The sequence below is a fragment of the Homo sapiens genome, chromosome 17, assembly GCF_000001405.40.
Source record: "Homo sapiens chromosome 17, GRCh38.p14 Primary Assembly".
NCBI lineage: Eukaryota > Metazoa > Chordata > Mammalia > Primates > Hominidae > Homo > Homo sapiens.
In genome coordinates, this window is record NC_000017.11 from 13,484,404 (window position 1) to 13,619,132 (window position 134,729).

The 134,729-nt window shown below is 40.9% G+C and overlaps 1 protein-coding gene and 1 non-coding gene across 5 annotated transcripts, besides 8 other annotated features; both read right to left on the reverse strand.

Moving 5' to 3' along the window:
• Positions 1-9,628: 9,628 nt before the first annotated feature.
• On the reverse strand, positions 9,629-117,526 carry HS3ST3A1 (heparan sulfate-glucosamine 3-sulfotransferase 3A1). Of its 4 annotated transcripts, XM_011524114.4 has the most exons (3): positions 56,261-63,540; positions 54,664-54,916; positions 9,629-12,415 (listed from the first exon to the last, which is right to left on the reverse strand). In XM_011524114.4, coding segments are annotated over exons 2-3 (624 nt in total). In that variant the 5' UTR covers positions 54,666-54,916; positions 56,261-63,540; the 3' UTR covers positions 9,629-11,793. The 4 variants fall into 4 exon arrangements, with proteins under 4 accessions (XP_011522416.1, NP_006033.1, XP_047293184.1 ...); NM_006042.3 differs by lacking the exons at positions 54,664-54,916; positions 56,261-63,540 and adding an exon at positions 116,128-117,526; XM_047437228.1 differs by having other exon boundaries at positions 54,664-63,540.
• Positions 59,126-59,243, reverse strand: MIR548H3 (microRNA 548h-3). The gene has a single exon (NR_031679.1). It is a non-coding gene; the product is annotated as a microRNA 548h-3 (primary transcript).
• Positions 71,961-72,476: an enhancer, noted in NCBI's record as "H3K27ac-H3K4me1 hESC enhancer chr17:13459681-13460196 (GRCh37/hg19 assembly coordinates)". NCBI's record gives its function as "activates a minimal SCP1, AML or CMV promoter by ChIP-STARR-seq in naive H9 embryonic stem cells {active_cell/tissue: H9 hESC(naive)}" and the evidence as "EXISTENCE:reporter gene assay evidence [ECO:0000049][PMID:30033119]".
• Positions 91,106-91,606: an enhancer, noted in NCBI's record as "OCT4-NANOG-H3K27ac hESC enhancer chr17:13478826-13479326 (GRCh37/hg19 assembly coordinates)". NCBI's record gives its function as "activates a minimal SCP1, AML or CMV promoter by ChIP-STARR-seq in naive H9 embryonic stem cells {active_cell/tissue: H9 hESC(naive)}" and the evidence as "EXISTENCE:reporter gene assay evidence [ECO:0000049][PMID:30033119]".
• Positions 91,269-91,563: a silencer, noted in NCBI's record as "tiled region #8608; HepG2 Repressive non-DNase unmatched - State 22:ReprW". NCBI's record gives its function as "represses a minimal TATA promoter and a strong SV40 promoter by Sharpr-MPRA in HepG2 cells {active_cell/tissue: HepG2}" and the evidence as "EXISTENCE:reporter gene assay evidence [ECO:0000049][PMID:27701403]".
• Positions 91,607-92,107: an enhancer, noted in NCBI's record as "OCT4-NANOG-H3K27ac hESC enhancer chr17:13479327-13479827 (GRCh37/hg19 assembly coordinates)". NCBI's record gives its function as "activates a minimal SCP1, AML or CMV promoter by ChIP-STARR-seq in naive H9 embryonic stem cells {active_cell/tissue: H9 hESC(naive)}" and the evidence as "EXISTENCE:reporter gene assay evidence [ECO:0000049][PMID:30033119]".
• Positions 97,556-97,756: a silencer, noted in NCBI's record as "peak2737 fragment used in MPRA reporter construct". NCBI's record gives its function as "represses an SCP1 promoter by STARR-seq MPRAs in K562 erythroleukemia cells {active_cell/tissue: K562}" and the evidence as "EXISTENCE:reporter gene assay evidence [ECO:0000049][PMID:32103011]".
• Positions 99,676-99,876: a silencer, noted in NCBI's record as "peak2739 fragment used in MPRA reporter construct". NCBI's record gives its function as "represses an SCP1 promoter by STARR-seq MPRAs in K562 erythroleukemia cells {active_cell/tissue: K562}" and the evidence as "EXISTENCE:reporter gene assay evidence [ECO:0000049][PMID:32103011]".
• Positions 116,480-117,100: an enhancer, noted in NCBI's record as "H3K27ac hESC enhancer chr17:13504200-13504820 (GRCh37/hg19 assembly coordinates)". NCBI's record gives its function as "activates a minimal SCP1, AML or CMV promoter by ChIP-STARR-seq in naive H9 embryonic stem cells {active_cell/tissue: H9 hESC(naive)}" and the evidence as "EXISTENCE:reporter gene assay evidence [ECO:0000049][PMID:30033119]".
• Positions 117,949-118,243: a silencer, noted in NCBI's record as "tiled region #12003; HepG2 Repressive non-DNase unmatched - State 4:PromP". NCBI's record gives its function as "represses a minimal TATA promoter and a strong SV40 promoter by Sharpr-MPRA in HepG2 cells {active_cell/tissue: HepG2}" and the evidence as "EXISTENCE:reporter gene assay evidence [ECO:0000049][PMID:27701403]".

Genomic DNA, 134,729 nt, shown 5'->3' on the forward strand with positions numbered 1-134,729 from the left:
ATTAGATTTGGAGGTGAGGCCTTTGTCAGGTGATTAGATCATGAGGGTGGGGATCTTTTGAATAGGATTAGCGCCCTCATAGAAGAGATCCCAGAGAGTGCCCTTGCCTGTTCCACCATGTGAAGATACAATGAGAAGATGGGTGCCTATGAAATAGGAAGCAGGCCCGCATTTGACACAGAACCTACTGGCATTTTGATATTGGACTTCCCAGCCTTCAGAACTGTGAAAAAATAAATTTCTAATACTTGTAAACCAACCAGTTTATTGCATCCTGTTATGGAAGGCCAAATGGTCTAAGACAATGGCTTCAAATTATTCCTTTCTACTTCTAATTTCTACTTAGCTGTTAGAGAGCTTTAGGATTTGGAAACTTCCAGTGCATATTTTAGCAGTTCTCTAATTTCAAGGTAAAATAATAACACGATGTAATGCAATTATCTCAAATTATATAATCTCTGTGCAAAGAGACCCGGAATATAAGAATGCCTAAGTACACAAACATATTCATGCATAGCACTGTCATTTTAGAACCAAGAAAGTGAGTGAATATAAAGCTTCCAAACAACAGCTAATATAAAAGCTGAAACACATCCTAGTTACCATGTGCCAGGCATTGATATAAGCATTTTACATAATAATTTAATCCTCATAACAATCCTTTGTTGTGAATGCTATTATTAACATCCCCTCTTTACAGAAGAGAAAACTGAGGCACAGAGAGATTAAGTCCTGTTACCAAAGTTGCAAAGCTAGAAATAGGCAAATCTAGAATTCAAATTGAAAGGCCATCCTCTTAACTAATAATTTACATTACATTGATTCTTTGTAATAAATATTTATATTAGAATATAGGCTAAGAAGGGCCTAAAAAGGGTGCCAGGTGATTTGTAAGTTATAATTCCTTAGTTATCGTGGGTTTTGGCCTATGCTGACCAGTTTCACCTGGCACTACCAGCTAAAATTAAACGGCGTCTTCACCAGTCCTTTCAAATGGAGCAGATGGAATGATCTCCCAATGCAATGGCTTGTCATTTGTTTCTTACACAGACCCATGAGCCACCCTTTGTCAAATGAATGCCATCAGCCAGATGAGAATGATGAGAATGAGGAAGAGGAACTGGAGAATCTAACTGAGGAACTAGGGGAGTGTGGGATTTGAGATGTACTAATCAGGAAGGAGGTGAGGCCAGGCGTAGTGGCTGATGCCTATAATTCCAGCACTTTGGGAGGCCAAGATGAGCAGATTGCTTGAGCCCAGGAGTTCAAGACCAGCCTGAGCAACATGGTAAAACTCATCTCTACAAAAAGTACAAAAAATTACCCCACTGTGGTGGCACATGCCTGTAGTCCTAGCTACTTGGGGGGCTGAGGTGGAAGGATAACCTGAGCCTGGGAATTCAAGGCTACAGTGAGCCGTGATCATGCCACTGCACTTCAGCCTGGACATTGGAGTAAGACCCTGTATAAAAAAAAAAAAAAAAAAAAAGTGGTAAAAAGGGAAGAAGTTTCATTCTGCATTTATGGCAAATTTTTCTTCAAGAATCAAGCAAGCAGGCCGGGCGCGGTGGCTCACGCCTGTAATCACAGCACTTTGGGAGGCCAAGGTGGGTGGATCACCTGAGGTCAGGAGTTTGAGACCATCCTGGCTGACATGGTTAAACCCCGTCTCTACTAAAAATACAAAAAATTAGCTGGACGTGGTGGCAGGCTCCTGTAATCCCAGCTACTCTGGTGGCTGAGGCAAGAGAATTGTTCAAACCCAGGAGGCGGAGGTTGCTGTGAGCCAAGGTAGCACCACTGCACTCCAGCCTGGGCAATGAGAGCGAAACTCTGTCTCAAAAAAAAAAAAAAAAAAAATCAAGCAAGCAGAAGTGGATATAGGTTTAATGGCACCTGACACCCTGACACTCAAATAATTTTAGGGCTCCCTTCAAGAAAAAAATACAAAAGTAGAAATGTAGGGGCAAAGGACCCTGGAAGGCACTCATTGCCAGTGAAGAGTCTGAAGCTTGAGCTTTACTTATTTTGTAGCGAGTTGTGAATTTACTTGCATATGGCAGAGGCAGGAGAAGGCAGGAGGAACTTTTGCTATCTCTGTGCCCCATGTAGACTGCAGATTTCTTCACGAGAACCCTTCAGGAGAGACAACAGCTACCTGGGGACTATGAATTAAATCGAGAGGAATCAAAGATGCATAAGCTACCTTTCAAATTCCTATGAAAAATGTGGCCAAGTTAAAAGATAACATGCAGAAAATGTATTTAAAAACGTGTAAAGAAAAACTTGGGCCACAGCCATTGGAACAATTTTATTATAACTGGGCTTCCCTTGGCTTTAGAATAGACCAGGGAGGAGATCACTAAGGCAGTAAAATCAATAAAGAGGGCTACAGAGATTTTTTTCCAGTGCTTGAGTGGATTGAAATAGAAGACTACTGTCCAATCTCCTAATCTGCCTGGGTAGATAAAACAGGAGAGGTCTAGCAAGAGATATCAGGCATGTAGTCAAACAGATGGGTTTGGGCGGACCTCCTGATCTGGAGTAACTGAGGGAAGGGCTGGAAAGTCTAAAACCTGGCTATAGAGGTAGCAGACATCACTCAGCTGCTGGGCAGGACTGAACAATTGGGAGCTTGCTTATAGAAAAACAAAATGAGCTGAGTGATCAAAATTTGAGTATGCCTTCAAGGTAGGCGGGACCTCTGGTACCTAGAATAGAGACAGAAAGTAGGATGGTGGTTTCCAGGGACTGAGGGAGGAGGGAATGAAGAGTTACTGTTTAGTGGGTCTAGAGCTTCAGTTTAGGATGATAAAATATTCTGGAAATGAATATTGGTGATGGTTCTAGAACAATATTGTGAATGTGCTTAATGCACTGAATTATATACTTAATGGTTAAGATGATAAATTTTATGTTACATATATTTTAACAAAATAAAAAAAATCCTTTTATAAAAGTGAATTCAAAAGACATCCCAGAACCTAAGTAAAATTCCACAAATCAAAGCCATGGGTTTAATTGTAAGGACGATAGAGGCTGGGAAATAAAGCAACAGATACTGCCTTTTCTGGTCACATAATAACCTTTGTGTAAATTGTAGACTCAGAAGGCATTTGTATGACCTATCAAGAGGTGAGAAGCCCGGTCCCCATTTCCAAATGGTTATAAATGTTGCACTGTCTGTAGAAAGAATTCAAAGGGTAAGGTACCTACCTCCTTTTGCAAAAGCAGGGAATGGTGCAGGAGACAGGAGAAAACAGGGCATAAAAATTCACAGAAAATAGCATATGTCAAAGGAAAACCACTGTGGGCCAGATCAAAGCAATGACAGAAGTAATGATTGAGTTTCTTTATAGCTATATTTTACTGTTCAAGGTAGGAGATTGTCTGTAAATTAAAGAGCCAAAAATGATTGGATTAAGATACCCATACCCTCAATTTAGAAACTGTTATTAAGGACTTTTTTTTTTTTAACAGAACTATTTCAGAAGCCTTAGAGCTCAGGAAGGGTGATAATGTCGGGACTTCAGGGTAAGTAGGAAGAAACACACAATTCAAGGGCAGTGACCACTTCTCCAACATTGAAAAATGTGATCAATTTCTATTGAAAGGAAAGATTCAGTGGCCAGCTAGCACTGATTGTTATTACTAAAAATAAACTTTGGTCACAGATTCAGCAGCCTATGAGAAGTTAGTAAAGTGGTTGACTTAAAGATTACCTTTTAAGAGGCAGAAGAAAAATAATTATTAGTAACACCTTCAAACATAGAATGCTTCCAGACATATCCCAGTTGGAATGAGACTAACAGAACTGTTAATCCTCTTCACTTTTTTAATAAATGAAAAAATTAAGGTTCATTGGGATTGAATGATCCATGCAAATTTTCATTATCTGTGGCCAAATCAAAAATTACTCACAAGATTGTATACAAGCCATGGCGTTTCATCATTAGGGCACGGAAAGAGCTGGTGAGTCTAAAGAACGTCATAAAAAAAGACGGGATCAAGAAAATGACAGATTAGATAAGCCATTGTTTTCTCTTTCATGGTATGAAGCACCACGTAAGGGTAAAAGATATATATAATAAGCTGGGCACCGTGGCTCATGCCCATAATCCCAGCACTTTGGGAGACCAAGGCAGGATCACCTGAGGTCAGGAGTTCAAGACCAGCCCAGCCAACGTAGTGAAAACCCATCTCCACTAAAAAATACAAAAATTAGCCGGGCATGGTTGTGGGCGCCTGTGATCCCAGCTACTCAGGAGGCTGAGGCGGGGAGAATTGCTTGAACCTGGGAGGTGGAGGTTGCAGTGAGCTGAGATTGTGACACTGCACTCCAGGCTGGGTGACAGAGCAAGACTCCGTTTCAAATATATATATATATAATATACATATATATAAATGCATATATGTACACGTATATATAAATGTACATATATACACACATATACATATTATATATATGTATATAATTTGCCTGTATGACTGTATCCCTGTGCTCAAAAGGTAACTGGAATGAAATGAAGGAAGGTTGCTTATGCTGATGACAGAGTGTCAGGGAACAGCCGACTCAGCACAGGTTTAGAGACCTGGAAAACATCAAAGCGGCAACCACATAAATAAGGGACACAATAGTAAAAATGATGAACTGGAATGAGAGTCCATTAAATAATGAAAGCATCACACAAATAAATGGTAATGAACAAACAGAGACCAGACTGGTGAGAAGCCTAGGAGCAGACGTGCAGACATGATGAGGGAAACAGACTATGGGCATTGTTACACGTGGGAGATTTGCAACTTCAGTTAGAAGACAGGATGGGGCTGGTAGAAACAGATCTACTTCCAATTTTTTTCTGTGTGTTCATTATATATAGCTTGGACTAGTAAAATGCATCATCTCGTTGATAAAGAACTTTTTATTAATGGCCTCACCAAATAGCAGGGGCCAAAGAGTCTGAAAAAGAGCTCATTATTTATGGCTAGATAGAAGAAGAGCTAGGTGTGTTCAATACGGAATCACTTTACAGTTGGAAGTCAATACCAGTTGGAATTTTTGCATTTCAGTGGGTCGGAAGGAATAAGAAAGCTACATCCACAAGAAAGTTTCAAATGCCATATTCATGAATGATAGTAGGGAGGGGATTTTTCTCTAAAGAGAACTGTCCCTGACATGGAAAGAACACAATTTGAGAAAGGGCAAAGAACATCAAAGAGGGTAGGATGAAGGCCAAGCACTTTGAAATGAAATGAAAAGAAAGGTATAATTTTGAGGCCAGATTGTTATAAAAGGGGGAAAATAACAATTAGGGGTCTTGTTGAAAAGAAAGGAGGAGGCTGGGCGTGGTGGCTCACATCTGTATTCCCAGCACTTTGGGAAGCCGAGGCGGGCAGATCATGAGGTCAGGAGATCGAGACCATCCTGGCTAACATGGTGAAACCCCATCTCTACTAAAAATACAAAAAATTAGCTGGGTGTGGTGGCAGGCACCTGTGGTCCCAGCTACTCAGGAGGCTGAGGCAGGAGAATGGTGTGAACCCAGGAGACGGAGCTTGCAGTGAGCCGAGGGCCACTGCACTCCAGCCTGGGTGACAGAGCAAGACTCTGTCTCAAAAAAAAAAAAAAAAAAAAAAGAAAGGAGGAATAAAAAAATATGTAAGATAGTTTTTGACATAAGGATTTTGATACAGGAAAAAATTGAAGAGTAAAAGTTTACTCAGATGAGGAAAAAAATAAAATCAAGAAGTGTAGAAGGAAAGATGCTGAAAAGACTTTTGTAAGTAATTCAGCTAAGGAGAAATGTGGGGTTTGTCCAAGGTGGGAATGAACTGCAATAGACCATATCAACTTTTTTTTTTTTTAATCTAGAAAGGAAGGAAAAAGAAAAAATAACTATTCAAGTCTAAAGTCTATACCCTCTTTGATATAAACATGTTTTGAATCATTCTGTATAAAGGTAAGGTATTACTACTATAGGATATTTAGTTGGACTTTGTATAATGAAGAACAACTGATCTAGAATTTAGGGGTAAGATCAAGTAGTCTGAAATAAAAATTAGGTTTGGCTATAAAGGTATCAGTTGATAACACTTAATCAAAAACTCTTGTTGCCTCTGAAAAATTGCAGTGAAATGACTCTAAAGTTTCCTTGCTTCCTACAGTTCCCTGGTTGACCAGCTGTTGCAGGCCTGAAATAAAGAAATCCGAGCTTAGATAAGGCTTTCTGGGAAAACAGGTGGGAGAAAAATGCCACTGCCCAGACCAGAGGCAGATAACCTTTTGGGAGTGGAAGGCCACACGTTGCTGCCCCTGGTTCTTCAGGTCCGTGGTGAGGGGTTGGGGTACTGGAAGCCAGGTATGCATCCTTTCAACAACACCTCCATCTCCTATGTCAAACATGCCTCCATTCTTTCAGATTCAGTTCCATCCATCCTCCTTTGGGGCCTTTTTTTTTTTTTTCCTAATGTAAACCCTCTTGGGGAAAGTTAAGCCTACTTGACTTTCATCTCTCTAGGGGTCTATATCAGATATTCAGACTGTTTTTCCTGGAGCTGAAGCTGACAGCGAATGCCCTAGGTGGGCTGCAGTTTTTTCCCCAGGAATCTGAAGTAGGAAATGGACATCCTCAGATATGGTACATCTGAAGAGAGGGAAGAATCAGATGCCAAAGATCACTAGTCACCGGCAGGATGTGGCAGAAGCCACCGGAAAGTGAAAGAAGCATGGAGGTAGAAGATGGGAGGGGGAAAGACTCATTATTCCTATTTGCAATGAAAGCAAGCTCCCCTTGGGGTGTGGGAGAACACTCTAGGTTTATTACAAAATGACTTTAGGAGAGACCTAATGGTCAACGTACAGATCAGACAGTTACAGAAAAGCCCTCTTAGGAATAATCAAAGTTAGCACCAAGTTCAAAATCTAGCATAGTCATGGATCATCCAGGCAGAGCTAATGGACACCAGATCTCATCCTATCTGATCCTTCAAAGGTAACTAAAATATCATACCCAGACATTTGAGAGCAAAAAGGACTCACAGCAGAATGTGTTCCCCATTCAGCGTTCCCTTTTATTTTTACAGTAAAACTAGAGGAGAGTAAGTTGTTGAGCATATTGTAATTAAAAGAACACAACCAACAGTTGGAAATTAAACTAAAACAATTGGGCTATAGCCTGAAACATACTAACATTTTCTAATATCCCACAATAGAACCATATATTAGAAGCAATTTCTATTTTCAGTTTTACTTCCTCCTAGCGTAACTAAAATTTATTATTTTATGACTTTGTATGTGATGTCACACTGCCTCATAATTTCCCCAAATTCATCCTTTTTCAAGCTTTTAAAGAAAGGCCTGCCATCTCAACATTCCATTATGTAGCAAACAGATTTATAATTTTCCTATCCATGAACATGGAAGAAGAACTTCTCCTGTATATTAGAAACTCAATGCAAATCTGTTTGCATGTTGATGAAGATATTTCAAGGACCACAAATTCTACAATAACACCAATGCTTCACCAACAGGGCTTGAGGTTGGGCTTTTAAAATTCCACTCTCCTTCAATGATTACAGGATACAATAGGAGAATAAGTAGGGGTCCTTTTTTTCTACACCAAGGCTTATATTGGAATGAATCCCAGCAACACTTTTGCTGTGTTTGAGAACCATACGTTTTTCTGTTCTCTGAGTCTATCGAAATTATGCACAAAGTTCTGGGGTTTCTAGGATATGAGGCAATAGGAATTTGCTTTCCTTTGCTATTATTCAGCAACTCGAGGCTATTTGTAACCATAGCACATCCACCTGAATTTAACGTTTAACAGAAATGGAGATATTTACTTCCCTCCCTAGGCACTTTGGTTTTGTCAGGTGACAAGAAATACAGTCACGGCCCTGTTGTGGAGGCAAATAGAAACTGCAAGACTTGAACTTGAAAGAGCCTTTAGAAGTGTTTTATTGGAATGTTATTTTCCACCTGAAGCTGACTGATTCCGTTTCTCACAATTGCAGGTATCCATTTGTTACAAGCTGCTTCTGTATCTTCATTATAAAAACACAGTTTGGTTGCCTTTAGCATTTTTCCCAGCAAAGCACAACAGTAAACATTGCTCTGCTTATTAGAATAAAGAAAGAGAGAGAGAAACAGAGAGAGAGGGAGAGAAAGAGAAAGAAAGAAAGAAAAAGAAAGAAAGAAAAGAAAGAAGGAAAGAAAGAAGAAAGAACGAAGAAAGAAAGAAAAAGAAAGAAAGAAAAAGAAAGAAAGAAAAGAAAGAGAAAGAAAGAAAGAAAGAGAAAGGAGGAAGGGAGGGAAGAAAATAATAGAAAAGAGGTTTTCAAGAGAAAATATAGAATGGTGACTGGAAGAATTACCAGTCTAGCATTAATTAGAATCTGGCTTTTAGACCTGAGGCACACACTAGCTGTGACTGATACACATCTTAACTCAGGAAATGCAGCATGACTGACGTTTTGGTTGAGATCATTTTTAGTAATGGAGACTGTCTTGCGCTTTACAGAATGTTTGGCAGCATCCCTGGCCTCTATCCAGGGTGCTAGCAGCACCCTACACTCCTCAACTCTTGAGGCAACCAGAAATATCTCCAGACGTTGCCCTGGGATGCAAAATCATGTTTTTGTTGAGAACCAGTGCCTTAAGCCCTAACGAAACTTAGTGAAACATCTATGAGGTGAAACTAATGAGAGTAGAGAGCTGCTGTTGTTGGTATACGGTGAAATAATGCATTTGAAAGACTAGTTTGCAATATACATATAAGGCATTATTATTTTATAGACATATTTATTTATTCACGTATTTAAGATCTCTTCATGGGGAGCTGGGGACTCAGCAGGTCTCAGCTGGCAGAATACGATGAAGCTGTTTAGGAGAAATGTATCCTCTTTCTTTTCAACTGTAATATCAAGAGTTACGAATTTACAGACACGTCAATGTTTTAACCCCCTGCATAACAAGTTAACAAAAGGATTCAGGTGCTGAACAGGGCTTTGATCCAAATGACCATTGAAGTTGATTTCAGCTTTGAAGATCCTTTGAAAATAAGAAAATTAGAATGGGATTAATATTTCTAGAATAATCAATATCCATTCTCTAGAAGCATATTAATCTCCATTTATTGAAATAAAATTCATTTCCCTAGAAGTGACTAAGTTCTCTGGAGAATGGATACACTGCAGATGTGATCTTGGAAGCAAACTGCTTGAAACGAAGCTGTAGATATTTTCTAGATATTCTTCTTGAAAGACAACACTCTACCTCTAAGAAACAGGAAGGGGATTGGAAGGCATGGCTTTGGAGCAGACAGCTCAGAGAATGGACGCTAAGATGTTCCAATCAAGGTCAAAGCCTATTATTTGGTGTAGCTAAATGGACAAAATAAATGTGAGGCCAACTTCATGCACAGCAGGGACGAGTACTATATAGAGGCAGAAATGAATGGACATTCCTGTTAGAGAATACTGACTCTAAATCTTTATACATTTTGCTGGGACTTATTACTTCCAACACTCTTAGGAAGTCACAGAAGCTTGAAGATTTTCCCGGTGTTTTCCATAGTCGTTCATTTTTAAAATAATATGAACAAAAATATCTATGTTCAAAAAGGGATCCTTTGCATTCAATTCTGTTCTTTTATTTCTTTCACATTAAAAAAATGAAGGTTGCAGAATGCAATTGTTTCTTTGTGCAAGCCACTTTTGCATAATGCCAAGCAAACACTTACAAAAGAATCAGTTGTACAAACAAAATGAGCTAAGAGAAATGATGACAAGAGTTTAAAATGAGTATCTTGTTGCAGCTAGTGATTCAAGTAGAATAAAAACAGTCTGTGGCACTGGGAAATTGAGAGCATAGACATGAAGGAAATCAACTGAAAAAAGGTGACCTGGATTTGGGGTTTACTTAACTTCTATAAATGGGATATTAACAGATAAATCCAAAGATTTGGAGCAATGACAAAATATCTAACACTTAAAATATTTTTTCCTTCATTTTAATCCTGTGTTAAGCTTCTCAAGAAATATTTACATCACCTAATGCAGCAGCTATGGTAAATGTACAATTGTACTGCATATTTTAAAACAACTTTAGTTTCTTTTGATTGACAACATTAAAGAAGAAAAAGAATATTATTTTAGAGTGTCTGGTCGTTTAAATTTTGGCAGATAAAGAAAACTTCCATGAAATAGAAGACATTTTTCCTCTTGGGTTTAAATTTCTAATAAAATGTTGCTGACAGGCTAATTATAAATGTTTTATATATTTCGTGCATATGTGTTCCTCTCTAAACCAATTTAATTCCCATTAATGCTAATCTTGTTAATACCCACTCAGAGAGGAAAGGAATACTGTTAATAAACTATTGATTTATTTGAGTGATTTAAATGGGGGATGGGCAGAAACAGACGAGAGAAGAGGAAAAGCCACCATTTTACCCACAAATGCATTTCCTAGAATATTTTTCCAAATATTACTGAACATTAGGTTATAAATGGTATAAATAGGAAGTGGGAGGGGGGAATAAAGTGACAAAATGATAGTCCTCCATCCATGAAAAATAAAAACATTTTAAACGAACTGCTAATTAATTCTTTCAGAGTACTAGCTCCAAAGTTAGAAGTGAGATATTACAAAGAAAGGTAGGTTTTCTCTCTTTAAAAAGAGGTAAACTAAAAAACAAATGAGACTCATACCTGTAAGTGCTAATTGAAATCTGTTTCTTTTTTTTTTTTAAAGTCAATTAAATCAACAAATGGGTAAGTTACGTTCCTAACACATCTTGTGCTACCCCTAGTGTGGCTGGCCACCTTGTCCTCCATGCAAGAATCCAATAATTCCTCTCCAATTCAATCAAGCATTCATCAGTCAAGATTTCCATATCTCAGTGTACTTTAAATAGCCAAGAGGCAAGACTGGCTCTTAAGAGAGGTTGTGTCCAGGTCTCAGTGGTTTTCTTGGACACAACTATGTAATGAGACTGGGTGCCATGAGGGGTAGCCTGGGAATTTAGAAAACAAGGGGCTCTCTTTCCCTTTTCATATCATCTGAAAACTACCTAACCATTTCTAAAGGTGCAGATGTCTTCTTTTCCATTCTCCCTGGAAAAAGTGACATGAAATAGGGAACAAGTGGAAGATGGAATTTTGTCCAGGGTCCATCCAACATTTGACCTTTAGATACATTATTTCACCTCCCAAAGACTCAGTTTTCCTTTCTGTAAAATGGGGATAATAATATTTACCTATTGTGATCTTATACAACAGAGCAAGATTTATTTTTTTATTTTAATGATCAAAAAGGTGTATTTGAAAGCACTATGAAAACTGTGACGGGTACAAACATATGATAATACTAACTGGGAAATAATTTAAGAAAAAGTGGCACGGGAAAAAGGGAGAAAAATATAAGGATAGATATCAATTTTATCAGGGCCTTGTATTTTAAAAAAAGAGAGAGAGATGTTTAACCTCAAGATTTTCTGAAAACTTTTAATGACAACTGATGCTTATACTTTATGACTGGGTATATAGAACATAAAATAAAAACTGAAAATTGAAAGTGTTTAGACGAGTGAAATTTTCCTTTTCTGTTGATCCACGTGTTTGGTGTTGGTTATACATTAAGATGGGGCGGGAGTGAGAACAATCTCTTAACATTCATTGAAAAAAATACTGAAACATATTTTCAGCACAAATATTAAACTGTCTCTTCTCTACCGATTGGTAAAAAAATATATTATATTTTGATTTTTTTTTTCTTTTTAAATTATATGGTTATCCATCCCAGCCAAAGTCGTGCCCGGTCATCTGGTAGAACTTGAGGTTGAAAGGCCGGTAGAACTCGCGCAGCCTGCGCACCACCTCGCGGTCGATCTCAGGATGGGTCCTGCCCTTGGTCTTGCCCAGGCAATGGGGCCGGCTGCTGCCCTCCGCCTTCTTCAGGCAGGGGAAGCCCTTGGTCTTGTTGAAGTAGAAGTGCTTGTCCGTGATGATCCTCTTGAGGCCCAGGAAGTCTTGCACGCGGCCCAGCTCCCCGGCCGGGTCGCTGATGAGCCGCTCGCCGCTCACGAAGAGCATCTGGCGGATGGGGAAGTGGCGCAGCCAGTGCTCCAGGTGCTTGGCGTAGATGCCGATCTGGATGGCGCTCCACGACGTGTCGATGAGGCCCGCTGTCCTGTTTTTGAACGTCAAGCTCTCGAAGGTGGGGATGTCGGGCCGCTTGGACAGCGTCTGCGTGTAGTCCGAGATGGCCCTGGTCACCGGGTCCCGCACCACCACGATGAGCTTGGTGTCCTTGGACATGGCCGAGATGCGCGCGGGGGCCTCCCGCGTGACGAAGTAACTGGGCGTCTTCTCCATGGTGATCTGCCCGTCCAGGGTTCTGGGCATCAGGTCCCTGAGAAACGCAAAAAGGCATGTCAGAGATGTGCAGAGAGAGCTCAGTCCCAGGAGAGACTGTCAAGTACACGCTGGAGCCAGGCCGCAATTCCAGCCCCCGCAACCCCCCACTTGCTAGACATCTGATGGTGACGTCGCACAACGAGCCCCGCACCTCAGATTCCTCGTGTATTAAACGGAGAATAATAATATTACCCATTGCATACAGTTTTGTGATGATTAAATGAGTTAATATACCTCGACAGCTTAGAAAACTGCCTGGCACCGAATAAATGCCACGTTAAGTTTCTGTGTTTTATTATTGTTTATCCACAATGCTGTAAGAAAATAACTTTGGTCAAAATCTTCAGGTGAATTAGAATATTGTCATAAACACAATTATACTGCTATGAGATAGTATTAAAATATCCTGAGCCCTTCCTGTAGTTTTCTTATAAACAAAGCAATCATATTCAACATAATGTAGCATATTACACAAAATACTTATGTTTGTAATTACTGAGTTTTCCTGCAACAAACAAGACTTATTAAAGAATCCATCTTTTGCCTAATGATTTGAAATGCCATCATTATCATATTCTAAATATGTTGATTCCTTTCTACATTGGCCCAATTATAAGTTATTATCGTGTGATAGTATACTTTCATGTACACCAAAGTAAATTCTGACTTTCTGTTGTTCAACATGTCCTTGATGATTCTGGTCCGTTTATTCCTCCTGACAAATGAGATATCACTTTATCATATTAAAAACAAAAATCCAGTTGGAGTCTTGATACAGCAGATATTGCTTCTCTGTTCAAGCAGGCTTTCTACTGGCCTCAGTCAGGGCCAGTCAAAACACATGAACAGGAGAGATCAAATCTATTTGTTCTTCCAACTTAAGTATACTGCAATTAAATGCACTATTTGTTGAGACAGTTACAGACAGTTGGATAGATAGAGATCTTTAGTTATTTCATTTTGTAGTTTTGACTTCTCTTTTAATGTAGGCATTATCTAGGATTATATTGTATCTTTAATCCTGATGATAGATTTGTTACTTTTGTTCATGGAATTTGTGATTAGTTTTTATTTCGCATCTGCAAGGAAAAGATACACTTTGCATCATGGGAGCTTGCAGTTATTAATTCCCTGTGATTTTGTCCCACCTACACTATCTGGGCTAACTATATTTTGTGAGACATGTCAAACATAAACAAAAGCAGAGAAAATTGTCAAATCAGTCTCAAACACCTCACATCCAGCTTCAAAACTTCATAAAGGCCTATTTTATTTATAAATCCCCTCATTTCTGCTGCCCCAGCAGGCCAGTTAGATTATTTTAAAGTCATTCACAAACATCCTATTAATGGATTAATAAGTATTCCTGCTCCCATCTGCATTATTTCTAGCACAAATTCCTCAATCTCTTGGGCAATCTGATGGCCCCGATACTTCCTTAGTTTTAATGATGCAGGTACTGGGACTCAGAAAACAGTACTCCAAAGTGAAGGCCTCAAAAGCAGCCTCAGAAGCAGAAGTTTTTCTCTGAACTTCTCTTGCCCCTCTGTCTTTCAATCCTACTCTTACCAAAGACTAACCACAGAAACTAAAATCTCTCTCCCCCAAGGCAGGTCATACAGATCGGAACTCCTTTTCCCCAAAGCCAGCCATAAAACCTAAAAACATTACTCTAACTTTCCTTCTACTTTTCTGTATAAAAACTGTCCATAAAGAAATTATCTGACCTATCCCGTTTGACTGTAGGTCATAAGACCTTCATTCCTGAGAGGGTCCTGCCCCGTACCTAGAAGGAAGGAAGGCATGTGCAGAGGCCAAGAAGAATCTAGACAGAGAGGCCTTGCAGGCTTCCCCAAACTGGGTCTATTTGGGTTAGATCATACCCTTTTTGTCCAGTCATATTTCTATACAACTGTTCAAATTTAGTTAAGCCCAAGCATAAAAATGGACAATTTCCTCTGTATCTTTGGGTCTTCACCCTGAAAGTTCTTGCATACACAGTAATAAACGTGTATGCCTTTTCTCCTGTGAATCGGCCTCTCATCAGTGATTTTCAGCAACCCTTCAGGAGTTGAAGGGGAAGTTTTCCCTTAGCCCATACTCAGATTTCCTCCTATTTTTGTTTTTTTTTTTTGGGTGGGGGGTTTATTTTTGTCATTTCAGTCAGTTTATCTTTACTTTTTATAGACATTTGCTTTCTGTTTCTGAGCTTTTAATTTTTGAAATAAATGTGAACTTCCTTTTTCAAAATAATTCTTAATGGACCTCATTACCCACCTCTTAGGCACACATTAAGGTCTGGGTAAGAGTACGTGAACACCAGAGAGTTTGGTGTTGACACAAAGGAGACACACATTGGCATAACCACCTATGTGATGCAGATTCCGCGGTGTGACATGAATGCATAGAACTCATCCCTCTGTGACTCCTTCTGTGGAACTGAAAAGTTGGCTAGGCCAGCCTAATATAAAAGCTTATGTTACTCTTGTCTAAGGTGAGCCAGGAGATCTATCCAGAGATGGCTGGAATTTCTCAGTGAAGGAAATTTAATCAGATGCGTGAAAAAGTTTTGGGCTTGGAAAGCAATCATCAACTACACTGAAGTGATAAGAAAGAGTATTTATAGATTTTTTTTTGAAAAAGCCATCATTACTTTCTCTTTTTTTCTATATATCTTTGACTTTTAACTACTTTATTTCAAATTTTGACCAGTAAAATAGAGAGAGAATAATACTTCACTTGGGAGCTCCTGGTTGGCCTGTTGGGGAAGGGGCTGGGTATATGGGTGGGATTGGGGTGGGGAAGAGCTGTAGGAGACTTTTGCAGAGATTGAGGCTATAGATTGCGCTGGGCCAGAGGAAACACTGCTAAAACCACTAAAACAAGGAACCATATTTTAAATAATCTCAATAGAGTAGGGAAAAGAGCTATCCAACATAAGAGGAGTTTGAAGAGGAAACAGCTAAAATAGGATTGCAAAAGAAAAACACATTCATTACTGTCATTTGCAGGATGAGGAAAACTGACTGATTTAGCATGGGATGGGTGTGGAGAGTTGGGCTTAACTATAAGCTACCTGCAAGCTTCTTTCTGCAAAAATAAAGAAACGATAGTCTAAATAAATCCTAATCAAGCTTACATTGTAGAAAATGGTTGCTTTGTAACAGGACTCACAACAGAATTCTTTAAATTGCAATCTTAAATTATTTTTTTCAAAAAAGTCAATAAAAGGGATATAAAATTTTTTTTCAAACAAGTCAATGAAGGGGATAAATTTTTTTCATACATTTTTATTGCAAATCTTACTGGATTTTAACGTTCAACAAAGCACCACACTGTCATATAAAACAAAAGGCAGGTGTATGTTGGAATACTGCATTTCAAAATGTCTATAACTTGGAAATTGTTCTTCTTTACCTGAGTAAGGCACAAATTAGGTTGGTGCAAAAGTAATTGTGGCTTTTGCAATTATTGGCAAAACCGCAATTACTTTTGCATCAACCTAACACTTTTAATGGCAAAACCTACAATTACTTTTGCACCAACCTAATACTATGACTGTGCTTTGTGTAAAAACTGGGGCCCGGGATGGGTAGTGAAAGATCTATTACAGTATTATAAAAGGTCTGAAGAAATATGAGGCAGGCTATGGGAGCACGAAGGTGTGGGCACTGATAAATCACGTGAGGTTTGCCTGAAGACACAACAGGTGAAGAAGTATGGGAGAAATTCAACTGGATGATGGGAGGCATAGGTCCTAGGAGAACTTTCTTTCCAAGCTAAGTAGTGTAGACCATTCCAACCTCCCTTCTGAATAGTGAACAGGATTTGGAGACATTTACAGTAGGTATGAAGATGAGGAAATGGGTTGAGACCAACACTATAAGGAAAAAATATAGAAATGTATTTGTTTTGTCCTGAGGGAGGCAAAGATAAGCAGAAATTTCACAAGCGAATTAAGAATTATTACAAGGTAGGTTATACACAGTTGTTCTTCTCCCCATAGAACTCAAAGAGAATTCACAATAGCCAAAGAGTGGAAGCAACACAAGTGTGTATTGACAGATGAACGGATAAACAAAATGTGGTTTATGCATACAATGGAATACTATTCAGAAATTCTGACATACACTCCAACATAGATGAACCCTGGGGACATTATGCCAAGTGAAATAATCCAGTGACAAAAAGACAAATACTGTATGAGTTCACTTATATGATATATCTGGGGTACTCAAATTCATTGAGACAGCAAGTAGAATGGTGGTTTCCAGGGGCTGTGGGGAAGAGGAACAGAGAACTATTGTTCAGTAGGTATGAAGTTTGAGTTTCGTAAGATTAAAAGAGTTGTGGGGATCGATCACGTAACAACGTGTATGTACTTAACACTACTGAACCGAACAACGGTTAAAATGGTAAATTTTATGTTATGTGTTTTCTAAGATTAGAAGAGTTCTGGAGATTAATCACATAACAACGTGTATGTACTTAACACCACTGAACCTAACAGTGGTTAAAATGGTAAATTTTATGTTATGTGTATTTTACTACAATTTTTTTAAAAAAAAGAACTTAAGGGAGGACAAACATTTCAGTGGCATTGATAGAAATTAGTTAGACAAAAGAGTCTTTTTGCTTTACGGCTAATTAAACATTACAAGGTACTGCTGAAGGGGGCTCTGGTTTTGCTAAAAGGGAAATACAATAATTTATGAGATTTTTGTGCAGCTGATCTCAAATATAAAAACGAGGTTTGTGGTCCATGCCCACTGCCTGCTGCATGATCACTAGATAGTAATTTAGCATCTCTATGCTCAGTTTATTCACCTTACCAGGAAAATCAAGCCAAAGGTTCAAAATTCCTGGACTGTAATGAAGTGTCAACATGGCCATTATTACTACAGGGAATACATGGAAGCACTCTTCTTAAGAATGTGACACCCAGTGTTCTGAATTCCCAACTTCAGGAGAACCCCACTTAGTTCAGCTAACAAAGGGTTCAGAGAGTTAGAACTCTTTGCCATGTTCCTGACACACCTGACCATTTGTCATTCAGACAGTGAGGATGCCTGGTTTGAAGGCCATGAGCTGGCTACATTATTTGGAAGGGCAGAGCCTAGCTTATTATCTTATTATGGTGTGAGAGAGATGGGCTCGGTTTTTAAGGGGATTTCATTTCCTTCCATGGCATGGGTGCAGTTGTGCCAGGAAGGAAACTGCTTGGCAATTTTCCTATCTGGCTCAAACATCATGCCACTCTACCGTGCTAGGGAATTCCATTCTGGATCTGATCTGTCACCCTGGGTAAGGGTCTCGGGGCCTAGGGTTGTTAGAGCTGCTGTCTGTGGTGCAGGAAGTGTTATGGTCAAGCAGGAACCACGATACACATGCTAAGTTGTCCTCTGTTTTCTACCCCAGCCTTCAACCAGGTCAGGAATTAATGGTGGGAGTACTAAAATGACCCAGAGGACTTTCCCACTGCCACACTACTGAGGGGACAGACCTGCCTCCATGGCTGTGCCTTAACGATGGTCCAAGAGGCAAGCCAAGCACTCTAGCACTGGCTGCACCACTGCCACCTCTATGATCAGGGAACCACCTGGGAGAGCTCTCCATGACACTCAACAACACATATGCATGGTGCATCCGATATATGCAAGAAAGAATAAAAAGAACTTCCCCCATGTGCCTCACTCTTCTTATCAATTTGGGCCATTTGCCCTGAATTCTCATTGCCCTCATGTTGTCTTTTGCTCCTTCACCCTCCCTCTGGAACTGCTACTGGCCCTCTCTGGAAGTACTTCTTCCAAAAAACAATTACCCTATTACCCTTCCCCATTTTATTTTTAACCAATGATATTTGGTCAATTTTCTATTTATATGGAAAAATAAATCTTGGCATTTGCCTCTGGCTATTTAGGAAAAATTAATTCCAGATCACCTGGAGATACAAATATAAGTGGTGAAACAATCACCTTTTGGAAGGAAACGTAGAACATCTTGATGATTTTGAAGGAGGTAAAGTTTTGTTAATTTCTTAAAGGAGTAACTATAATGAAAAAAAAAAAAAAATAGGGCCAGGGGTGGTGGCTCACGCCTATAATCCCAGCACTTTGGGAGGCCAAGGCAGGCCAATCATGAGGTCAAGAGAGCGAGACCATCCTGGCCAACATGGTGAAACCACATCCCTACTAAAAATACAAAATTAGCTGGGCGTGTTGGCGTGTGCCTGTAGTCCCAGCTACTCGAGAGGCTGAGGCAGAATCGCTTGAACCTGGGAGGTAGAGGTTGCAGTGAGCTGAGATCAGGCCACTGCACTCCAGCCTAGCAAGAGAGCAAGACTCCATCTCAAAAAAAAAAAAAAAAAAGAAAAAAAAAGAGCTCCTATAAATCAATAAGTAAAAATAGCTACACAGCATAGAAGAAAAACAGGCAAAAAGCTGGAATTAGCACTTTTGAAGGAAGTAAAGTTTTGTTAACAAAATACAGTATCCACAAAATTACAGCTAGATAGGAGGAATAAGTTCTAGTGTTCTGTAGCACTGTAGGGTGAATGTGGGTAACAACAATTTCGTGTATATTTTCAACAAGCTAGAAGAGAAGATTTTTGAATGCTCACAACACTAAAAAGTAATAAATGTTTGAGGTGATGGATATGCTAACTACCCTGCTTTAATTATTACATTGTATATATATTGAAATATCACTCTGTGTCCCGTAAGTATGTATAATTATTAGGTGTCAACTAAAAATGAAATGAAAAATAAATAAAGTAAGTAATCAATAAACACACGAGAAGGCACTGAACTTCATCGGTCATCAGGAAAATGTAAATTAAAACACAATACCATACTATGACACACCCACTGGTCATCTAGAATAAAAACCACAGAGAATTCTGAGTTTGGGTGAGAATGTGGAACTGGCACTTTGGTGGTTAAAGAGTAAACTGGCACAGTGATTTTAGAAAACTCTTTGGCACTATCTACCAAACGAGCGCATTCACTGTGACCCAGCCATTTCATGGCCAGGGCTATACTCATGGAAATCATATATATGTTCACCAAAAGACATGTTCACGAATGTTCACAGACAATCCTAATAGTCCCCAATTCAAGCTCTCCAAATGTCCACCCAAAATAGACGCACGTAGACACATACTGAGATCTTAAACAGCACACAGAATGAATGACTTAAAACCTGTGAGTGGGCTGGGTGTGGTGGCTCACACCTGTAATCCCAGCCCTTTGGGAGGCCGCAGTGGGTGGATCATGAGGTCAGGAGTTCAAGACCAGCCTGACCAACTGGTGAAACCCCGTCTCTACCAAAAAATACAAAAATTAGCTGGGTGTGGTGGCGGGCACCTGTTACAAGTCCCAGCTACTCGGGAGGCTGAGTCAGGAGAATAACTTGAACCCAGGAAGTGGAGGTCGCAGTGAGCTGAGATCACACCACTGCACTCCAGTCTGGGCGACAGAGCGAGACTCCATCTCAAACAAACAAACAAAAAACCTGTGGGTGAACATTACAATGCTAACAAACACAGCCAGTCACAAAAAAGGAAACACTGTATGATTTCCTTTATAAAAAATGTTCTTAAACAGGCCAAACTCATCTATCCCATTCAATATCAAAATGGTGGTTACCCTTAGGGGGATCGGTGTCTAGAAGAGGGCATGAGAGGGGCTTCCAGGCTGAAGGAAAAGTCCCAATTCATGACCCGGGTGCTGGCTACAGAAGCGTATCCACTTTGTGAAAATTTCTTGAGCTGTGTCCCATGATTTGTGTCCTTTTTTCTATTTATGTTGTACTTGAATAAAGATTTTACTATGCTTATAAAAAATAAATGGACCAATATCCCATAATGCTCCAAGAAAAGCATGATTTTTTTAAAGGGTATTTGCGAAGCCCACTATGTTTCCAATTTCTGTAAATTCAGATCACAAAGGTAAAGGAGTGGAGCTCATATACCTAGGAGTCAGGCGTCCTCTCCAAGACCACTTCTCCCTCACCTCAGGCAAATCATAAGGACAGCAGCTGCCCCTCACATGGGCCACTATGAGCACAGTGGTGTGCAGTGTAACCTGGAGGATGTGTTTCAAGAGTGTGAACTCAGAAGAGAGAGAACTGAAGAATAAGTTATACTTGCAAAACATTTGGGTGACGACTTTCTCAGCTAATCTTTACTCAGCCAAAAAAGAGATAAGGTAGGTAATTACATTCCCTAATTTTTCTGACAAGGAAGCTGAGGTTCAGAGAGACTGAGCAGTATGCTGACATGTTCACAATCAGGGTATGGAAGGTAATGGGTGGTCCTCCCAATGCCTAGTGCGAGAGTATTTCTATTGCAGCAGATAAGAGAAAGTCAGCAGCCAAAGGGGATTACAAAAATAGTATACAGACGACGGCTCCAATGGAGCAAATTCGACAGAGGGAAAACATGGGAACCTGAGAGAGTTATCCAGAAAGTAGCTGTGAAAATCCTGAAAGAACTAAATCCTGAATTGAATACAGATGAGACGAAGAAATTTGTCTGCTTGAACTGAGGAGCTGTATGAAATTAGACCAAAAAGATGATGACTTGATTAACGTCAGTGATATATTAAATCTGAAACAGTGTGCAGGTTTGGAGCAGGAAAGGACTGCAGGTGGTTTAATACTTTAGGGGGCTCTTCCAACAGAATCCAAGCTCGAGGAGTTAAAGACCAGGATTAGGGTGCTGATAGTGGGAAAGACAAGGTGGGTGAGGACAAAAGGAATATTTAGAGTATAATCGGTGAGGCTAGATAGCTGATTTATGACTGAAACAATGTAGACATCTTCAAAAAAAAAAGGCGGAAAAGAATAAAAATTTTATTAAAGTGAACAATTATTTTGAAGAAGGAAGTGGTGCCCTCTCCCCATTAAAAAAGAAAATTTGGGCTGGGCATGGTGGTTTACGCCTATAATCCCAGCACTTTGGGAGGCAGATGTGGGCAGATCACCAGGTCAGGAGTTCGAGACCAGCCTGACCAACATGGTGAAACCCCGTCTCTACTAAAAATACAAAAATTAGCCGGGTGTGGTGGCGCGTGCCTGTAATCCCAGTACTCAGGAGGTTGAGGCAGGAGAATGAATCACTTGAACCCGGGAGGCGGAGGTTGCAGTGAGCCGAGGTCTCGCCACTGCACTCCAGCCTGGGCAACAGAGCAAGACTTCATCTCAAAAAAAAAAAAAAAAAAAATTGGATTTCTGTTTCAGTAGAGTTGGAGTTACTTTTTTTTTTTTTTTTTTAAAGTTAGGGTTTCTGCATGAGGTTTCTAATGGAGACAAAATAGTATTAGTTTTATTCTAAACTATGACACAGATGGATCATGTATCTCCATGAAGACAACATAGTTTTATAGGAAACTCAAAAGCAGGAATAGGAATAAGGATTTCAGCCTTGATTTTGCTATTAATAAGCTGTGTGATCTTGGGCAAATCACTTTCGTTCTCCTGGCCTCGATTTCTTCATAAACAAAAAAAGTTTATTGTCCTCAATGTCTGTAGGACTTTCCACCTCTAAGATTCCATGTAGGCAGTGGGACTTTAATTCATTTTTAACTTGTCATATTTAGAGCTCTGCGTAGCATCATGCTGCTGTGCTCTGAAGTAAGGCTCCACCAATCACATCAAGAGATTTGTATAAATAATTACACAGAGCAATTCTGCATCAACGGAATTGATTTCAAAATCAATGAGATCTGAAAGAATGCAGTTCAAATAACTGATGCAAGAGAAAGTGCTGAGGTTAATTCAAATGAAGGCTAACTTGACATATCCCTAAGGCTTGGGGGCAGCAGAAAGACCAGGAAATCTATGAGCAGAGAGGTCTCACTATATTCCACAAGGCATGTGATGGAGGAGACCCATGTCTATGCGATGCTTCCTCTGTGCCTGACACGTTGAAATGAGATGTCAAAGTCAGGAGGCCGGGAGCGGTGGCTCACGCCTGTAATCCCAGCACTTTGGGAGGCCGAGGCGGGTGGATCGCCTGAGCTCAGGAGTTCGAGGCCAGCCTGGGCAACATGCTGTAACCCTGTCTCTACTAAAATACAAAAAAAAAAAAAAAAAATTAGCCAGGCCTGGGGGTGGAGCCTTGTAATCCCAGCTCCTCAGGTGGCTGAGGTGGGAGAATCGCTTGAACCCGGGAGGCAGAGGTTGCAGTGAGCCAAGATTGCGCCACCACACTCCAGCCAGGGTGACAAAGCTAGACTCCGTCTCCAAAAAAAAAAAAAAAAACAAAAAAAGATGTCAAAGTCAGAAGATGAAGTTCATAGTCATGGATAGGACTACATTAAAAATAATAGATCCAGGGCAGCCAGAAATTCAAGTTCAGGGTCCTTGGGAAGAGCATCATGAAGACAGAAGAAAATGAATACATACTGAGCATTTACCACAGAACAAGGTCTGATGTATTATTTCTTGAGTCTCACAACTAAAATGAAGAGCTAGAATTATTCCCTTCATTTCACAGATGGGGAAATAGGCTCAGAGAGATAATGTGACTTATCCAAGCACACATAGTTGCTAATAGGTCTAGAATGAAAATCCAGGTCCATCTAGCTCCAAAGTGCATATTCTTTCAACCTTCCCAAACAGCCAGGGAACATCAGAGTGACTCTTTTGGTTGATGTTCCTGGCCATCTTTGACATTCTGCCAAAACATATGAGTGTTAAATGCATTCTTTACCTATCCATCTCTGAATGCAAATCACCCTTCCTGAAATCTTCCGAACAGGTAATATATATCACACGTTTTTCAAAGGCTATCTTCTGCAAGGGAAGAACATCCTGCAAAGGGAAGTCCCTGAGTTGTAATGCAAAGGTAGTGTGCCTTGAGGAATAAATAAATCTGGCCCATGTACATGTACTTTTTTTAAGTCTATACAGCCAAACAGAACTGTGTCTGTTTTTGGAAGCCTCTGGCAGCAGAACATGCTAGAAAAACATGCTCTTTTCATGGCCATGGCAAGAAGGTAGTTCCTGTGGGTCCTCGATGGTGTGTGTCTGGGAGCAGGGGAAACTGCTGGGAACTCTCTGTGCTGTCAGCTCGCCATCCCTTGGGCCGAGCCCACTCACATCAATATTTCTTTTCCTGCTGTTGTTATGTGGGACCCCTCTGAAAACGTGACTTATAAGGATGGAAAGAAAACTCCCTTTACTTGTTGTTTGAATTGGCTTCTGTGGGAGAGGAAGACTTATATTTTTGAAGCAGCTCCCACACCAACCGAATCTGGATATGCAATTCTAAGAACCAAATCATCATCAAGATAAGCTAAACATCAGGGTTAGAGCCCAGGACACTGACCAGCGCCATTGATAGCAGACTCCTTTTAAAACTTTTAACGACCAGGTAAAGAAGAAAGAGAAAAAAAAATTGATTCTTATTCTCACTAGTCTTTATGACACAATATGTACCAAAGCTTACTTCAAGAAAACAGCACAGGGTTCCCTGGACTCCAGAGGAGGAGAGAAAACTCAAGGACTCTTGATCGTTAATTTTGGGGAACCTCATGAAAAGATAACGAATCCATCTGTAGTCAGGTCAGATCAAAGAGTCCTCCTGGAAGACAAGGGGCGAGAGTGTTTTGGGCTCATAAATTCAAGTAAGAATCCTTTATGTTTCTGTTGGATCTTAGAGTTTCCCAAGCAATTCCACACATTTTCTCTTTCATTGACTCTTAGAAACAGTAAAAATAAACCAGTAACTTACAAGGCTCATTGCTTCAACCCCTGATCCCCCTTTCTATGTTAACTTCATTGAGGGAACTCATGTATTCATAAGATGTAAAATACCATTTCTAACACGGTAGGCATTGTCCCAAATTCTGTTTTAAAGTGGTTTCTGTCTCCTAGGAGCCGGTGTGCTTCTATCAATGTCCTATCAAAGTATCAAATAATATCCAAAGAAATAACTTTACAACACTGAAAACTAAAATTCACAAACAACCTAATTATGTCAGAATCTGTAAGATGATCAGAGCCTCAGAAACCACCTGGGAAAGGTAGGAATATGTTGTACTTCCCCACCGTGGGGCCATCTCTGGACTTCCGACATTCTTTGTGTACCAAGCAAAAAGTAATATTTCCTACTTTGAGGGTAAGCATCTCTTTAATTTTTTTTTTTTTTTTAGCCTAAGTGCCAATCTTGCCTCACCCTGGTCCTGGCCCTGGCAGAGATCCACAATTTGAAAATACTAGCAAGTTTTTAGAGTTTGAGAAAAAAGGAAGTACTTCCTGGCATTTAAACAGAAAGAGAAACAAATAACATGACACCTAGGCTACTGACAAATGAAGGAGGAGACGGGGGAGTTGGGCTTTAGCCTTCAGTAATAAGTGCCCAAAGTGGAGAAGAGCTTAAAGGGAAAAAGACCTTTATGCTCAGCTAAGTTTTATTTCATTTGATGACATATGAAAATGACATTTTCAGATATGCAATGGTTTAAAAAACTTAACACCCATGTAACCCTGGGAAACAAACAAACTCGAAGGTTCATTTCAACTGAACAATAAATAGAGAAAAATTAAAAGCACAAGAATGAAAAAGTGAGTGTATTTCAGTAAAATGAGGGGCCATGTAAAATCAGTCAAAATAGAAATGTCTTAAAGAATTATTCTTAATGTGTCCATAAAAATGATGACAAATACACAGCAGAAATAAAATGTAATTAAGTTAGTTAGGATCTAAAGCCTGATCGATATTTACAAGCCCTTAGAAGTGTGTGTGTATTTGTGTGCGAGAGAGAGACAGAGAGAGATTGATAGGTTACAAGGAGACAGAGAAGAGAGCAAGAAGATAGAAGAAAAAAAGAGAAGAATCTAGAATCTACCAGAGATAGGAAAGTGCAAGGACTGTATTCTTCCAAGCAGCACCACTAAAAATTAGAACTGGAAAGAACCTTAGAAATCCCCTAATCCAGCTGCTTCATTTCACAGATGTTGAAAGGTTTGAGAAGGGGCTTGTCCTAAGTCATTCAGCCGAAAGAACACAAAAAGCCAGGCTTAGATTCTGAGTCTTCTGATGCTTGGCTCACTGTTCTTTCTATGTTACATTATTCTGCCTGAATTCTAGAAATATAATGTGCCCAGGGCTTGATTATCTGAAAAACAAAATTCATCTTGGGGGCTGGGGGTGGAATTCCCTCGTAGTGCTTCTGAACTGTGAAAGTTACATTAAATGTTGAGTCCTGATTAAAGGGAGAACTGGCTTTTCTTCAGCCTACCTGGTTCTCAGGTCAGCATCTAGAAGGGGAGAATGGAATTCTTATTCAAAGTGGGGAGAGCCTGGGCCAAGGGCAGGCCCCTCTCCTGGCTCTGTGGTGGCTGCCACAGCAAACCCCACATCTAGGCTGATCTGCGCTCTTGACAGGAGTTTTATAAATGATTAGTCTGAGAGCTGTGCTATCGGCTTTTGTGCAACTGCAGGCAGCTGCTTCGGAACAGAGAGCTCTCATCAGCCAGGAATTATCGAGTCTTTGCATATGTGCAGCTGGAGATAAGGGGGGAAAACGTGTTTTTCCTTGCTTGCAAATCAACAATCTAAGGAGAGTGGGGAAGCTGAGAGAGAAACATGATGAGGATAAATCAAAATTTTAGAAAGGTTCTTCGTCATATTTTGGCGATGGTGGTTTTTTTTGTTGTTGGTTGTTTGTTCATTCGCTATTTTTCTGTCAGTTTATTTTATTCTACTAGTTAGATTCTGGACACACGGTAGGTGCTAAATCAATATGTCTTTTAAGTTTGAACCAGGAGAAGTGACTTGCAGCTATGATTTTGGCAGGAGTCTGGGGTCTTGAACTGCTAGGATATTCTTTCTAAAATTTGCCATCCTCACCCTGTGTGAATATCTCAGTGTCCTTGATTTTTTTTTTTTTTTATACGAAGTCTTGCTCTGTGACCCAGGCTGGAGTGCAGTGGCGAGATCTTGGCTCACTGCAACCTCCACTTCCCAGGTTCAAGTGAGTCTCCTGCCTCAGCCTCCCGCGTAGCTGGGATTACAGGCACCCACCACCATGTCCTTGATTTTGAACAGGAGAAAAGGAGAAACATTTTGTCTCATACAGATCAAAACAAACTTCCAAAATAATCTCTTATTAATCACTCTTATGATATAAAACCTCCAAAATAATAATGTCATCATGAAATGAGGCATGCAGACAAAACAAACTTTGGGAAAGCCATCCCGGAGTTGGCATTTTACATAGCCTCTTAGTGCAGCTGTACCACGTACCACTACGAAGAAGTAAAACCATCCATCCAATAGGGACACAGGTAAGAAGGGCTCTGACTTTAAGTCCCACAATTTGGTAGTTCCCACAAATTGCATACACACACAAATTTATTACAGAAACCGTCACTCCAGCATCAGCATAGTGCAACCAGAAACCCTAAATATCCACTCTCATATTTAAATCCCAGGGAAATGCTTCTGCAAACCTCTTGCCCTGTGTCTTTAAAACAAAAGGGCCAAATGCTGAGAACATACAGGGGTTGTGTTGCAGCAGATAGACACTGCTTCAAGTTAGGGGAAGGATTTGGGTGAGGGAAGTAGTTAGCTAAGAGAAAAAAAATCAAATTAAGTAGCTTATCCAGTGCTTCCTATCAGAGAGCATGAAATAGCCTCTTGAAGTAAAAGTATCATTTCCTGGTATTACTGAGTGCTCATTTCTCTGCTTCTCCTCCTAATCCAGTTCACGGTCCTGAAGATATTAACACATTATGGAGGTAATCACAACATTCGCACGTGGAGGTGGAGGGGCATATTTTATAATGAAGCAACTGATGCCACTCTGACATGTATAAATATGTAGGTCTAGATGAAACAGCTGAAGCATGGTACTGATTCTTTCTAGTGGCAACTAGATGGATGTTAAAAGCTAGAATGGAGAACAGTTCTAACTTTATAAATATGTTTGAGATTTAATTACAATTTAAAAATTAGGAAGTCAATTTAAAATAATTTTTATTTCAACATTTTATATTTATTAATTAGAATCTATATTTTGTCTTTGAATTTTGATAGATAACTTGGAATATTTTAGAAATAAAGACAACTTTTAAATACACGTGGAAATAATTTTCATTTCTTAAATTTTACATTTACTTTAATTCATATTTTGGATCAAAATATATTCAAATTTGTACACTTGCACTTCAAAAATCCTTTAGATCAGAGGTCATCAAGCTATGGCCCACAGGCCAACACCAGCTAGTTTTTTAAACTGCATGATCCCTGAGGTCAGGAGATCGAGACCATCCTGGCTAACAAGGTGAAACCCCGTCTCTACTAAAAATACAAAAAATTAGCCGGGCGCGGTGGCGGGCGCCTGTAGTCCCAGCTACTGGGGAGGCTGAGGCAGGAGAATGGCGTGAACCCGGGAAGCGGAGCTTGCAGTGAGCCGAGATTGCGCCACTGCAGTCCGCAGTCCGGCCTGGGCGACAGAGCGAGACTCCGTCTCAAAAAAAAAAAAAAAAAAAAAACTGCATGATCCCATTTATATGACACATTCAGAATAAGCAAATCTATAGTGACAGAAAGCAGATTAGTTGTTGCCAAGGGCTGAGGGGTGTGGGGAATAGGAGTGAGTGCTTAACAGGCATGACGTTTCCTTTTGACGAGATGAAAGTGCTCTGGGATTGGATAGCAGTGGTGGTCAGCTATTTTTGTCAATAAAGTTTTATTGAAACATAGCCATGTCCATTTGCAAATGTATCCTCTCGGCAGCTTTTGAACCACAAACACTGGACTGGGTACTTGTGACAGAGATCACGTGGCCTGCAAAATATTCATTATCTGGACCTTTTCATAAAACATTTTTCACCTCCTGCTTTAGACCATTGCTGTCAGTAGAATAAAATTAGTATTCAAAATCTTGATTGTAGCATAATTAGTATTTTGTTGAAATTAAGGGATAAAAAAATAAATTGTACTGCGTAAGTATGTAGTAGTTCATGATCTGCGTATGTCTTTGTTTTATTACTCATCCCAACATTGCTGGCCCATCAACAGAATGCCCAAATGAGCAATAATAATTAAATTGAGTCATTTTTGGTCATTTGCCAACTTTCAGACATAGAAAAATAATAGATTTATATATTTTTTCTGTTTTGTTGTTAGGAGGGAATATTTGTCAAAATAGGAGAATAGGATGTATTTCATGTAACAGTTTATTAGCTTGATTCATAACTTTTTAAATGTTCAGACATAGGGTATGCGGGCCTTCATTCAGGGACCTGAAATGTAAAGGGTGGGCCAGAAGAAAACACACCAGGACTTAGAGCTAAGTCATGGTGAAGGAAAACAAGGCCGGCAGACAGGCTGTCCATTCCAAAAAAGCCTGGGGCTGTCAGGAGCTAAACTTTCCAGATGAGGCACTTCACGCGGACTAGGTGGCTCCACCGCAGCAGAAATGCTGCAGACGCCTCACATCTGTGTGACGGAACAGAAATCCCTCTTCTTTCAGCACAGGAAAACGAAACATGCTAGGCTCTGGGGGGAGCAGCCCATTTGGAAAATAGCAGCTTTCCAAATGGGCTTTTAAAAAAATTAAACTTCAACAACATTCAAAAAATTCTACATGCAAAAAAGGTTCATTACAGAAAACTTAGAAAATTCCCAGAGAAGCACAAAATTCTAGAAAGTAAAATTACTCAACCACCGCTCCGATATAGCATTTAAAAATACATCCATGCAGATCTCATTCTATGCAGAGCTTTATGTTAATAACTTATTTATAAAATTCAATTATATTGTGCACACACTATTCTAAACTGCCTTTTGCACTCTGGAATAAATAGAAACACCATTCTTGTCATTAATTACACATCTACTTCGTTTTAAATTGCTGCGCAGTATCCTATTTTATGAAATGCCATAAAGTGTTTAGTGAATCCCTTATTATTGGATACGTGGGTTGTTTCTAAAGTCAAACATTTTCATTCACATGTTTAATTGTTTCCTCGAAGTAGAAATGAAGGCATGAGTATTTTAAAAGCTTTGGAGCCATACTGTAAAACTTCTATGAAGGTATTTATATTTTGTCTTTGAATCTTAATATATTATTTAAAATATTTTGGTTCCATTTCAGTATATTAAAGTATATATTTTCTCATACACTCCTTAACACTTTGTATTATATTTAAATTGCTTCTAGTAAGCATAGGGAAATGATTTTTTAATATTTTAATACTTATGTTTTCAATTAGACCATTTCCCAGATGTTTATCAAGATTATGATTTTCAAAGACATTTTTTGGTTATGTATGTTTTGTCTATTTTTTTCTAATGGGATTTTTTTTCTTAGATTTCAAATATTTTCTTTACATTAATGATATTTATCCCTTGTCTTTTAGGTAGCAAACATCCAGTTTATCCTTTCTTGTTTCTTTTTTTATTTATAGTGGTTTTTAAAAAATAGTTTTAAATCCATCAATGTTTTTCTTTATGACTTTTGCTTTTCCTTTATGATGTTTCCTAAGAAAGGCCTTTCTAATCTTAACATTAAATAAATAAATATCCATCTTTGACTTGTATTTTATTTATTTTTAAATTCAGTTTAAATCATGGTTAAAGTCAAATTTGAAATATATATATTTTAAAATTATGAACAAGTACCTGTCCTTTTATCCAGTACTGACACGCCACCTACATCATATACTAAGTTGCTATGTATCCTTCATTTTGTGTTTGGAGTTTTGATACTGTTCTATGCTTGTCCTGGCATTAGTAGAGCACTCTTTTAATTATTGCAATTTGGCTGGGTGTGATGGCCCATGCCTGTAATCCCAGCACTTTGAGAGGACAAGGAGGGTGGATCATGGGAGGTCAGGTGTTTATAGGTATGGCGTTTCCTTTTGAGGAAACGTTGCCAGAGACGAGGAGAGGGTAAGACTACAAAGTGATAGCATGAGATTAAAGTGATGAAACTGTTTTATATTCAGATGGTGGTGTTGGTTATGCAAATCAGTACACATACTGGATTTCATAGAGTTGTCTTCCAGAAATGTCAGTTTTGCTAAATGTTAATTTAAATATAAAACAAAATAAGAATTTTACTGAGGAACATAAAAGAAAATTTATATCAATAAAAGCCATATAATTTTCCTAGATTAATGAACTATATGTACTAAAAAGTCATCTCTTCCTAAACTAGTACTTACATTTTATGAAATGCCAATTCAAATGGAAATGAAGAGGGAAAGGGGATTTAATTAAAATATTGTATAATTCTTCAATGTATTTGGAAGAAAATACATTCAATAAAAAATGTTCTAGAATAGGAAATTTCACATTAGATCTGAGACATATAAAATTGCAATAACATATATTTTCTGAGACGAGTTTCCCTCTTTTGCCCAGGCTGGAGTGCAGGGCACTATCTTGGCTCACTGCAACTTCCACCTCTTGGGTTCAGGCGATTCTCCCGCCTCAGCTTCCCGAGTAGCTGGCATAACAGGCATGTGCCATCATACCTGGCTAATTTTTGTATTTTTAGTAGAGATGGGTTTTCACCATGTTGGCCAGGCTGTTCTTGAACTCGTGACCTCAGGTGATCTGCCTGCCTTCGCCTCCCAAAGTGCTGGGATTACAGGCATGAGCCACTGTGTCCAACCAGTTTGTTTCAGTTTTTTTTTTTTTTTTTTTTTTGCTGAATAGTATTCTATTGCCTACATGCACCACGATTTGTTTATCCATTTAACTGCTGGAGGACATCGTGGTCAGTAACAGTTTTCAATGTTTATGACTAGAACTGTTATTAACATTTTGCAGAGGTTGTATGTGAATACAAGTTTTACCATAGGCTAAATAGTAAGGAGCAAAATTGCTGGGTCATTTAACAAGTATATGTGTAACTTTATAAGTAACTGCCAAACTGTTTTAAAAAGTGTCTCCCATTTCTCATTTCCCAAAAGCAATGTATGAGGGTTTCTTTTGCTCCACATCCTTGTCAGCACTTAATGTTATCAGTTTTTAAAAATAATTTTAGCCATTCTAATAGTTGTGTGGTGGTATCACATGGTGGTTTTAATTTACCTTTTCCTATTGATGAATGATGTTGAACGTCTTTTTATGTGTTTAATTGCCTCCTTATTGAAATGTTTATTACAGTTTTTTGCCCATTTTTACATGGGGCTGTTTATTTTCTTACTGCTGAGTTTTAAAAGTTCTTTATATATTCACGGGCCTGGCGTGTTGGCTCACACCTGTAATCCCAGCAGTTTGGAAGGCCGAAGCGGGCGAATCACGAGGTCAGGAGTTTGAGACCAGCCTGGCCAACATGGAGAAAGCCCGTTGCTACTAAAAATACAAACAATGAGCCAGGCATGGTGGCACGTGCCTGTAATCCCAGCTACTCGGAAGGCTGAGGCAGGAGAATCGCTTGAACCCAGGAGGCAGAGGTTGCGGTGAGCAGAGATTGCATCATTGGACTCCAGCCTGGGTGACAGCGCAAGACTCTGTCTCAAAAAAATAAAAAAATAAATAAATAAATAAAAGTTCTTTATATATTCAAAATAAAAGTCCTTTGTTGGATAGGAGGTTTTTCCAAGTGTTTTCCTAGTTTGTAGTTTGACTTCGCATTTATTTTAACAGTGTCTTTGGCTGAGCAAAAGTTTTTTAATTTTGATGAAGTCCAATTTATCAATTTATTTTATGGATTATGCTTTTAGCACCTGTGTATGAACTCTTTGCCTAGACCCAAGTCATGAAGCCTTAATAAAGCTTTTAACAGGCAAGTTGTACACGCTTCTTGTTGAGATTATTTCAACATACTTTAATTTTTACTGTTATTGTGAATGAGATCTTGATGTTTCATTTGATCTAAATATACCTTAAGCTGTTCTTTTTTAAGATGCAGAAGTTATACTTTCAATCGAGTGATTTTTTGGAAACGTTTTCTTTCTCCCATTAAATCAAACAGATCAATGTATTTACACAGAATTATGGTCTAGTGCCTCAGCTTCCCAAGTAGCTGGGATTACAGGCGCCTGCCACTACGCCCGGCTAATTTTTTATATTTTTAGTAGAGACAGGGTTTCACCGTGTTAGCCAGGATGGTCTTGATCTCCTGACCTCGTGACCCGCCCGCCTCGGCCTCCTAAAGTGCTGGGATTACAGGCGTGAGCCACTGTGCCCCGCCAAGGCAGAGGTTCCTAACTTGAGTTCCAAGAATGAGTATCAGGAAACAGTGAACTTACAATAAGTGTATGTAAAAGTGTGGAAATGAGCATACATGCGTTTTTCTGAGGGGAAAATTTGAAATGTCATCAGATACTCTAAAAAGATCATCCCTTTTCAATTAGGCACATTCATATTCTAGCCATACTCTCATTTCAAACATATCTAAATCACTGAACAAATTTAATAAATATTTAGTGAATGAACGTTATTAATAAATGGCTAACATTAGGTTTGACCTAAAGTGCAAAATTTTTATTTAGTAAACATTTATTGAACGTCTACCTTGGCCAAGCATCCTATTGGCTACATGAATAAAAAGGTAATGTCCCTGAGACAAAAAGCTTACCATCTAGAGGGCAGGTAGACATAATAACAAATGTATTTCAATGGGAAAATTACTATAAGGGAATGTTTATGTTCACAGAAGGAGTACTGAATCTGCCTGAGGAATTTAGAAAAAGCTTCACAAATACAGAAGTGCTTGAGTGAAGAAAAGAATGATGATAAAACTAGAGCCATAAGTGACCTCCCAATAATTTGCATATTCTGTAAACTTGAGATATTGCAGAGTGAGTCAGATATAGAGAATGGGAACTAATAATCAATTATATGTAAATTTATTTTATTATTATTATTATTTTTTGAGAGGGAGTCTCACTCTGTCGCCGAGGCTGGAATGCAGTGGTGCAATCTTGGCTCACTACAACCTCCGCCTCCCAGGTTCAAGCGATTCTCCTGCCTTAGCCTCCCAAGTAGCTGGGATTACAGGCGCCTGCCACCATCTCTGGCTAATTTTCAGTAGAGACAGGGTTTTGCCATGTTGGCTAGGCTGATCTCAAACTCCTGACCTCAGGTGATCCATTGGCCTCGGCCTCCCAAAGTGTTGGGATTACAGGCATGAGTCACTGTGCCTGGCCGTAAATTTATTTTCTAATAGAGTTTTATTATAGTTTATCAGAGTCAACTGGGAGAGGAAGGATTCTAGAAGAAAAGTGCTTGAAAAAATGGAGGCATAAGAGACTAGTGCTTGTAAAAATGGAGGCATATTCAGAGAACTATAAGTGGCTCAGTCTTACTGGAGGGTGAGGTAGGAAGGATCCTACAGTCTGACTTGTACAAATTTAATTTACAGAAATTACAGTGGAAATACACAAATATTTATGTAAGATGGTGTCTATTGTAGCACTGTTAACAAGCTTCTCAAAACAGGAAATAACTTAATCATTATTAGCTTAATCCATCATTAGAGGACTGCTGAAAAATCTCTAATTTATTCATACAATGTAACATTTCCCAATGTTAAAAAGATTGAGTTACATCTGTTTCCAATGGCTTAGAAAGAGCCCCAAAATAGTATTAGGTTACAAAACAAGTCATAAAACAATAAGATACTATCTCATGTTTGTAAAAACAGGCAATAAAAAAATGTTTTGAGTTAGAATGTGTTTTAGTATTAGGTTGAGTGTGTTGACGGGTCCAATTCTTCATTCCTCTCTTTATCCCTGCCATTTGCCATGGACTTTCTAGTTTTTTCATCAGGAGTGGAATCTGTTTTCCCATTTCTTGATACTTAGTTTATCCATGTGACTTGCTTTGGCCAATGGAACATTAGCACTTGTGCTACAAGAAGAGACTTGAAAATTCTCCATCACTGTGAGGACATCTCTGGACTAGCCTTCTGAAGGATGAAAGACAGATGGAACAAAGTCAAGGTACTTCAGTTATCCCAGGAAAGCCCTCCCTAGGTCAGCCTTCAGCCAGCTAATTCCTTCTGCACAGGCTCAGCCAAGATCAGCAGAGCCATCTGGTCGACCCACAGCTGACCACAGACACATAAGCAAGGCCAGCTGAGATCCCAAGTTAGCCTGGATCAGCTAAAACCTGCAGACTTATAAAATAAATAACTGTTATTGTATGTCTCTGAGGTTTTGTGGTAATGTTATGAAGCATTATTTTAGCCCTAGATAACTGATAGGCTATATTTGTATATAATATGTGCTTACCAAAAATCTGGACAGATACATAACAAATTATTAACAGTGGTTACCTCTAGGAAATGGAATGGGTGGTTAACATTGTACTTCCATACACTGAAAGTATTGATGTACCCTCTAAGAAATTGAATTGCTGTTTTTGCTTTGATCCATTTTCTCTGCTTAATGTGTTCTTAAAACACCAAAAATAGATAAGAAAATAGGTCTTGATCCTGGTAGCTGCCTAGGGCCTTAAGATTAAGTCTGAATGGTTACAGAACTAACGTTCTAAAAAGTTTGAGAATAATTGGCTTTTGTTCTTATCTATCACGCTGATAGGTTGAACATCAGTGAATGAGACACTTAACCTCTATTTTAGCCCATTTTTCTTTATTTATAAAGCTGCAAACGGCTGATGCTGGGGGTGAGATCATTGAGATAATGATTATGTCTATTTTGAAGAGGAACAGCCATATAAGAAACTGTTAAAAGTACCCAAAGTTCTGTATAAATGTATTATAAGCTGAAAGTGCTTAGAATAGCAATGATGATGATGATGATGATGATGGTGATGATAATTTGTTAATTTTAACCCACACTAAGAGCCAACTGCTACATGATCTATTAATCTTCTTGAGATTGACCTAATTTGGCCTTTCAGATTATTAAAAGAGCTGAGTTATTTTATAAGTAAGTGGATTCTGATGTATGGTTATTTTATTCATTCATGCCAACTCTCTGGGAGAAAATTTAATTATTGTTTTAATCTTTACCAAGTCTAGAAAAAAAAAAGTAACTCCAACCTATTGATTTGGTTTGATTGCTCACCCCACATTAAGCTTCAACCAATAGTTTTAACAAATGGCAAGCATTTAAAATTACTGTAGGCATCCAAAATATCAGAGAGTCTTCTCCCGTGTGAAGCATAGAACTTATTAGAGGTAGCAGGATGGGAAAATAGCATGAAACTATGTCAAGTTTGAGGGTTAAAAGTACCTGATTCCATCTCCTAATAACTATCTGACCCTAATTTTCTTAATTTCTGTATCTTAGTTTCCTCATCCATTGAAAAGAAATAATGAATAGAAAATTCATGTTATAGAAATTAAATTCAGTTGCTTGCCACCACCTCCCTACATCTATCCTCTAATTAATAAAAAGGCTGGTAAAGGTTCAATAAAGAATGGATATGTTATTGCTATTGACACTCTTCATGTCTCTTATGCTATTGCTTTGACTCATTAATTTTCTCTTCCCCAGTATGCTATTATTTTCTCATGTCTGCTTAAGCAGTGATGCGAAACAAAATCTGATATAATTTAGGACAGTTTCACTATCATCCAATCCTCTTAAAGCTACAGTATGTTTGAAGGGAAACAAACCTTTGAAAATTGTATCAGTCCTACTGCACATTCGGATATTATAAGATCCTGGTCAGAAGACAGGGTAACTTGCCAAATGTTACATCAACCGAATAGGAACAAAAATCTAGGACCCTATTCTGCAGGCCAGAGCAACGTCTGAAATATATCCCAACCAGTCTATGTCTGTAGAACCAGTCAACAGTGAGCCAACAATGCTGAAGAATATGCAAATATTTTCATTTCTTTCTTTCTTTCTTTTTTTTTTTGGGGAAATAGAGTCTTGCTCTGTCACCCAGGCTGGAGTGCAATGGCACAATCTCGACTCACTGCAACCTCCACCTCCTGGGTTCAAGCGATTCTCCTGCCTCAGCTTCCCAAATAGCTGGGATTACAGGCACCCACCAGGCCTGGCTAATTTTTGTATTTTTAGTAGAGATGGAATTTCACCATGTTGGTCAGGCTGGTTTCTAACTCCTGACCTCAAGTGATCTGCCCACCTCGACCTCCCAAAGTGGTGGGATCATTTAGATTTTTAAGTGCTTATTCATTGGAAAACTGGAACAATATCCTTGTTTGTTGAATTTGGTGAGAGTTTGCTCTGACAACCTCAAACCTTCCAACCAAAAGCAACTTCATGGGCTTCTTTCCAAATTCTCTATGGTTTACAAGCATTCTGTTGGGCTTCCCCAGTCCCACTGACACCCTTTTTTCTACATGGCAGCAGCTGTCTGTGGTGGCAGAACTCCCAAACTCTTGCTTCTGAGTTTGAGTCACCATTTGCCTCTTGGCCGGGTTGGTCTACAGACTCCATCAGAAGTCCCCGTGTTTTGTGTTCTGCTTTCAGATCCTTTGCTAATTGCTTCTTTCTTTTGAGGGGCACAAAAACTGCTTGAGCTTCCCTGCCCCAGTAGGCAGGATGTTCTCTGCTTTCAGATGTGTCAGCCCTTCCAAAATGTAGTCTTGATCTTGGGAAAAGAAGTAATTAGCCTGATGGGGAATAAACTGCTGTTTCAGCAGTTTTCTCACTACCGGGTTTTGAAGTAATAGAGGGCCAGGCAGGTCAGAAAGAAGTTGAGTGCTGTTGAGTTTCAATGCCCCACTAAGCTCACATAGCAACTACTGGCACTCAAAGCTCATTAGTTCTAACCCAACACAGCTAATCTCCCCGAGTGATGAATCCGCTTTCATGGACACTTAGAGAGGCATTCGTTAACGTTTAACCTCAACGTGCCCTGCATGGCCTTCAAGGTCTCACAAGTTGATATAAACTTGAAGAAAGAGTACATCAAGCACTATAATAGGAAAGATGGGCCTACTTTGTGGGGTCTTCATATAGACAAAAATTGCTCTAATTATTCCTCTTAGAAGAACTTTATCATATTGTTACAGGCAATGTTCCTCTCTTCTTGGTAACCCTAGGATTGAGGGAAGTGTGTTTACATCTGTGGATACAACTCTTTAGATAGGAGTTTCTCAACCCCAACACGACTGACGTTCCAGGATGGATAATTCTTTGTTTGGGGGCTGTTCTATGCATTGTAAAATTTAGGCAGCATCTCTGGACTGAATAGATAGATGCCAGTAGCAACCTCCCTTCCCTCCACTCCCCCTCTAGGGTGTGATAACAACTGCTAGTGTCTCCAGACGTGGCCAAATGTCTCCTGGGGGCAAAACTGTCCTCTGATGAAAACCACTGCTTTAGAAAATTGCCACCAACATTTAATTTAAAAAGTGGAATACAGCAAAATAGGATCAGATAAAAAATATCAGACAGCATAGCATAAGAGAAGTAATTGTTTCGTGAACATGTATTTCATATTCATCTGTTTGTATGTATGTATATGCAGATAAATAACATGGATTATGGTAAAAAAAAAAAAGTTAACAATACCGAGAGAGTATCTTGACCCTCAGAAAGCCTATTATTTATCTGTGCTATTACTAAGAGATGGGTTATAGTCTCCCACTTAGAAATCTCTATTTCTCTTCAATATTGTATTGTATGCTTTTGTTTGGTTGTTTTAATTTAATATGGTTTTCTTTCAACAACTAATGGGCACTTTGTTTTCTACCTTATTAACACAAGTTTAGTGATTTCTGTCTACCTTAGATAATATAAAAGTATCAAAACAAAATATCATGGGTCATTCAGGAGATTAGGGAGTCTATATGCTGAAGGAAATAGCAAAATATGTGCAAAGCTGCCCAATCTTGCCATCTCTGGGCTTATTATATATTTCAGGAGACAATTATTAAGCAATGTGTATTTAAATCTCACTTTACAGACAGATGACACAGGTCAGATGGTTAATATCAAGTCAAATTAGACAAGAAAATGGCATTTGCTGTCAGTTGGGGGCATATGCATGAACACATAAAAACTGAAACAATAAAAAAATGGCAAAATAATATTTAATGATACCAAAGCTGTTTCAAGTCAAGTCAAGCTTCATAATCACACACACACACACACCACACACACACAGAGAGACACACACACACACACACACACACACACAAAGCAAGTACAAAAGATAACCTTTTCAGTTTTGGCCATAAGTTTGTGGTAACCATAGAACACAGAAGTGGAGCTTTATCCAGAGTGGTAAAGCTAAAACAGACAGCTAGGGTGAGTGAGAAATGCCGAATACTTAGAAAAAAAATAGAAAAGGGTCAAGATGGAAACCAAAGGCAGAAGTGAGAAGTTATACAAGCTAGGAAGTTCACAGAAGACAGAGGATGAACTAGGTCTCAAGAGTCCAGCATCTGAGACTCTAGGATCAAGCTAAAGACAAAGTGAAGCTTTCTCTATTTTTTTCTTAAATATTTCCTTTCTAGAAAAGAAAAAAACAACCCAATCTGCATTTGAAGAACTGGCCATATAGTTGTGTGGAAAGTGGGTGAAATAACAAGGAAACGACAAAGAATATGGCCAGTCTAGTTAATTTCTTGAGCAGGAAACTGGATCAGTTAACGGAAACAAATAACGTAGTAATGGGTAAGACAAAGCCTGGATATTTGAGAGCCCACATTTGGGGGAAAATTACGAAGACAGAGGGCAGTGTCATATGGAAGAGGAAACGAAAAGGATGCAGGAAATCATTTTTAAATGTACCTGTGATCTATGGTGTTGAATATCAAATGTTGCAAAGATGTTGAGAAATGGCAGATCTGATAATGGTGGATTGCTATTGCCCCTGGAAAGAACTTTCCATAGAATTTGTGCCCTCCACACTAAGAGAGGTTTTCTGGGTGCTACAGAAAATAGATAAGAGTTAGTTTTACACGGAAAAATCTCCAATAGTTTTCTCTCGGTAAGTTTTTGCCTGTTTTCAATTGGTTGTTTTTGCCTGCTTTGTTTCCCACAGAGAGTTTTAGCAACTTGTGTCTTTTGATAGAGAATTTATTTCAGATATATCTAAAATTCATTATTGTAGAGTTATGTAATGTATGTTTTATAATTTCTTTGTTATTTTTGGCCGTATCTAGTCTCATTGTTTTATTACTTTTTGTTCTTTTTCAAGTTTGGGGGCATGAATGCTTATTTACCCATTTTCATTCTTCCTACCTTAATATTAAAATACATAAAAATGTGAATTCATTCTATTTACATCACTGACTGTACAAACATGATAGGTATATAGTGTTATCATTTGGCTCTTACATACATGGTCTTTAGCTGCATGTTTGATTTCCTCTTTACAGGTTTTAAAAAATAGTTTTTAACCTTATATTGATTTTATTAATTTTATTTTTCCTTTGTTATTACTTGTCACTCACAGAGTATGAGTTTGTGGCCAAGTATATACACATTTTACAAATACATCACAGACTTTTGAAACGACTATTTTCTGTGTGGATAAGTAGCCTTCTGATAGCTATTTATCACATCAAAATTAAGCCTATATATTTGAGACAGGGTCTCACTCTGTCACCCAGGCCAGAGTGCAGTGACATGATCTCGGCTCACTGCAGCCTCAAGCTCCAGGGCTCAAGCGATCCTCCTGAGTCAGCCTCCTGAGTAGCTGAGACTACAGGCACACACTACCACACCCGGCTAATTTTTGTTTTTTTTGTAGATATGGGGTATCACCACGTTGCCCAGGGGGAGGACTCTGGTGAGCTGCCTGCCTCAGCCTCCCAAAGTGTTGGGATTACAGGTGTGCGCCATTGAGCCCGGCTTAAGCATATTTTTGATATTTCTATATTTATTCTTGTTTTTCCAATTGCTCTGGCAAAAGTTCAAATGAATGTATTAGAATATTCCACCAGTACTGTGGTATTTTTAAAAAATTTCTACGTGTTCTATGGATTGTATCAATATCAATTTCCTGGCTTTAATATGGTACAATAGTTATAGAAGGTGATAACATTGGGAGAGGCTGGGTGAAGGGTACATAGGAACTTTCTGCAAAATTTATTCACATTCCTACAAATCTATAATTGTTTCCAAATAAAAGTAAAAGTAAATTTTAAAAGTCACTGCTTGCATTTCTAACAGCTTTCATGTCATATATTTTGATGTTAGTGGTTATGCCATCTACTACATAAAGGTTCATAAATATTAAGCTATAAATTATACCCTTGATTATTAAAAATAGATATTTTTGTTTTATTTAACATGTTTTACCTTGAATTTTACTTTGCCTGATGCTAATTTTGTTACCCCAGCTTGCTTTCTTTTATTTTCTTTCTTTTCTGTCTTGGAGTATGTATGTATGAGTGTGTCTGCATACTCGCAAGTCTGGTAAGTCAGCTTTGACCATCCTACATTTTTAAACTTATTTCATATTGTTTTAGTATGTCTGTTACAAATAAGAAATAATGATCACAGATTCTTATTCCTCCTATTATGATGTAATTTTAGTTCATTCATTTTTATTGTGATGTCTTAACTTTCTTTATACCTTAACCATATCAGGTAATTTGGACAGTTAAAAATTATTGTCCTAATTTTTTTTTCCTTAAAACTGTAATATTAGGCTAATGCTTTCTGAAATGTAATATTTCAAGGAAGACATCTAATGCCAGCATTATTTTTTTTTTCCTCTGAGGCAACCTGTTTTTGTCATCTAGATAATTGCAGGGTTTTTGTGTGCTGATGTTGTTGTTTTCCCTTGATTAAACTTTTCTCCTTGGAATCAGGATACATTTAGGCCACTTTCATTACTTTTGCATGATACTCAGTTAACCTTTTCAAATTACAGACTGAAATCTGGAGAAAACAAATTAGAGATTTTCTCCTGTTTTCTCCCATTTCATACTGAAACTCTATATCATAGAGGGTCAGGAAGGCAGGACATTCATTCTGATCCCTCCAATTGACTCTGTTCTTCTAAACGACTGAGTTTTATGTTTGATCATGTTCCTTCCTGCTGACCTTACAGGGCACCAGAGGTGAATCTATATTTGTCCATATTTGGGACTGAAACAGCTTCTGTTTTTCTGAGTGCCTGTTGAAATCTGTTCAGGGCCAGAGGAAGGGAGAAGAGAAATGTTACCCTTTTTTTTTTCTGTGATTTACTTTATCAAATTAAAAGTCAAATAAATATCCCAAGAGGAGGAGGCAGGGAGACAGCACAGGAACTGGTATGCCAAGGCTGAGACCTGAGGCTGGCTGCACTAAGCCCCCAGCTGTACTTGACATGATATCCTAGGAGACTGGGATATCAGTCCTCCAGGCACCAACCTTGCCATCTGCAGGCCTGAATCCTGCTTGTTCAGTCCTGGCCCTTGGCGTCTCCACAGGGCAGTCTTAGAATCTGCCCTGTGTCACTGCCCTGCAGTGCGCCCTCCCTGGGGCCCAGTATCTGAGCTCTGGGGTTTGCAGATGGTCCCTTCTGCTTCCTTCTGAGAACAAGCTTTCCTTCAGAGGCTCCTGTCCCAACTTCCCAGTTGCTGTCGCCTCAATCCAGACTTCCCTGCATTGTATCTTAGAGAATTTATGAGCTCTTTAGTAGGTAGACGGTGATTGTTCTTTTTCCGTTACTGACAGTGCTTTTTCCTTCTTGCTACTATTTCTTTGGCCATGTCACTGGGAATTGGGGGGAAGGAAACACTTAAAGCAAAAATTTTTATTGCCATATTGAACTTGGATACAACTTTAATTTTTATATATATATATATATATATATATATATATATATATATATTATTGGGTTGGTCTGTGATTAATTTTCATTTCCTCAAGGTTAAAAAATATATATTCTCCTCACCTGAGGATACTAGGCAGATCAGAGTAAAGTTAAAGCCACTCACAGTGGTCATTTTCTTTTTATTTTATTTTATTTTTTATTTTTTTAAGACAGAGTTTCGCTCTTGTTGCCCAGGCTGGAGTGCAATGGCATGATCTCGGCTTACAGCAACCTCCGCCTCCCAGGTTCAAGCGATTCTCCTGCCTCAGCCTCCCGAGTAGCTGGGATTACAGGCATGTGCCACCACGCCCAGCTAATATTTTTTTTTGTATTTTTAGTAGAGACGAGTTTCTCCATGTTGGTCAGCCTGGTCTCGAACTCCCGACCTCAGGTGATCTACCCGCCTTGGCCTCTCAAAGTGCTGGGATTATAGGCGTGAGCCACCGCACCCGGCCCACAGTGGTGGTTTTCTATGGGGGCTGCCACATACTTTGCTGCTGGCTGGGCACTATTCTGGGAACTGAGAATCCCATTTCCAGAGACTTCCTGCACAATGGATTGTTCCAGCCCCAAACAACCTACCTGCTTTGCCTTCCTCAAGCCCCAAGAGCTGAGGCTGCTATACGTGGGAAACAGCAGGTCCCAGGACTGAACCCAGACAGCCTGGGTCTGCACTTACCTTCCACCCCTCTTTCATTCCTTTAAACTGATTTTTTTTCTCTCTTGCCTGCACTAAAGACACTGAACTATGTTCCTATCTGCTATATCCACAAAATGATCCTTTAGAAAAAGGAGAGGGAGGGCATGGAGCATTAAAAAGAAAAAGAGATAGAATACCCAAGGGACACAGAGTTGATTCTGTCCAATTATACTTTTAAAATTCCCCTAATTGCTCTGTTTAATTATTGATGTGGAAAGTGTTTCCTTTTGGGGAGGGAGTTAAGTAATCAAGAGCCCTCAGGACCAAGAAGACAGACATCACCTGCTCTGGGTTTGGTAATTAAGGCATTATCCATCACCCCAGGAGCGGAGTGGACCCTGGTGGGAGAGTGAAGCCCCCCTGCTCCCCACAGCACAAAGATTGCTCACCACAAAGTGCCAAGAGCCCAGGTCTTTGGAAATGCGTCTAAGATAACCCCACAGCCCAGCAGCTTCTAGGAAGACTGATTGATCAACAGAAAGGGAAACAAACTCTGCTCCAATGTATTCCCATTCTGCTCATTGATTTTCCTCCTTTTACAAACAAACATTTGTTCGTAGGCTTCCAACTATGGCTGCAGCGGATCTGGCTTTGTGGAGTTTAGCTCCCCTCCATTATCTGTAATTGCGTGGGGACTTCAAGTCACAAAAGGCTAATATTTAAAGTGTCAATATTCTTGGTTGCTGTTTGCTTTTTTGGGAAATGTATAATTAAAGTACAATGACCTACTGCAGATATCACGATATCACTAATAATGTTCTTATTTTTTTTTACAGCTATCAACATTCATTCTTCTTGGCCCCCAGGAATAAGCAGTGCCTCCTGGGGTGGCCAGATACATGTATACTGATCCGTGTCATCGGAAAGAAGGAGGGGATCTACTGGATTCTGATTTGGGATCCAATTCAGAATGGATCATACAGTCAGGGAAGTTATAATGCAGTATAAGTAACGAACGTCTCCATTCCTAATGTAATGTGAAGGCTGCACTGCATGGGCTCCAAAGTCCCATCTACCTCTAACCTTCTGGACATGTGGGTCAAGGAATAAAAACTCTGGCAGGCAACAAAAAGGATGGGAAATGTGACAGGCACAGAGATGTGCTACTCAGATCACCCTTCAGGAAAGGACTTGCCTGCCATCCAGCTGTGTGACGTGTGGGCAGCCGACAGGTTTCAGCTGTTAGAGCCTTTAGGCTCCATCTCACTCTCGAGCTCATGGATTGCTCAGAGCAGAGCTTGGTCAATAGTGGAACAAGGTGGTGACACCAAGGCTTAGCCCAGTGACTCCTGTGCTGAGCGATCTTTGCTCCAGAGTTCCCCATTGGTCTGGCAGAGACTGTCAGGTCTGCATGAGGGTCTACCCAATCCAACTTCCCTCCCTTTACTTGTACAGAGTTCCCTCTCTAAGACACCTTTTGTACTTCTAACTCCCTCTTAGGATCTGCTTCCTGGAGAACCCCCATGGTGACAGAGGATGAGTTGCAAACAAAGTGGCATGCAATGCAGAAGAGGGTGTGATGGATCCAACCACTGGGGGAACTGAGGAAGGTGAAGTCATGAAGGAAACTGCATTTGAGTTGACTCTGAAGATGAACAGGAGTTGAATGAGTAGGAAAGAAGAAAATAGGCATTTCAAGCAGCGGGATGGACACATGCACAAAGGCATGTTATAAAGAGCAGGATGTGGGAGCATGGGTAATGCATGGAACCATGTGGACGTGTGCAGTGGTCGGGGTGGGGGATGAAGCGGGGAGATAAAGCTGGGAAATACGGGATCCAACATAAACAGCTGTCACAAACACTCTATGTATATACTCCTATTGGTTTGTAGACTCTGATAAAGGGAAATGGTAGTCCTGGGAGAAGAATGAGCTGTACAAAGCAATAAAATATGTAGAATTCCATAGCATAGTATTTTTGACAGCCCTAAAACAGATATTTTACTTCTATGTAGGTGGTTTCCTTGAAAAAATAGCACCTGCTATTTGTTAAGGAGAGAATGAATTACTTGTCCCATGGTACAGTTAAATCAATCATATCATAACACCAATCTATCATGTAAAATTCATCTCTAGGCCCATGTTTTGAGGAAAGAAAATGGCAGTTAATATTCCTATTGCTGACTACTTATTCAAGAGAAGAAAAAGACATGTTTATGTGGTTCTAAAATAACTTCCTTAAGCCCATTATCAAATTCTAACAAGGAAGACCATCCATCCTAAGGAAGTTATTTTATAAATCATAATTTGCTTTTATTAAAAAAAAATTACCAAACTGCATTCCAAGAAACACAGAGTCCTGTGGGTTTTTCATTAAAATGCTTTCCACTGTCATTGTAATATGGGAAACACTGTATGTGACAAATCCCATTTGACTTTTCACAGTGAATCTTAGAAGTCCACAGACTTTAAAAGTCTACTGTAAAAAATCCATTTATGTTTGTTGAATTCATTTCCTATTCATATTTGATCACAAAATCCTCCTACCTTCACGGCTCTCAAGAAAGATATGGAAATAACACTACAGGGAAAACATTTTGTGGGTTGACTTTGAGGAATTCAAAAGCATTTCCTATCAAAACTTGCTGAACACAACCCCAAAGTCTCCTTGTAAATGTTTTAGGGTTACTCCATGAAATGAGAGGATGGCTAAGCAGGTGGGTTCTAGAGCTCCCCCCCACCCCAATTCAGTCATCATGAATTGTATTATATATTAAGAATTTGTAACAGATGTTTAAGGAAAAAAAATGAGTTCTAGTGCTACAAATATTTGAAACCACAACAGCAATCAATCAATTTATGTAACTACACACACACACACACACACACACACATACACACGGGTTGGGGTGGGCATATACCTACCATTAGGAAAAGGAGAAAGACCAGGGGCTTGATCTCAGAAGAAGAAATGCCCCCTTTTCATTCCTTTGAATAGATGCAATACAAAGTTCCCAAAGGACACTCCTGCTCAGACATATGCAGTCCCACCTAAAATATAGTTCTTATTTTTAGCTTTGAATAAGTTAAGAGGAAATTGCAAGGATCATTATCACTAATCATTTGAGGTATAAATGATGTCTACAAAGGATATCCAGAAAAGATGGTGACAAGAAGTTATGGGTCAAATGACAATCACAACAACAATATCAACAAGGTAGTTCACATACATCATCTCTAATCCTGACAAACGCCAAGCAAGGTGGCATTATTATTCCCACTCTCCAAATGACTGAAGTGTAGAGAGCTTCAGTAACTTGTACCAAGTTAGCCAGATGATAAGGAGGTGTGGAGAGACTTGAACCCAAGACAGGCAGATTTCAAAGGCGGTCCTGTTACAAAGGCAGTGGGTCACACTAACTTTTAAAAATCATATATAGACAATCTAACAATCTGTTTGGTTATGAAACAAAATAGATTGATGCTTCTCAAAGTTACCTCCCTTTGTAAGACTTGGGGGAGCCTGCCACCACCCCAAAAGCTGATAGTCCTGAATCATGGCCTTTCTCTGCTTTATCCTCCCCATGGCCACAGTCAGCACAAGTCACAGTCAATACAAGTATAAGCAACTCAATCGCTCAGTTTTCTGTATGTGGCTTTTCATTTTTTCAGTGTGACAAATGAATACGAGGCAGGCATTTTCTTTCTTCCACCCAGTAGTTTTACAGTATTGACTCAAGCCCTTCCTCTCTTCCCCTGAGACCTCTTTGAGGTGGGCCAGTGAGGATCCTGATCCCTCTTCTCTGGCTAGAAATGAACCCAGTGACTTTCACATCCTGATAAACAGAATCAGATGCTATTGAGTGTTTCCATTTGATTGGGTCAAGCAACTATTCCTGAGGTCGATTCAGTGTCATCTGAACTCAAGAGAATCCATGTATTGCATGAGCTTAAACTTCTTAATTTAATCAAGCATTTAGGGAATAAGCACAAAAAGATGGCTGTGCAATTTTATCGCGATATCTTTCCTAAGTGAATTCAAAGCAAAGCATGGGTTGACTTTGCTCAAAGAATGACCAACTCTTAAAACATGTCCATTAGTAAATAGCTCACTCTTCAAAATCAAGAACTCGGGGTTGTATTTTCATCCATTTTTCTCACAGTTGCAATTCCTGATGAACTAGCTCCCGTTGCATATCACCTTCCCTTTCATCAGAACAGGAGTTTTCAAATGGCAGCTATAATGGTGGAGTTTGGGTGGGGTGCTGATCCTACCCACATCCCGATATCTGAGTGAGAAAAACGAAATAGGTTTTGTCCCCTTTAAAAGTGTTTCAGACAGGAAAGACCTCCTTGAATGTTATAAACTTGAATGGGAAAAAATGTTCATTCTCCTTCCCCACCCCCACCCAGTTCCCAGCATCTTTGTTTGAACCAAGTCTCAAAAAACATGTAAATCTTGGCCCAGACTAAGCAAATCACCTTAAAAAGGAAGGTTAGAGAACTGTTTATTATTTGAAATGTCTCTCTCCAGACCTTATTTTTGATAAATTGGCTTCAGCTTCATTACTTCATGATATATCTCCCTTGACATTTAATTATACTTACTCCAAACACATTAAGCGAATCAGTCTGAACAGCTTCTTATTAATATGCAAATTTCTCCTTTGAAAACCCATGAATCTGTGAAAAATCTCTTTAGGCTTCCATTAAACCCACTCAGGAAGTTGTATACCTCACACAGACACTTGCCTTATTCACTGACTCAATGATTCAGCATTTACTAATTGTCTGAGTTAACTATTCTGGCCACATCAAGGGGAGGTGGTAGGAAAGAGAGAGGGGACAGGGAATCAAATGGGATTCAGAAGCTGAACACTTAAAAGATGAATGATCAGAGGCCAGGCTTGAATTAGCGGCTGGTAGTTAGAGCTCAAAATCAAGGCTCTTTGCAAGCACAATCAGCCAGATGACTTGAAACAGCGTACTTTAAGGGGAGAAGCCACGGACTTAGTTCACCAATGACTTCTCTGGCAGTTCTGTTTCAGATGAAGACGGGCTGCTGAACACAGGATCTTCTACACATCTCTTATGCCCTCCCAAGCACTGGCTGCACTTGTGTTCCTTTACCATTGCATTTGCAAAAGATCTGATTGTCATCAGGTAACACAGCGGGGCATAGGTAGAGTGGTTCTAGTTAGCAATGGTGCCAGGAAGACCAGGGGCTGACCAGGAGAATGCTGAGTTCAAATTAGGAAACAGGGTCCTAAGGCTGTTGGGGGTCAGAAGCAAATTTCAAAGAAGCCTGGGTTTTAGAAACTGAGAAACAAAGCCTAGCGCTTCAGGAGCTAGCTGAACACCTAGCAACAAGGAGATGGAGGCAATATCGTGAGGAAATGAGTTTTCCAGGAGAGTCCAGGGCCCGAGGGGGGCCAGAATGAAAGGGGAATAAAGTGGAGATCAACACAAGCAAGATGGGTATTAGGAGTTTACGAGAGAGTCGCTCTTAAATATCTGCTGATGGAATACTGAAGATGGGCAAAGACAATCATTTTCCATAGTCCTATCAGACAAAAGTCTGAAACTGGGGACATCTGGGCAGCAGGAGATAGAAGCATCAGAGAGCAGCATGCAGGATTCAGGTTCTGGTGTTTTTTATCATCTTTGTTGAGTATTTCCAAGACATATTTGCAACTAGTAAACAATATGGTTATGGTTACACACACACAAATACATATACGTGTGTGTGTGTGTGTATATGTTTATATACACACACACACACACACACATGCTTTGACTTATGATAAAAATGGAGGAAATATAATAGGCTGTTTTCAGTGACATCTGGATCTCACCCTGAATAATCTCATCCACTCTAGACCTCAGTTCCATCATCTTATCAAAAAAGGACAACAGCACCTGCTCCATCCTTTTTATAGTGTTGCTGTAAGAATTAAATTGAATAGAATATGTCAAGATTGTGGAGGAGGGGGGAACTGTGTAAAGTGTAAAATATCTACATGTATAAGGTTAATATATATAGTCAAGTTAGGCTTTCACATTTGCTTACCAACCTTGTAAATGGCATGCACTGCTGAATAGTAATTAAACTGCTTAATAAGGGAAATAGGAAAGAAACGAATATTTAATACATATCTGCTACAATCCACACACTGCTTAAGGTGACTTTGTAGGTTATCTCACTTTATCCTCACAGCAACCTTGAAGAAACAGAAAAAGGAAATGTCATCGTCCTAAGTCTTGTTTGGAAGGAGAAAGGTCTGGAACAGAGACTCTGTTTTCAATGAGTTCCCAGACCTTTAAAGGGGAGGTAAGAAAAATAATAATGAAAATATACAAAGAATACTTATAAACTGAAGTTACTAATTTTTAAGGCAACTCTGTATCTGTCATTTGAGATTGGTTCCATTCATTGCAAAGAATTTAAATCAAAATAACAAAAAGCAGGAGAAATCTGATTGCATCACGATAGAAAGATGTTACTTTCATGGAAACAACTTCCTAAAGCTTTAGATAGGGTCTATAATTTGATCAAATAGGAGAGCAATAACCCAAAAAGAAACAGAACCAAACAAAATCTTCAGTGACATTTATTGTCGTCAAAGATCATAGTCTAGAGTATAAAGTTCTTTTCTTGCTTGTTTAAAATTCCTGCCTTATTTAATGTAACAAATCAGAAGAGAAAGAACTTAACATAGGAAGGACTGTAAATCCCTGAAGAGCTTCTCTGAGAGCATTTTCACAGATGTCTCAGAGAAAGAGAGAGAAAGAAATTAGGATGAATTTAGTATTTTTAAGAAAACTAGCCAGAAATATCAATTTGGGTACTTTCGTTTGTCTCAATTCCATAGATCCCGAAGCAATCACAGGCATTAGAGTCTTGTTATGAAACCATAACCTGCAAGTTTTCTTCCCCTTGACTAGGTAGGTAGAAGAATGTGATAGGATGAATGCATGATGTGGACAGTCCAAATCCTGCTTGCTCTACTTAGTAGTAGCTGAGATAACTCAAGTCTTTGTTTCTATAAATGGCGTTAATGTCTAACTTACAGTGTTACTGAGAAAATTAAAGCAGATACATATTTAAGATGCTTGGAACAAGTACTCAAAAACGGAAAAGATTGCCATTAAACACACTCCTTGAAGATAGGATACCTTTTATTGTACTTTGCCTCCTTCAGGGCATTTGAACAGAGCAGACTCTCAACACATACAGTCAGTTCTTGTTATTCTAAGTAATTATGTTCTATAAAGTTGCTGCAGTCCAGGTGTGGTGGCTTACACCAGTAATCCCAGCACTTTGGGAGGTGGAGGGAGGTGGATTGCTTGAGCCCAGGAGTTTGAGACCAGCCTGGGTAACATGGTGAAACTTCATCTCTACAAAATCCAAAAAAAAAAAAAAAAAAAAAAAAAAAAAAGTTAGCCGGGCATGGTGGCATGCACCTGTAGTTCCAGCATCCTGGGAGAATGAGGTGGTAGGATTGCTGCAGCCCAGGGAGATCAAGGCTGCAGTGAGCCATGATGCTGCCACTGCCATCCAGCCTGGGCAACAGAGTGACACCCTGTCTCAAAAAAATAAATAATGGCAGGGTGCAGTGGCTCACACCTGTAATCCCAGCATTTTGTGAGGCCAAGGCAGGCAGATCACCTGAGGTTGGGAGTTCGTGACCAGCCTGACTAACATGGAGAAACCACGTCTCTACTAAAAATACAAAAATTAGCCAGGTGTGGTGGCGCATGCCTGTAATCCCAGCTACTAGGGAGGCTGAGGCAGGAGAATCACTTGAACCTGGGAGGCAGAGGTTGTGGTGAGCCGAGATTGTGCCATTGCACAACAGCTTGGGCAACAAGAGCAAAACTCCATCTCAAAAATAAATAAATAAATAAATAAATAAAATGAAACATTAATTAGTGAATACTGAACCAATGCTCCTAGAGGAAACATAGGGCTAGGTTCCTATGAGTTTCTGGTCACATTTTGTCAAATGCTCAAATCATAATCTTGTTTTATGTGTTTCTGTTTAAAGACACATTATTTAATATATAGTTGATGCATTAACACTAAACTCATGGCCAATAGTGCTATACCTTGTGCCTGAAGGGAGTTTGTTAACATATGTATTTTCCCTGCAAGGCACATCACAGCCTTCTTGTGCTTAGGAACACTAGATGGCAATTTGGCACTACACTTAGGGGCCGTTTTAAACAGTGAAATCAACAAAAAGCATGAAAGTGCAAAAACCAAGTCTCCAAATACATGCAAGAAAGCCAGGTTACAGTATGAGAGCTAAAACAAGAAGGGAGAGTGTTGTTTCATTCAACCTCAGCTGCAAACCTCAAGCAACTCAAATTTTTGGCAGCTCTGGGCATGCCCACAAATGACTGTGAAAGTGCTACAAGTCTTGATTCTGGAGTTACAAATAAATTTAGCAAGTAGGCAAATTTGCAGACACAAATCTGTGAATAGTGAGGATCAACTGCATTTGTTAAATGGATGTATAAAAAAAAAGAAATTAAAAACCCATGAAAATAGGCCAAATATATTGGGATGTCTGTTCTTCCAAATCAGCTTCTCCCTCTTAAAAAAAATCTTTCTTAAAAAAGTAAAAATATGTATAAGTCAGAAACACACCTGTTCATTGCAAAATGGCAAGTTGGTATCAAATGGCTTTTCCAATGCTGATGAATGGTTTCTAAGGTTTTACTGACCCATTGGCTACCCTCTGGGGTGTGAACAGGGAAAACTAGCAAATTCACAGAATTATACTAGATTCTTTCATTAAGATGAGAAACTGAAATATCAGCAAGGTTCTGGTGACTCCAGAACCTTCCCAAAATGACCTAGAGAACCACAGTTACTAATCTTGCAACTGCTGGACAGAGTTCTATTTCTCAGAACTTATAAGTCAAGTAATATGCTTGGGTTTAGCGATACTTTTATGGTTAAAATAAGAAAAGTTATACTTCATCCCATTCTCATTTGTCATCTCCCAGAAGTTCAACTTCAGAGCCCAAGCTTGAAAGAAGGCATTTTGGTTTCAAGGTCTCTTTTCAAAGAGATAAACCTGACAACTTTGCCTGCAATGTCAGTTCCAAGATAAATGAGCTTATGCTATTTTTTAAAATTTCTGTTTGGAGACAAAAAAAAAAATTAAGTTGTTTTAGAAGAAAGTCAAGGGCTAATTTATGGAATGGACTTGATTTTCTTTTATAGACGTGAGAAAATATACTCTTTGTTAATATAAGTTTTCTTTTGCTCTATAAGACAATGGACACAAGCTTTCTGCTCCCCATCTCCTGGGTACCCAAGAGAGTGGGTATTCCCCTCTGCACTGTCACATGGTTCCAAAAACAGGAAGGGGAAAGTTTTCTTGGAATTAAGATTCAAATTCCATAATACAGAGAAGATCCAACCTCACCATTAATGTTGCTAACTGACCACGCCCACGTTTAACACCCCTAGGGTGAAAGCTGCTGATCACTTCCAGTTGGCTTCTCTTAACACATGGAAACTGACAGTCCCAAATGAGAAGCTTCTTGTCACAAAATCATGGAGCCAGGTTAGGCTCTCTGGGCATGTAACCCATGCAGTCCCACAGAGTCCTGCACTCAAAAGATCACCATACTTAGAAGGGTTCTGCCTTTGGTTTAATGCACTGACACTGCAGTCTTAAAATTCTCATTTTTCTTTTTAACAAGGATCCCTACATTTTCTTACTGCCCTGGGCCCTGAAAATTATGAGCCTAGTCCTGCATGGAGCTAGTTAGTAGCTGAGGAGGATTGCACAGACTCCTTGTCCAATACTTCTCCCACCTATGCTAAGTGACCTGACGTAAGGTCTGCGAAGGACAGTACCTCCTCTGCAACTATGATAGCTCACATACGCAGACTTCTGTATGGTGTCAACTTTGTGCTTCAGAGCATCCATCCATCCATCCATCTGCCTAGGGCACGTCGTGAGCCAATCACTCATGCACTCCTAGCATCAAACACATTGGAATCATAGCCTGAGCTCTGCTAGGTAGAGGATCAGTTTATCTTTATTAAGAGAATGAGCTAACAGACAGGCAGGTTAGGAATACAATCTTTTCTTGGATAAATAGAGTGGACTTCATTCACTCCAGCTGCATCGTGTGGCATATTTTATGCATATGTATTTTTATAAAGCAACTAGAGAAATAAAGCAATCTTATATCATCTAAGAACAACAATCTGACTTTCTATTTGGCAGGCTGCCCTGCAATCCTTCCTTTCTCAGCTCCTCCATCTCTCTTCCAGGCTCCGGGGGCCGCCTCCCTCTTGTCCCCATTACTTTGCACAAAGGTGAATAAATCAACGTGAAGCTCTTATCATCTTATTTTCTCTCTGCTCCCTTCTATTCTGTCCTCCCAATCTTGAATGGTTTGAGAGAAATTAATGCCTGTGTCTCTGGCAAATGTATTGCGCCTATAATTCAGTTTTAAAACAAGCATACCAGCAGTGGCCAAACCTTGGGTAGAAGATTCATTTTTCACATGAGTAATTGGATCCTTCCATTCAATTTTCTTTCAAGTATTAAAGACAACTGATGCCTCACTGAAAACTCCTATAAAATTTCTACGAACACTTGTCAACTGAGGGTAGGGCTACCCTGGAGGGCAGGTGGTGGCACTGGCAAAGCATTTTCCTACAGTTCACAGGTAGAAGGTTATTCCAAGGTAGTAAAAGTAATAAGAAATCTTTATTTCATCAGCCTCCACTTTATGCCATCAATATTTCTGTAAGGTTAAAAACTCAGCTTTGGTGTTTTCTTAGGTGACAACATTATTGGATTTAACGGACTTGTTCAACTAATACAATAAACATTCTTTAGCGATTGCTTTACTGTGCCAGGGTTTCAAAAGATGCTTGTATTAAGAAACATCTATTTGGTCTGTCAGGGCTACATTTGTGTATTTTAAATGACACATCATCTCTATAGTGTTTTTTAATACAACAGAAATAATGTGTCTTACTACTTAATGGTTAAACATCCAGCAACTGCATTTTGCAGAATGAAATTCACCATGATATTGGATACTGGGATAAACCCTTTGTGTTTACAGATGGTTATTCTACTTTTTTTGCAGACAAATTTATTTCAGAATTGACTGAAATGGCTCAATTACTGACTGACTCCAAGCCATCCCGATTAGCCACAGAAGTGATCTGACCATTTTGCAAGTCATCAAGGTTGTCTGTTGCTATTTTCATAGTAGCACTTAGAAATTCTTAGAAATTCATTCCGCTTACCCCGGTTACCCAACAATTGTCTAATTTTTCACTTCTGATGCTTATCACTAACCCCTTCTCCCTGGGGTATTGAATTCTTTAGAAAGTAATTGTGGGCCACCTGTCCATGTCTTCTTCTGTAATGGGAAATGAAAACCGAATGCCAGCATAATACTCTGACCCACATTTCTGACCACTCCTGAAAGGTGAGAACATTAAGAGACTCAGGCAAGATCCCCCAACCACATCATCTGCTTGGAAGGAAAGGAAGACTGTGCAGCATCTACCAATGAGGAAGTCCCAGGTGTTTTGGTTTTGCTTTTCTTTTCAATCAAGATTTGGGGTAAAATCAGGGGACACGAAAGCAGGAGAGCCTATCTGGAGAAGGAAGAGGATCATGGAAGAGTCTATAAAACAAAATCTATCAGAAATCTCTTGGCCAACTAACTGTCATGTACTGCTGTTTAACAAAGCATCCTTAAACTTAATGCTTGCAACAATACAAAACATTTATTTGCTCATAATTCTGAAATTTAGAAAGGGCTCAGCTAAGTGATTCATCTGCTCCATGTGATATCAGCTACAGTCACTCATTTAGCTTTAGTTGACGGAGAGGTCAGCTGGGGCTAGAATGATATCGAGGTGGCTTCACTCACATATCTGGGTCCTCAGCTGTGGTGGCTGAAGATCTGGGAGCTGTCTGGGCCTCTCCTCAGCAGGGTTGTTGAATTCCTTATTTGGTGGCTCAGGGCTCCAAGGTGAGCCACAGCAGAAGCTGTCAGGGCTCTAAGTGGCTAAGCCTGGAGTTGGCACAACATTGCTGCTGCCACATTCTAGTAGCTGATGCAAATCCCAAGGCCAGCTCAAATCCAAGTGGAGTGAACATAATTAGATTCCATGATTCCGTATCTGGATGGGGTAAATGGAATGCACAAATATGGGTGGGAGAAATAGTTGGCATATCTATGGAGACAGTCAACCGTACTAGCTCCCAATGTTTTTCTCAACCCTAGCGTGGATGAGGGTACTAATGGTCAGCTCAGGGAGTTAGTGGTCACTCTCCATAATTTCACTTCACAGGTTAGAGACATTGGCAAAGAACATCTTTTTCTTTAAACATCACTGCGTGTTTGTTATTGGATTCTCATTTCAAATTGACTTGAGCTTCAGACCAGTTCTAGCACCATGAGTCAATTTGTAAGTCAAACAGGCAACTTGTTTAGGAATCAGAGCACATGATTCATATTCAAGCAATCAAGCACAAAGAAGACAAAACACCTTATTTATGCTGCCTTCCTCAATTCGAAAGAGACGTTAGCTTCCAATGTCACAGGAAAAGGAACATGTCAGTGAAATTTCCATAGACAATAGTATTAACACATGATTTGTCGTTGAGCTTCTAAGAGTCTGAAGGGTCCTCAGAAAAAAATTCTGATTTTGTATGATCTTTAACTTCTTTACTCATTTTAGAAGCTCACCACCAACCATGTAAGATGAGATTCCACCCATTTGCTCAAAATGTGTCACTAGAGCTACAAAGAGAGGGTGCTCCTGGGCACCCCAGTTTGGGCTTAGTTAGTAAATAAGCCTAAATCCCCTCTCTAAAACATGGTTTAGATTTGCAGATCAAGACTGATAGACTTCTCTTTTGTGTTCCAACAGAAAGTAGTCCCTTGGGATCCACCTTAGGTATAAATAAAACATATTTTTGTGAGTGAGAAAGTAAACGATTTCTTTCTAATTTCTGATTGACCTCTGATTCCTAGGCTTTTGTGACAGATCACAATGTCTTCAAGCAACAATCTATAATGTTCTAGTGTTATCTGTGTCACTGACCAGCAGCTTGACACTGGGCAGGGTGGTTTTTCCCTTTCTGAGTTCTTGCCAAAGGGTTCAGGGTTAAACATTAAAGGTGCATTAAAGCTCTAGTTAGTGGAAAGGGTTAAATATCATCATCAAATTTTACTCTTGCAAAATGTTTCACAGGTTCCAAAGCATTTTGTGTAATTGCCTCATTTGATATCAATTTCTAGGGTTCCTTCCATCTTCAACATTGTATGATTTGATGGACTAAAAATGCATGCTCAATTGATAAAATGTACCTTTTTCCAGTAGTTTAAATAGTCAAAGACTTTTAAGTGCTCCTGCTGTGGAGAAAGAAAAGTCTGTTTCTTTCATCTCTGCATTTACGTTGGAAGACCAGATATCACTTTCAAAATATTTTTTCAAAACTTAAGGAGAGGTGTGACTTACCACTTAATGATCAGCCTTTGCTCACACATTTCTGTGGTTCATTGAGCGAACTTCACTGTAGAACAAGAGTCTCCTAGAGAAAAAGCATTCAATCTATCTTCCTGGAAGATCTTGGCATTCATTCCCCTTAGGGGCTACCCAAAAGAGCAAAAGGGAAAGGCAGAAGGGATCTCTGGGACCTCACATCCTTATTTAAGCAGAGAAACTCCCCTTTTATCAGTGTTCATTTTCACTTCAGTGTAAAATTTCATTTGAACTAGGAGTTCTAAGGTCATCAAATATTTGAAAACTACTGCTTAAGGGAACACATGTGGATTTGTAAATCCTGCTAAATCTATTTATGTATTGTGATATAATTCTCCCTACTGATGCTGTAAAAAATTGTTTTAAACTGAAAGCTATGATATAAACTATTCCAACTGACCCCACATATCCCCAAAGGCCTCCTTTAAAGTTCTACTCTGTGGTTTGAATGAGTTTTTGAATGGATGCCAAAGATTTCCTATCTCCTCTGCTAAAGAGGCTAAGACTACAAAAGAAGCCAAGCCAGGGGGAAAGAAAAATTCCAGCCATAAAGTTTCAAAGAATTCTCAGATATTAATTCTGACCCAAGTGCCAGAGTGATTCACTGGCGGGTGATGCTGAGTAATCTTACTTTGGACTCTTAATCCATGTTCTATTAATGGATTTTAGCCACAGCTCAAAAGGTTAGGAATTAAAGACCCCATTTCCACCTCTTTTTATTAAATTATTCTAACCTCATCCTGGGTAATTCATCACTGTCTCACTCGCTCTTGGTACACACATTGGGAATGGAAGGGCCAGTTGATACAATCACCCTGTCCACCTTCCCAAACACATTCTAATAAAAAAAGAGCCCTAAGTCCAGTTTCTCTGAGATTTGAGAGGGTGGTTATTCCAATTTTACATTCAGTACTGCTGAAGAGTCAGTTCCTAGAGACTCTTGCTCCTTAAGGAGTCTCTTTCTTTAGTAGAATCATACCCTTTGCCTTAGTTTTGGTAATTTTCAATGTTGTTTAGGTTGAGCCTTTGAACATCGTGACCAGATGGTCATCTGTTGGCAGTTTCCATAGCATTCGTTCAGTGGGCACAAATCTTGAAGGCTACTTGAAGAAAGAGGATGAAGTTCAGATGGTTCACACACCTCCAGAAACCTCTTTCAACTGTGAACAATCTTGACTTGCTGTGGTTTCTGTACATGTAGTAAAGCATGTTGAAGGAATGGATGCCTTGACTTCATTGATACCTGGAATGGACGGAATTATATCCCCTCAAAATTGGTAAGTTGAAGCCTCAACTCTCAATGTGACTGTATTTGAAGATTAAAGGGCATTAAAGGAGGTTATTAAAGTTAAATGAGGGGTCGGGCACAGTGGTTCATGCCTGTAATCCCAGCAGTTTAGGAGGCCAAGGCAGGTGGATCACTTGAGGTTAGGAGTCTGAGACCAGTCTGGCCAGCATGGCAAAACTGCATCCCTATAAAAAATACAAAAATAGCTGGGCATGGTGGCGTGCACCTGCAGTCCCAGCTACTTGGGAGGCTGAGGCATGAGAATCACTTGAACTCGGGAGAGGTGGAGGTTGCAGTGAGCAGAGATTGCGCCACTGCCCTCCAGCCTGGGCAACAGAGCGAGACTCTGTTTCCAAAAAAAAAAAAAAAAAATGGTTAAGTGAGGTTGGAAGAGTAGATCCCTGATCCAACAGAATTGGTGTTCTTAAAGGAAGAGGAAGAGATACCAGGAGTATGTCTGCACAGAGGAAAGGTTGTGTGAAGACACAGAGAGAAGGTGGCCATGTGCAAGCCAAGGAGAGAGGTCGCGGGAGAGAACAACCCTACCCATCCTCAATCTCAGACTTCCAGCCTCCAGAATTGTGAGACAATAAACTGTTGTTTAGGTCCCCCAGCCTGTGGCACTTTGTTATGGTAGCCTGTGATATTTCGAAATATCACAGGCTACCATATTTTGATATTTGGTCTTCCTGTTTCCTGGCTCATCATTCCCAAAACCCTTGGAATCTAAAGCAATAAATTTCTTTGTGAATGTTAATGAGATGACTGGTGGCTGGGGGCTCCTGGATAGCCTCAGGATGGGGGATGGTTGCCAGGGGAATGTTGTAATTAGAGGGTTGAAACTTTCAGCTCCCCCACTACCACCACACACACACCTCTGGGGTGGAAAGAGGAGCTGAAGATTGAGTTCATCACCAATGGCCAGTGGTTTAATCAATCATGCCTATGTGATGAGACCTCTACAAGAACCCAAGACTGGGTTCTGACAGCTTCCAGAGAGCTGCACACACAGCAGTTCCTGGAGGTTGGTGCAACCAGGGATCTGGGAGCTCCAAACCCCTTCCTACATACCTCGCCCTATGCATCTCTTCTATCTGGCTGCTCCTCTGTATCCTTTGTAATATCCTTTGTAATAAGTGGGTCAACATAAGTGTTTCCCCGAGTTCTGTGAGCCACTCTAGCAAATTAAACAAATCTAATGAAGCGTTCATGGAAAACCCCAATTTATAGCCAGATAATCAATCAGAGGTATACTAATCGCAACAAGCATTTAAAGTGGGGGGCAGTCTTGTGAGACTGAGCCCTTAACCTATGATATCTGATGCTGTCTACAGGTTGATGGTGTCGGAACTGAATTGAATAAGACACCCAGATGATGTGTGCTGGAGAATGTAGTGTCAGAAGTGTTATATCGAGAGATGTGTGGAAGTAGAGAAAAAATATTTTTTTTTCTCTGACATAGCCCAAGCAGACTAATACAGTGCCACAACTTCAACATTTGGAATCAGTCTGAAGAAGAGAAGTTTCCAGAAGACATTATGGCTGTTTTTAAATATCTGAAGACAGTGACTACTTTTAGGTTGGTGCAAAAGTAATTGCAGTTTTTGCTATTACTTTCAATGACAAAAACCGCGATTACTTTTGCACCAACCTAATACATGCAGAATCAGATTTGTTCTCTGTGAATCTAGAAGGAAATCTAGAACTGGTTGGAAATGTTTTAAAAAATAAGGAATTTGTCTCAATGATAAAAAAGGAATTTTTAACTGTTAAAGCTTTTCAAAAGAAGAATGAGAATGAGCTACATAACAAAAGTGGGTAAGATCCCATCTCATAAATAACCATCGATCTGGATTCCGAAGCATCACAAAGAATGTTGGACTACCAGGACTCTATGATGACTTTTAAGTGGTAAAAGTAGGATTTTAAAACCCTCTCATCAAGGGTTACCACTAAGTAGCTCATTATCTTGGGCAAGTTGCCCAAAGTCTCTTCATCTCAGTTTCCAAAAATCTTTTTAAAAAGAAAGTACAGTTTTTGTGAAAATTGAAAAGAATATATTAGTAAAGCATCAAATAAATAGAAAACATTATCATCATCATCATGCCATTGGTGTCATCAAATGAAAATATTCCAAGAAAAGAAAAAATATATAATGCTTTCCATTCATATGATGAAAATATATACATTTTTTCTTACTTTGGGTTTGCTTTAAAAATATAAATATAACTGTGCTTCTCATGAAAAGGTAATCATATAAAACCATTAAAAACCCAAACCCTGGAAGTTTGCCTTACATCATAAGAAGAAGAGCAACAAAAAGCCTTAGTGAAACTGAACAGAGTGTTCTCTTTTCCCTGATGGGTGAGATGCGATCTGCACAAGCTGTGAGTGTAGAGAAACAAATGCTAGTCCTTCAGCTGTAGGGGTCTGGGACGACCTTCCTAACTAAGGCAAAACTGCCTTTTCTGTGAGTCACCCTTTGAAGGAAGGGCTCGCTGCCTGGGAGCAGTTTTACTGTTTCACATTTCTTTCATTCATCACTTTTCAGGCCCTGCGCCGTCTGGCACAGCCCCAGCCTCTTTGTGTGGATATCTGGCTCTCATTGCTGCAGAGAAGTGATGTCAGGAGGCTCTGACTCAGGTGAGCAATAAGGAGCAGATGGCGCCTCCACAAACCCAGAGCCTCTCCCCGCACCCTGCTCCTTGGAACAAGAGTAATTATTATAAATGGGATGGGTGGTGGGATAAGCAAAGATCCAAGTTTTCTAAGAGGATCTGCAAAGCTGAACCCTCCAGGAAAAAAAAAAAAGTGCAGCCACCAGCATGGACAACAGAAAGGAACCCTGATTGGAGATTGTTTAGGAACATGGTGCTCACTCAATTGGGCGTTGTGCTAATCTGATTAATGAAATGACGATGCTAAGCGGGGCGTTCAGCTTGCTGCATCCGTAGCTAAGGCAAGTTGGGCAATTCCCCCCAGAACATCAATTCTCAGCACCCTTGTCAGATAACTGTTTATGAAAAGATGAATGCACGTGGCAATCTCGGGTGAAGGAGGCTGATGCATGTGTTGTTAATGATTGAAATAATCAGTTTGGTAGTAACTGGCATGTGCGCTTGTCAAATGACAGGCTGGGGAGCATTAGCATTCCTCAGGCATGGACGCCTTTATCTTCAGGCTGGTGTCTGACAACTACCAAGATCACCCATGAATAAATATCGGGCCTTACCCAGACATAATTAAACTGCCAATGCAGATATACCTAAATAAAATTGATATCTTAATGACACCAGATAGTGTTCAAGTAATGAAAGCAGTGTGAGAGGGACCTGCACAATGAATGGAGACATCAGTGCTCATTCCACAGGGGACTCTTCCCCCAGTAACTCCTCACAGAGGTTGCTTCTCATCGTGGTGGAGTTTTATTTCTGGCCTTTTCTCTTCGATTGGCCTGCCTTCACCATCTGAGAAATCTTTCCTTCTTTCTCCCTAGCTATACCGGAGAGCTATGTATCTCTCTGCATGGAAGAGGTTTGTGTATCTTTTGTTACACTCCACTGGGCCACAGAGATTTTGGTTTTGTGACATCTGAAATAACCCCACTATGCTTAGGACACCAGTGTTTGCTGATCCTGGAGCTGCGGCTGCATCACCTCCTCCACGGAGTCCCGGGAGAAACCTCCGTTGCTCATGTCTGCATCACTCAGTACATCCAGCAAAATGCTAAAAAGCATCAGGTGGTAATCTCAGCATTTTCGGGGGCCGAGGCGCATGGATCACTTGAGGTCAGGAGTTCGAAACCAGCCTAGCTAACATGGTGAAACTTTCTCTAATAACAATACAAAAATTAGCCGGGTGTGGTGGTGCGCACCTATAGAGTCCCAGCTACTCAGGAGGCTGAGGCAGGAGAATCGCTTGAACCCAGGAAGCAGAGGCTGCGGTGAACCGAGATTGTGTCACTGCACTCCAGCCTGGGTGACAGAGCGAGTCTCCTTCTCAAAATAATTTAAAAAAAAGTACCAGGTGAATCTGATCTCCAGCCTCTTGCCAGCTCTGGGGGTCGTTTGAGAGAGAGAGTGCGTATGTGCATTTATCTGACTAATTTCCACCTGTCCGCCCTCTCTGACTTCATAAAATTGACTGTCTACCACGTGGACCAACTCCTCACCACTAAGATGCAAGCACTTTCATCTTATCTAGTCCTTTATCTTTATATGCCACTCCCAGGAAAAAATGAATCTGCCTCTGAAACCATTTCTACAACTCCTTATCATGTTTCTTTTTTCTTTTTCTTTCTTTCTTTTTTTTGACGGAGTCTCACTCTGTTGCTAGGCTGGAGTGCAGCGGCGTGATCTTGGCTCACTGCAATCTCTGCCTCCCAGGTTCAAGAGATTCTCCTGCCTCAGCCTCTCGAGAAGCTGAAATTACAAGTGCGTGTGCCACTACGCCCAGGTAATTTTTGTATTTTTAGTAGAGACAGGGTTTCACCATGTTGGCCAAGATGGTCTTGATCTCCGGACCTCGTGATCTACCCGCCTCGGCCTCCCAAAGTGTTGGGATTACAGGCGTGAGCCACTGCGCCCAGCCCATATTACGCTTCTTAATTGCCGTTATCTTGCAGTAGATTTTTCCTACTGATTTCCCTATGGAAATGGCACCCCCTCTTTCAGCCTCTCTCTTTAACTACCTCCTTTGACTAAAATGTGATTATTCATAGACTTAATTTGCTCACCTGAAAATCGCTGAAGTTGGACAAGATCATCATTTCTCAAACTGTGTCCTCTAGAACACCAACTTTTCGTAGTACAGTGCCAAGCAGCAGTTGTTCAATAAATATTTGTTGAATAAATGAAAATACTTGTGTCATGATAAAAGGGATTCTGGAGACAAGTGTAGGGAGAGCTGAGAAAAATGTGTTTAATCTTTACTCTAAAACTTTTCAGACCTTCCGATGGGCTACTAAGCAGTATAAAACTTCATATGGTATGCAACTTTTAGCAAACTTATTTAACCATGGAATTTCATGTTTTGCAGTTGCCTAGGAACCCGTCACAGAATATACATTAGATTTAATGATTACCAAATTTCTTTTGGCTATTAAATTCTATGACCACATGTCTTACACAGAGACCCATCCATCACTCCCATTCACCTCAAGGGAAGAAAATAAGTCTTCAACTTCATCCCTCCCCATAGCATCTAACACTATGTCTTTCCTTTTAAAGTCCTGTGATCATTAAAAAAAATTTGGTCTTTGTCCCCAGTTCCTGACACAGCTCCTAAAGCCCTTGGAATTTTGGGAGTAATAAGTGCCTTTTGCAAGTAAATGTGATGACTGATGGTTGGGGGGCCCCTAGATAGCTTCAGGGGAACGGGTTGCCAGAAAGACCAACGCACCATTAGGGAGTTGGAACTTTTAGCCTCACCCTACAACCTCCATGGAGGGGAGAAAGGGCTGGAATTGGAACTAATCAACAATGGCCAGTGATTTAGTTCATCATGTCTATGTAATGGAACTTCCATAAAAGCCCCTAAACAACCAGGGTTCAGAAAGCTTACGGAGGTGCTGGGAGGCTGTGCACCCAGAGAGGACATGGGAAGATCCATGCCCTTCCTCCACACCTTGCCCTAAGCATCTTTTCCATTTGGCTGTTCTTGAGTTGTATTCTTGACAATAAACTGGTTATAATAAGTACAGTCTTTTTTGAGTTCTGTGAGTTGTTCTGGCAAATTATTGAACCTAAGAAAGGGGTTATGAGAACCCTTGATATTTAGCCAGTCAGTCAGAAGTACAGGAGGCCTGGGACTTGGGATTAGCATCTGATATGGGGCAGCCTTGTGGGAGGGACTGAGCCCTTAACTCCAGGGATAGGATGCTAACTCCAGGTAGATAGTGTCAGAATTGAATTGAGTTGTTGAACACCTACTTGGTGTCTGGAGAGTTGGAGAATTGGTTGGTGTGAGCCAAAAAAAAAAAAAAAAAAACCACACGTTTGGCGTCAGGTATGGTGTTATTAAACACAGCACAGTAGTCCTGATTATTTAAATATACTAACCAAGTCTAAATTCTCACTTTCACACTCTCATGGTTTCCAGTAGCCATTTTCATTGTCTGATGACTTTGTATCTGTATTACTTCTCTAAATTGTTACAGTTACTTTGGGTAGCTATAACAAAATACCACAGACAAGATGGTTTATACAACAAATATGTATTTCTCCCAGTTCTGGAGGCTGGGAGGTCCAAGATCAAGGTGTAGGCAGATTCAGCATCTAGTGAGGGCTCTCTCCCTGCTTTGTAAATGGCCATATTCTGTGTCATTCTCACATGGAGGAGTCAGAGAAACCCCTGGTCTCTTCTTTTAATAAGGGCACTAATCCCGTCATAGCATCTCTACTCTCATCCTCTCACTTAAGCCTGATTATCTACTGAAAGTGCTATCTATACCAATACCACCCCATGGAAGATAAGGGCTTCAATGTATGAATTTTGCAGGAACATGTTTAGTCCATTATATCCACCATGTGTCTTAATATCTTAGATAGTGTTCAGATTAACAAACCGTCTCTAATCCTATCCCCCAGTCTACCATATTCTTAGACTTCACTGGCAGTCTCCACTCCACATGTTGAGAGGTGAAGCTGACTGGGCTTCTGGGTCGGGCGGGGACTTGGAGAACTTTTCTGTCTAGCTAAAGGATTGTAAACACACCAATCAGCACTCTGTCTAGCTAAAGGTTTTCAAACGCACCAATCATCACTCTGTAAAAACGCACCAATCAGCGTTCTTGTGTCTAGCTAAAGGTTTATAAACACACCAATCAGCACTCTGTAAAAAATGCACCAATCAGCGCTCTGTGTCTACCTAAAGGTTTGTAAATGCACCAATCAGCACTCTGTAAAAACACACCAATCAGCACTCTGTAAAATGGACCAATCAGTGCTCTGTAAAATGGACCAATCAGCAGGACATGGGCAGAGCCAAATAAGAACTAAAAACTGGCCACCCGAGCCCGCAGCAGCGATCTGCTCCGGTCCCTTGCCACACTGTGGAAGCTTTGTTCTTTTGCTTTTCACAATAAATCTTGCTGTTGCTCACGCTTTGGGTCCGCACTACCTTTATGAGCTATAACACTCACCACAAGGGTCTGCAGCTTCATTCCTGAAGTCAGCAAGATCACGAACCCACTGGGAGGAACAAACAACTCCGGACACGCTGGCTTTAAGAGCTGTAACCCTCACTGCGAAGGTCTGCGGCTTCACTCCTGAAATCAGCAAGACCACCAACCCACTGGAAAGAAGAAACTGCAGACACATCTGAACATCCGAAGGAACAAACTCTGGACACACCATCTTTAAGAACTGTAACACTCACTGTGAGAGTCCACAGCTTCATTCTTGAAGTCAGCAAGACCAAGAACCCACCGGAAGGAATAAATTCGGGACACAATGTCATCTACCCACAAAGGCTCATAGTTGTTATTGCATTGCACTGCTCAGCCTCTGAGCTCTCTTCCTTCCTTCTGTGTAAAAATTTCCTCTTGCCGCATTCCTTTGTTCCACCGCTGTTCGACAATCCTCTGACCTCAGGGCACTTTCCTGAACACTGATGACTTCCAAAGCACTAAGTCCACTCATCCTCTTCTGATGGTGGTTGCTCCCCACTCTACTGGGCTCCAGCACTGGACTATTGGACATCACCTAGCCAAGCCCCCTAAACCCCCATACAGACTTAACATGGTTCCATGCCGACTGTCACACAGGAAGCTCTTCAGCCACGTGCTTTGTTCCTTTTAGCGTCTAAGAAAATTATTGGGAAAAGTCACGAAACTAGTTTATTTTAGTTCGCCATAAAGAGTTGCCAATTCTCATAACTGAATTAGTTATTGTACCCTGAGGAACCTTGATTCATTTCTTATTGATAAACTTTCCTTTCCTGTAGACCCACTATCTCCAAAGTGCTGACAGGATACTGATAAATATTCTATGGAAAGAAGGTTCCATGGTCATATAGATATTGGGGGAATATAAGGCTAAATTTAAATAAACTTGTCTCATTTATTCTCAGAGCCTTAAAACACTAGCATGCATTGTGAATTTGCTAAATGTTGTATATGCAACACCACACAGCATATACAAGTTTATGTGATAACTGAATCCGTTTAGTAGTAGTAATCATTTTGTTTTGTTTTGTTTTGTTTTAATTTTTTAGAGTGCATGGACTAAATTTTGAATGACTTTAGTTTAAATTTTCTTTTCAGGACTCATGACAGAAAGGTTCACTGGCTGTTCACCCAGCCTATTCCCTCTTCTTCCTGAGAACACAGCTACACCTCATTTGCCAACCTCCCTTCCAGTATGGCATAAGGTGTGAATGACCTCTGGCCAAGGAAATTACAGTAGAGATGACGTGCATTGCTTCTTAGTCTGGTCTTTGGAAACCTCCCTCCACACACGCCCCCCATGTTCTTTTCTGGTTCTGGCTGCTGGAATGGAGCTGAGCCCCTGAGCGATCTTAGAAGCATGTGCTGTGTGAGGAGCCTGGGTCCCTGAATCACCACTTGGAGCTGAGTCACCTGACCAAGAACGCCTGCATTGTCAGTTTTATGAGTGAAAAATAAACTTTGTTATGTAGACACTAAAATTTGAAGATATATTCAGGACCGAGATTAGGATAAGACAAATGCGGTACTTACTTGCTTTAGGTGCAAAATGGAAGGCAAACACCAAAACAACAACAACAACAACAACAACAACAAAACAGATATAAAGATAAACAAGATGCGATATTTTTTAAAAATTCAAATCAGGCCCGGCGCAGTGGCTCACGCCTGTAATCCCAGCACTTTGGGAGGCCAAGGCGGGCAGATCTCGATGTCCGAAGATCGAGACCATCCTGGCTAGCAGAGTGAAACCCCGTCTCTACGAAAAATACAAAAATTAGCCGGGCATGGTGGCAGGTGCCTGTAGCCCCAGCTACTGGGGAGGCTGAGGCAGGAGAATGGCATGAACCCGGGAGGCGAAGCTTGCAGTGAGCCGAGATCGCGTCACTGCACTCCAGCCTGGGCGACAGAGCGAGACTCTGTCTCAAAAAAAAAAAAAAAATGAAATCAATTCAAAAAAATCTATAACGAGTAAAATACCAATAATCACGAGGTCAGGAGATCGAGACCATCCTGGCCAACAAGATGAAACCCCGTCTCTATTAAAAATGCAAAAAAATTAGGTGGGCGTGGTTGTGTGTGTCTGTAATGCCAGCTACTTGGGAGGCTGAGGCAGGAGAATCGCTTGAACCTGGGAGGCAGAGGTTGCAGTGAGCTGAGATCGGGCCACTGCACTCCAGCCTGGCGACACGGAGAGACTCCATCTCAATAAATAAATAAATAAATAAATAAATAAATAAATAAATAAATATAAAAATAAATACAGGATCACCATTTACTTGCTACAGCAGCCATACCCAGCTGACAGAGGTTTCCAACACTCACACAGCAATTGATAGATAAACAGTCCCACCACTGTGGCCATATCACTGTCCTGTTCAGAAGGGGTTACTAGATATCTCAAAACTGCCCAGCCAGAGTTCTTCACTTTTGGCTCTAAACGATTTTCCCTGCTTAAATAAATTTCATTCCAAGAAAAAAAAAAGGGGGGGGGGTATTTTTACGTTATTTTGAATAAATTGTATTCACTTACTTCTTCATGCTTGTCCTCAAACAGCTTCCCATTCCTAGAATTTCATTCTTGATCATCTTCCTGATCATATCAAATCCTTATTAGTTAAGGTCCAATGACCTCCTGTGTGCAACTTGACCATAATGATTTGTTTTCCACGCATTTGGTATTTCCTTGTGGCATTTCCTCTTCCTCTTGTATGTTTTTTCTTATATAATTTAACTTGAGGATTACTAGCTAACGCTTCAGATCTGAGTCTACTCTATCTAACTAAGCTGCATGCTTTGTAAAAATAGGAACCCTGTCTGAATCCTCTTTCTATTCCCACCTGCACAGGACACTGATGGGCACTTACTGATTTGATTTACACCTGATTTTATTGCTGTGTGACTGGCAATTGCTGTATTTGGTTCTTGAACACTTTATTTTTTTATTTTTATTTTTTGAGACAGAGTCTCGTTCTGTCGCCCAGGCTGGAGTGCAGTGGCACGATCTTGGCTCACCGCAACCTCCGCCTCCCAGGTTCACATGATTCTCCTGCCTCAGCCTCCTGAGTAGCTGAGATTACAGGCACACACCACCACACCCTGCTAATTTTTTGTGTATTTTTAGTAGAGACAGGGTTTCACTATGTTGGCCAGACTGGTCTCGAACTCCTGACCTCGTGATCCACCCGCCTCGGCCTCCTAAAGTGCTGGGATCACAGGCGTGAGCCACCGCACCTGGCCGGTTCTTGAACACTTTAATTTTCCCTTGGCTGACCACAATACTGATAACCTAAGCACCAGGCATGGCAGGGCAAAATACGATTCCAGTGTTGATCAATACAGCTTCCCCAAGGAAGCATTCTCAAGGGCAACGTCAAAGGGGGATTCAGAGGAGGCCGTTTCTGCCTCATCTTAGGTGGCTGGCTTTGGCTCTGTCACCTCATTTCTAAGTTTACTTATAAAGAGAATCCCCATGTATACAGAAATACGTCTTTCTCCAGAACTCTGCCTACTGGTTGGAGGAACAGTGCTGAACCCAAAATGATTAACTGTTTTAGGCAAGGCTGGAGAACTTTTTCAAATGTAAATTAAGACAAAGAAAGGCACAGCTAAGACCTTTCCCAATTCAGCATGATCAGCTGCCCTTGTGCTTGAGAAGTGGAAATGGATGTGGTATACTGGAGAAAAGTGATTCCCACTTTTCACATTTTCCATTGCATGCACATTATTGGAGCCTTGAATAAATCAAGTCAAGAACTTCTTCCCTCTCTGGTAGACTTACAGTCCTCCCCTTTAAGCAAGAAGGAGAATTATAATTGACTGCCTAGAAAAGTTGCCTGTAGTGCCATTTGGAATTCTAGTCCCCTGGGTCTAAGGCTTCCTGGTCTTTCTAGGACCATGTTAGTTAAAGCTTCTTTTGTTTTTCATGGGGCAGAGTCTACAATGTTTTTCATGGGGCAGAGACTACAAGAATTGCTTTGGCTAAAGGGTGCAAACAAAATACAGGATCCCAGTAACAAATGATTTCACTGTGTCTCTATGGCTAAGTAGAGAGCTGGAGTCATTCCTCCCTTCAGCTATGACAGTGCTGGGTTGAGGAGAGGTGTTCTGTAAGTTCACAGGACAGGAAGCGCTGATGCCCCAGCAGGTGCAGCATTGGGGTTGGCCATGAAGACCGCCATGACATACCTTGTGTGAGAGAAGCTGCTTGCAGAAAGGAGTGGGTCTTGTGGCTGCATTCACCAATGGTTTAAGCCAGAAGCCATCATTGCACTGGCAGCTTTAAATAACAGCATCATTACAGACCTCTTTGATGAGGATACTGTGCCTTCTCTCTTAGTTGAAACAACTAAGATCTTCTCTACCCTTGATTTTGTTGGGGTCCTCAAGACCTGTCCAGATTAGATTACATTCTAAATAAAAAATCCATATCTCAAATTCTGAACAGCAGTTCAAATCCCCTGAATGTCTTCGATTTGATTCCTTACCAATCAAACACCTGTCCACATCATCCCTTGTTTTAAAAGCTTTTCTTCTGAGATGCCCCTAGCCAGCTAACTTACTCTTTTCTGGCAACTCCTAGAGTTCTTTCTAGACATGTGAAATAATACTAGTTTATCAAAATACCTTTTTTTAAGCTCATCATCCCTAATCCCCTTCTCTCACACATTCTCCCCTCTCAGGTACTTCCTTTGAAATCTGTAAGTAGGCCCCTGACCTAACTATCCACATCTTAATTAAACTTCCCTTAAAATAACATCCAGGAGGAATTTTATTCCACTGATACTGCTTACAGATAGGAGCTATAGAGCAATAGACGATCTAATAATTGTCCTATAAAAACTCTAGACAGGAGTCTGCAAGGAAAATTAGACACAAAGGTAAGGGAGTGATGCCACTGATATCATCACCAGGAAGCATGAGGGCCAGAGACTCAAAAAAAGTCACAGATTCAGAAGGAAAAAGAGCATTTTTGAAAACTTCCTGCCTCATAAGCAAGACATTCGATTGTACCTTTTTTCTGAGAGTTTCTATTGAGTGGCTAGTCTGTGTTCTAGGCAGAGGCTTGGCAAGACTACTGGTCCAGTTGCAAAGCCTAAGGCCAAAACCTGGTGGTTTGAGTAGCTCTGAGCCTTCCACGGATTCCAGAAAAGTAGCAGGAAAATTCACAGCGCTCAGGAGGTAATTGCCAGTTATTGCTCTACTGGTTCCAATTTTAGTAGCAAATGAGCAATGTATAATGTATCAAGCTTATTAAAAAATATAAATGAGAAATAAAAGTGCTCACAAGGGGAATGGGAAATTCACAAAGTTTTACAAGATACAGTCATTACCAGAGCTGACATCTGACAGCCGCTAGGCCCTGTGCGGTGCTGATATCTCTGTGATGCCTTGTAGGCTATGTGCTCAAGGCAGCTCAGTGCAAACCCCTGAGGGGTGCGCAGCTGATTATTGCCTTTCTTGTTGAGGGGTGCTGACTTTGGAACTGTTAAGTCCCCAGACCTACCAAGGCAATCTAGTTCGAAGCATGCTCAGCCTCCTTTTGAAAGAGAGATAAAGCAAAGGTTTTGTCTTTCAAGCACGAAGAGGAAATGTTCATCCAGATTTTCAAAACCTGCAGGGTTGGGATAAGATGCCATCCCTGAGGATTTAACAGATACCACCTTCCTCCACCATACCCTCCACCCCCAACAAGTCTAGTACCTTATTATCTTGAAACTAAACGATGGTAATATCCCCATAAATTATCTCCCCACAGGCAGACTGCCCCCTAACTCTATTCCACCCTATGTCCTGGTGTGCCAAATTAGTATTCCTCAAGCCCCCTGAGAATAATGTCACTTAACCTCATTCAGCAGCACGTGCCTGATTTGCAAATAACTCACAGACATTTCAGTCTAGAATTCACCATTTTCACCAATGGTGTCCCACGCTACCTACCTCGTCGGTGTTCTCACCCACTACTCCCCAGCGGTGACCCCCATTTCTGCTGAACAAAAACACTTATGGCTTCCTGAGCACAGATTACACCCTTATGCCTCCCGCTGGGTGGGCCTTTTCTGCCTGGAGTTCATCCTCCCTCCATTCCACTCCAGGAAGTCTTTCGCAAACCCTTGTTTTTATAAACCTACCGTGTTTCAAGCAGTATGGGAATGGAACAGGTGGAGGAAGAAATGTAATCTACTTTTGTATAAAGGGGTGTCGCATTCAACATTAAACCCATTTCACTTACACAGATTCAACTTGGCAATGGGGAGACACAGCACAACTGAAATGATGCAGGCAATTTAGCCTGGTGTTCAACTAGGAGCCTGTGTCCTAGAAAACAGAAATGGGGCTGAGACTCACCTGTCTTCTCCAAGGTCCCCAGATCCCTGAGGGCCCCTTAGAGTGGAAGCATCTTGCCTCAAAACCATCCTAGACTTGATTAAAGAGTTTCTCAAGTCGATGTTAGACTGTATTAAGAGCTTACTTACACGTGGAGTTTTAGACCTAACACCCAAACACAACATGATTTCTCTACATGCACAAATATGTCATTTTTTCATAAAATAATAAAAATGCAAAAGATGTTTATAATTAACAGAAGGTGCTGAGACAATCATTTAACTACTTGAGATAAGAAATGAAGCTCCAGCAGCACCTCAAACCACATGCAAAAGTCAACCCCAGATGTGTTGAGTTAAATGTGTCTGAGAGTATATTATATTACATATAAGAACTTGAAAACAGATGAAGTCATTCCTGAAGAACTGTTTTCTAAGCATAAAAGCAAAGGCACGAATTATGAAATAAAAGATACCTTTGGTTTCGTTAGATTTCCTCCTTCTCTTGTCTTTCTCCCAATCTTATGCAAAATGACCTAAGAAGAAGAAAAATCTGGGAAGCCCTTCTTCAGTACTGAGCCCTAGTGAAGGGTGGCATCCACATTCAGCTTTGAGGAATCAAGTTAAAGGATGACACCTAGGGCCATGTTGCACAGATATAATACCTTCCCGAAAACAGTATGTGATGTGATGAGGGGCTACACCAGAAGGACTTCAATCTCCCTAGATTTGGGGAGAATTAGAAAGCAAGGCAAAGCCGGCCGGGCGCGGTGGCTCACATCTGTAATCCCAGCACTTTGGGAGGCCGGGGCGGGCAGATCACGAGGTCAGGACAGGGCAGACCACCCTGGCTAACATGGTGAAACCCCGTCTCTACTAAAAATACAAAAAATCAGTGGGGCCTGGTGGCGGGCACCTGTAGTCCCAGCTACTCGGGAGGCTGAGGCAGGGGAATGGTGTGAACCCGGGAGGCGGAGCTTGCAGTGAGCCGAGACTGTGCCACTGCACTCCAGCCTAGGCGACAGAGCGAGACTTTGTCTCAAAAAAGAAATAAAATAAAAGAAAATAAAATAAATAGATAAAAAATAAAAAGAAAGCAAGGTGAGGCCGGTCATGGTGGCTCATGCCTGTAATCCCAGCACTTTGGGAGGCCGAGTCAGGCGGATCACGAGGTCAGGAGTTCGAGACCAGCCTGGCCAACATGGTGAAACCCTGTCTCTACTAAAAATACAAAAATTAGTCAGGCGTGGTGACAGGCACCTGTAGCCTCAGCTACTCGGGAGGCTGAGGCAAGAGAATCGCTTGAAACCGGAAGGCAGAGGTTGCAGGGAGCAGAGATCGCGCCACTGCACTCCAGCCTGGGCGAAAGAGCGAAACTCCGCCTAAAAAAAAAAAAAAAAGCAAGATGAAATCAGCATAAACAGAAATGCACTCAGAAACTCAATGGCAGCCATGCTTGCACATACTTGCACCCAGCAGAATATCCTCAGGACAGCGAACAGATTCCCTGAAAGAGCAGGTACCAGAATAGGCAATAGGTTCGACACAGTCAAATTGTATAGCCACAGAGATGGCTTAGCTCACCCAAATTAAAACAAATGAGAACAACAAACTTCCAACAAACAAAAGGATACATACAAAGCAAACATCTAGCCCAGCAGATTCATAAAAATGAGCACGGGTCGGACGAAGGCCCAGAAATGTTTCCTTAATGGATGCCCTGCGATTCCGCCTCTTTTCCCCTCTTCACAGTTGCTGAATCACTTAATAAGAATGGATTTTTCATCAGCTAGACCTCCTGTTTATCTGAGGCGAATCACACACTCTACTTTTTGAGCAAATTAAAGGCCTGAGTAAAACCCTTGAACATTTAAGCATGAGTCAACAGACATCAGAAAGAGAAGTTACAAAATTAAAAGAAAAAGACAACCTCTAAAGAGAAAGAGACAACAAAGGCACCTTTCAGAGGGAAGAAAAAAGAAGATTTGTAACAACAACAACAAAAAAACCCAAGGTAAGAATTAAGTGATACCTGTCCAATACTCTCACTAAATGTAAATATGGACTTCATCAAACAGAGATGAAATTGGAAATACTAAGAATAAAGAATAGTAAGAATAAAGACAGGTTAAGAAGCAGCTACTTAAGAGGTGAGCAGGAAAAAAGGACAGGTGAACTCATTCAAAGAAACTGAAAATACAAAAGTAGAAAGGTTAAGTATCATTGTGGAGGCCAAGCTTGAAGCCATCTCCTCTCAAGCTGCAGAGAAAAGCTACTCAGATATGGGAACAGGAAGAGGAGCAGACAGGTTGAGATCAGAGAATGAAGCTCCACAATGTAGGTCATTGAATGTTTTGGAAAAAGATCTCAAGACCTGGAATCCTCAGAGAAAAAATGTTCATCGTTAACAAAATTGCTGAAAAGGGACAAGCATTTGCTGTGTCCTGGTAAACGTTTTGAATTTTAGGAATAAAGACAGAATCCTGTAAGTTACCTAAAAGCAAGATAAAAGAAGTGGTCTAAGGCCTTTACTTAACACCATTAAATACCATAAGACCTGGGAGCAGATTCCGCAGAAATCTGAGGGAAAATATGTATGACTCAGGAAAGCTATAGTCCACCAAGATTTCATTTATAGGACAAGATTTAAGAAAAAAATGGAAAAGCCAGGCATAGAGGCTCGAGCCTGTAGCTCCTTGCTGCTTGGGAGGCTGAGATAGGAGAATCCCTTGAGCCCAGGAGTTAGAGACTTGGTGCACTGCAGTTGTGCCTGTGAATAACCATTGCACACCAGACTGGACAACATAGTGAGACACTGTCTCTAAAACAAACAAACAAAAATTGGATGTGCAAAAAATTGTAAATGTTGAAAACATTACTTTCTACTATATACATATGGTATTATTTATAATATATATAAAGTACTATGTACTTCAATAATACATAGATAAAATAAAAATTTCAAAGATCAATTATACAATTTAAAAACAAAAACAGTAGTGATCTATGCTATATGTAAGTAATAAAAAATTCAAAGTAAGAAAGCAAATGATAAAAATGTTAAAAAAGATGATTATCTCGAGCGAAGGAAGGCAGAGGGTGGAATCTGACACAGGCACATCTGCCTGTAACTATTCCAGTTTTATTTTCTTTAAAACGATCTCTATCTATCTGTAGCTATGTCTGAAACAAACAAACATGGCAAAATATCAAATCTGGCATGTGAGAAGTTAACTGTACCATTTGCAGACTTAATATATTGTACATGCTTTTTAAAGAACTGAATAATGAAGAGATTAGAGACTGCAGAGTTGCATCATCAAATAAGCTAAACACGGAAGTCTAAAAAATTGTCACAAAAATGTTTACGAAATGCCAGTGTAAAAAATAGCCCTTGAAGAAAAAAACCACAATGCTACTGAAAAGTAATAATAAAAGGCCAGGTGGTAGATTACAATGGTTTAAGGCTTGAGCTCAGGAATAATACTGCTCTGTGCTCAGATTCTGACTCTACCACTTAGCAGTGATGTGGCCTTCAGTAAGTTACAATGCCTGTCTGAATCTCAGCTATGCCCTTGTACAAAGGCTAATAATAATACCTACCTCATGGGGAAATTGTAACAATTATGTAAAACAAGGAATACAAATCTGGAACACTGTTGTGTAAAACAATGAATACCAATCAGCCTGGAGCCTGGCACATATGAGTATTCAACTAATATTAACTGTTAGTATTATTATGACAACAAAAAAAGAGACTGGGTGGAGATGCTTTGTTTTACTCCAGTCTCTTAGCACCTCAGCTGGGGGCTACCACCCAAGGCAAATCTGGAAAAGGTAATTTCGTATTAATGGACACACCTCTTCAAGCATCTAGAAATTCAGACATTTATGTGTCCAAACTCTACTTCTACACTCTTCTTACACCTAAAAGTAAAAATATTTTTGAAAATATAATGTTTTTATTACATGTGAATATATATTCAATTACATACATATATTTTAATGTTCTATATAAAATTTAATTATATAACATATTACATTAATTACATATTAGATATAATCTTATATTTTATGATATAATTTTATTTATATTATATATTATAAAAGTTTGATCTTGTATTATATGTTTAATTTATTATTGGCTAATTTATTTATTATTAAGGTCTTAGGCAATTGATTATCTTTAAAGTATCCTTCCCCTTAGAAAACTCTAGAAATGGAAATGAACATGTTCCTACCAAATTCAGTGAACAGCACTTTCTTCTTCACATTCCAGGTACAGGATGGAAGCACAGGCTATCCCTAAGGCAACTGAGGAGACTGAGGGGCAATGTGTAAATACACATTTTTATTTTATTTTATTTTATTTTATTTTTTGCTTAGGTTGTACAATTAATATTTATTTTTCAAGCAGCAAGTTTGGTTTTGGTTTTTTTGCAAAAGGCCCATCTTGTTTTCTTAACAATTCTTTGATCCTCTAAATTTATATTTTGAAAATTTTCAAAGTTACAGGAAAGGTACAATAGTAAGAGTGTATTGGCCGGGCGTGGTGGTTCACGCCTGTAATCACAGCACTTTGGGAGGCCGAGGCAGGCAGATCACCTGAGGTCAGGAGTTCAAGACCAGCCTGGCCAACATGGTGAAACCCCATCTCTACTAAAAATACAAAAATTAGCCAGGTATGGTGGCACATGCCTGTAATGCCAGCTACTCGCGAGGCTGAGGCAGGAGAATCGCTTGAACCCGAGAGGTGGAGGTTGCAGTGAGCCGAGACAGCGCCACTATACTCCAGCCTGGGCAACAGAGGGACACTCGTCTCCAAAAAAAAAAAAAAAAAAAAAAAAAAAAAAGTGTATTACCTACATACTCTTCAACTGGAGTCACCATTTCTTTTTTCCTGCCACCTTTGCTTCTCTGTGTGTGTGTAACTCTATATATTCTTTCTGAACTGTAACAGAGTTAAACATCATGACATCTCACCTCAAATACTTCCACGTGTATTACCTACAAACAAAAACATTCTCCTAAGTAATCATAATACAATCATCATACTCAGGATATTTAACATGGAGGAAAACAAATTTTATTACAGCGTGTGTCTGGATTTTTGGTTTGGAATATAGAGTTTCTTTTAGTCTGGATACCCTGCTGATTATGCCTATGGTAAAGTGAGCTGACTAACAATATAGCTCCATTACTAAAAATCATGAGTAAATATCTCTAAATAATTAACTATTGCAATTCCATTTTGATCAAAGTGCAATTTCAACACAGGTGCCTGATAGAGAATCTGGTTTGGAACTGAAGTACTTAGTACCTCAGGAAAACTTATTAAAATGTTTTCTTCTTGTAAAAGACAGGGGAAGCAAAGTGTGGGAAATTAAAGTGACATTCCTGAAGTTTACAGAAGGAAGGTTGGTAAAATTCAAACTTAAGTTCCAGCAATACTGTACAGCAAAGCACAGATCCTGACACCATGTAGCCTATGGGAGAGGTGGGCACAGAAGATCCAGTAAGAGACCAGAAACACATTGCTTCCATCTCCCTCATTTCTGTTTGTAACACATCTCAGCCAGAGGCCTCCATTCCTCGATGGATGTTAGAGTCATCTTGGGAGCTTTTAAAAGATGCAGAGATGCCTTGGAGCCTACCTCAGACCAATAAAAGTAGAAATCACTGGGGACAGAACAAGGATGCTGGTATTTACAAGCTCCCAGGAGATTCTAACAAGCAGCCAGAATTGAGACCCATTGCCCTAGAGGAAAGGAAGTTTGGACTTTGGGTATGGCTGTGTATTCTTGTCCACCCCTACCTAAGTCTCTTGCCTTAGGAAGTGACACTGCACTGCATTTTTCCTTCCCTCTGCTCCTGATTTTCTTGTGAGCATTCGAGCATTCACCCTGAGATACCAGATCATTCTTTTTTTTTTTTTTTGGAGACAGAACCTTGCTCTGTCGCCCAGGCTAGAGTACAGTGGCGTAATCTTGACTCACTGCAACCTCCTCCTCCTGGGTTTAAGCGATTCTCCTGCCTCAGCCTCCCAAGGAGCTGGGATTTGGGATTACAGGCACCTATTACCATGCCCTGCTAATTTTTGTAATTTTAGTAGTGACGGGGTTTCGCCATGTTGGCCAGGCTGGTCTCGAACTCCTGACCTCGTGATCCAACCACCTTGGCCTCCCAAAGTGCTGGGATTACAGGGGTGAGCCACTGGACCTAGCCACCAGACCATTCTTAAATGCATTGTCCACAATGTGTCAGACCTCCCACCAGGCTGGAGACACTGCGGGATTCCAGCAGGAGATGGACGCCACACCCAACTGCAGGCACTTCACTCACACAAGCGCAAAATGACAGAGCTGTGAATTGTGCCAGTGCCAATGTCCGGATCCCAGGGGTACAAAGAGGACAGACAAAGGGCAAAAAGAGAGTGTAGGGTACGGATCTGTGTGGTGCTGAAGGCGGCTTCCTCAGATGAAGCTCTCAGTGGTGTGGGCTGTCACTGGGCCCAGGAGCTTAGCTGGGGAAGAAACCTGTAATTGACAAAGTCACGCCGCCCATGTCCCTTATAAACGGTTGAATTCTCAAGCAAAGACCAGCGTTTGTGACAGGTTACAATACCTGACTATGTGAATAAATAACGGATATACCTCCCTCTTCTTTCCCTTCTCCCCATGGCCATGACCACCCTGTCTTTTTGGAATAGGCAAGCAGTAACTTTGGCTCTGTCTCTAGGAAAAAGGAGCCGCAGCCTGCAAGAGTGGACTGAGCTTCCATCACATGCCAGGAGATGAGTCAGACACAGTCATGGTCTGGAGGAGTCCAGGATCGCTCATTCTGCAAGAGGCAGGGACAGACGTGTGTGCCGTGGACAGACAGACAGCCTCGTCTATTCTGCGAACATTTCACATCCTGTCACCAGTGTGGCTGCTCGGGCACACACGAGGGACAGCGGGTGGGGGGGAAAGTAACCCTATCCAATTCCTGACATTGCAGCCCCCTCACACCCGCTCTGATCTCCATTACATCCTGGGATTGAATGGCCCTATAAAAATGTCCACCGTGAAAGACAGATTCAAAAACTGAAGAAACAGTATCCTGATGGAAGTCCTTTAACATCCTCCACCCTCAAGCTTCAGCCCTTCCCCCAGGCTCTACAATAGAACTCCCATCCCCAACCCTGGCCAGGCAGAGAATTTATGAGCTCTAAGTCCTGTTTTTCTACATTGATGGAAATCACGGGCAAACGTTTCCACTGGGCCAAACTCCATCCAGAGTCAAATATCAAGGCACCCAGCTGAGCTCCAGGAGCCAGCGTTTATGAAGCCAGTCGATGTGCCCTGTGACCGTAAACCATCTTATATTTACTATGACAGGACAGTATTTGAGTTAATAAAAAGACGATTTTTCTGCCTAACTTTTGTTGCCTGGAAGGCCCTAGCTTCTTTTACAAGGGGATTGTGTGTCAGGACCCGATACAGAGCCTGAAAAGCCAGCTGTTTGCTCATTTCATTGGGGTAAAGAAATTGAGTCAGACGTAAAGGGGCCCTAAACAAGATTCCATAGATTCTTGAAGGTCCACGATAAGTGGGAAAAATACATACCTGTTATCTTGTATGCTGCAAATGGGAAGCAGGGAGAAGAGAATCACTTTATCTAACCTTCCCAGCCCTGCCTTCTCCAGGGATACCTAGACCCCATTTGGAAAAAGGGACAGTGATGAGCCTCTGAAATGTTCGCCAGAACCGCAGCAAAGGGTAGAACCACATCATCAATTTAGGTTGGTCAGGGTATGGAAAGAAACTGAAGTTGGGGTATAAAGGGAATGAAGGGATTTAGGAGGGAGCTTCCTGCTGCAGAAGGGACAACATATTCTGGGCTCTTTCAGTTACCTGGAGGGTCTGTGGGTTGTTTGCTACCAATGTTGCATTTATTTCACTCAAGTCATTCTGCAGGAGGACCTATGCCAGCTGGGGCCAAGGGAATTGGAGCAGGATGTATGTAGGCATTTTGTGAGGATGTAAGCAAACTAAGAAAATGTCAGATATGTCCAGCTACTAGTCTAAAGTGTTGACCCCAGTGTGGGGGGCAGAGAGGGAGCATGTAAGTTGTCCTCATCTCTAGAGCAGCTTCACAGAAATCCAGAGGTTCTTTTAGCTCTGACACTCTCTAACTCTGGGAATCACTAAGTCAATGGAGTTCAGAGGGTCATAGTTGAGCAAAGCCTCAGGAAACAGCCTTTTCAAAGGACACGCACAAGTCCCCAACACAGAACTGAAGGCTGCTGTCTCTCTTTCTGGCAATGGGTATTTGTCCCTGGAGTATGCGGTTGCAGCTCCTTCCTTTCCTGATACACGTTTCTGTACTTTTTAAATGCTATTAATTAACTGTGAAAGGACAACTTAAAGATCACAAAATTGCAACTATGAGCACCGGTGCCAGGCACTAGTTTTTCTTAATTATCAAGAAAAATTAATTTCTTATTAATTATTATTGAATAAATGGGCCAATCTACGATTGCACAATAAAACATTTGGACTCGTCTTGTGGACCACAAAGCTGAATTACCATTGCTCTTCAGGAAGCTAAAGAGATTAGATGGGTTTTAGGAAGTTTTTACTGTTAATCCAGGAAAGCAATTCTGCCTCCATCAGCAGCACCTCATGACATGTGTTAATGATATTTTTTCTGTACTCTGAACTTCCTTTTGCCAATGCTCAGCAACATGCATTTTTACCCCTTGATGCAGAAAATAACAGAAGTGAAATATCCTGAGGAATATTAAAGGCAGTAGGGATTTTCTCAAAAGGTTCAGATGCTTTTTGGCAGAGATTTATTTTTTCTGAGTAAATTATCCAATCTGAGACTCCTTTAGTATTTGATTTTAATCCATTTAAATTTATTTTGATTACAGTTGTCCCTTGGTATCCACAAAGGATTGGTTCCAGTACCCCCTAAGGATACCAAAATCCATGGATGCTCAAGTTCCTTATATAAAATGGCATGGTATTTGCATATAACCTACACACATCCTCCTGTATACATTTAAATCTTCTCTAGATTACTTGTAATACCTAACAGAATGGAAATGCTACGTAAACAGCTCTTAGACCATATTTTTTAGAATTTGTATTACTTTTTATTATTGTATTGTTTTGTGGGAGCGGGGGCTGGAGATTGGTTGAATCCCTGAATGTAGAACCCACAGATGTGGAATGTCCCCTGTGCTTAGAAATTTGGACTTCTTTCCTTTTTTTTTTTTTTTTTTTTAAGAGACAGAGTCTCACTCTGTCACCCAGGCTCGAGTGCAGTGGTGCGATCGCAGCTCACTGCAACTTCCACCTCCCGAGTTCAAATGATTCTTATGCCTCAATCTCTCAAGTAGCTGGGATTACAGGTGCATGCCACCACCCGGCTAATTTTTGTATTTTTAGTAGAGACGGGGTTCTGCCAAGTTGGCCAGGCTGGTCGCAAACTCCTGACCTCAAGTGATCTGCCTGCTTTGGCCTCCCAAAGTGCTGGGATTACAGACATGAGCCATCGTGCCTGGATGAAATTTGGACTTGTTTTCTATCATCTTATTTGATGCTTTCTATGTACTATGTCTGTTTGTTTTTTTCTTTTCTTTTATTGGAGTAGTCAAGTTTATTTTATTGAATCCCTTTCCAGTTTAGAAATTATTATTTCAGTGGTTACATTTCAATTTTTGCATGGTAGCTAATTTAAGAAAACCTCAAATTACTATTGCAATCCTTCTCTATCAATGCAAGGGTTTAAAAAGCTTGAGGCCAGGCGCAGTTGCCCCTGCCTATAATCCCAGCACCTTGGGAGGCCAAGGCAGGCAGATCACCCAGGAGTTCGAGACAAGCTTGGGCAACATAGTGAATCCCCATCTCTACAAAAAATACAAAAATTAGCTCGGCATGGTGGCTTGCACCTGTAGTCCCAGCTACTCCAGAGGCTGAGGAAGGAGGATCACTTGAGCCTGGGAGGTCAAGGCTGCAGTGAGCTGTGATCGTGCCACTGCACTCCAGCCTGGGCTACAGAGTGAGACCCTGTCTCAAAAAAATAAATAAGTAAGTAAAATAAAAAATAAAATGCTTTAACACTGCCCTCCACTTCACCTTTCTCTCATTCTAATTTTACCATTGGTAAAACTGCTGTTAATCCAAGCAACATATTACTTTTATTAATTTTATAGTCACAGCTCGTTTGGATGGATGAGTGTGTTTACCATCTTCTCGGCTCACCCTTGCTTTTAGTACATCTTGTTTTCCTTCTGGATTCAGTCTTTCTTGCTAAAGCATGTCATTTAGTAGTTTCAGTAAAGGTTTTGTGTAGTTACTTCTCTCTTTGTTTATCTGAAAGTTCTCCACGTTCTGTCCTCTGGAAGTTTTATTAAATGCATTTTGGACCTAGTAAGTCTATACTCCGAGTGTGTAAACCACCCTTTTACAGTTCCATCTTTTTATCTCTTTAAGAAGTTTCTCAAATCTTTTCATTGTTAACGTTTTTCAGCTGTTTTCCTCTGCTGTTCAGTAAGTTTATCATTTATCTTTTAGTTATTACAGGCATACCTTGCCTTATTGAGCTCTGGTTTACTGTGCATTGCAGATATTGCATTTTTTAAAAATTGAAGGTTTGCAGCAACCCTGTATCAAGTAAGTCTATCGGGGTCATTTTTCCAATAGCATGCTCACATGCTGTGTCTCTGTGTCACATTTTGGTATTTTTCTCAATATTTCACTTTTTCATGACTATTGTATCTGTTATGGTGATCTGTGATTGGTGGTCTTTGATGTTACTATTGTAATTGTTTTGAGGTGCCTCAAACCACGCCCATAGAAGACAAGGAATTTTATTGATAAATGTGTGTGTACTGACTGCTCCACAGACCAGCTATCCCCCATTTCTCTCCTCCTCAGCCTCCCTATTACCTGAGACACAACAATATTGAAATTAGGTCATTTAATATCCCTACAACGTTATAAATGTTCAAGGGAAAGGAAGAGTTGCACCTCCCTCACTTTAAATCAAAAGCCAGAAATGATTAAACTTAGTGAGGAAGGCATGTTGAAAGCTGAGACAGGCTGAAAGCTAGGCCTCCTGCAACAGTTAGCCAAGTTGTAAATGCAGAGGAAAAGTTCTTAAAGGAAACAAACGTGCTACTCCAGTGAACACACAAATGATAAGAAAGTGAAACAGCCTTATCACTGATCTGGACAGAAGATCAAACCAGCCACAACATCCCCTTAAGCCAAAGCCTAATCCAGAGCAAGGCCCTAACTCTCTCATATTTTATGAAGGCTGAGAAGGTGAGGAAGTTGCAGAAAAAAAAAGTGTGAAGTTAGCAGAGTCTAGTTCATGGGGTTTAAAAAAAGAAGCCATCTCCATAACATAAAAGTGTAAGATGAAGCAGCAGGTACTGACACAGAAGTTGCAAAAAGTTATCCAGAATATCTACATAAAATTATTGATGAAGGTGGCTACACCAAACAACAGATTTTCCATGTAGACAACGTGGAAGATAGAAGAAGATGCCATGTAGGAATTTCATAGCTACAGAGAAGTTAATACCTGGCTTCAAAGTTTCAAGGACAGGCTGACACTTTTGTTAGGAGTTAATGCAGCTGGTGACTTTGAGCTGAAGCCAATGCTCATTTGCCATTTCAAAAGTTCTAGGGCCCTTACAATTTATGCTAAGCCTATTCTGCCTGTGCTGTACAAATGGAACAACAAAGCCTGGATGACAGCACATCTGTTTACAGCATGGTTTACTGAATATTTTAAGCCCACTGTTGAGACCTACTGCTCAGAAAAAAAAGATATCCATCTAAATATTACTACTCATTGATAATGCATCTGGTTATCTAAGATCTCTGAGGTATAAGATGAATGTTGTTTTTTATAACTGCTAATACAATATCCATTCTGTAGCCCACAGGACAAAGAGTAATTTTGACTTTCAAGTCTCATTATTTAAGGAATATACTTTGTAAGGCTATAGCTACCATAGATAGTGATTCCTCTGATAGATCTTGGCAAAGTAAACTGAAAACCTTCTGGAAAGAACTCACCATTCTAGGTGCCATGAAGAACATTTGTAATTCTTGGGAGGAGGTTATAAAATATCAACACAAACAGGAGTTTTGAAGAAATTGATTCCAACCCTCATGGATGACTTTGACAAGTTCTGGACTTCAGAGAAGGAAGTAACTCCAGATGTGGTGGAAATGGCCCAAGAACTAGACTTAAAAGTGGAGCCTGAAGATGTGACTGAATTGCTGCAATCTCACAATAAACCTTGAACCGATAATGAGTTGCTTCTTATGGATGAACGAAGAAAGTGGTTTCTTGAGACGGAATCTCCTCCTGGTAAAGATGCTGTGAGCATTGTTGAAATGACAACAAAGGATTTAGAATGTTACATAAACTTAGTAGATAAAACAGCAGCAGGATTTGAGAGGACTGACTCCAATTTTAAAGGAAGTTCGACTGGAGGTAAAATGCTATCAAACAGCAGCATCGCATGCTGCAGAGAAATCTTTCATGAAAGGAAGAGTGGATCAATGAGGCAAATTTCATTTTTGCCTTATTTTAAGAAATTGCCACAACCACCCCAGTCTTCAGCAACCACTATCCTGATTAGTCAGCAGCCATCGACACTGAGGCAACACTCTTTCTCAGCAAAAAGATTACAACTCACTGAAGACTCAGCTGATCATTAGTACTTTGTTAGCAATAAAGTATTTTTAAACTAAGGTATGTACTTTTTTAGACATAATTACATAGCACGCTTAATAGACTATAGTATAGCATAAACATAACTTTTATACACACTGGGAAATCAAATAACTTGTTCAGCTCACTTTATTGTAATATTTGCTTTACTGTGATATTTGCTTTATTACAGTGGTCTGGAGCAGAACCTGCAAGATCTCTGAGGTATGCCTGGACTATGTTTTTCTGCTATTTTAATCTGCAGTTTATCCTTCCTATTGAGTTTTTAACTTCAACATTTACAATTTTTCATTTCACATTCTATTTGGCTCTTTGTCAAATATTTTTATGCTGTCCAGATTTTTCATAATAATTTTAATATTTTCTTTTGTTTCTTTAATTTGAAACAAGCATGTAAGTATCTTTCAGAGTGTTATGATTTTGAGGTCAGTTTGGGGTTTGTTGGTTCTACTGCCTCTTCCACACGGTAGGTTTCTTTCTTCGAGTGACTGAAATTTCTAACTGTGTTTCCCATCCTCAATTGTGGTCGTTCATTCTGGGGTAGTCTCCTGGGAACCAAGTTGTAAAAAATCACTCGGAACAGCTTCAGTTTTTCTTTTGCCAAAGATACCAAGGTTTTCAATGGTCCTGAGACCAGTTCTTCTGTTGATTTCTCAGCTTGTGGTTCTCACACTTCACGGGAAGCATAAACTCAGGCCACATGCAAACATAGAGCTCAGACCTGTGGTTTTAATTCCTTATGAGAGACTTTTTTTATTTTTATTTTTTGTCCAAAAGCCTACAGAGAGGGCAAGCTTCCTGGCACTTTTGCTGAGCCTGGGAGGCAGGGTTTTCTAATCTATGAGGTCAAGGAGCATGGAGCGTGTCAAGATGCTTGGCTTTATGTATAGGCATGGTTTTGTCTCCAGGGGCAAATGCAGGCAGTGGCCAAATTCCTGAATCCCAGCTTTCAACCCAGGTCTTTTCTCCTGTTTATTGTCTGTGGGCTACAGCAGCCTCAGCCCCCACTTACTGCCCTGGCAGGATTTCCTTACTTTGAACTTTGGCTGGATATACTTGTTTTTGTTGTGGTAGCTGTTACATTTTATGCAGCGTTCTTTTGTGTTTATTTTGGGTGGAAAGAAGAGAGAAGTAGATCACTTCTTTCTTCAGCTCAGTCCCTCTTATTGCTGGAAATGTTTCTGTGATAATTAAAGATTTTAATTATGATGCTTTATTGGCACCATATTATGTGAACAGAGGCTAGGCATCCAAGCTCCACATGCATTGCTGCGAGACATGGCAGATACACACACCAGTCCCAGCCCTCCACCGGAGACTGCTGCGGCCTGTCAGCAAGTACACAAAGCCTGCATGAATCAGGTGATTCACGGCCAGTGTCCCCCAGCCATGCCCTGCCAGCTCCTTCCATTTCTATCTCTCTATACAACCAGTAGCGATTTTTCAGGCGTTCATTTTTTACAACTATCAACTTCTGAAACTTTAATGCAAGAGACCTCCACTGGGAGTAAAATTCTGATGTAAATTCAATCCCTTGGGAAAGGTAGTGAAACAAAAAGTAAAATATAACTGAAAAGCATGTCTGAAGAATCTCAGTGCTACCTCTCCTTTGGAGCTGGCTTATCATCAGCTCTGGCTGTCACCTTCCTGGTTTTCACATTCTCTGTTCGTCTCCATCTAAAATGGGTCTTTAACCATTCCACACTCCTCCCACCTTCCTGCTCACAGAAGCTGTGTCCTAGATGTGTAGGCTGGAGATTCTATTCTGGGACTTCCCATTAATCCCTCTTGGAAAGTGGCACTGTGCAGAAGATGGGAGTTAGCTGGTTAACAAACAGTTATTCTAACCTTTCAAAATCCTCTTATAGCTCAAAACTGGTAGAAGAAAAATCTTCTAGAATTATTGATATATGAATATTCTCACCACATTTGAGAGATTCCAGCTGTTACTCAGAGATGCAAAGTAAACCAATGATCTTAGGATATGGAAGACGTAAATCGTACTCAATGCTACCAGGAGACAAAGAAGGACCTTCTCCATGCTATTTCAATCTCTGTCTCAAATGACTCGTTGTTTCCTTCTTGAACTAAGTAACTACTACAAAAGTCTATTCTTGCTGTTTGTCCTAAAAGTGAAAAGAATATTGGATGCTTAGTTCTAATACGCTTTTTCATGATAAAGGTAATAATATCACCTTATACGGTTTTGAAAAAAAAGATAATCACTCATCCATAATTCCAGCATTGCTAGCATTCTAAGGTTATTTCCTTTTTGTTTGTTTGTTTTTCGAGACAAACAAACTCTGCTCTCTAGGCTGGAATGCAGTGACACAATCACAGCTCAGTGTAGCCTCAACCTCCTAGGCTCAAAGTGATCCCCCCACCTCAGCCAGATTAGCTGGGATACAGGTGCATGCACCAGGCCTAGCTAATTTTTGAATTGTTTGTAGAGATGGGATTTCATCATGTTGCCCAGGCTGGTCTCCAACTCTTGGGCAATTCGCCAGCCTCAGCCTCCCAAAGTGCTGGGATTACGGGGGTGAGCCACTGTGTCCAGCCTACAACTTATTTAAACACAGTTAAAATCAAAATATCCATGTATTTTTCACATATTTACAGGAGTTTTAGGTTCCTACGCATCTCAGTTTTGTTTTGTTTTGTTTTTTAATCACAACAACCCTTTCACTAAAGCAAAGTAAAAGTCCTTGACCATATTTGACAGAGAAGGAAACTGAGACGCAGGCATTTGGCAATGAGTTGCTCAGCATTAGAGATATAGGAGAGGCCTGTTGTTACCAAGGCTGTCTTCTTAGGTGTCCGTAAACCTAGGGAATTCACAATTGTGCTATCAGCCCATACAAATTCATGCGTAGTTAGAACTAGAGCCAAACTGGAATTAAAGGGAGAAAGGTGGGAGGAAGGGGGCTTTGCAAAGCTGTGATTATGAATCTAATCAGTGTATGGCCTGTCTAGAAACAATAAAGCCAGTTTCCTTGTGACACATGTAGTTCTAGAGGGAATTCCAGATAAAAATCCCCCGAAATACTCTGTGTGACGGCAATACTAGAGTAAGTACATAACCTCTGCTGGGGACTGCTTTGATGGACATTACTTAATTGGATCTATAAATTATGTGTGTCTGTTTTCAAAGAAACTCAGTCTTCCTATTCTCATATTTTACATAATTCAGTTGATGCATTATTTTAGCAAGTGCTCTACGCTTTGACGACTGCAGGAAGAAAATCGCTTTCTGAGGGCAACCTAGATGGCACAGGTTACCAACTGGCCAACCTCACTTCACCTCAATGACTGACAATTTTCCATAACTTTACAGCAAGCCTCTGATGTCTCAGGACAGTCATATCCTCAGAGGGATCAGGAAATCAAAAAGGGAATTAGTGCTGGAGAGAGGATAGGTAGATGGAAACATATATGATAAAAACAAGTTTAGTAAAATGTAAAGAATAGAATCTAGACAATGGGTAGATGAGTTTTCACTATAAAATTATTTTAGTGCTGCTATATACTGAAATTTTCATAATAATGTTTTGTTGTTGTTGTTGTTTTGAGGTGGAGTCACACTCCGTTGCCCAGGCTGGAGTGCGGTGGCATGATCTCGGCTCACTGCAGCCTCCACCTCCCAGGTTCAAGCGTTTCTCCTGCCTCAGCCTCCTGAGTAGCTAGGACTACCGGCATGTGCCACTGCATCTGGCTAATTTTTGTATTTTTAGTACAGACGGGGTTTCGCCACACTAGCCAGTTGGTCTCGAACTCCTGACCTCATGTGATCCACCCACCTCGGCCTCTCAAAGTGCTGGGATTACAGCCATGAGCCACAGCACCCTGCCAATAATGTTTTTAAAAAACACAGAGACTCCACAGGAAAATGCTTTTCTGGGTAACCAAATGTTGCTGGATAGATTTATTTTTTCTGTCTCTCTTCATCTCTCTCCTTACCATGTCCTTTTTACGTCTATGAAATGTTTAGGGATATTTCTCTAAAGGTGAATGAATATGCTCAGAAAACATTTAATCAAATGTATTTTTGAGAGGATAATACTGAGTCCTAAAGAAGGGAACTGACTTATCCCAAATCAAGTCATCATATGGCAGGTGCAGGATCAAAGGTTGGGCTCCTGTGTCCAAGGATCCTTTCCATCCTAGGGGGTGACCGCTCGGACCACTTTCTTGTGGGACCCTATCTGGAAGGACTAGGAAAACAATGCATTTGGAAATTGTAAATGGAGGCTTAGAGAAAGTCGGGGTGCTAAGAAATACCCATGAAAAAAGGGCATCAAGGGAGGCCAGCAGAAAGTATGCGAGAGCTGCTACAGGGATTTGATCCTGAGGTTGATATAGGGCTCACAATTGTATTGGCTGTAATTAAATCTCTGGCTTCTGTTCATAGAGGCTGGGCTCCCTAGAGGAGAGGTCCAGGCTGTGTTTTAATTTGTTAAGGTCATTTCACCTGCCTGATCTTCACACCCATGCTTTTATTTTACAGGATTAAGTAGACGGGGAATTCAACAGCTATTTTCTGAGTTTTTACCATGTGCAAGGCACTGTGCCAGAAACCACAGGAAAATAAAAAATTGAGCAAAACACAAACTCAAGGAACTAGCCGTCCTGTTAGGGATATGGGAGGCAGGAAAAGAATAAGTTAAAATTGTATATATTGAATTAGGGAAAGCAGATGACCCTTTTCCGCCACAAGACCTTGCTTATTTAACAGCCTGATCCCAATGAGCAGAAAAGGACTTTTATGTGGAGTCCTGGAGTTCAGGAGGTCCTGGAAGAAAGATTACAGCCAACTCCACTAAAGTTTTTCCACTGATGTCTGGATTTCATTGAACACCATGAGATTCCTCACCCTGATCTCCTAGTTGACAAATCCATCAGATTTTCAGTATTCTTGGCTCTCCTTAGCCTCCTTCCTGTCCACATTTAAAATGACCTTTCCCCAACCTCTATGGCATTACAGTTGCCCTAGATCTCATCCACCCTCTCTGAATGCATTTTAGAATACCCCAATGCCCACAGGAAGGCTTCTTCCAAGACCTCCTCCTCCTTCCAACTCATAAATACTCAATCCATCCATGCTTTGTCTTCTCACTTCCAAGCAGAGCATTCCAAGCCTCCATTTGTAGTGTTATGCCTGTCTCATGGAAGGTTCCACCTAGAACTCGAAGCTCCCCACCTGACCTCTCTGTCTATCCACAACCATGCCCCCTCAGTTCTACCCATTTCCACACCACCATGCTGCAAAGTTGGGAAAGTCATCATTTATGATTCCTTTTTAGTCTCCTGAACCAACCAGAAATCGAAATCTGATGATTCTTCCTCTCCAGTCTTTCCTGGTCCAGGTCTTCATCGCCACCAGCCCAAAAGACAGTAGCTGTGTCTCTGGCAGAGTTCCCACCTCCAGAACCCTCTATCCTCACAATCAACATGTGACTGAGCTCAATGTTGAGTGTGAGTGTCAACAACACGGGCTGAATGTTTGTACCCCTCCCCCAAATTCATATGTTGAAACTGTAATCTCCAATGTGATGGTACGAGGAGCTGGGGGCCTTTGCGAGGTGATTGGATTTAGATGAAGGCATGAGGGTGGAGCCTCCAAAGTGGAGTTACGGGCACAGGGGAGCTTGCCTCCTTCTCTCTGCTCTCTCTGATATGTGAGAATACACAAGAAGATGGCAGTCTGCAAACCAGAAAGAGTGCCCTTACTGGACACCAGCTCTTCCCACGCCTTGGTCTTAGACTTTCCAACCTCCATAGAAGTAAGAAATCAGTATTTGTTGTTTAAATCAGTGGTATTCTGTTACAGCAGATAAACTAAGACCATTCCCTAATGCAGTTCTCACCCCAGTACTCTCTATCCTTGTGCTCAATTAATTCAGTATATACCCATTGCCATATCACTCTTTTTTTTTTTTTTTTTGAGATGGAGTCTCACTCTATCACTCAGGCTGGAGTACAGTGGCGCGATCTCAGCTCACTGCAACCTCCACCTCCCGGGTTCAAGTGATTCTCCTGCCTCAGACTCCCAAGTAGCTGGGACTACAGGTGTGTGTCACCACGCCTGGCTAATTTTTTGTGTTTTTAGTAGAGACGGGTTTTCACCGTGTTAGCTAAGATGGTCTCGAACTCCTGACCTCAGCCTCCCAAGGTGCTGGGATTACAGGCCTGAGCCACTGCGCCCGGCCCTATCACTCTTAAAACAGTGGGTCGGGTGTGGTGGCTCACACCTGTAATCCCAGCACTTTGGGAGGCTGAGACAGGCGGATCACGAGGTCAGGAGATCGAGACCATCCTGGCTAACACGGTGAAACCCCATCTCTACTAAAAGTACAAAAAATTAGCGGGACATGGTGGCGGGCGCCTGTAGTCCCAGCTACTCAGGAGGCTGAGGCAGGAGAATGGCATGAACCCAGGAGGTGGAGCCTGCAGTGAGCTGAGATCATGCCACTGCACTGCAGCCTAGGCAAGAGTGCAAGACTCCATCTGAAAACAAAACCAAACAAAACAAATACACACACACACACACACAAAAAACACACAAAAAAAATGAAGGGCATGTCTCATAATCACCCTGCTCAAAAATGTTCCCCATGTCAATAGATGGTAATTGTAAAACACTAAAACTGATGTCCAGGGTCCCTTGCAAGGGGGGTCTGCTTTTTCTTTCCCATCTCACCTTGAAATACTGCTTGAAGACAAAATATCCCCTATAGTCAAATTAATCCTCTTGCCACCATCCTGTAATGCATCCACATATGCTTCCCTCTTCCACTTCACAGTTGCCCCTACCTGGAATTTTTTCTCAGTCTCTCTGTTTATCTAATTCCTATCCATTTTTTAATAATCCCATCTCCTTCAGGAGGCTTTCCCCCATTTGCTTTAGCATACCAAGGCCACTCTTGCTTGCTCTCTCAGTTGTGAAACTCTCTGATAATTATTACCTATACCCTTTGCCTAGCATTATGTGTACTACCCATGCTGAGGCTCTTTTCTGATTCCTCCATCAAATTGCAAACTCCTACACTAAGTAGGGAAAAAGCATCTTTTAGGTTCAAAAAAGAAATGGATAATGGATGAGGTCAGAAAGACATGAAATTCTCAGCCTCAATTTTGATTTCATAATTTGCCAAATTCATAAGACATTGCAAATGAAACACACTGGTAAGATAAAGGCAGGGGTATGCTTTGAAGAAGAAACTATAGAGCATGAATCTATACCTTGCTGATTCCTAGTTCCAATCAGGGAGTTTTTGCTCTCTCACTTCTAACTGTGGTGACTTGCATCAGGAAAAGAATACAAAAAATCTTCAGCTCACAGCTTATTCTAGGGGTCAATCAAAGATTTTAGCTCCTTCTGCCTGTATCTGAGGTTCCCAGATAGCACAAGACCAAACCAGAGGTTAGCAAAGAGTCTGCCAATAGAAGATAAGAAGGGAGGGAAATTGTATTGGAAAATAATGAGCTGATAATTGACTAGTGGCTGGAATGTCTACCGAAAGCCCAGCAGGTTTAGAAGCCTCAAAAATAACCATTGTAAGTATTAACTGTCGTTCCCATCAATGCTGGGAAGCAGAGGCTCCAGTTAGATTGGGGGAGCTAGAAACATTTCCCAGAAAAGTGCCATGGAAAAGATTTACCCTGCTGTGAACAGCATATTCACGGCAAGTCTTTCTGGAAAGCAGATAAAGGTCTTGTCGCTCAAAGGATGATCTCCACACTAGTAGCATCAGCACTACTTGGAAGCTTGTTAGAAATGCAAATGCTCGGGCCTCATGTTAAGCCTACTGCATTGGTATTTCTGGGACTGAGGCCCAGGAACTTGAGTTTTAATCAGCTCTCCAGGTGATTCTGATGCAACTTAGGTTAAGCACTGCCTTAGCAAATGGTGGTGGTGGCTGCATTAACAATTGCGGCACAGCAAGGGACTCTAGACCTTAATAGCTTAAAATAACAAACATTGATTATCTCACACAGTTGCCCAGAGTCAGGAATGCTGCAGCTGCTTAAGTGGGTGGTCCCAGCTCAGCTCAGTGTATCTCTTGCGATCACAGTCATCAGCTGGAGCTGCAGACATATGGATGCTTGAATAAGGTGGAAGAGTCACTCCAAGCTCACTCACGTGGCTGTTGGAAGACTTCAGGTCCTTGCCATGTGGGCCTCTCCATAGGCGCTGCTCACAAAACATGGCAGCTAATTTCTGCTACTTCAAGTCACTCCAGACAGAGAACGCACTCAAGACAGAAAGCACAATATTTTAACAAGCCAAGCGTGGAAGATACATCTCATCACTTCTCTTATATTCTTTTTGTTGCAAGTGAATGACTAGGTCTAGCCCACATCCAAGAGGAGGATTATGCTTCAATTATTAAAGAAAAGAGCATCAAGAGTATATGACTTTGTGGACATATCTGGAAGATCACCACAGCGGTGTTAAGGGTGTCCAAAAACTTTTAATAACACCTAACATCTGAGGCATCTGATTTTAATTAATGCCTCTCCAGCAGTAGAGATCAAGGGACATTCTAAAAATTAGTTCACTATTCCTAGAGCAAGCAACAATCCTAATGATTTTTTTAACCAATAAACCGGATGGTGCAATTAATCACAATTTTCATGTCTAGCACTAGATGGCAGAACAGACATTTGGTTGGTAGGATGGCCTACTGCATTAGTACATTCTCATGCTGCTGATAAAGACATATCTGAGACTGGGTAATTTATAAAGGAAAGAGATTTAATGGACTTACAGTTCCACATGGCTGGGGAGGCCTCACAATCATTGCAGAAGGCAAAGGAAGAGCAAAGGCATGCTTTACATGGTGGCAGACAAGAGGGCGTGTGCAGGGGAACTCCCCTTTATAAAATCTTCAGATCTCTTGAGACTTATTCACTATTGCAAGAACAGCACAGGAAGGATCCACCCCCATGATTCAATTACCTTCCACCAGGTCCCTTCCATGACACATGGAAATTATGGGAGCTATAATTCAAGATGAGATTTGGGTAGGGACACAGCCAAATGATAACACCTACTCAGCATGCTATTAATTCATGGAACTAAGGTTTCTTCACCCTGAGTCTGCCTGGCCAGGACTGGAGGAAATCTTGCTAGTCTCCAGTTCTCCAAGCTATTATCAGTTCATTGTATTCCTGGGGTTGCTTTCTGACTGCCTCATGAAAGAAGACCTTCCTTCCCCACTGCCTTCCACTCTGAAGAGCCTTTTGGTCTGGCAAGGAAACCAGTACAGCTAACTTCTCCCTCCCGGGACAGAGGAATAATGAGAGCTTGAGGACATTCATGACAACAGTCATACCCACAAGCTTTCCTTAGTCAAAATTTACATAATCCAGGACAGAATACATATAGAATAATACAACTGTAGGCTTGGAGGAAACCAACAGAAATCACCAAATTTGACATTTTTATTTAGAAGATGAAAAAAACTCAGTCAGAGATAAAACACAAGTATGTACAAGTTCACCAATTAATTAATGGCAAAGCCACGGCTAGATCCCTACTAGAAAGTGCTTTATTATCCTAGTCAATATGACTACCATTTGCATCAAGTTCAGGCCCCAGCTTTTAAGTCTAGTGACTATTTTAAAGAAGACAAGAAATTTTGGTAGCAGTTTCTGGTGTGTGTGTGTGTGTGTGTGTCAAAAGAATTCTTAGAATAGCTCTTAATCTAGAACCCAATCAAAACGGGCATCTTCACACTACCAGAGACAGTATTTGATACAACTTTTCCAAAGGGCAATTTTGTAACAGGCGTCAAAAGATTTAAAAAATGCATATATCACTTTACTCAGCCATTTTTTCTGCTGAGAAGTTATCATAAGAAAATAATGATAGGTGAGCATTAAAGATTTAGTTACAAGGAGTCCACGGCAGTTTTAGTCATAGTGAAATATTGGAATCAAGTTAAACATTGAACAATAAGGATTGCCTAAGTGACTTATGGGACATCCAGACAACAGAATCCATGCAATCTTTTAAAAAATGCTTAAAATCTTTTTAAAAGTCAGGGTTTCCAGGCCGGGAATGGTGGCTCACGCCTGTAATCTCAGAGCTTTGTGAGGCCGAGGTGGGCGGATCACCTGAGGTCTGGAGTTCAAGACCAGCCCGGCCAACACGGTGAAATCCCCGTCTCTACAAAAATACAAAAAAAAAAAAAAAAAAAATTAGCTGGGCTTGGTGGTGGGCGCCTGTAGTCCCAGCTACTTGGGAAGTGCAGGTAGAAGAATCACTTGAACCCAGGAGGCAGAGGTTGCAGTGAGCCAAGATCGTGCCACTGCACTCCAGCCCGGGTGACAGAGCCAGACTCCATCTCAAAAAAAAAAAAAAAAAAAAGTCAGGGTTTCCACAGTGGTGTCTGAAAATTTATTCAATCTAATCTGAAGCCTGGGCCCAGTCTCTCCTAGACATACATATCCAGTGTTCAGTACAGTGCTTGCCACAGGAAAGAGACTTGGTAATACTGAACGAATGAATGTTGATTAGATTTTTAGCATAACACCAGACACACCCTAATAACAAAATCTTACCTGAGTAAGAGGAATTACAGAGATCATGTCAATATAAGCAATTATTTGCAGGTGTGTCAAGTATTTGACTGTTTGAATTACTTCATGTATTCAAAATAGATGTTGATTTTTCATTATTAAAGATACTCAAATTTGTCATTTTTATTAAATATACAAAATATGCAAGCAACATGCAGCTACCTAGGAAAACATTTATTACTAGATAAGCTGAACATTTTCTTGACCATATCACATAATTATATATTTTTAAATTCCCAGATGCCTAGCACTGTGTATCTTTTCAAAAAAGAAAGCCATTCATATAACTGGACACGTTTTTTCATTTTAATGAAATTTTTTGTCTTTGTTGTTTCAGCATCATAAAGATGTGGAAACTCTACCACTGTTCTATTGGTACAGTACTGCCGGGAGTGTAAAATCATACAACCATTTTGGACGTCGATTTGGCAGTATGTATCAAATGTTCATAGCCTTTGACCTTATGATTCTACTTCTTGAAATGTATTCTAAACTCTTACTCAATATTAGAAATAACATTACAAACAAAGATTCCCATCAAAAGTATCCCTTATAATAGTCCCAAATTAAAAAGTACCTTAAAGGGGTAATGATTACTATGAGATACTCTTAAAAGAGGATTTAGGCTGGGCCTAGTGGCTCACTCTTGTAATCCCAGCACTATAGGAGGCCGAGGTGGGCAGATCACTTGCACTCAGGAGTTCCAGACCAACCTGGCCAACATGGTGAAACCCTGTCTCTACTAAAAAATACAAAAACTAGCTGGGCAGGTGGCGCATACCTGTAATCCCAGCTACTTGGGAGGCTGAGGCAGGAGAATTGGTTGAACTTGGGAGGCGGAGGTTGCAGTGAGCCAAGATCACACTACTGCATTCCAGCCTGGGTGACAGAGCCAGACTCCATCTCCAAAAAAAAAAAAAAAAAAAAAAAAAAATCATAAGAAATTATGCTTTGGGAGACTGACAGAACTCCTCAGATCACCTGAGGTCAACATGGGGAAACCCTGTCTCTACTAAAACTACAAAAATTAGTGGGGCCGTGGTGGCGCTTGCCTGTAATCCCAGTTATTCGGGAGCCTGGGAGGCAGAGGTTGCAGTGAGCTGAGATCGTGCCCCTGCACTCAGCCTGGGTGACAGAGTGACTCTGTCTAAAAAAAAAAAAAAAAAAAAAAAGAAAAAAGAAATTATACATATACTATGATCTTAATTAGGTTAAAAACAAAACAAAAGCAAGGCTACCAGTTTTGCATTTGCCATGTCTTGCATTTGCCATTGCATTTGCCATGTTTTTCGTAAGGGGCAGCATATACAGTCTGTTGTGCTATAATGCCAACACACGCATTCTTCAAATCACTATGCTGATAAAAATTCACAGATTAAAAAAACCACAGGACTTAGAGGAAAATAGGATTAGGGTACAACACTTAAAATTTTCTCAGTGGTACATTAAAAAAAATAAAAAGAACCTAAATAACAATGGTAACACAGTTCCATACATGTTGATGGTTAAGAAATCCAGAAATTCTAAAATAAAAATGACACTTTGACTTTGAAAAAGCCCTAGTGTTTTCTCATGGAAGTGGGCATTGGAGGGGTTGCAGTTTGTGAATTATTGTGAAGTGGTGAATGGAAGGTTATCTAAAATCAGATCAGCAAAACATCACACTGTACCCTGTTTATACATTTATACACACAATTAGTATTTGTCAATTAAAAACAAGTTAATAAAAAATAATAATTTTAAAAAGAAAAACATAGTAAAGTAAAATCCAGCTTAAAGCCAGATTTTAGGGGTAAGACTCAGAACACACACAGTGGACCAGGTGCAGTGGCTCACGCCTGTTATACTAACACTTTGGGAGGCTGAGACAGGCAGATCACCTGAGGTCGGAGTTCGAGATCAGCCTGACCAACATGGAGAAACTCCATCTCTACTAAAAATACAAAATTAGCCGGACGTGGTGACACATGCCTATAATCCCAGCTACTCGGGAGGCTGAGGCAGTAGAATCGCTTGAACCCAGGAGGCGGAGGTTGTCGTGAGCCGAGATCACGCCATTGCACTCCAGCCTGGGCAACAAGAGCAAAACTCCATCTCAAAAACAAACAAAAAAAAGAACACACACAGTCAATTGAGGTCTCTGGTAGGCGGTTGGGGCATGTACCTGCATGTGTGTGCTTGTGTATTCCTGTGAGGCTGGGTGCAACTTTCGCTTTTCTGTATTCACTGCCGTTTCTTGTGAATGAAAATGCACATAAGCAAATGCAAAGCTCACATTATGGTCAAATGGTATGCTCAAAGATATTAATATTAATATATTAATTCCATTGGAACAAATTTGCATTTCAATACAAGCATTACAGCAGAACTGACTTAACTTATATGTCTATCATATACATTTATATATGTGCTATATACACATAATAGTAGAAGCTTCTGCAGTGGGTGGATCACCTGAGGTCAGGAGTTGAAGACCAGCCTGGCCAACATGGCAAAACTCTGTCTGTACTAAAAATACAAAAATTAGCTGGGTGTGGTGGCACGCACCTGTAGTCCCAGCTACTCAGGAGGCTGAGGCATGAGAATCACTTGAACCCGGGAGAGAGAGGTTGCAGTGGGCTGAGATCGAGCCACTGCACTCCAGCCTGGGTGATGAAGTGAGACTCTATCTCAAAAAAAAAAAAAAAAACGTAGAAACTTCCTAATTAATAAACTTTAACATAAGCTAATAAAATAATATTTCTAAAGTTGTCTACACACCCAACACTGTCTGAAAACAACTAGCCACACAAATACAGAATAAATAGATGTGAATGTGCTTGTCAATGAGCAGGCAAGCAAGCAATGGACTGAATAAATATTTTTACCATCCAAATAAGTTATGTTATATCAATGTTTTGAGAACTTATCTTAAAAACATGATTTGATGACTAGAATAGCTACAGAACTGTTTTAATAAACTTTGGTCTATCAGATAAGTATTGGGCTAAATGACCCCAAGTTCATTTCCAATGCTAATAATGAGATTTTGTGATAGTGTACTTTTTTCTTAATAACAAGGTACTTTATATTTAGATAAGAATAAATAAACTCAGTTCCCAGGGGGTCGCCCTTTAACTACTGTCTGGGCATTTCTGTGCCAATAGAATGTAACACACAGACTCATACTTTTTTCTTTCCTAAATGTCACCTGAGAACGGTGTGAAATTTTCTTCCTATTTTAAAATTACCTTGACTTAAGCAAACAGACACACAAAAAAAGACTTTCCTGGCAAACAGTTTGACCAATGAACAAATGACAGGAAGTGTTCCTCCTCTTTTTTTTTTCTGATGGATGTTATAAAAGGGGAAACAACTCGTTTGGCAAAGTATAGTACATCATCACTCAAATCTGAGTTCAATAGTTCAAATTTTTAGCGGCCTTGGGGAGGAAGAAAAAGAACTTTCTGTTTTCAAGGAAAATGATTTTGCCTGAGCTTTTAAAACTGAGCTAGCATATTCTATGCAATTCTGATAATAGGCATACATAAAAGTCATATGCCCAAATCAATGTATTGAAGTTGCTTAAATATCCAGTTATTATTTGGTTTTTAAGAACTTCCTGTTTAAAAGGGCAATAATTTTGCCCGAACCTTTACAACTGTGCTAGTATACTATGATAATAGGAATACATAAGTCAGAAGTCCAAATCAATATACTCATGTAGCTATTTAAATGAACTATGCTTTATTTGCTTTTTTATAAATGAAGGAAAAACATGCTTGCATGAATACAGCCAAAATATAATCTGTCCACTGATGTGGTTTGCTAAACGATCAAGGAGTTGCACGTGAAATGAAACATTTAATGCCCAACGTATTTCTAAGATTTCAAAATAATCACGTTTTCATTTGCATAGTACTACTTTCTCATTCATTATATTACTTAATGATTTTCATGCTTTCTTTCCCTGAGAAATCAATCAGTCTATCAGAAATCATATTTAAAATACTATGGTGTCTTTCCGAGTGACTTATTTTTTAGATAATGCTGTAATACAGAGTAACCTCTGGCAGGCAAAGATTCACATTTGCTCTTTGATAATGTGTAAGTAGCCTGCACAGTTCCTGAGACTCAGTCATTTGTTAATTTTGTAGAGGCAGATAGTTTAAATTCCTGTGAAGATGTTACAGCCATTCATTCTCCAGATATGAGAGAAAAATGCAACTTTGTGAACAAAATTATAGTGGTAACTGAAAGGCAATAAATTGTGGGTATGAGGAAATCCACTGGAAATCCACGGCCATAGAAAGGCATGAGACGCGGGAGACGTAGAGAAGATACAAACATTTCGGCATCTGTGAATTTTAGGACTCACAGAAGTCTTCAGAGTTATTCCTTGAAAAAATCTGACTCGACCACTAAGAAAATTTGAAACTGCCGTTAAATCACATTCCCCTTCATGTTGGCCTCTTTGCCCTTTTATTGGTGGGCCTCTGAAGCATTTGATGAGGGCTACTTTCTCTTTTCTCTTCCCCTTTTGGTTTTCTATTTTCTCCTCTGCTGCAGTTGTGTGGAGTTTCTGGTCATGCAATGAAATATTCTAAATTTTGTTACATATATGCAGAGAGTCACAAGGAGTCTGGCTTTATTTTAATCAGGATATTAGAAAAGTGAAGATCTCAGGCACGTATTTGTTTAAACTTAAGCCACCAGCTTTTACATTCTCCAGTTTTCTGGGCTCCTCATACTCTCAATTTCTCTTCTCCCTCATCCCCTCCAGAAAAATGCCCCTTAACACGTCACCATGCTGCTAAAGGCCTACCCTTAGATTTTTTTATCAAACTGGAAAAGAAACTCATGGTGAAATACATTAATTATTTGCAATATCCCAATATTAAATCTAAAGAGATGACATGAACATAGTTGTTGAACTTTACATAGTCACTCCACTTATTTTAAATAACATTCAGCTTGAAATTTTCTCTATTTCTTTTCTCTACGAACCTCTATGAGTTGGAGAGAAATATTCGCTGTGAACTAAATGAGAAATTGAACACTACAACGGTATTTGGCTTAGTTTGGTTTTGTTTTGCCATGAGCAGTACATTTGTGAGTCAGACAATAAAGCAATAATACATTGGTTTGGTTTTCTCACTCCTGAGGGTTTTTGCTTTGCTTCGTTTTTGAGGATTTCTCACCATTACCATGATTTCCAGAGAAGAAAAAGGAAAGTATTGAATGCAAAGCAAAGAGTACCTGGATTTTATGTGCTATCTGGTATTCATAGTGAACACATAAAAATATGTCACTGATGGAAGAATAGCCAATGGTTAAAACTTTTTAAAAGCCTTCAATGTTAATGAGGAAAAACCATAAGGTATTTAAATTTCTTCATTCTCTGATGAAATCTTCAAGCAAGTATTCAAAAAATGGAGATTCTTAAAGCAAGTTTGTCTTTATTTTCATACTTGCAATGGAGCTTAGAATAGACTGGTACAAGTGCTGCCTTGAAGAAGAACCACTATGCTTTTACCAAAATGTTCACGAAAATTAAACAGGCATTTCAGTTGCTACATGGCTACGTGTGTTTAATCATTAAGGATGGAAACCATAAGCATTCATCCAAAGAGCACAACCTGCAATTTCCAAAAAAAAAAAAGAAGAAAGAGAGAGAGAGGAAGGAAGGAAGGAAGGAAGGGAGAGACGGAGGGAGGGAGGGAGGCAAAGAAGGAAGGAAGGAAAAAAGGAAGGAAGGAAAGAAGGAAGGAAGGAAAGAAGGAAGGAAGGAAAGAAGGAAGGAAGGAGGGAAGGAAGGAAGAAAGGAAGGATTGATTTGGCTAAAACTCTCTGATTAAAAAAACAATTAATCATGCCACTATACATAAGCAAACACATAAACACAGAAACCAGGGCATATAGGTGCAGTAACCAGGAAAAAATACAGTAAGCACATTCTAAACCCTCTTTTCATCTCAGGAAGTTTTATTCACGTGGATAACTAGTCATAATCATCACAAAGCAAGTATGAGGATCCCATTGGGTGACTCAAGTCCAGGAAAGATAGGGAAGGTGGCAAAGATTACACAGATACACTGGTGAAGTTCATTACATTCCTGTGTCTTCTGACACATTTCCATTTACTCATCACCCCATGCCATGTGGCTTCTGTCACACCGCAAAAGCCCACCTGGCTTCAAGGTCACCAATGACTTCTTAACTCACAAGGCAAATAATAAAACCTGTATTCATCCTTTCTGTAGTATTTGATACCACGGACCTTGAAACCATCCTCCCATCCTCATTACCAGCATTTATTGTGGAAATGTAAGTTAGAGCAAAACTTTGAAAGAACTATACCATGAACAACCATTTAGCCGCCAATTACAATCTAAATACTCATTTTTCTGTGCTTTTTTTTTTTTTTTTTTTTTTTTTTTTTTTGAGACAGAGTCTTGCTCTGTCGCCCAGGCTGGAGTGCAGTGGTGCAATCTCAGCTCACTGCAACCTCTGCCTCCCGGGTTCAAGCGATTCTCCTGCTTCAGCCTCCAGAGTAGCTGGGACTGCAGGCATGCACCACCACGCCCGGCTAATTTTTGTATTTTTAGTGGAGACGGGGTTTCACCATGTTGACCAGGCTGGTCTCAAACTCCTGACCTCAGGTGATCCACCCGCCTCAGCCTCCCAAAGTGCTGAGGTTACAGGCATGAGCCAGTGCACCTGGCCCTATTCTCCTTTTTTTTTTTTCCTTTTTAAAATGCATTTCAAAGTAAATTGTGGACAGCAGTTCACACTAAACATTTCTGCATGCATGGTATAGACTACAGAAATTCTCCCTTTGGGTCTAGAATAGAAATAAGCACCAGTAGGACTCGGAAGACCTAGGTCTGCTCCTCTACATACGTTCACATCTTGGCTGTGCTGGCCACTGACACAACCGTAGTGATCATGGCTCCCAAATCTGACCCTTACTCCTGGGCTCCAGCTTAACCCAGAGCGCTTTCCACTTTACGTGTATGAAACAAAATTGCTCGTTCCCCTTGAGACCTGTTATTCCTCCTTCTGCGTTTTTTTTTTTTTTTTTTTTTTTTTTTCTGACAGAGTCTCGCTCTGTCGCCCAGGCTGGAGTACAGTGGCGCAATCTCGGCTCACTGCAACCTCTGCCTCCCAGGTTCAAGCAATTCCCCTACCTCAGCCTCCAAGTAGCTGGGACTACGGGCGCGGACTACCAAGCCCGGCTAATTTTTTGTATTTTAGTAGAGACGGGGTTTCACCATGTTGACCAGGATGGTCTTAATCTCCTGACCTCATGATCCGCCCGCCTCAGCCTCCCAAAGTGCTGGGATTACAGGCGTGAGCCACCACAACCCGCCTCTGTGTTCCTTATCACAGTTACAGTTACTAATAACTGAACTACTCTCCCTTTCCTCCTCCTTTTCGCATGGCTAGTATTCCACACAGTGTTATAAGTCCTACTTCTGAAACATCTACCAAATATTTCCCTCACTTCCCATGCATACCGCACTGCTCTAGTTCAAGCCTCTATCATCGGTCCTCTAGATTCCTCAACGGCCACCTATCCCAGTGTGCATCCGTATGCCACCGAGAACTAGATTTCCACAGCAGAACCAGAGGGGGTCTGTGAAATCAGTCCTCCACTGCAAGCCTTCAATGCCCCCTCCTCTGACTCTGCCTCCAGTGCCTTGAGCAGCCAGTAGAATAGCCATTGGCTTCATGAGGCTACTGAGCTCTTGAACTGTAGTTAACCCAAACTGAAATCTGCTGCAAGTGTAAAATGCATACTGGATTTTAGGCCGGGCGCGGTGGCTCACGCCTGTAATCCCAACACTTTGGGACGCCGAGGCGGGCGGATCACGAGGTCAGCAGATTGCAACCATCCTGGCTAACACGGTGAAACCCCGTCTCTACTAAAAAAATACAAAAAAATTAGCCAAGCGTGGTGGCGGGCGCCTGTAGTCCCAGCTACTGGGGAGGCTGAGGCAGGAGAATGGCATGAACCCAGGAGGCAGAGCTTGCAGTGAGCAGAGATCAAGCCACTGCACTCCAGCCTGGGCGACAGAGAGAGACTCTGTCTCACAAAAAAAAAAAAAAAAAAAAAAAAAAGGCATACTAGATTTTGAAGACTTAATATAAAAAACTACAAGATTTCTTACTAATAATGTTTTATTTTGATTTCATATTGAAAATATAATATTTTAGACATATTAGCTTAAGTTAAAATATTATTAAAATTAATTTCACCTCTTTACTCTCACCTTTTTAAGGTAACTACTAGAAAGTTGAAATTACATATAAGGTTCTCATTACATTTCCATTGGACTGTGCTGTCCTTTTGAATAAAGTCCCAACTCCTTAAACATGCCCCTTAATAATCTTTGAGGCCGGGCACGGTGGTTCACGCCTGTAATCCCAGCACTTTGGGAGGCTGAGGTGGGCGGATCACGAGGTCAGGAGATCGAGATCATCCTGGCCAACATGGTGAAACCCCACTTCTACTAAAAATACAAAAATTAGCTGGGTGTGGTGGCGTGCGCCTGTAGTCCCAGCTACTCGGGAGGCCGAGGCAGGAGAATCGCTTGAACCCAAGAGGCAGAGGTTGCAATGAGCTGATATCGTGCCACTGCACTCCAATCTGGTGACTGAGTGAGACTCCGTCTCAAAAATAAAAATAATAATAATCTTCAAAAATCTTTCCCAACCTTTGTTCCTAACTTGATGTCTCACTCCTCACCTGCACAGACAGATGAGTGAATAACACGCTGTTTCAGTGCAGAAGTCAGGTGACAATGAAAGTGACCTCACTGTACCCCTACTACTCCTAAATGATTCATATGGTACCCAGGCATCTAAAGGAAAAAGAGAGAGCAGGGGATGATTTATAAACTAAACACACTCAAGTACAAAGTCAAGGAAGCATCAAAACAGATGATTAAGCTTGAAAAAAAAGACCTACCACTACTTTGATTGGTGTTTATGTCTATTTCAAAACAGAATATTTGTAGTTGAGCATATAATCACATTCTAGAAAATGTCATCCTCCCAAACAACTTTGTGCATTTCAAAAATACAGGTCACTGGCATGCAGTTCCAGAATGCATGACCTAATCCCATTCCCACACAGCCACAGGGAGCTCTGTTATTTCTAAATTGGATCTTGAATTGGAGTTTCATCACCTACATTCTGCCTCCCTAACATTGCCATCAATATTAGCTGCGGGTGCTCACCTGAGAGTAACCCATAAATAAAGGAAGCACATATGAGATATTTGAAGCCTCTGGCTTAGCCCAGAAGTCTGCAAACAACAGCCAGTGGTCTTATAGTTTGGGTCAATAAAGTTTTATTGGAACACAGCCACACGTATTCATTTACATATCGTCTGTGGCTGCTTCCTGCTATACAAGCAGAATTGAGTGGTTGTGATAAACACTGTACCACCCACAAAACCTAAAGTATTTAGTATCTGGCCCTTTCCAGAAAAAAAAAAAAATTGCTGACACCTGGCCTAAGGGGTCATTAAATTGTTGTTTTTTCATTAAACTCATAGTGAGTCTATTCGTGGTACAGTTCCAAGCCATGGGCATATAGGGTTAAAAGAATTGAAGTTTAGAATCCATAGCATACAATGTTCACACTTAGTTTCTCAAGGGGCCCTGAAGCACATTCATTTTAGTCTTTTCAAACATGACTTCCATGTACACTAGTCAACGTTTTTCAAACTGTTTTTTTCTATTGGGATCCACTATAGCAAATACATTTTACACCCAATCCTTTCAGCGCACACACATCTATATAAGTAAATATAACAAACAGAACCAAGTTTGTCAAGACAATACTTGTCTTTCTTACTACATGGGATTCACTCTCTTAGTATAGTCCATTTTATATGTAGTTCCATTTTTTTTTTTTTAGACGGAGTCTCGCTCTGTTGCCCAGGCTGGAGTGCTGTGGCAGAATCTCAGCTCACTACAAGCTCTGCCTCCCGGGTTCACGGCATTCTCCTGCCTCAGCCTCCCAAGTAGCTGGGACTACAGGCGCCCACCACCACGCCCAGCTAATTTTTTTGTATTTTTAGTAGAGACGGGGTTTCACCGTGTTAGCCAGGATGGTCTTGACCGTCTCGGCCTCCCAAAGTGCTGGGATTACAGGCATGATATATAGTTCCATTTTTAAAGAATGATTGATTTTATCAGACATTCATGTCTTGTGATTCATGTTTGAAAAACTCACTGGTCCACTCCAGCTGTGGATTGTCTAACTCTGACCTTCACCACACGTCACAGGCTGTAAACTTGCAGCCATTCACTTCAGTTGAGATTGATTCGCTTCATCCACACAGACGTTTGTTTGGTTTTCATGTGGGTTTTGGTTTTTAATATGTAAATTCTTTTCCAATCTGTTTTTAAAAAGTCGATATTCCAAGTTTCTTTAAAAAGTCAGAGGACAAGGCACTAGGAGCCCTCCTTCCTACTTGGTAACAATCCATGGGAGCTGAGCAGTTTCTCCAAGGCCTGTTCTCCAATTTGCCACCCTTCGCCAACAGGGCAAATGCACCTGAAAATCCCCAGAATTGTCATCACAAGCTTTAGCTCCCTGTGACCTCTCCCCACATAAATATAAAACAGATCCAATCTGTTTTCTTTCCATCATTAAACCCTAGCAGGGCATTCTAGTAGACCCTCTGGCTTTGGGGAAAGCCCTTTTGAACAAATAATGTTGTAATCCAAAAGCCTCCTACACCAAGGAGTAAGAGTAAGGCCTCATTAGAAAGAAAAAAGTGGCCTTTCTTTCTTAAAACAAGAAAAAACAAAAAAGCAAACACACAACATTTGACAAAGGAAACTACAAGAATAAGTAGAGTTCACCAGAAAATTACACACACACACACACGCACACACAGGTGCAAGTTTCTGTTTACTTTGTTTAAAGCTTTGTCTGTGAAATGAAATCACTGCATCGTGGCAGCGTTTTTTCAAAACATGGAGTTAGGGCAAACATGGCTTCCGTTTAGAAAGGTGACGAGGGGAGCAGTTAGCTCCGGGAATGTAACTTTAGTTGCAGCTTAATCCAGTTCCCTTTTGTTAAATACCTGAACTTAATGAGAATCCACAGAGATTTATGACCATAACAAACACATCATTTTTGACTTTGTCATTCAAACCAGCCTGGCAACTTTGATATTTCCTAGTGAAAGGAGAGATCTAATCCAAGTAAGAACTCTGAAAAAAGGGAAAGAAATTTTATTCCCATAATTTGATTGATTACTTCCTACTCTGAACACTCGAGAGAGAAAAAAGCAAACTTTTTCCTGTCCATACTCAGATTTCTCCTGCTAATCTTTAACAAGCAGGCAACGGCCATAAAACACAAATTATTTCCAAGGACCCAAAGACCAATCACACTCGATGGGTTACCATACCTGTAAGTATCAAAATATTGTGGAAAACATCTGAGATGAAAACCAGAAATTTAAAGATGAATTGACCATTGATTCAATTCAATTCAAGGCTTTAATTTAATAGCTCTGTGAGGTTAAAAAAAAAAAAAAAAACTATGCTACGACTGGTTCCATTCAAAAAAATATTTTTATCATTGTTGCAAATCTGCCAAAACTAAACTTACATTTGTGGAGATGGGCAATTATTTCCCAATTGCATTTAAGAATTATACCATTGGAATTAGAAGCCCTGAGTTCTTGTCTTTCAGCTTAACCTGGGCAAAGCACTTCTGTTTCTTCCTATTCGGAAGACAATCTTTATCTTTCAGATACCTTCTACCTCCAACATCCTATCTGTTTATGATTCTATCTTATTGGAACTAAAGGAAGTTCAGATCAACAGTCATGTCTTATGTGACTAATGGTCTGACCACTCCAGTAAAGGCTTGGTGTTAGTAATGACCAGATGACAGGAAATCAATTAGACAAACATTATTAATAACAATAATAATGAAGATAGAATAGTACTTGGGATAACAACCAGGCTGTGCTCTCATTGGGGGTATTAACATATCTGAAGAATTTTTAAAAAGCATCAATCCAAAGGTGAAAATATGGAACAGTGAAAAAGACAGACTGGCAGAGTGGCTCAGCAAGGTTCCGGGAGAGCACTGGATTGGGGGGGGATCCCTACAGTGCAAAAGGGACCTCAGGGTAGCTCGGTGACACTAGCCACGGCACGCAGGCCTCAGCTCTCCTTGCTCCAATTCCAGATTCAGCAAGCGTCCTTCTGATTACATTTATTTTCTTTTTCTTTTCTTTTTTTTTTTTTTTTGAGACAGAGTCTCACTCTGTCAGCCAGACTGGAGTGCAGTGGTGAGATCTTGGCTCACTGCTACCTCTGCCTCCCGGGCTCTGGCCATCCTCTTACCTCAGCCTCCGGAGTACCTGGGATTACAGGCATGGCCACCACACCCGGCTAATCTTTTGTATTTTGGGTAGAGACAGGGTTTTACCATGTTGCCCAGGCTGGTCTCGAATTCCTGACTTCAAGTGATCTGCCCACCTCAGCCTCCCAAAGTGCTGGGATTACAGGCATGAGCCACCGCACCCAGCTCTGATTACATTTCTGACAACATATTGGCTTTCTCACATAGCAGTTTGGAGAGTGTTTTTAGTGGTTATTGTTATTTTGTAATAAATGGGGGAAAAATCAATTGAATGACACAAGATTTCTAATATGTTCAACAAGATAAGTTCTGTGATCAGACAACTTCTTTAGAGAAAAAGGGAGAAAAGTTGACAAAAATGAAGGCGGTTTTAGTTATTCCATAATAGGCCAATTGACTAACAGAGGTATTTAAATACTTTTAAAAATTCACTTTTATGACCATATTTTAATGTATTGCCCAAATTTCCTTTTTTCTTCTTCTTTTTTTTTTTTTTTGGGACAGAGTCTCACTCTGTTGCCCAGGCTGGAGTGCAGTGGCGCAATCTCAGCTCAATGCAGCCTCTGCCTCCTGGGCTTAAGCAATTCTTGTACCTCAGCTTCCCGAGTAGCTGGGATTACAGGGCGTCCACGACCACATCCGGCTAATTTTTGTATTTTTAGTAGAGATGCGATTTCACCATGTTGGCCAGGCTGGTCTCGAACTCCTGCCCTCAAGTGATCTGCCTGCCTCTGTCTCCCAAAGTGCCGGGATTCCAGGCATAAGCCACCACACCTGGCCCTAACGTGCTGCCCAATTTTCTAACTAAAGGTCCAAGATCAGAATGTCCAAGTCACTCTACCACATGGGGCAGCCTTTCAATCCCCTGCATCTTTGAGACATTGATGGCTTGCTATGTAGGCAGGTAGCAAGAACTACCTCTGGGCAGTTCTGCCAGAGACCATCACAGAGACCATTCACCCCAGTGGTGAGGCTCTGGCATGCTGGAGGTGGGTGAATCTGGGTTTGGCAGTAGTTCTATGACCTACATAGTTCTATGATCTTGGACAAGTTATTTCATCTTTCTGAGCCTCTTTTCTGATCTATAAAATGTAGAAAATGATAGGACCTGCATAAAAATATAAATCCTATTAATAACATCAGACTACAAGCAACAGATCATTCCGCATCATCCAGCACATAGTGTAGCCTCAACAAATACAGTTAATATCACCTCACCTCTAAAATGATAGATTTCATCAAAGATATACCGCGGGGTCCAATTATTTTGCTATTTTAAAAAAGGCTAAAACGCATGAAGAAAAGTGTATAGCCACTAAAATGGAAAAATGCCAAACAAGTAGAGAATGGTATTAAATCACAGAAATTATTTTTAACTACATAAGCATTTGCAGTCTATCCCTTGCACGAAAGCAGTTGATAAAACGGATCCAATAAAGATAAGTGAATGAACGATTCAAAGAAAATACTGTTAGTTTCTTGGAGTCTCTTGATGGCGTGGGTGTTGTTTTGTTTTGCTTAAGTAAAAATGTAATGTGGATAAAACTATTTTTACAGTTGTTAAAAATATCAGAGGAAATGTTCTGAGGGAGATTTTCATTACTCTAGTCAACCAGAAGCCCAGATAAACATAACTGTGTATTTAAAAACAGAAGCAGAAAACGACAGCACACCACCTAGACAGGAACTTTGAGTCTGATAAAGCTGGGAGTCTGGCTGAGCAGTTCCAGTGGAATAAACCTGCATAGTTAGAAGGTGCAAAGAAACTGATCCTCCAGAGGTCTGAAGGTTGCACTTTCTCTCTTCCTGCCTCTTCCTTGAATGCGTTAATTGTTCCAGGTCTGTTTTGCTCCTATGGAAAGTTTCATAACCCAAAGTGTCTACAACAAAGGTTAAAACAAGCGAAGTAAGCAGATAAAATTACTAAGCTGGCCTGGAAAATTGGGACCGTGTTGTCATCTTTGCCATAAGGTGCATCCACAGCTCTGGCCCTATCTATTTTCCCTATAACCAGCTTTCAACCACTGACACCTGTTCCTTCTATGTTTGTAGCCAAAAAAAAAAAAAAAAAAAAGTCATACGCCCAAGTCTGATTTTCCTCTGACCCTTATTTTAGTTTTTAGCTCTTTGTGTCCTCAGAGACCTGTCATTTACATCAACGTTTTTGTTCTCTATGACAGGAAGCTTTGGGGAACCTTTCACACCTTCTTCACTTTACATTTGCCTGCCATAGAAGACAGAAAGAAAGGAATACAAAACTGTCTCTGTGCTTGGTTCGGAAACAAGAGAGTAGGAGGGAGCCGTGAGCCAATATGATTATGAAATCAGCTGAGGGAAAGATCAGCATGTCTGGAAGCAACAGGTGCGGGGCAGGGGAGGGGAAGCTGGTGGGCCCATCCTGGGGGCCCTTCTGAAGGAAAGGAAAGAAGAAACACGGAATAAAAGAGAATCGGCACAGACAGGATTTCAGTATGAGCCCTCATCCTTCAACGCCTGTTAGGCTTCTCCTGCCTTCTTTGCTGTTTTCACCTTTGATTTTAGAATCATTTTAGATATTACAATTGTGAAAAATAGCACAGAGAATTCGCATACTCCTTTCACCCAAATGATCATCTTAGGGGATATCATAACCCTAGAACAGTACAACGATCAAAACCAAGAAACTGACGTTGGTATAATGTTATTAACTAAACTGCATACACTATCCACATTTCCCCAGTTTTCCCATAAATGCCTTAGTTCAGACCCAGGATCCGACCAAGGGCACCCTCGTGTTTACTTGTTAGTAATGACTCACTTTTGTCTCCCCACATCTGGGATAGCTTAGCGGTCTTGGCGTTGTTTTGTATGATCCTGACACTTTTGAAGGGTACTGGTCAAGTATTTTGTAAAATGCCCCTCAATCAGTGTTCGTCTAATGTTTTCTCAGGGCTATACTGGGGTTACGGATTTGGGGGAAGATTACCGCACAGGTGAAGTGCCATCCTATTGTATTATATCGGGGATCATGATCTCAACACAACAGGGAATGCTAACCTTGGTCACTTGGTTAAGGTGGTGTCTGTCAGTTTCTCCACTCAATCTGTCCTATTTGTCCCTTTCATCCTGCCTTCCTTTAACCTGACCACCACCCTGCATCCCAGCCTGCTCTCCCAGGCCCTGGACTGCAGGCGCAGAAACGCCTGTCCTGTCGGAACTCTCAAAGCGCTTTCCTGTGAAGCTGTCCCGTGTGTGGTGGACAGGATTCTCAACAGGGCATCTCAGGCACCTTAAGGGTTAAACAGGCTTCTGTTTAGAATGACAGGATCCTCCTCCAGAGCCACACAGGGGAAGGAACAGGCCTGCATTACTGATGTTGAAATAAAATCATCTGGAAGTATTTTCATTTGAAGCTGGCTTTCAGACACAGAGGCAAAACACACTAACAAAAGTAATCTGGGGCATATGGTATTCCTTTCAGTCATAGGCATTTTTAATATAAATCCCCTAATCATTTATATCTTGGTTTTCAGTTTATTGTGAAGCCAAATCTCTTATTTCTCTCCAAAGAATAAATTCCCTGCCTAAAAGAAGTGAATTATCCTTGCTTGAAAAAAAGGCAAAGTGCAGCTCATCCTTACTAGACAGATCATCTTGCTATAAGTGCTACCTAAACACAAGCTTTTGTTGCTGCTGTAGTTTCTTTTTTAAATTGAGACTGCAAATATGCTCTATCATGATGAGGTTTTTCAAAGTTCTCCCTTTAGGGGTTCCTTCCTGACTCCTCCTCCCACTAGGTGGCGCTACATATCACATTCAAAGCGGGCTGTTCGAGTCGGTGAATAGTTTGTGTTGAAACCTTTGCAAGAATGTCTCTCGAACTCCCGACGGCAAGTACTAAACTTCATTGTTAATTAAACACTTCCCCGTCTCTTTTCACATTTATTGTCATCAGACAACTGAAACAGGCCAGTTCTGAATTTCTGTAATACAGTCGGGCAATCTTAGGATAAATGTAAGTTTTTAGGGGCCTGAAGAATCATGACCACATAGTAAGGCAAAAATTCAAGAGTTACATCACGAAGGCAAGAAACTGGGGAAAGGCTTCCATTCACTAACTCAGCATTGCCTGGAATATGATCTCAACAGTGCCCCCCAAATTCTTCCCTACTCAGGATGTCCAATACTGCTCAGAAGTTCCCCAATTACTTAATAACATTCCTCTCATAAATTCAATTTCTAAATTTTGGCTTCACAACAGTTTATTTATTCACTATATAAATATCCCCCAGAGAGATTTTTAAACTGTATCAAATTAGCAAAGGTTTTAAAGTGCTGACAAGCATTTTTAAGACATCCTTATAAAATGCAAAGATGAGGGAGTACAATTTCCTCTGATTACATATTAGAGGCACATATTTAATAAGAAACCTTATGTTCACAATTGCAACTCATCGCTTAAGCAGAACAAATTTTCTAAAAGCTTGGAGTTTACTATCATTAGGAAACCCATACCAAGAAACGATGCTCTTTTTCAGCCAAGTTACTATCACTTGGTGGAGGAAGATTTCCCCCTAAGGAAACGAGCTAAGAATATCAAGTTCCCGACTGGGCCCAGCAATTTGACTGATGGTGATTGCAATTTGCAATTGTTCAACTGTGTCCCGGAGAGATACGAGGCCTTTTTGGTTGTTGTTGTTGTTGTTGTTGTTGTTGTTGATATCAGAGAGTTTTGTTTGCTCTGCAACACTCTTCTCATGAAGTAAGCATCTGGTCTATGTGAGGTTAGCCCCTATTGTCATTAATTACACAGGCTTATTTCATTCCCATGACCCTGCCAAAATACAGATTTGGCACTTATTCTTTCCTGGCCAATCAACAGACTTATTTAAAGGAGACAAATATTTTGGCCAGGGTATTTTCTTTTTAAAGAGCAGGCAGGAGATTATAACGTAGTGGTGGATTTTCATGGAAGTCTGTGAATTTCACATAAAGTATAAGAGCGTATTATAAATCTCATCCCTGTAAAGGAATATCCATTCACACAAGGCATTCCAGTCCAAGCTCTACCAAGTGTTTTTGGTGTTGTTTAATGCCCGGACTATGATCTCAATAGTGTCCCCAAACTGTTCCCTACTCAGGATGTCCAATATTGCTCAGAAATTCCCCAACTACTTGGTAACTTTCCTCTCATAAATTCCATCATTGTCCCTGCCTTCTCGGTGTCTGCTCCCGCATGTGTGAGGGTGTGCGCGTGCGTACACACACACACACACACACACACACACACAGAGGAACTAGGCTGATCAACTTGCACTTCTGGTTGTCTATTGGGGATGAGCCCAGAGTTCAGACATTTAGCAAACTAGATGACAGTATTTTGGGTCCCCAGCCTGTGACCAGGTGGGGAATGTCTAGGTACTGAGAACTTCTATAGACAAGTACGCTAGACTCAGAGTCCAAAGTAACATCTCACTCTCTTCCTAGCCCTCATCTATTCCCAATGTTCTTTCCTCTGCTCTAAGGACAGAGCGCCCTTGGCCATCAGTCCACATGACCTTGCATGGGCGGCCAGACTGCAGCTTCGTGGCTCGGATTTCATTTCAAACTCTTCACACAGAAGGGGCTTGCACAGTACAGGAGGGTGGGAAACTGCACATGGAGGGACTTTGCAGCTGCTCCCAGCTGCTACGAAATGCCAATTTCTCCTCCTAGGAATCGAAAGGGCCTCTGCTCAGTATGCCTCTCTAATGGACTTGAAAAACGGGGCCATGATCGTTCGAGGCCAGAAAATTTCAAATTTGGATGAAGTCAGGGGAGCACTAGCTCCTAAACTGTGAGCTGGACAATCTTTGATCTTCCTGTATGCTCTAGAATAAAATGATTCTAGTGATGTCCTTCTCTGCTGAAATTGTCCAGATTTGGCTAAAGAAAAGAAACTGAAATATAAGAAATAGACATGCTAGTGTAAGAGACTGGATAATAAATATTTCCTATCTTGTACCAAAATAATAGACTGAAATATTATTGAATCTAAACATTTATATACATACATATGTATGTGTATGTGTACACACATATTTAACTACTTTATTAATAAGTATCTTTTAGCTTACAAGAAAAAAGAGACATACCTTTTAGTTGGTACAGACAGAAACAAGCAGAAGAGAGCCTCCTTATTAAATTCTAAGCTCGCCTGCTCTTGAACTACAGTAGAGGTATTCGGTCCTGACTTCCAGCAAAGATCTCAATGTTTTGAAGCTAAGGAAACTTTTTCCTTTCCTTTATGAAGCCACCATACATACAAGAGAAATGGACACTATTCATTGCAAGGGACTGCTTTACCGTGACATGCAAGCCACAGACATTTGTTTTAGTGATATCATGTCTGCTAAATTAAGTAATGAGGAGTGTTTTTTTTTAAACTCCACCAGGGTCGAGTTTCTCAGCATATAAAAATTTGCCTTTGTTTTATTTATTTTAGAGAAAGTCTATTAGGACATTTAAATTAGTGAGAATAATTTTCTTTCTAGAGATTTTGAATAATAAATATTTTCTTTATCTTTACTACAAATGTGCTCAAATGAAGGAAGTGTTTATTACTTCACTCTTGGAAAAAACTTCATAAAGTATTTTATTTTCTTCCCAGTGAGAGTAATTGACTGAAAAAGTTCAGCAACAGGTATTTCTAACTGACAAACTCATTCTCCAAGACACTTTCTTCAAACTTGCTAATTGCAGCAGATTTGTCCCTTTGTGAGGACAGTAGGTGGCACTGCCACCACAAACTATCATGGCTAACTGAGTGATTTCACTGGGCAAAAAAAGGCTAGACCTTTTAGGATTCTCCCGTGTCAATGTACACCTAAAAATAATTATATAGGTTTTTCTCTTCCATAATTCACTGCTGGGTGCAAATATCTGGAATTTATTTCTGTTCGTGTGTGTGTCTGTGATAGTGTGGTCATAAGTGTGTGGTACAAATCCTGTATTGCAAAGTTTGGGCTGACTCATGCAGGTCTAACTGAATCCCCTGTTCTAAACTATTAGCTAAATATAAGTAGCTAAAATGCACTTAATATTTAAGTGGCATTCTGGGTGGGAGATTTTTTTTTCATAGACGAGCCTTCAGTCTTGCTCACAAACATCAAACTCCAAGTTCAGAGCCAAGATGAAAGAGAACTGTGGGGAAATTTCATTAAATAATCACATAATCCAGGCTCCATAGGTTGGATTTTTTTAAAATAAGTTTCCTATGTAATTGAGTTAAACGTAAATTTATGCATCCAATAAAAAACCACTGCAAATGGGAAAACAAAGACATTGCTCCAACACTTAGAAAATTAAATTCAGCAAACCGTGAAGTCTACTGTGCAGTTATTTTTGTGACCACCATAAATTGCTTTACAAAACTCTTCTGCTGCAGTAAACAATCCAAGAAGAGATTTACTTTATAGCATGCATTCAGTTTCCAAAGGAAAGAGTGGCCTACAAGTTTATGACTCTTTTTTTTTCTTTCTTTCTTTTTTTTAAAAAACTACTTGTGTTTCTAGTTACCTTGAAACCTTCCTCCCCTTACAGGAGCTCAGAAAGGTCCATGGAAAATAAGATCCAGGTCTGCAGATACACCGTGCCCTCAAATACTCATTTCTGGAATAAGAAGAAACAATCCTACTTTGTGGAAATAAAGTTTATATGGCAAAAGGAAAATAAAGGGTTTTAGTACTAAATATTTCACCATATTTAATAGCACCTCAGAGCCCAACATAGTGTTAGATGTTTCAGACAGTCAGCTTGAAATGTGTTCGCTTACAGCACAGTACGAGGCCGAATTCAATGCAAACTGCTATAGATAAGAGTTTTAGGGGTCTTTAATCACTTCTTTCTCGTGTCCTTGATGGAAAAAACAGAGCTGCCTTTGTGCTAAAAAGAAGGACCTGTTGTTTCCAGATTCAACAGGTCATTTTTATAAGAACTTCCCAGAGGATACAACATAAATGACAGAAACACAAGGGGATATTTTAAGTGGCTGATGATTTTAAATGATATATCATCTATATTAAGGGAAGGTTGTTTGTTTTTTCTTTCCAACAAATGGAAAGTTACTGTTTTAAAAGTGTTTAATGTTCAAATTCTATTTTTAGGGCCAAATCTTTTCTCTCTGAGTGGATTGACTGTAAATTCGGCTCCTGAAATCAATCTGAGACTGCAATTGGCCCCTCAAGTAAATAAACTTGTCAAATCATATCCATTTCTGTGTTGGGGATGAATGATTAATTTAATGGGCTTTTTGAAAATACCTAAATTATGTTGTAATTTTTGTAACTGTTTCAGTTAAAATAACAAAGAGAATGCATCTTTTATGAACAAGATAAACTTTATAAAATGGAAAATTCTAGCAACATAATTTTTACTGGTACTTTGAAGAAAGAAAAAAAAAGCCAATATATTATGGCAAACAAAATCCAGGCGACACTAGCTTTATTAGAATCTGGCTGATTTTATTATTAAAGGTGGTCTGAATTTGAAGAGACTGGCAAATTTAAGATTAAGATCTAAGCCAGACTTATTTCCTAAACTGTATTGGCAAAGTTGTGCCAATGTATTTTTCTCTCTGTTGTCTTCTTCTTTTAATTGGCTACCTTATTTGTAAAGAGGATTGAAGATCTTTAGAAAAGTTTCTGTCAGTCAAAAGACAAAAGTTACTTTTCCCTGCAAATATCAAAAGCACTTTACAAAACTCATTCCTTGCCCTCAAACAAAAGTTATTGCCAAGCGTCCTTTAAAATACAGTGCCTGGTTGCTTTCCCTTGCTCAGACAGACATATATTTTCCAAACTACCCAGATTCTCTGGTTCTTGACACTTTTACTAAGTCTCTATATTACTTCCCACCTAGGACAACTATCTGGCAAAAGGTCAAGGTAAATAAATACCTGATGGTAAAGACTGTGTTAACCACAAAGAACTTTCCAAAAGATAAAGAATGAAAACGGGCTTCCTTGGGAAGGAGAAGGCAATCTATTAATTGTTGAACAGGTTTCTAATTTAGAAGAGACTTTTTTTTTTTCCTTTAGTTAAATACATGAATACTTTCGCAGAGCAGGAGAAAGAGACCAGACTGGCTATTTGCTGGCAAGGGATTCCCAAGGATGAAAATTATGAAGGCCAGAATTTCCCTCCCACTCTCTCCTTCAACATCCACTTCCCAGGAAGGAGAAGGCGGAGAGGGAAGAAAGACCCTTGACGACCCTTCGCCTTCTGCATGAAGTGGGGAGGAGGGCGAACTGGGGGTCACCGAGGGCTCCTCCACGTCTTTCCCAGCCCAGGACCCCCGGATCCTTCAGCCCCAGCCCGGGCCCGCCCCGCTCACCGGTACCAGGCGAGGCCCTTGTCGTAGCTGCGGTCGAAGAAGTGGGGCTCGGCGCCCACGGCGCGCACGTCGGGGTGCACGCGCAGGAACTCCAGCAGCGCCCGCGTGCCGCCCTTCTTCACTCCGATGATGATGGCCTGCGGCAGCTGCTTGCTGCCTTCGTCCAGGAGCAGCGCCAGGGTCCCCGGCGGGGCCTCGGCCACGGTGCTTCCGGCCCCGGAGCCGCCCGGACCCCCTGACAGGCCAGGGGACTCTTCTTCCCAGGCCGCCTCCTCGCCGTCGTCGCGGGGCGCGGGCGGCCGGCGCCTCCGCCACTGCGGCAGTTGCAGGAGGCGCTTTCTCTGTGCCGCCGCCGGCCACACCGCCAGCTCCCTCGGGCCTCCGGCCAGGACGCCGCCACCAGGGGCCCCCGCCTCCTCGCCGCCGCCGGACAGCCCCACGACGGGGCCGGACAGGGTCTGGCAGCGCTCGGCCAGGCAGTAGAAGACGTAAAGGGACGTGAGCAGGGAGCAGAGCATCAGCAAGAACTTCCGGAAGATGCTGCGGGACAGCGGCTCGGCCGAGGTGGAGAGGGCACTGGCCGGGCCCGGAGGGGCCATCCTAGCCGGAGGCGACGTCGGGCAACGCGCCGGCCATGCTAGGCCTGGACCCCGACAGGTGCCAGAGCATCCCCCCGGCGGGCCAGCGCGCTGGACGGAGGCCACATCGCCGTGCGCCCCTGTGGCCGTGCGAACTGTCCCGGGAGGCAGCGGCCGGGGCTCCGCGGGGAAACGGAATCCCGGGGGCCCCGCGCAGGATCCCTGCCTCCAGTCGAGGGAGCGGGAAGGGGAACGCGGGTCCGTGCTTAAGAAACCATCGTCTTAGACTCGCCCAAGTCCTGAGCTTGGGGCAGCCTTGGCCCCTCGGTTCCCCGCAAGAGTCGCCGGAATCGGGGTCTTGGCAGCGGTGTCGAAGGCGTGCGTCTCAGCCCCGGCCCCGAGAGACTTCTCGGCGCGGATCTCCGCTCAGCGATCCTGCATCACTGGCTCGGTCCCCGTGAGGGCACGCGCGGCTGCCGGGCCTCTGCGCTCCGTGCGCTCCAGACAGTGGCGAGCGACAGTGACTTCCAGCCCCGGCTTTCTCTGGTCCCCTTGCCCGCCTGGGCGCGTTCTCTCCGCCCGAGTTCAGGTTCTCTCAGCCAAGGAGCGAGGTCCCCCCGAGTCCCTCTGCCCGAGCGGGAGACAGGAGGCCCGTGCAGAGCCGTCCACCCCTCTCCGTAGCGCCGGGTTGCTCCAAACTGCTCTTGGACCCCACCTGTGAGCCGCGTGGCTGGGCTGGGCTGGGCTGCGCGGGACCTGTCAGCGGCCCCCGCCACTCTGCTCGCAGGCGCTCACCGGCTGCCTCCTGGGCCGCCGCTGGCCGCCGCCACACGTGGGACGCCGAGGGCAGCAAACTTGCTGGTGACGTCAAAGGCCCGGGCCGGACCAGCCCCCGGACGAGCGCAGCGGGGCGCGGACCAGCGGCCAGGCGGGGCCAGACGGGCGGGGTGGGATGGAGAAAAGGTGGCGCGGGCTCCGCAGCAGCCGCCCAATGGCACTGGAGAGGGCGGGGGCGGCAGGGGCGACGCCCCTTCCCCAGTGTCCCCCATTCCTCCCCGCGGCTTCGCCCCCTTCCAGTGGATCCGGTGTCTGCGGCGGCTCCGGGGTTGCCTGAGTGACAGCTAAGGCCGGCCGGATCTCTGGGGGCCTGACTTCCACCCAAGACGCCACTAGCTTGGTGAGGGGCCCCAGAGCTCTCCACCGCAGCTCAGCCCTCCGCAGCCCTGACCCTCCCTCTCCAGGTTCCCCGCGCTCTGCTCCCCTCTTGGCACTGTTGCCCTATCCTTCCCCATCCCACTGCTTTCCATCGCCTGGAACCTACTCCTCGTCCCCTTGGAAGTTTTGTTTGCAGCAGTTCCCAGTACTGCGCTGCACGCCACGCCCCCGTTTGTCTGGAGCAAACCGAATTCCTCTGCAGCAGCTTGGACTTCTACCTACTCAACTGTCTGCTGCGGGTCTTGGAGCAAAGCTCTTTCTCGTATCAGTCTGTTTTTTGTTTGTTTGTTTTCTTTTCTTTTCTTATTTTGATTGTTTTCCCTTGGATTTGTATAAGATGATACAGTCCTCCAGGGCCTAGAAAGGAACAACCTCTTACGAAAAAAAAAAAAACCAATGCATAAATCAAAGGCAAAATTAAAATTTAAAAAAAATTCAACTCCGATTCCAAGTCCCTATGCCCAATTTTTAATGTAGTGTGTATTTCCTTAATGTTGTTTGTACTTTTGTGTGTGTGTGTGTGTGTGTGTGTGTGTGCGCGCGCGCGCATGCACGCTCGCAAAGAGGTTAAATGTCCTTTCATAAACTGCGGTTTCCTCTTTCCCTTGCCTCCCCTGACCCTATATCCTCTTCGTGCGCTCCCCGGAGAGCAGGTCAGGAAGGGATACAAACCGCCTTGCTGTCTAATGGAGGGAGGTGGCCCGTGGAAGCTGCATGAGGTGGTTTTTTGTTCTAATCCTATTTGTTCCTTATTTTTTGGCTTCCTTGCCTCCACAGGTTGCCTCACCATGTGGGCGGTAGCTTGGGAGCTTCTTACCAGCCCCTGCAAGCTGTGGAGGCAGCTTTCTGGGACCTCTGCGGGTGCTAACAAGGGCCCACCGCAGGCTCAAGGTCCACGGTGCAGGAAACTTACCAGGCATTTCTGCGTCCCCATGCAGGAACTTCGCAGCCTTTCTGTGCTCTATTTGACCACGGAAGTGGAAGTCAGCTTCCACTTTTTCAGCTTCCAAGGGGCACCTAGTGGTTCTAACTCTGGGCTTGCATGGATCCATGAATTTGTGCCCTGCTAGATAAATACTCACTGCTGGATATGGTTTATGGTTTTATGTTTATGAACTACCAATCCCAACTGATTCGACAACCAGTGAAGAGCTTTTTAGATTCTGATGCCGTAAAGCGCTGGGCGTTTACGAGGATGGACAAGCCCTGCCAAGCTGTAATGTCCTTTTGTGTTCTAAAATTGGATATTGACAAACCAGTTGAGATCTAATGCTAACTTAAACTTTCCTGTGTTTTCACATTTTTTCCCTAAGTACTTCAGTCAGATTTGCAGAAGGAAGACAACAAAACAAAGACCATTTTTAAGTTGTTTTGAAGGCATGCAGTCCCGTGAATGCTTATAAACATGCCCCAGTTTCCTGGACTGGAAAATGATGGACTCGAAGTTCCCTTCTAGCTCCAACATGACATCATAGCATGTGTTTAGTCTTTCACTTTCTGAGCACAGGTCTTTCCTTTACGTGGGTATTAAAGATGCTCGATGTAGGAAACATGGTTCTCACCATCACTTGCATGACATGTAGGGCAGCTCTGCACTTTAGAAGCAAAATGTGAGCCACAAATAAAAGCTGCATGGATAATTTTCAATTTCTAGTAATTTTTTTCTGTGTTTTTTGAAATGGGGTCTACTGTCACCCAGGCTGGAGTGCAATGGCACAATCTTGGCTCACTGCAACCTCTGCCTCCCGGGCTCAAGTGATCTTCCCACCTTAGCCTCCTGAGTAGCTGGGACTACAGGCATGTGCCACTACACCTAGCTAATTTTTTGTTGTTGTTTTTTGTAGAGATGGGGTTTTGCCATGTTGCCCAGGCTAATTTCTAGTAAATATTAGCACCTTACAAAAGGTTAAAAAAGAAGCAGAGAAAGTTATCTTTTCATAATATGTCCCATACATCCAAAAATGTGACTGTAACATGTAGTCAATATAAAAATGATTGAAGTCATGTATGTTCTTTCTTTTCATACTAAGTCTTTGGAATCCAGTGTGAATGTTACACTTCTGCACATCTCAGTTGGGACTAGCCGCATTTCAAATGCTCAATACCCCTAGGTGGCTGGTGGTTACCCTAGTAAGACAGCACAAATGGGGATGTTGTTTTGGTGGGAGGGGTGAATCTGTCAGGGTCTTAACAGGAATCAGACAGCACATTCAAATTAGGATAATGCACGGAGGGTTTATTTACAAAAGATCTGTTTATAAAGGACTAGAAAAGACAACAACCCTAGGGTAGTAGCACTGGCGCTGTCACTACCCTTATGTCTGAAAGAATGAGGGAAAGGAAGGGCTACCAAAACCAGGAGGGAAAAAGTCCATAGAAGAGGCCCTTGAGAGTGGCAGCAAGCTTTCGTGGTGACACACAGCCTGTCCAAGGCACCTCTTAGGAAAGGAATCAGGGAAAGAAATGTTCTTGATAAGACAATAGGGGATAGGTATGTGGCATTATGTTTAATCGTGACGAAAATCAAGAAGGGTGATTAAAGTCTCATCATAAAATTAGGTACAGTCACGCTACATAGCCTTTTAGAACATGTCTTCTTTCATCCACTTAGATGCTTACACTAGAATAGAAACAAGTTGGAGCTGTTGATTACTATGGTTCTTTAATGGGGAAATAAATGCCTACCAAAATACCAAAGAGCGCAATAGACTTTGTTGCACAGCTTCTTCTTGTTGTTCCCTTTCTCTTTGTTATTCCATGTTTATTAGTCAAGGTTCTCCAGAGAGATAGAAGTAATAGGATATATGGATATAGATAGACGTCAATATAGATAGATGGATTAGAGACAGATGATAGAGATAGAGAGATGAGAGGTGATTTACTAGGGAAATGGCTCATGTGATTATGGAGGCTGAGAAGTCCCACGACAAGCCATTTGCAAGCTGCGGACCCTGAATGCTGGTAGTGTAGTTCAGTCCAAGTCTGAAGGCCTCAGAGCCCAGAAAGCCAATGGTGTAAGTTCTGAGAACCAGAGGTCCACTGGTGTAAGCCTTGGAGTCCAAAAGCGAGACAGCCTGGAGTTCCGATGCCCAGTAACATGAGAAGGAGAATGTATCCCAGCTCCAGGAGGTAGATAAAGATACCTTTGGCCGGGCTCAGTGGCTCATGCCCGTAATCCCAACACTTTGGGAGGCCGAGGTAGGCAGATCGCCTGACGTCAGGAGTTCAAGACCAGCCTGGCCAACATGATGAAACCCCGTCTCTACTAAAAATACAAAAATTAGCCAGGCATGGTGGTGGGTGTCTGTGATCCCAACTACTGAGGAGGCTGAGGTAGGAGAATCGCTTGAACCCAGGAGGCGGAGGTTGCAGTGAGCCAAGATTGCACCACTGCACTCCAGCCTGGGTGACAGATTGAGACTCCATCTCAAAAAAAAAAAAAAAATGACACATTCGCCTTCCCTCCGTTTTTGTTCTCTCTAGGCCCCCCAGCAAGTTGGATAGTGCCTGCCCACACTGAGGGTGGATCTTTCCAACCTAGTCCACTCAGACTCACATGCTAATCTCCTCTGAAAACATCCTTACAGAAAGAACCCAAAATAATGCCTTCCCTAGGTATTCCTCAGTCCAGTCAAGTTAACACCTAAAATTAATTATCACATCATGTTAAAGCATGCTTTCAAAACCCTTGAAAGCAATAAGGCTCTGCCTTGGAAAAAGCTCCAGGTTTATCTTGCTATCACAGAAGCTGGTCTTATGCTTGGTGGTGAAATGGGTGAGGTCTGTGTTCAGTGACTTTCAGCTTCCCTCTCTGTACCCTTCTGGCTTCCTTACTGTGATGCCTACTCTTGCAATGCCACCCAGGGTCCTCTGAAGCCTCCCACCTTCAATCCCTTCCCAGACCTGGATCTTATAAACCTGTTATTCTACCGTACAAGCATTGCTTACCATCTCTCATGCCCTACCACAGAGGTTTAACATTGTAAAGTAAGTAATATTTTTAAAGAGGACTCACTCCCACTGACCCATATATTAATAGTTTATACTCATTTAGAAAACTTAATATACATTAATATATAACAAATAAAACAATTACATCCATATGCACATCCACCTCTTTCTCTTCCTCTCTGAGAGAGAGGTGGATGTAGATATATGAGAGAGATAGATTGACAGATTGATCAACAGACAGAAATACAGATGCTTTTTAGAAAAATACTAAAAGTTTCTAGTAGCGTGGAGAATGTGGAGATCACCCTTCGGCCACCTGTAATAATGCGCATAATTGATGTGCATGAACTCATGGGTAGTCCTGCTCCAAGAATTTAGAGTGCTTCACCGAAGATTTTGTACCTCCCCTTTCCCCAAAGACCCACATATCTGAGAAACAACCCTTACGGCTCTCCAGAGCCCTGCTCCTTTCCTATCTGTCTCTCAGTCACATCCCTGCCTCCATCGCCTGCCAGGCTACCACACACCAGCCAAACCAACACAGAAGCCAATGAGCTCAGGAGCCCATTGATGTGATCTATATCAAGGTCAGGATATAGATTAAGGGTAAAAGGCATTCAGAACAGAGTACGTCCCACAAGTGGGGAAACAGATTTAAGAGCTTATAAGCTTAGCGAGCCAAAACATGAACACACCCCTTAGAATGCAAAATTATATTGTATTCAATAAACTATCAGACTTCATGTTCCACACTCACCAGATTCATTTTCAATTCACAAATTTCACCTGTTTCTTTCTTTCTTTTTTTTTTTTTTTGGAGGCAGAGTTTCGCTCTTGTTGCCCAGACTGGAGTGCAATGGCGCGATCTCAGCTCACCGCAACCTCCGCCTCTCAGGTTCAAGCAATTCTCCTGCCTGAGCCTCCTGAGTAGCTGGAATTACAGGCATGCACCACCACGCCTGGCTAATTTTGTGTTTTTAGTAAACGTGGGGTTTCTCCATGTTGGTCAGACTGGTCTCGAACTCCCAACCTTAGGTGATCCGTCCGCCTAGGCCTCCCAAAGTGCTGGGATTACAGGCGTGAGCCACCGCGCCCAGCTGACCTGTTTCTTTCTGATTTGAGGCACATGGTGTTTCTACCTAGAATGCACCGCTCCCCTACCCCAACCTGTCCTTCAGATATCAGCTCGAAACTCATCTTCAAGGATGTTTTCCTGGTGCATTTCTTGCCCCCCGGTTTGATGAGATCTCCTGGTATGGATTCTCATAGTGCCCAGCACTGTTCCTTACAGACTGTATGAGAGTTTCTTGCTATATAGATGTGTGGTTGTGTCTATGCCTCCCCCTTAGACTACAAGCACACCAAGGGACCCTACATCGTTGCCCATTAGTATACCTAGAACATCTAGCTTATTACCTGTTTAAGGAGATGCCCAGTAAAGATGTGTTGAATGGACTCATGCATCCAGAGGTGGGGCAGGGCCTGAGCACACTGCATAGAAAAGCCAAGACGCCGGCGCAGTGGCTCATGCCTGTAATCCCAGCGCTTGGGGAGGCAGATCACCTGAGATCAGGAGTTTGAGACCAGCCTGGCCAACATGGAGAAACCCCATCTCTACTAAAAACATAAAAATTAGCAGGTGTGGTGGCATGCGCCTGTAATCCCAGTTGCTCAGGGGGCAGAGACAGGAGAAACGCTTGAACCTGGTAGGCGGAGGTTGCAGTGAGCCAAGATCGTGCCATTGCACTCCAGCCTGGGCAACAAGAGGGAAACTCTGTCTCAAAGAAGAAAAAAAAAAGCCAAGAGACCAGAGAGGACATGGTGTGCTGTGAACAGCTTGTGTTTCAGTGGGAATGAAGTATGTGATTGGCTTAGTGGAGGTACTGAAGGAAGCTAGAAGTAGCAGGAAAATAAGACTAGAGCAGAAATCAAGAGCAGATCTTGAGGATCTTGTACAATTTTCTTGACAGGCTACACTTTTGTGGGACATCAGTGGAGACTGACAAGGTCACTTTGCATTTCTAGAAAGCTCTCCTACACAGTGTCGAGTCAGGGTAGCAGGATTCCAGTTGGGTGACCAGTTCCTATTAGAAGAGAGCAAAAATGACAATCAATTATTAGCTAGAAACTAGAGGGAGATTTCATGGAGGTGGTAGATTTCGAACTGGGTCTTGAGAAACGTGGGGCAGGAGGGGACATTGAGTCACAAGGGATAAGCACCACCCAAGAGGCAGTCAATCAATATTTGTTGAACAATTAACTATAACCAAATCTTCACTTATCCCTGTTTTAGTGTTAAGAAAGTGTTTGGGACCAGGGTCGGTGGCTCACGCCTGTAATTCCAACACTTTGCGAGGCAGGTGGATCATGAAGTCAGGAGTTCAAGATCAGCCTGACCAAGATGGTGAAACCCCGTCTCTACTAAAAATACAAAAATTAGCCAGGCGCAGTGGCAGGCACCTGTAATCCCAGCTACTCGGGAGTCTGAGACAGGAGAATCGCTTGAACCCTGGAGGCAGAGGTTGCAGTGAGCTGAGATAGCGCCACTGCACTCCAGCCTGGGTGACAGAGTGAGACTCTGTCTCAAAAAAAAAAAAAAAAAAAAAAAAAAAAAAAAAAAAGATGGCTTAGATGTCTATCAGTGGAGGATAGTTAAATCTATTCTACAGGGTTTATGCAGTGTTTTTTTTTTAAAAAAAATCAGTCAATGTATGCTCACTGATAGGAAAAAAAGAAAGTGTTTCTATCCATTAACTTAAGAAAGTTTCCTAGAAGCAGACGTTGGATTTCTGCAGCCTCTGGGGCTTGTCTTAGACTTCTGCATTATGTTGTAGTCTCTGTTTTCTGACCTACCCACTCCTCGTGTTTTCTGTAGGTTACGCCCAATTCCTGGGAACGAAGTTACCAAATGAGAAGTCATGTTCCTTTTATCATAACATTGTCACCCAATATTTTCGCTTCCATCATTCTCGCTCTCAAAACTTGCATCAGGATTTTGCTGTCAGAAACCACCTTGAAGACCAAAAAAAAAAAAAAAAAAAAGAAAGAAAAGAAAGAAGTACTGAAATCAATAAATTAGTAAGGAACCTTGCAAAATTGTCCCTGTTCACCTGAAAAGGAATGCAGTGAACAAATACCAAACTTAGGGCCACAGTTAGGCTGTGAAGATTATACCCACCTTAACATATATTTTTTGTATTTTTATATTTTTTATGTTATGCTTTATTATTGACAAACGGAAACCATTTGCTTCTCTGAACTTATTTTAATCACATTCCAGGATGTCATTCGCATGGCAGTCATTGCAGATTTGTAATTTATAATGCTAATGTTTTGTCAGATGGCAATAAAATGTTTTTGAAGAAGCAGTACTTGATCTAATTTGCACAGTGGTGTCAAGGGGACTCACACAGGTTCTAGCACTCTCCTGACAAAATTTGCCCCAGACATGTGCGAGTCCCGGGGAAGAGTGCTTTCTGCTATGTGTGTTGAGAGGCAGATGAGAGTTGGGGAGCGATGGAAGTGAATAGCTCTAATTTTTCTCTCCCCCTCTTCTAATAACAGCACCCAGATTTTCCTCAGGGCAGATACTCTTCCCTGGACTCATATCACAAAATCCTAATAAAGCCAGCCTCACCCTCTGGCTTTAGTTGTCTAAGCAGCCCAGCTTCCTGTCCAGAGGGTTTGGTTTAAAAGATGCAAGTAAATCGAGTCAGGCTCAGAGGTTCAACTCTAGGACTTTGCTGCAACTACTGAAAAAGAAGTGCTCTTCTCCCTGGGCTGCTGGACTGGCAGGGTGTAAACCTGAGCTGCTGGTTATCATGTTTTCCTCTCTGATTGAATCAACACAGGAATGCGGAGGCAAGTAAGGGAGAGAGAGATTCCAGGAAACTTAATCTGAGGCCCTGGATTCATCTCTACCCTGGAGCTTGTAGTTACATGCGCTGATAAATTCTGTTGTTGCTGTTGTCATTTTCAAGATACATTGGGATGTTAGAATACCAGGTCTCTCTCGATTTCAACAGATGTGGTTTTCTCCTTGTTTTTTTTTTCTTGAGACAGGTTCTCACTCTGTCACCCAGGCTGCAGTGTAGTGGTGTCATCTCAGCTCACTGCAGCCTCCACCATCTGAGCTAAAGCAATCCTCCTGCCTCAGCCTCTCGAATAGCTGGGACTATGGGCATGCACCACCAGTCCTGGCAAATTTTTGTACTTTTTGTAGAGATAGTGCTTCACCATGCTGCCCAGGCTGGTCTCAAACTCCTGGCCTCAAACAATCCACCCACCTTAGCTTCCCAAAGTGCTGGGATCACAGGCATGAGCCACCATGCCCAGCCTAAATTTGGTTTTCTATTCTAACCTACAAAATTCCTTGCCTGCCTGACCAGACATTTTCACCGGTGATTTCTTTTTTTCCTTTTTTTTGAGACGGAGTCTTGCTCTGTCACCCAGGCAGGAGTGCAGTGACACGGTCCTGGCTCACTGCAAGCTCTGCCTCCTGGGTTCACACCATTCTCCTGCCTCAGCCTCTCAAGTAGCTGGGACACCAGTGATATTTTTAATGACCCCAGCGTGTGCTGCTCCATGCCCACCAGGTGAAACCTACCAGGACGCACCTGCTCTCACCTGTATGACTGCACCTGTTTTCCTGCTCCCAGCACACCAGCCAGACCCGAACTGAGGCCACCTAGCCTGACTCTAGAGAGCCTGCTCAACTGGAGTTAACTATTTCTGACACTTTAAACAGCCATTTTTATTTACTCTAATAGGAGTTTAACACATTACTAAATTATTGACTATAAAACAGGAGTGTTTGCTTTTGAAGTCTAATTGATTATTCTTATATAACAAATATACCCGTTGCTTTGGATTTTATGTGCAACTCATTCCAATATAGTTTTCAAAAGCTTTATTGTTCATGAATGAAAACCATTTGCTTCTCTGAACTTATTTTAATCCCAACAATATTAGGAGAAAAAAAAGGACTGATCCGGACTTGCTTGGGATAGAAAGCTACCTGGTCCCAAAACCTTGGGTTTATTGAGAGTCAAAGCACATAAAAATAAACAAACAAACAAAAATAGGACCTCAGGATGTTCAGTGCTCAAATTCAGGTGTCTGATTTCTTGTTCTCAATCCCAGGAATAATGAAGTTAGCATTTTAGAAAATTGCTTTGAGGGCTGCATGCTGGATGCATTGGAAAAACTTGAAGTAGATAACCCAGTGGAGATGCTATAGTTAGGTGCCAGGCATGAAATCATATCAGCCCAAACTATGCTGTCAGCAGAGCGTGCAAATAGAAAAATCTAAACTATCTTCCAAAGAAAGAAGCAGAAAACTCTGTGATGGGGTAGATAAAGCAGGTGAAAGAAAAGCAGAAATCAAAAGCCACTCCAAGTATTGCCATTGAATGGTTCCTTCACAGTTGGCCTTGTGTTTATTTACTGGCTGGTTTCATCTTCTGTCTTTGCAGTCAGGCATGCTGATGCCCTGCTCCAAATTGACTTGGGGATGTGCCAGGAGGGGTAGCTCTGAGTGGGCAGCAGACAAGAGGGCAAGCAGGGACAGAGGTTGGGTCAAGTCACTTTTAGAATCGAAGCTACAGCTTTGGTCACAAGTCAGCTCTCACTGTAGGACGAAGCAGGCCTGAAATGAAGTCACAGTGACTATTTCAATTGCTGTCTAAACCATACACAATTCTTATTAATCTCATGTTGGGGGCAAAATTCTTTCCTCAGTCTTGGGTGAAATGATGATTAAAAATCTATCAATTGCTAAACTGTGAGTTATTATTGAGTGTGAGTTCGAATAAAATGAGAGAGAGATCACCAAGAATTTCTAAATAAGTGAAATTTAAATAGGCCCTTGTAGAAGTAAGATTTTTGCAGATGAATATAAGCAACGTGGGTGTCCCAGGTTGAGAAACAAAACAAATGAAAATTATTACCCATGGTAAGAATTGCTTTTACCAATATTATGACCAAAACTCTTTGTAGTTTGGACCAGAGGGATGATGAGGAAGGGAGAGGAAACAAGGCTGATATTTACTAAAGGCTGGGTATTACACACAGCACCAGGGTTTTCCTAGCAGGTCTTTCTCTGAGTGGATGCTCAGGTTTTTTTCCTGTCACTTCCAGTATTGAAAGAGGCCAGCATTTCCCCGGGTGTAATCTTTATCCTGAAAAGTGTCCCATAAAAAATTACGCTGTGATGAAATAAATTTGGGAGACCATATCCCCTCTTGAACATTCCTGATAAACATTAGCATATTACAGTCTCTGAGATGATGTTGCAGTAAAGATACTAGTTGAATTCAACATTTTCCAAGCTTTAGGACCACGGGATCTCTTTGTCTATGCCCTATCTGGTAACATTCATTGTTCTGAGGAACACACATCAGCAAACACAATCCTCAGCTTTATAGGGATTGCTATTATCAGGAACCTCAGAGGATGAATGTTTTGTGAACATATTGGGGCCTCAGCTGCATATAGTGAGGGCCTGGTTTACTTTGAAACCAGGTGGGGGGATATTTCACCAAATATCTGGAATTTTCTTTGTTCTGTTATTTCTCGAAGGGCCCACTTTCCCCAAGGAATAGGGATTTAACTAAGGTCCTCACAAATGGCAATTTTCATGAATTATTGATTTGGCCAAAAATAATTGAAAAGGTTTATAATTACATAGAGATTGCCTCATGCTTCTTGCTTGTACCCTGAGTAAATTCTTTCCTATTCTGTGATATATGCAAGAAATGGGTACAGGTTTTGAAATATACCTCATTTAAAAATAAATTAGAGTGCAAAAAGGTCAAGTGACATGTTTGAGTAAATTCTTTCCTACTCTGTGATATATGCAAGAAATGGGTGCAGGTTTTGAAATATACTTCATTTAAAAATAAATTAGTGTGCAAAAAGGTCAAGAGACATGTTTGAGTCTCCTGTACAGCATCCAGGTTTTCAAAATTGGATACAAAAAAAACAAAGCATCAGAAGAAAGAAAAACTCATAGTTGGAAAATGAGACATATTGAAATAAGTAGCATATTGCTAAAAGTTGATTCAATGAGGGTGATGTGGTTATTTTCTTTGTTCTCTTCTCAATTTGTTTTCTGAAAGTAGAGAACCACACTTTTTTTGTTTTATTATAATATTGGTACTCCTTTATTTTAAAGGTACCATATGTTTTTCACAGTAGATTAAAAACTAATCTTTAGGTGATCTTTTGAAGGAGGTGGGTGTATATACTAGACCTGAAAAGTAAGAGGAGTTTGAGTTAGTTTTCTTTGTTCCCCATCTCTAGAGGAGGCTTAAAAACATTCCTTGTGTTTCAGGAGGGGGAGGTAAGTTAGGGGGAAAGTGAGAGTGAAATGTTGCTGGTTCCTAAGCAGGAACCATTTCTAAGCCACAAGTCTAGCAGAAGCTGGAGCAAAGACATGGGTCCTGAGATAGCCTGAGGGAATGTGAAAGCAAAGGAGGCCTGTAGGAGGGCCAAGGGAAGGGGTGAGTCTCAAAGAGCCCCAGAGAGTCATGATTGCAGAAAAAAAGAACACATGTGATGTAGCACTTCCAACCACTCTCCAGGGGCCCCTCAAAGCTCCAAAATGGAAAAGGCACAGAAACAACTAAAAAGTAGCCAGGTCTGGAGAAGCCAGGGTCTCTGTAACTGATACAGCTGTGATCACTATGGAGTGGTGACCAAGGGCCAGATGGCCCATGTATGAATAATGGCAGCCAAAGCCAGATTCCCTGTGATGTCTTGGCATTCTCTAAGACCACTCAGGAGACCTGGGGGCAAGATCAGAGGAAATGATAAAGGCTGTGAGGTGGGGGTAGGGGAGAGACCCTGAGATTACCCGGAATGGACCAAGAAAAACGGGCCCTGAAAATGGAAATTCAGTTCAATTTTCAAAAAGCACGAGAAAGTTAATTTTTACATACCTGATTGTCCTACCCAATATTTTGTGTCTGCAACAGTCACTGAAGGAGTTTACTAAATGAATTTACTAATGGGAACCTACAAGGCATACCTTAAAACATCCATCCATGCCACCTTTTTCAACAAATGATTTTTTTCTTTTTAGTTCTAATTATTTTCTACACACTATAGATTTTTGAGTTATATGATTAAACATTCAGAGTGAAAGATTAATTACTGGTAGTTTTATGCATATATACTTAATCAGAATTAAATACATTTTTAAAGTATGGATGGTTCAATCTCCTGCAGTCTAAACAGCTCTTATTTAATTAAGTTAATAAATATTTACAGAGCTTTTAAGAATTGCTATACTTTCAAGTCAGGGCTCTCTTCTACACTCATTGCCAAAATAATTTCCTCTTTATTTCTGGAATACCTAGTGGAGACAGGGACACATCATACACAAGTATATAGACACACATTAATATGAATAGCTTTATATTTCCTGCAAGAAGTTTGAAATGATTGTTCTCTTAGGACCCATCTCATTTCTCCTGCTAGTAATTGATTTTTTTTTAAGTAGAAAAAAAAATGACGAATACAGCTGAGCCTGAATATTAACTGTAATTAGAATAATCATTGCAGGTGCCCCTCAGGTTATTTAATATTCCACTTAAGCAAATTTTACCTTGAGCAGGTTAGTTCATAAAGCACATAAACCCCCTGGAGATGGTAGAAAATAAATGATATTTTAGAGATGATGGAAAATATTGCATTATCTGCAAAATCACAGAAGGCTTGGTGCACAGTTGGGTAACTGAAAACGAAGTAGACAGTGGCTACCAAGAAGAGAAGTTTTATTTTCTGTGTCCCATGCGGTTTTTATTCCAGGTCAGATATGGGCTCAGACTCTTACAGTACTATTTGCAACACTCTTCCCTTCACTGCTTCATCCTCCATTGCATTTTTGCCATTGGAGACAAAAATCTAAATGATGTCAACCCCAAAGCACTAATGTCCATCTCCTCTCTTGCCTTGTCTAATATTTCTTTTCAAATTGTACTGAAACTTCTGGGACAGAATGATTGCATCAATTTTTTTTTAAATGAAAACACATATAGAACAACAGTTAAATAAATGTACATTTTTAGTTATTATTTTCTGTACAGTAATATAGCTTTTCCAGGCATATTGTTAAGCAATTAAAGTGAAAGATTAAGTACTATATTCATTTCCTAGAACTGCTGTAACGAATTACCAAAAACTAGGTGTGTTAAAACAATTGAAATTTATTTTCTCTTAGCTCTGCAGACTAAAAGTCAAAATCAAGGTGTTGACAGGGCATGCTCCCTCTGAAAGCTCTAGGGAAGGATGTTTCCTTACCTGTTCCTTACTTCCCAGCTTCTAGTGCCTGCTAGCATCCCTTGATGTTTCTGCCTGTAGATGTGTTACTTCAATTTCTGCATATGATCATCTTCCCTGTCTGTGTGCCTGTGTCCCTTCTATTAAGGATACAGGTGATTGGATTTAGGGCCCGCCCTAATCCAGTATGACCTCATCTTAATTTAAATCTTAATTTGCAAAGATTCTTTCCAAATAAAGTCACATTCGTAGGTACTGAGGGCTGGGACTTAAAGGTATCTTTTGGGAGGACCGAATTCAAGCCACAGCACACGTGACTATGCAATTAATAATAATAGCTAATTAATAATGCAATAGGCTGGGCACGGTGGCTCACACCTGTAATCCCAGCACTTTGGGAGGCCGAGGCAGGCAGATCACCTGAGGTCGGGAGTTCGAGACCAGCCTGACCAACATGGAGAAACCCTGTCTCTACTAAAAGTACAAAATTAGCCATGTGTGGTGGCATATGCCTGTAATCCCAGCTACTCGGGAAGGCTGAGGCAGGGAGAATCGCTTGAACCCGGGAGGTGGAGGTTGTGTTGAGTCGAGATTGCGCCATTTCACTCCAGCTTGGGCAACAAGAGTGAAATTCCACCTCAAAATAATAATAATAATAATAATAATAATGATGCAATAATTAGTCAATACAATTAATAATAATAGCTAATTATTTTTAGCTTTTACTATCTGTCAAGCACTGTGTTAAGTGCCTTGCAACCATTATCTCACTGAGTCCTCCCAGGGCCTCCTTGTGTGTAAGTTGTATTAGCCCCATTTGACAGCTGGGGATATTGAGGTCCAAAGAGGATGAGCAAACATGCCAGAAGTTGCACAGCTGGGAGGTGACATGATCAAGCTCTCTCACACCTCTGCCTAACTCCAAAGCCAATATTAATCCTTAGGCTGGGCATTGTCCTACTTAACACAACTTACTCATAAAAGATACTCTTATTTTATCTCAGACTAAAACACACTTTTTCAACTCAATCTGCAGTTCCTTGTTCTGTTTCTTTCACACTTTTAGGACTAATAGAAACATCCTCAAAATGTTAAAACCCCCCAAAGTTTTCTTCTCCCAGAGCTTCTGCTCATTCTAACTTTTGTCATTTCCTAGAAAAGGCCTATAGTTGATTTTCCTGCAAACTTAACCCCTTCTCATAATTCCTGGAGTGAGAGAGAGATTGATTTTGCCAGTGTTACTACTCTGAAGGTATCTTTTATTTCCTATCCAAAAAAGGGAGCATTTTATAGCCTCATCTCTTTAACACCCTGCCCTTTAACTGCTGGAATTGTATTAGCTGGGGCTATGAAGATAATGCTTAACTTTACTAATTAAACACTAAAAGCTCAAACTCACCTCTAAGCTTTTTACAGCTTGACCTCCGACACAGACCATATTCTTTTAAAGGACTTAGAATGACTAAAATCCCAGACTATCTAAGAACACAACTTTTTAAGACTCATTTAGGGCCAAGTGCTATGCCTTGTGCTTATAATTCCAGTACTTTGGGAAGCCAAGACAGGAGGATCACTTGGACCCAGGAGTTTGAAAACAGTTTGGGCAACATAGTGAGACCCTGATTCTACCAATTTTTCTTTTCTTTTTTTTTGTTTTAATTAGGCAGGCAAGGTGGCATGACCCTATGGTCCCAACTACCCCAGAGACTGAGGTGGGAGGAATGCTTGGGTGTGGGATGTTGAGATTCCAATGAGCTATAATTGTGCCACTGCACCCTAGGCTGGATGACAAAGCAAGACCCTTTCTGAAAAAAAAAAAAAAAAAAAAAAAAAATCACGAAACCCCATTTACAAAGGAAAAAATAGCATTTTTAGACATAGTCATGTCGAGACAAAAGATAGACCCTATTTTGCTTGTATATGATTAGATCTCTTTGTGAATAGGCAGAGAAATTCAAACTGATGTATTAAACATCCCAAAGAAAAAGGTAAGATTAGGGAGAGTTACTGAGAAAGCAATTCTGAGTAAAATTTTTTACCTAATCAATTTCTCTATTTGTTGTAAGGTAACAGTCTAACCTTTTTTTTCCCCCAAATAATGAAGTAGTTTTCCTGATACCTAGTCTTTCCTTACTGACTTGAAATGATACATTTATCTTATGTTTGTCACATGTCTGAATCCTGAGCCATTTTATTTTGTTCCATTAATCTGTCATTTTAATCAGAACCACATATTATCCTAGTATTATACAATTCATCTTATGACTCCAAACCCTAAACCACCTTCTATGGACTAAATGTCTCTCCCTCAAATTCCTATGTTAAAGCTCTAATCTCTAATATGTTGGTATTTAGAGATGGGACCCTTGTGAGGCCATGAGGGTGGGGCCCTCATGAATGAGATTAATGCCCTTATTAGAAGAGACGTAAGGAAGATGATCTTTGCCTCTACCATGAGAGGACACAGCAAGAAGGCAGCCACCTATAAACAAGGAAGAGAGCCCTTACCAGAACCCAACCATGCTGGCTTCCAGCCTCTGAAACTGTGAGAAACAAATGTTTATTGTTTAAGCTCCAACTGAGACACTGGCATTTCAAAATGTCTCAGCTATCTTTATGTATTTATTTTCCTAGAAATTTTAGGTTTATAAGATCAAGTACCCCCCCAATACTTACATTTTTATTGAACTGTTATTACATTTATATATTGCTTGAGGGGATTCACATATTTATAATATAATATAATTCCTTCCACGAACATGGTATACCTTTTTTGCCTCATTCAATTAACCTAGTTCATCACAGAGGAAAAATTTTTCTGTATCTTCATAAAATTCCTGCATCATTTGTTATGGTGATTCCTAAGTCATTTAGGTATACAATTGTTTTGTGAATAAATCTTTTCCCTATAATATTTTTCACAATGTTTCACTGATATATAAATAAGCTATTAACTTTTCCACATATACATTCAATAATTTTCGTCTTTACCAGGCCCTTCTATTTGTTTCAATGGTTTCCAGTAGACAATTTTCTAATCTATAGATGATGAAAATTTTAAATCTTCTTTCCAAAAAGTCTAACTCATTCATTTTTTTGGTCATGTTGCATTGGTTACAAGTATAAGAAGAGTATAAAATAATAGTAAAATAGCAGGTATCCTTCTTATGTTTTATGTTAATAATGAGGATGTTTCTATAGTTGGATCTTTAGGAATGACATTTGTTCTTTTTCTCCTACACATTCTTCATCCAATTAAGGAATTAGCTAACTTTATTGCTAATATTAAAAATACACATTTTACAAATAGTTGGATTTTGTTTAATGCCTTTTACAACTATTGGGATACTCGCTTTTTTGCTTTCTGTGATCTAGTAGCATTTTATATTACATCAATTTGTTTTAATGTTGAAGTGTACACATATCCCCATACTTGGTAATGTGATATTATTATTATCATTTTGCTATTGTATGTGTTTTGCTAGGATATTATTTGGGACATTTGCAGCTATATTTATTCAAAAGACCAGGTTTTGTTGTATCCAATTTTTGCCAGGTATATTTTAATGATTAAGG

Bases quoted from the DNA above. Each gene is read 5' to 3' on its own strand.
- HS3ST3A1 (NM_006042.3), bottom strand. From the start codon at position 116,726: ATGGCCCCTCCGGGCCCGGCCAGTGCCCTCTCCACCTCGGCCGAGCCG. The intron at 12,416-116,127 runs GTGAGCGGGGCG...TGCGTTTCTCAG, and splicing joins AAGGGCCTCGCCTGGTACCG to GGACCTGATGCCCAGAACCC.